The 121896-nt window shown below is 38.7% G+C and overlaps 2 protein-coding genes and 1 pseudogene across 4 annotated transcripts; 2 read left to right on the forward strand and 1 right to left on the reverse strand.

Annotated features, from left to right (window-relative positions):
- Window positions 1-18782: 18782 nt before the first annotated feature.
- Atp5mc3 (ATP synthase membrane subunit c locus 3) lies at window positions 18783-21801 on the forward strand. 2 transcript variants are annotated; one of them, XM_021151525.3, is made up of 5 exons: window positions 18783-18995; window positions 19186-19291; window positions 20302-20379; window positions 20872-21065; window positions 21541-21801. In XM_021151525.3, exons 2-5 carry the CDS (start codon window positions 19253-19255, stop codon window positions 21653-21655), a joined length of 426 nt encoding a protein of 141 aa, XP_021007184.1. In that variant the 5' UTR covers window positions 18783-18995; window positions 19186-19252; the 3' UTR covers window positions 21656-21801. The 2 variants fall into 2 exon arrangements, with proteins under 2 accessions (XP_021007184.1, XP_021007191.1); XM_021151532.3 differs by having other exon boundaries at window positions 18907-19005.
- Window positions 21802-38223: 16422 nt separating this feature from the next.
- Window positions 38224-112633, forward strand: Atf2 (activating transcription factor 2). Of its 2 annotated transcripts, XM_021152748.3 has the most exons (15): window positions 38224-38384; window positions 49350-49446; window positions 56098-56173; window positions 59470-59532; window positions 66629-66699; window positions 74905-75001; window positions 77793-77911; window positions 78060-78188; window positions 82368-82546; window positions 83180-83294; window positions 86205-86291; window positions 99322-99471; window positions 100590-100796; window positions 105912-106017; window positions 110049-112633. In XM_021152748.3, the coding sequence occupies exons 5-15, from the start codon at window positions 66652-66654 to the stop codon at window positions 110273-110275; spliced, it is 1464 nt and encodes a 487-aa protein (XP_021008407.1). In that variant the 5' UTR covers window positions 38224-38384; window positions 49350-49446; window positions 56098-56173; window positions 59470-59532; window positions 66629-66651; the 3' UTR covers window positions 110276-112633. The 2 variants fall into 2 exon arrangements, with proteins under 2 accessions (XP_021008407.1, XP_029327825.1); XM_029471965.2 differs by lacking the exons at window positions 82368-82546; window positions 83180-83294.
- A 7822-nt stretch (window positions 112634-120455) lies between these two features.
- Window positions 120456-120752, reverse strand: LOC110308249 (protein S100-A11 pseudogene; annotated as a pseudogene).
- Window positions 120753-121896: the final 1144 nt, after the last annotated feature.

Here is a 121896-nt window from a genome sequence, read left to right on the forward strand (position 1 = left end):
TTTTTTTTGTTTTTTTTTTTACTGATTGTACTGGCTGGTTTTGTGTCAACTTCACACAAGTTGGAGTTATCACAGAGAAAGGAGCTTCAGGTGAGGAAATGCCTCCATGAGATCCAGCTGTAAGGCATTTTCCCAATTAGTGATCAAATAGGGAGGGCCCATTGTGGGTGGGACCATCCCTGGGCTGGTAGTCTTGGGTTCTATAAGAGAGCAGGCTGAGCAAGCAGGGGAAGCAAGCCAGTAATGAACATCCCTCCATGACCTCTCCATCAGCTCTTGCTATCTGACCTGCTTGAGTTCCAGTCCTGACTTCCTTTTGTAATCAACAGCAATGTGGAAAAGTGAATGAACCCTTTCCTCCCCAACTTGCTTCTTGATCATGATGTTTGTGCAGGAATAGAAACCCTGACTAAGACAAATTTGTACCAGGAGTGGAGTATTCCTGTTACAACCTGACCATGTTTTGGGGAAGACTGTGGAAGGACTTTGGAACTTTGAGCTAGAAGAGACACTGGGATGTTAAGAGCTCTGTGGGATGTTCTGTAGGAGCTTGGAAGATAATGTTGAGAACAGTGCTGAAGATGGAGGCCTGGCTTGTGAAATTTCAGAGGGAAGATTAAAGACTCTTAACAGGCCATTGCTGTTTTGATTGTGAAGATTCTGTGGTTTTGGTTAGCTGGGGCTGAAGAATAAGCTGTGATTAACAAGATACCAGAACTACTAAAGCAAAACCTTTGCATTACTGGGACTATTGATGCTGGTTACCTGAAGCAAAGAAATTGAGAAGTGATTAAGAAGAGACCAGCATCATTGAGGTGATATCTTCTTAGAGGTGTTTTCTGAGAGCACAAAGAGGTTGTGTTCCAGAGATAGCCAAAGTTGTACCTTGTGCTATGGCTGGATTTGGTAATGTGTAAGAGTCACCCAGGTGGTACTGGTTTTGAAGGCATGAAGGGGTCATGCAGAGCAGCTGAGACTCGGCACTGTGAGAGGCCATGGAATGCCGTTGGGGAAGGTGCAGCCTCAGTAGCAATTGATGTCCCAGGACTGAAGGAGTCATGCAAAGGAATTGAGGCTTGGTACCATGAAGAGAGCCTATGAGAGGCTATTCGTGAAGCCTAGTTACAGGGGAGGACAAGCAGTGTTTTGGAGATGCCAGTACCGTGAATGACCACCAAGAACAGCAGCAGCAGTGGAGTACAGGCAGCTGGAGCCTGGAGGACAAGGTGTGTGCTACAAAGGGCAGAACTGGAAAAGTGACCCAAGCCCTTGGAGGAATCCAGAAGATTGTGAGTGGATCCCAGATATTGGACAGTTGGAGTTTGATTTTGATTTTGATTGTGACCATGCCCTGATATTTTTCCCTCTTAAAGGAAAAAAGTATTTTAGTGGAGCCTGCAGTTAAGAGACTTTTAAATGTAAAAAGTCTTTGACTTTTAAAAGAGATTGGATATTTTAAAGGGATTGAAATTTTAAGCATTGCAAAGACTGTGGGACTTTTAAAGTTATTTAGATCTTGGAGATGAATAATAAAGTAAGGGTTGAGGCTTAATAGTGATGTGTTTGTGTGTCAAGTTGACAAGGGATCACTGTACTGGCTGGTTTTGTGTCAACTTGACACAGCTGGAGTTATCACAGATAAAGGAGCTTCAGTTGAGGAAATGCCTCCATGAGATCCAACTGTAAGGCATTTTCTCAATTAGTGATCAAGTGGGGAGGTTCCCTTGTGGGTGGTGCCATCCCTGGGCTGGTAGTCTTGGGTTCTATAAGAGAGCAGGCTGAGCAAGCCAGGGGAAGCAAGCCAGTAAAGAACATCCCTCCATGGCCTCTGCATCAGCCCCTGCTCCCTGACCTGCTTGAGTTCCAGTCCTGACTTCCTTTGGTGATGAACAGCAGTATGGAAGTGTAAGCTGAGTAAACCCTTTCCTCCCCAACTTGCTTCTTGGTCATGATGTTTGTACAGGAATAGAAACCCTGACTAAGACTTATTCTTTCTGATTTCGCATCATGAACTCTAATCCCACTAATCTCCCCATCCCTTCATGCCCACCCCCAAAGCTGAAACTTCCCCTACAAAAGAAAATTAAAATAATAATAATAAAGCCGGGCAGTGGTGGCACATGCCTTTAAACCCAGCACTTGGGAGGCAGAGGCAGGCAGATTTCTGAGTTCGAGGCCAGCCTGGTCTACAGTGTGAGTTCCAGGACAACCAGGGCTAAACAGAGAAACCCTGTCTCAAAAAACAAAACAAAACAAAACAAAATAATTAAATAAAAAATTAAAAAATAAAAACCATCTTGTAGAGGAAGCTGTAGTGTATCACAGTGCGCTACACAGTATGCCCTTTTGGTCCATACATCTTTACTTGCAAATGCACATTGCAATGAGTCCTTGGTCTGGTTCAAGTCCTCTGGCTTCTGCTACACCATCAATACTGGATCCTCACTGGGGATCATATTGTTGCTCTGTGTCATGAAGATCTGATAGCTTTAGTTCTGTAGAATTGGCTCCTGTGTGCCCTCCAGAAGTTCATACATAGGGTAGATGTTGGGATAGACCAACTTAAAGCCCTGAATCTGGACCTGGGTGGTAGCTGAGTTGGTCAGCCTGCCAGCTCCCCTGTACCCACACCACCAGGTCCAGCTCTCTAGCACTGCCCTGGATAGCTTACTCAATGCTGCAGCTGACAAGGGGCAGGGCCAGCTCTCCTGCTTTCATGCCCTTGGGGCCAGCTCACCCACCCCCATGCCACCAAGGTCAGCTCTACAGTGCTTGCCCAGGTGAGGTGCAGGGCCCACTCTCCTGATTGCTGCAGTCAGCAAGGGGTGGGGCCAGCTCTCTAGAATGCCTCAGCCAGTGAAGGCCAGGGTCAGTGTTCACAATCCTTGGACATCAATATGCTCCTAGGTGGCAGCCCAAACCAGGGAGATCTGCATGGCCTTTAGTGGTAATGTGGGTCACACAGATTGACACAGACCCCTGATGCTGCATGGCCACAGGCCCAGACATGGTCCTCAGTGGCAGCACAGGCTTGGACTTCATCATGGCCTCAGGTGACAGGGCAGGCTACTCACAGCGGACTGTTCTTCTTCACCCTCACGTTTCTAGCTCTACCTCTTTCCATAATGCTCAAACTGTGCTGCTTATCTTTCTCTCCCACCTCCCCATCACTTGCTATGCAAGCAAGTGACCCTGCTGCAGGTGGACCACATGGAGGGCAGGCCTCTGGATATCTTCTGCCCACCTTAATTAACACAATAATTTGAAGTTTGTGATTCGTTTCAAATCCCTTAGCCACTGGGTAGGACAATCCCCTGGACTTTTGTCTCATAAAGCTTCAGTTGACTGCCATATCTTTTGTCTTAGTTAAGGTATTACTGTTATATAAAACACCATGACCAAAAGCACTGTGAGGAGGAGAGGGCTCCTTTCACCTGACAGCTTGTTAAGTCCATTACCGGGAATCCAGAGCAAAAACCCTGGGCAGGAACCTGGAGGCAGGAACTGTAGCTGAAGGCTTGGAGAAGTACTAGAAGTCAGGGGACAACTTTGTGGAGTTGGTTCTCCATATCCATCTTTTTGTGGATTCTGGGAGTTGGACTCGGGTTGCCAGGTTTACAGCAAATGTCTATCCACTGAAGCCCAACCTACTGGTCCTATCCTCACATCCTCAGAGATCTCTTGAAGGTACAGGACAACCACTGGTGAATTATAAATAGTGGATGTCATGTCAGTGGCCCTTATATGGCTCTTTTATTAAACTGCTCTGCTTATAAGAACAAAGATATTCACTGCCAGTTCTCCAAGTCATTTTTTTCTAAGACTTAGGGTAAAAACTGAGGTCTTAGGGCAGTCACTGAGCAGGGCCCAGAGCAGGAACAGAAGCAGAGACTCAAGAGTGAGAGCTGAACCTTCTGCAAGGTGTTCTACCAGAGACCCAGCACCACCCCTCCCCCTCCTGTCTTGTTAGCATTCGCCCTAGAACTAGATCCATCCCTCTCTCTTACCTGGGTCTTCTCACAGCAGGCTTAATTAGCATCTTACTTTCTTCAGAATGTGGCTTCCTCAGAAACCTGGCTTTGCTCTTCGTCTCTAGCCTATGGTACCACATTTGTAGATATCCTCCCATATCAATGACTGTTACCCACCACATACTCTACTTCCCAAATCGGATTCTCAGAAATGACCAGAGGACTGGTCCAATTTGTTCCTCTTTTAATGGAGTCTTTTGAGTCATGTCACCTCATCAGTTGCTCTCTGATCTTATATTTTGGCTCCCCCTACTCCCGTCGGGGGATGAAAGGCAGATTTATATGGCACCAAAAAACAGTTACCCTCGTGGCTGGAGAGATGATGGCTCAGCAGTTGAGAGCACTGACTGCTCTTCCAAAGGTCCTGAGTTCAAATCCCAGCAAATACATGGTGGCTCACAACCATCCGTGATGAGATCTGACGCCCTCTTCTGGTGCGTCTGAAGACAGCTACAGTGTATTTAGATATAATAATAAATCTTAAAAAAAAAACAAAAAAAAAACAAAAAAAACCCACAAAAAAACAGTTACCCTCAAATGCCTCCAGTTGGGACAAGGTACAACCACATCTAGTGAACCTCATTCTTCTCCATACCTCCCCACTCCTGCTCCAGAGTAAGGACCCCTTCCTAGCATGGTCACAGCAACTACATCTGAGCCGGGAGCATCTTTGGTATCAGTTTATCCCATCAGAACTTCAACTATTGGTAGAGGTGAACACCAGATGACTGACCAGGAGATGGCAGCTGCAGCTATAGCTCCAAAGAGCCTCCCTTGCTCTGGGGACCAACAATAATACAGTCCTAATGGAGAGCCAGTAAGGTGAGAATACAAGACAAAAACAAGTTTTAAAAATACCTAGTTTGGGGGCCGAGGCTGTAGCTCAGTCGGTATAGTGCTTGCCTAGCCCCCTCTACTGTCTTCATGAGAAAGTCCCATCCCTTATACCACATACACTGTGTGTGAACACAGCACTCACTTATTCTAGATTACATAACTAGATCGAGGCCAACCTGGACTACATGAGACCTTGCCTCAAAAAACATATGTAGATTTGGCTTGACCTTTCTTATTGCTAAATTATTGTGTTCTTAATTTTGGCAGAGCATAAGTTTTAAAAATATTACACAAATATATCTTTTTTATCAGCAAATTATTTTTAGTCTTTGGTCTTAAATCTTACCATTATATATAGCAGCACATTTGGCTTGTAGCAAATGTACTAATTATTGTTTTAAGCAGCACATCATGGTTTATGTGTGGGTAACAAGCTGAGCTACTCCCTGGACTTGAAGAGAAAGGAAGCCGTTTTTGGCGACATCAGATCTGGCTGTCTGAGTTCTCCAGAACAGACTGAGCTTGTCGGCTGGCTTCATTTCAGCTCTGCGGGGCTGGAAGCTTTTAGGCAAGAGAACAGAGAGAAAAGCTGCATTGTGGGTGCCCCCAAGTGGGTACTCTCTGAGGTGCACACTGCAGAATTTCCAGCCAATGCCATTAGCATGAATGTACAGTGCTTTAAGAAACAGGGAAAAGCTAAAAAGCATCTATGTTTTCCATCATACACCTCTCACTGTCATATAACAACGGAGCCGATATTTAATATAATGTTCCAAGTTATCACAGAGCACTTACTTTCTGGCAAATATGTTAAAGGAAGGTTTTCAAGTAATGTCTTATGTGAACTTGGGCAACCTCTTAACCTCCATAATCCATGGTCACCTCATTTTTAAAATTATGTTAGGAGTGCTGAAAAATAAATTTACCTCATAAAATTATATGTGATATGAAACAGTGGACCAAAGTTTCATATCAATGAATTCTTTCCTGAATTTGCTACAGTACTCTGGTTATATAGATAATCTTCTGGTCCTTAAAAAACATATACAGAAATGTCAGTGGGTATAATGCTTGCTTTTATATAGATTTGAAAAATAATGAAATATGAGAGAACTGGGCTGGAGCAGTGGCTCAGTAGTTAAGAGCACTGACTGCTCTTCCACAGGACCCAGGTTCAATTCCCAGCACCCACACAGCAGCTTACAACTGTTTCTAATTTCTGTTCCAGGTGATCCATCACCCTCACACAGACATACATGCAGGTAAAACAATGTACATCAAAGATTTAAATAAAGAAAATGTTTAAAATATGAATCTTCCTTTTAAAATTTATTTATTTTTTTAATTCACTTTACTTCCTGATCACAGCCCCCCTCTGTCCTCTCTTTCCAGTCCCACCCTTACAAATCCCTTACCCCCTGCTCCCTCCCCTCCCCCTCAGAGAAGGGGAAGCCCCACTTGGGTACCACCCCACCCTGGGACATCCAGTCCCAGCAGGGCTAGACACATCCTCTCCCACTGAGGCCCAACCAGGCAGTCCAGGTAGGGGGAAGGGGACCCAATGGCAGGGAACAGAGACTGCGACAGCATGTTTGCTACAAATGTGTAAGAGGTCTAGGTCCAGCTCCTGCATGCTCCCTGGTTGGTGGCCGAGGCTCTGTGAGTCCCCGTGCTCCCCAGTTAGTTGACTCTATGGGTCGTCTTGTGGATCTGTGACTGCCCCTTACACTGCACCTTGCCTGGGCTTCTTTTAAACACAGAAAATCACCCAAAACCCAACTTCAGCATTTATCACCTGCTGTTGCCTTGTGGGAATAATCACTCCTGACTCAGTTCTTGAAATTATAAATAACATTGCATGTGGTAGGGCTGGAGAGATGGCTCAGTGCTTAAGAGCGCTCACTACTCTTTCAGAGGGCCCAACGTTGGTTCCCAATTCTCCCACATCAGCTCACAATCCCTGTCACTGCAGGGTATCCGGTGTCCTCTTCTGCCTTCCCATGGTCTTCTACACACACAGTGCACATATATATTCAGGCACACACATATGCACATAAAAATACATACATATATACATACATACATTCTTTCAAGCTTAAAACCATATATGTTTCATTCAGGCAACTGGTAAGTAAGAGAGAATCAGCAATTCATCATAACTTCTTTGTTCTAACTGTAAGACAACACAACGAAAATAGTTGGCAATGGGGAAAAAAATCTTTGTAAAATGATTCCAGCTAATAAATGAAAGGGAAATGACAAAGAAGAACACTGTCGTTTTTCCGTTCTAAAGAATGAAGCATCTGGGAGGTATCATTATAGACACTAGAGTCACTAGGTGGGAAGCCAATGGCAAAAGACAGTGAATAAATTCAAGCTGACCTCACTGGTCAATTTTACCATCAGAAGAAAGACAAGCAGATATAATGTGTCTCTTAAATGGTGTCCATGGAAGGATTATTTTAAGAAAGTAAAAATCCAATCTGACCATGCCTATAGGGCAATTTACCAATTTATAGGAAGCATGGAGTTCTGGTGAGAATGTTAAGTGATGTCATGAAGATAAAATTGTCCAGATTCAGAAGGTGGGAAGCTATATGACCACCATTTCTACAGTTACTAAATTTGGAAGAGGGAGGTTGAACCTGGAGACCAGAAGAAATGGTCAATAACTGGCTGTAGAACATATGCTTGTTCCCAGCCTGTTTGCTTACTTTTGAAACAGCGGCTTCTTATATCATGACTGGCCTGGAACTTACACCCTTCCAGTCTCTCCACTGCTATGCCTGGCCAGGTCCTTAAGTTCAACAAACTTGTTTTTAAAATATACTACAAGACATAAGGGATGTGAATATCAGCTGCATATTGATTTTATGGAATTATTGCTAAATATTCTAAATGTAACAATGCCATTGAGATTATAATCTCTCAGAAGAGTCCTTATGGAGATCACACTCCAAACATTTATACTTTAAATGTTATTATTTTATGAATTTATTTCAAAATAACACAAGATAGTAGGAAAAGGAATGGAAAACAGAACACACAAAACTATGCGTTGCTGCTGTTGAAGCCAAGAGATAAATGGAAATTTAACACAATCCCTCTTAACTGTGATTATGTTTTAAATTTCCCAATACAAAACCACTAAGAGGCAACCGTGGTTAGTTCTCATAAGTGGTCAATGGGCAGAAGCAGAAGAATCCCCACAAGTTGTAGGCCAGCCTGAGCTAAAGTTGTAGGCCAGCCAGGGCTATAGCAAAAGACAAGGAAACACACACACACACCCCTCTTTGTGTGTGAGAGGTGTGTGTGTGTGTGTTTCCTATTGAGTTTAATCTGCATTGCTTGCATGGCCATAGGTAGAGGAGTTACTAAAGCATGGACAACTAGTCAGTCAGTAGCTATATCACCTTTTGCTGGATAGTCATTAACTGCCAATGGGTCCTCAGGAGACAGAGGGGTTCCATGAGTCTCTCCTGCATCCAGGTAACCCGAGTCTTGTGAAGGTCCTGTGTGGGTAACCAACACTGATGTGATTTCAAAAATGCAATGGACACGCCATGTTCAGGAGGCAACAGCCATCTATGTCCTCCTACTCTTAAGTTGTTTCCGGCCCCTTTATTTGAGAGTCTTAAACATATGATCCACTGTTTCAGTCTCTCTCTCCCCCCCCCCAGTGTGTGTGTGTGTGTGTGTGTGTGTGTGAGTGTGCATGAGTGTATTCCTAGCTGTTTTGGAGCTCTCTATGTAGACCAGGCTGGCCTCAAACTCACACTCTCTTGTCTCTACCTACCAAGTGCTGAGATTAAAGGTATGTGCCATCACACACAGCTTGCCAATGTGGTTTTTATTGGCTTTTCTATTATGCCTGATGATGATACACTTTTATGATGAGGTGTGAGGACTACCCCTATCAGTGGGAATAAGGACAGATATCTGGAATAAAGTTAATGCTGGCTTAGTAAAGTAATGGTTGTAGGGTCTCCTTCAGAATCCATGACTTCACTAGCTCTGAATAGTCGGCTAAGTTCCAGGCATGATTTCCTTCTTGTTGAGCAGATCTTAAGTCCAACCAGAGAGCTGTTATTACTGCCAAGACACGGATATCGTGACTGCAGCTTTAGGATTATTGTGCCATATTGGCCATTGCCATGGCTCATAGGTGTCAAAGCTGGGCAGGACTGTTGGCTACCTCCTTCTCTGGGTGCTTGCATGGTACCTTCTGGTACCTGTTTTCCTCAAGAAGGAGACTTCCCTTTCAGTTCCATTTAGGAGTCTCTGGACCCTGTGTCTGAAATGCATGGTGTCTTCAACAGTAAGGTTTTACTGTCCACCTTTAGGGACAACCAAAGACAATGACAAAAGCTATAATGTTTTGGGAGTCTTTTGGACAACCCTGATCAACAACTCAAAGAGTTGTCTCAAGACAAATGTCACATATTCTCTCATCTGAGGCTCCTAACTCAAACTCTTTATGTAAGTACATATCCTGGAGTAATTGCAGAAATCAGGAAAGTAAAAAGGGACCATTGCCGGGGCAGGGGGCAATCGAGGGAGAATAGCAGGCTACATGTGATCTGAATGGGAAAATGGAGACTAATTGAGGGACGCAGAGAGATAAATATAAAAGATGGGAGGAGATAAATACAGACGAAGAGAGGAGGGTAAATAATGAAAATGTCTTTAAAGGCACAAATCACACTTGTGGGGCATTGGGCTATGCACAGACAGGCTGGTCTCCAGTCGAGCTGAGATGCTGAACTCTGGGACCAGGTGGTGATAATTTACCTACATGGAACGGAAGGAGTTCTCTCAAGTCTCCTGGAAATCTGGCTCCTGTCTAAGTTACTGTGCCCCACAGCTCCCACAAGAGAAGCATGGTTAGAAGTCATGTAGAAAAAGTCCCAAGCTTCTGACCTTCAGGCTAAACTCCTCCCCAGTTGCCTAGCAACAGAAAAGATAACAGCATACTTTAAAAGGGGCTGCTTGGGCGATCTCTCACTTCTCTCCTCTCACTCTCACTCTCTCCCTCTTACTCTCTAGCCTTTCTTCTCTCTCTCTCTCTCTCCTTTCCCTCCTCTTTCCTCTTGGCCATGGCCCGTCTCTCTTTTCTACCTTCTCTCTTTCCCCCTGCCTTTCTATAATAAAGCTCTAAAACCATAGACAGTCTCTGCTCCTCAAGGCCACTGCCTAGACTCTTACCTTAGTGGGAACCTCTCTCCCATAACCCCAGGGCGACAGGGTGTTTCCCAGGGGCTCCCCAGTTCGGGGGCTGCCCCTTGTCCACCCCCACCCCCGTCGAGTGGGGTCAGAGGCTTAGATTCCCACCCTGGGCAACCCGCATCTGCCTGCCCAGAGCACAGGAGGAACTCTGGCTATCCTCCCTCCCCCCTCCTTCCCCCGGCCCCTTTTAGTTCCCACAATACTGTTAACTCTCTATATAAATACTTATAATGCAGGTAAGTCTTGTGTGAATATATGAATGGATGTATAGATGGATGGACAGACAGACAAAATTTAATGAAATTCCCCCATCTGGGCTGACAATGCTTCCACAAAGACAATCAAATACATACATACATACATACATACATACATACATACACAAAAACAAAAAAACCAACATCAGGCATTAGTTACTTATAGTTTTTAAAAGATCATTTTACTTTTTCGGAAAAAAAAAAGAAGTTGGTCAGATATCAAAGCATGTGCCAATGAGGCTGAGAGCCAGTATTTTGGCAGGCTAAAGATCCAAATTAAATAAAAACGCTGAGGCAAGAGATCTCTAAAAGGAATTAGAAAATCTCAGGGGTAATGCTGTTTGTCTAGATAGTCTGGCAACAGCAAAGGGAGACAGTAAAAGAGTTTGGTCTGATTTTAACTTCTCTCCTGCTGCCGCACCACACCCACACACCCGAGCTCTGTGGATTTGGGGTTTTACTCTCCGGCTGAGTTTTGGCGGCACATGTTTGGATCCCTATGAGTTTTACTGAAGCAAAGCAGACAGTTACAAAGTATCTCTCGAAACTTTAAGTACCCAAGCCAGGCGGTGGTGGAATACATTAGGAGGCAGAGGAAGGCAGATCTCTGTGTGTTCAAGGCCAGCCTGATTTACAGAGAGAGTTCCAGAACAGCAAGGGCTACATAAAGAAACCCTGTTTCAAAAACCTTTTAAAAAAAAAAAAATGTCCTGAGTCAGCCTGGTCTCACTGCCCTCTTGGATCATGTCCTCATTTGCCTGCTACCACTGCTCATAACTATGGCGTTGTACAAATGTAAGACCCGTAACAAACGACCTCTCTCACACGACAATGGGTAACTCAATAGCCTGAATCCCAAATCAAGACCTCGGCCCCACCCGGTTGATTTGTGCTTTCATATGAATAGACCGAACATGGATAAATGGAATCTGACAAGAGCTTGACATCTTTTTTCAGTTTCGGGATGTTACTGTGACAAATTGTCGCTTAGTGACTTACAGCAAGATTTGCTATCTCATAGCTTTGGAGTTCAGAAGTCTGACCTGGGTCTCAGTGGACTAAACCCCATGTGCAGGAAGCATTATGCTCCTTCTGTACAGGTAAATCTATTCTGAGCCCTTTCTAGGTCCTGGAAACCACCCTCCATTCACTGCTAGTGACCTCTTCCTTGCTTTCAGTGCTTGTAACAATCAGTGGAGTCTTGCTCAGACTGTGTGACTCTAACTCTGCTTCCATCACGGCATCCCCTGACTCTCCTCTGCTTCACTTATAAAGGCTCTTGTGACTACATTGTGTTCATCCAGATACAAGATAATTTCCTCATTTCAATATCCTTAATCTCATCTCTGAGGTCCCTTAGACCATGTGAGGTGGCTTATCCACAGGCTCTGAGGATTAGGGCATAAGCATCTCACAGAGGAGGTAGAACTGAAGCAACATCCTACCTACCGAAAGGATCCTCCCTCCATGCCAGAGACATGGTGGCCCATCCTGTAATCCCAGTGTAGGCCAGATGGAGGCAAGGGAATCAGGAGTTCAAAGTCAACCTTGACTACACAGTGGGTTCTAGTCCAGCCTGGACAATATGAGATCATGTCTTTAAAGGAAAAAAAAAAAGGCCCTCCAAAAATTCATCTAAAGAAGCTGCAGAGCAGAGAAAGAAAGGTAATAAATAATAAATCTCCTTGTGTACCTAGAGCTGAGATCCTCATACCCTTGATGTAGGTGATGGTGGGGGAAAGGTGAAGAAAGGCAGGGAAATCATGGTGGGCCTCTTGAAGAATAAAATGGGAAAGAATTAAGTAATTTAATTGGTCACTTTAGGCATTAGAGAGATGGCACCAGTTTAGAGCACTTGTGGAGGACCTGGCTTCTATTTCCACCACCACACAGCAGCTCACAATAAGCCGTAATTCCAGTTCCAGGGGATCAGGTGCCCTTTACTGGTCTCCTTAAGCACCAGGCAAATACAAAGTGATCTTACATACTTTGAGGAAAAACACTCACACACATAAAATGAAACCTTTTTCAAAAACATTTAAATTACATTAAAGTATGAGTCTAAAATATAAACATTGTATGATTTTTTAAAATGACTTGAAGAATATTTGTTATTGAGGTAGTTTAAGGGAATTGTTCTGGTTTAGTTTGGCTTGGCTTTTTGGAGACACAGTATCATGTTGCCTAGGCTGGCTTCAAACTTATGAACTCAGGTGATGCTCCTGTCCCTGTCTCTCAATATCTGGGACCATAGATGCACAACAGTGTACACTGTTTGGAAGTTTCACTGGTCCTTGAAGGAGAAATGCTCAGTGTTTGTGTTCCTTTGCAGATATGAGCTCTGGTCAATGAAGTTGAAAAGACTCCCTTATAAGTGGTCAAGAAAGAGAATCTGACAGAAGACTAACCAAGAACAATGATAGAATTTGCAGTTAAGTAACATGTGGTCCCCATGAATGTGCACACAGACACATGAACACTGGCCATTCTCTTTAAATGACTGACCTGCTATGTAAGCAAAAACAGGACAAGATGTTTTCCCATGCACAGCTTTACAAGTCAGAATGTTTTCATCTCACAAAAGAACCAGACCTCTCTAATCAAAGCCTTTATTCATTCATTCATTCATCCATTCATTCAGTTACACTCTTGGCTTTGCTGTATTTATTGATCATAAGTGTTCATCTGACCAGTTCATCTCCAGTGTTGGCAAAAATTGACAGTCTTGGTCTTGCCTATTTCCAATGAAGGAGGCACTTTCAGCAAAGCCCTAATTTAACATATGAGCAAATCTTAATGTTTCCACTTAGAGATTCTATTTTGTAGAATGTATTTCTTTAATGCTTTGCTTCTGAAAAATACACTTTAAAATTACATGTCCATCACGACTTTGAGCTAGGCTCTCTGACTTGGAGCTGTGCCATCGAAAACTAATCTCATTATTTAGATTAGAAATTCTTAGAAAGGTGAAACGGGTAGTGTAAAGTATATTATCTATATAATGGACACCCTTTTTAAAATTAGTAGTGGGGAAAAGGTGCCAAGAAAAGCATGGTTAGTGCAATGCAACCATGTTACCCCTTTATAAGGCTATAATGATCCAGAAGTGGATTCAAAAATGAACATTAATCAGCATAAGGCATTTGCATAATATGGAAGCCCCAGAATTTCTTAATTGATAGAGTAGCTCTATAATCACATAACGTGAGGGCTGGTAATATACCCATAATTACCTCCCAGGGACTAGATAGGGAAAAATGGCGGAAAGAACTCTCTTGGGTCTGGCTCAGTGGCTAAGAATATGTACTGCTCTTCCAGAGGATCAGAATTCAGCTCCTAATACCCCCATATCAGGCAGCTCCAGGGGGACCCCATGTTTGGAGCCTCATCAGACATCCTCCCATCATACATTCACATGCACATGCACACACACACACACTATTTGAAAATATTTTTTAATTAAAAAAGAAGAAAGGACTCTCTCAGATATTTTGTTAGTGCTATAAAAATTCTCATACCTTAAGTATATGTTAAATATCCAAGTCTTCTAAAAAAAATGGTCTTGATTTTTCAAGGAAGAATGGGGACTTACACTAACAGTTGGTTTTAGAAAAAATAAAATAAAATAAAATAAAACAATATAAGCCCGTTGAAATTTATGTAAAACCTCCCTGTGTACAAACATAAATGTTTGTAACAACGTAAATGTTTCTAACCAACATAAAGAAGCCATGCAAACAGACACATGATATTTTCAAACACAGATAGCTTACTCCTATATACATTATTAGGAGTTTGGATATAAGCTAAAGAATATTGAGTGGGGCTACTGCCTAAAGTATATCTAAGTCCCTCACTAAGACCTGAAATTTAGTATTCATTTCATCACGCTAACCTTTGTTTCTATTAATGTAAACACAATAGAGAAAATAGTATGTTATTGATCACTGTGAATTATTGAAACATTCCTAACACACTGATTTTTATATTTTTAAGCAGTCCATTTTTACCATATATCAAATAATATATCAGATGGAAATAAAAGATAAACAATTTCTGTATTCCTCAACCTTATTGCTCAATAATTTGCTGACTGCTCAAATTAATTAATGGATTAGTAAGCCAAGCATTTTTTTAAACTGTGTGCAATAAGCACAACGGGGACTGATGCTCTGTGAGAACCAAAAAAGCAAGCAATAAATAGAAGATGAAGAAAGAGGATCTGGGGATAAGAACGGGAGCTCTGGAGTGCCTCCTGCTCTTCCCAGCGCGCATGTCAGCAGCTTACCGCCACCTGTAACTCCAGCTCCAGGGCATCCAATACACTACGATGGCCTCCACGAGTACCTTCACACACAGCAGAAATTCACCCAGGCATACAGACAGACACATTAATAAAAATAAAAACAAAAAGAAAGCTCAGTGGCTAAGTTTGTGCATTTGCTGTTCTTACAGAAGACCCACGTTTCGTTCCCAGTGTCCACATGATGTCTCATTACCATCCAGTTCCAAGGGGGTTAATATTCTTTTCTGACCTCCTTTTCCACTAAGTACACACACACACACACACACACACACACGCGCGCGCGCGCGCGCGCGCGCGCGCGCGCGCGCAAAACTCTTGTACATATTAAATAAAAATAAGTATTTTTAAATTAAAATAAATACAAAATAAACATATTTTAAGATGAAAAAAGACAACCAGGCATTGGTGGTAAAAACACTCAGGAAGCAGAGGAAGGCAGATCTCTGAGTTCAAGGCCAACCTGATCTATATAGTGAGTTTCAGGACAGCCAGGGCTACAAAGAGAAACCTTGGGGCTGGAGATATGGTTCAGCTGTCAAGAGCACCAACTGCTCTTCTGAAGGTCCTGAGTTTAAATCCCAGCAACCACATGGTGGCTCACAACCATCTGTAACAAGATCTGATGCCCTCTTCTGGAGTGTCTGAAGATAGCTACAGTGTACTTACATATAATAAATAAATAAATCTTTAGAGAGAGAGAGAGAGAGAGAGAGAGAGAGAGAGAGATCCTGTCTTGAAACACTCCTCTCCCAAAATAAGAAAGAAAGAAAGAAAGAAAGAAAGAAAGAAAGAAAGAAAGAGAAAGAGAGAGAGAAAGAAAGAGAGAGAGAGAGAAAGAAAGAAAAGGAATGTACGTAAGGGATCCAGGAAGTCCTAAGACATAACAATTGACCAAAGACCTGAATAATACGGAAAGAAGAGCTAAGCAGCTATCAGAAGAAAACTTATTCCAAACAAAAGAAACGGCAACAACAAAGCAGCTCTCTGGAGTGCAGTGTTCCTAGCACATTTGAGAAACAAGGAAGCCAGTGTGCAAGAACGGACTGAACAGGAGCTGGCTTCGTAGCCCTTTATTAAAACTCCTGTAATTTATCCTGTGTAATTGGGACTACCAAGTAGGTATAACTAAATTCATTCATTCTGCATATTTTCAATTTCTAGGGATTTTCAAAACATTAACTTTTGTAAGTGATTTCTATGGTTCCAAATTCAAATCTACAGAGCAGTATTCATAAGTCTATTTTCAGGAGCTGGGCATGGTGACCAATGACTTTAATCTCAGCACTTAAGAGGCAAAGGCAGATTAACATCTGTGAGACCAGCTGTGGTCTCCATAGCGAGTTCCAAGATAGCCAGAACTATGTGAAGACCCTGTGTCAACAACAACAATAACAAAGTTTAGTTTCTGTTCTTGTTTCCTCCAACATACTGTCTCCTTTATGAATAACTAGCAGTTTACAGTAACCCTTGGCTACAGAGCAAGTTCCAGGCCAGATGGGGATACATTAGACCCTGTCAGGAAGAAAGGAAGGAAGGGAGGGAAAGAGGAGAGAGAAGGAGAAGGAGAAAGACAGAGATAGAAAAGGGAAGAGAGAAAGGGAGAGAAGAGAAAAGAAAAGAGAGTAGAGAGAAAACAGGAGTGAGCATGCATGGTGGTAAGAAGATGGAGGAACTGGAAACCTTGAGTTTACTTTAGAAATATACAATGGTATAGCCACTGTGAAAGACAGTATGTCCTTTTAAAATATAATTATTATATGATCCAGTATTTTGTGCTATGTATCCAAAAGAATTCAAGGTGGGGACTCAGATGTATTGCTACATCTATGATCATAGTAGCATTATTCACAATAGCCGAAGAGTAGTAGCAGCCCAAGTGCCCATCACCAATGAATGGTTAACCCATGTGTGATGCATGCATCCATCCATACATACATACATACGTACATACATATGGATATTATCCAGTCTTAGAAAAGAAAAATATTCTGACACATGTCTCAACCTGGATAAACAATATAAACATCTGCTGTGTGAAAGACATCAGTCTTTAACTAGGTGCCGTGACCCAGAACTCTCAAGACTGAGGCAGGAGAATACAAAGTTCCAAGCCAGCATGGACTGTATGACTAGATCCAATCTCAAAATCCAAAACTTGACCTTAAGAAAAGGGCAACTGCCTAGCTGTGGAGGCACAAAACTTTGATCCCCACACCTGGGAAGCAGAGGCAGGAGGATCTCTGTGAGTTTGAGGCCAACCTAGACTACAAAGTGAGTTCTAGGACAGCCAAGCCTACACACACAAACACACACACGAAAGAGAGAGAGAGAGAGAGAGAGAGAGAGAGAGAGAGAGAGAGAGAGAGAGAAACCCTATCTCAAAAATAACCAAGAAATGGGGCTGGAGAGATGGCTCAGTGGTTAAGAGCACCACTGTCTGCTCTTCCAGAGGCCCTGAGTTCAACTCCCAGCAACCACATGGTGTATCTGAAATCAGCTACAGTGTGTTCATATACATTAAAGAAATAGTAAAAAAGAAAAGCAGGAGTATGCTGTGAGATGGCTCAGTGGGTTAAGGTACTTGCTTGGCCCTACACCTGTCCACCTGAATTCAATCCCTGGAATCTGCATGGTGAGGACAGAGCCCTGGCTCCCTCAAGCTGTTCTCTGACCTTTGCATGCACACTGTAGCATATGCACCTATATACATCTGTCTGCACAGAGTAAGTAAATAAATGTAATGAATTAAAAGAAACAGCAGCTAGTTACAATGAGACAAATAATGCAGGACTTAGATGAAGGACCTAGAGTAGTCAAGTTCAAAACAAAAACAATGGTGATTTTCTGAGGCTGGACAAAATGCTATGGTTAAAACATACAGACTGAGCAAGTTATAATTTTATATTTAAAAACATCATATATACATACAACTAAATATGTATATAAAACTAAAGAAAAAGAGGCCTCGGATTTGAAAAGTCAAGGAGTGTCTAGAAGGAGGAGGAGGGAGGAAATGGGAAGGAGTGGTGTTTGAATAAAAAATTGGCCCCCACGGGTCCATAGGGAATGGCACCGTTAGGAGGTGTGGCCTTGTTGGAGGAAGTGTGTAACTGGAGGGGGGTGCAGGCTTTGAGGTCTCAGAAGCATAAGCCAGGCATAATGGCTAACAGTGGTCTCTTCCTGCTGCCTGCCTTCTTCCTTCGGCTATTCTCAGCTCTGTGTCCAGCACCGTGTCTGCCTGCACACTGCCATGCTTCCTGCCATGCTGAAAATGGACTAAACCTCTGAAACTGTAAGCCAGCCCCAATTAAATGTTTGTTTGTTTCTAAGAGTTGCGGTAGTTGTGGTGTCTCTTCACAGCATTAAAACCCTAAAACAGGGGAGAACCTATGAGATTATATTATCTCAAAAAAACTATTTAAAAAAAAAATCTGTAACAAGACTAGATGTTAAACTACAGCCATTTATCTGAGACATTTCTGCATCCATCTGGTTTGTTCAAAGTTATCAGAACTGGGTGCTGAATAGATTTTGAAAAATATTCAGGCACTTTTTTAGTCCGAAATTATGATACATTTTAATCTCTTAATTCTCCCAGTTATAATGGTAGAAGGCAGCAGAACACAGTGATACATGGCTTTAATGTCAGCACTTGGAAGACAGAGGCAGGAGGATTTCTGTCAGTTGAAGGCTAGCCTAGTCTACAGAGTTGCAAAGCTCTTGAACCGTCATTTGTTCTTCCCAGGACTTCTAGGTAGGTCTTCTGAGAAAAGATTAGTCGTCTTAAACAAAAGCAAGCAAGCAAACAAACAAAAAACCCTGTTTTAGAGTCTTATAAAGAAATAATCCCGCTGGACTTGGTTATGAAGAAGCTAGCTACTTGGAAGGGTGAAAGTGGACGATCAAGGTTCTCCCTAACTTACTTACTGAGCTCAAGGCCTGCCTGAGCAACTCACCCTGTCTGAAATAAAAGCCAAAACAGGGTCGGCTTGTAGCTCCCTGGGAGAACCCCTGCCTGGCACGTGCAAGGAGCGAGGCTCAGTCTGCTATAGCAACAACAACTAAAAATTATCTGCACCGTTAGTGACACTAACAAAGCCAAGAGTCGTCTTCCGTGTGCTCCTTTTCACTTCACTGGCCGCCAGCCGGACACGGAGGGGGCCTGTCATTGTCCTCCTCTGCGGGTTACCAATAAAGTTGTTACAAAGTGACCTTGAGCGTCTTCCCCCGCCTTCTCCATCCGGGTGCTGCGGCGCGGATAAGAGCCGCACCGCGCTTGCGCGCCCAGCCCCACTGCTTCGACCTCTGCCGCCGCTGCTGCCGCCGCCGCCTCGGGAGGTAAGCGGAGGTAAACGGAGGGCGCGGGGCCCGAGCCGGGGCGGAGCGGGTCTCCCGGCCCTGTCCACCGGGCTTGCGCCTCCTGGGCACGCGGCCACGCCGACCGCCTGCGCGGGGCCCCTCGGGGCCAGGGTGGCAAGGACAGGCCCCTAGGGGGACACTTGACCTTAAGCCTCTTTTTGCTCCGCAGAGAGGAAGCGGGAGAGGAACCCACGTCGCCTGTCACCTAGATCCACGCCGCGCCGCCAGGAAGAAAGATGTTCGCCTGCGCCAAGCTCGCCCGCACCCCCGCTCTGGTGCGTAACCCGGGCCTCGGCCCAGCGTTCACGCCGAGGGACCGGCTCTCCTTCACCCTTGCCCCGATGTCCTCTCCTCCCTCCCTCCCAACCCTGGGGCCCTCAGATAGTTCCCGGCCATGTGTCCCCCCCGAGGCCTAGCTGACAGGCCTTCTGGGCGTAGGTCACAGCCTCCTTGCTCGTGGAGCGCGCCCCTCCCCCACCGCCCGGTCCCTATGGAGTTGGGGTCGACGCGAAGGTCGGGGTGCTGAGAAGTCAGGAAGGGGCCGCTGAGGCCTAGTTGCCTGCCCAGCGTTTCCCATGCGCGTCTGTAGGTCAAACTCGCCGCTGCAGAGGGAGGGACTTTGCTTCCTTGTGTGGGCGGAGAAAGGTGTTGGGGATCCCCGAAGCTTGCTTTTTTGGAAGCTTTAAGTGAAGTCTGAATCTAAAAGATTTGTCCTAGAGAATCGGGTCCTGGTTCTGGAGGGATTTTCTGTGACCTTAGTGTCCGTGGACACTCAAGGGCAGAGAAGCCAGACAGCCAGATGTCCTTATAGTGAGAGTATTGCACCGGAGGTTAAGCTGACATCAAAATGCTTAACTCTATAGTAAATTTAGAATTAGTGGGTATTTAGGAATCCTTTGGAAATTGTAGGAGCTTCGTTAGCTGCTGGACTGTTGTAAGTGATCAAATCATAGCGACACTCTTAGGAGCCCACATAACTTACTTGAATTTACAGCACTACAGTTACTGAAACTTCCACAACACTCAGTCACTTGGTAACTAATTGGTCTTAGGATTTTTGTTTACAAATAGATTAGCTAGAATGGTCCATGGTTCATTAGCATAAAATTTTAGGTTGGCTTTGTGTATGCACGATGACCAAAAGCCATGCTAATTGCAGAGATAATAAATCTCTGTTCTTTCTCTTCTGCTTTCTCCTTTAGAATTTAAAGTTGCACAAGAGGTCACTGCAGACTAATATGTACTCTTTAATACTTGAAATTCTTTCTTTTCCTTCCATTAACAGATCCGAGCTGGATCCAGAATTGCATATAGACCAATTTCTGCATCAGTGTTATCTCGACCAGAGACTAGGACTGGAGAGGTAAGTATTAATAACAGAAATTAGGAAACACTGTCAATAAGTCTTACAGTGTTGTTATCATGAAGGGGTGTATTAATGGGTGATTTCTTTCCAGTTTTATTAAATAATATGTAGAAGGTGAGCCACTGAGAGGAACTTTTGGCCAGCACAACCTCCTGAATTAGCAAATAAATATTTTAGGCTGTATTTATAGTTTTGAGTTATCTGTGCTTAAGATTAAAATAGCCACGATTATCCAAAAAGGCCCGCTTTGTTGAAAAGCATATTCACTATTCTATTTTATACTTTTAACAATCCTAAGAGGTATAGGTATTGTTAACTATCTTATACGAGATAAGAATTATATCAAGCTCTTGGTTTTCTTTTTCCTTGAGCCATACAATTATTTATTCATACCAAGCTATAGTATAAAGAAGTTAGTGGTTTTGGCACTATAGTAGTTAAAATCTGTGTGATTACTGAATTGACCTTTGCCTTATTTCCTCTTCCCAGGGCTCTACAGTTTTTAATGGGGCCCAGAATGGTGTGTGTCAGCTGATCCGAAGGGAGTTTCAGACCAGTGTAATCAGCAGAGACATTGATACTGCTGCCAAATTCATTGGTGCAGGTGCTGCCACAGTAGGAGTTGCTGGTTCTGGTGCTGGTATTGGAACAGTCTTTGGCAGTCTTATCATTGGTTATGCCAGGTAATCATGTCTGTCAGAGTAAGGTGAAGACTCAGTGGGAAAGTATAAGTGGAAAGAGGGAAATGATGAAATAATAGTAGCCCCTTTGAATGAAGTGTCTGCTGTGTCTTGTATTATATTCTGAGCTGTGTGTGCACTGGTCACTTAAATAAATGAGGATAGAGCCGGGGACTAGGGAACATGCCTATAACTCCAACCAGTCAGGAGAGTCAAGAGGATCACAAGTGTCAGGACCCCTCAAAATGGGTGTAAACTAAGTATTTATATTTGCATACGAAGATAGCTCCCTAACTTTATGCCACATGTCTAGGAGTGGGTAAAATACTGAGAGACAAAAGCACAGTGGTATAGGAGATAGCACCCCCATAAGACTTGCAAAGATCCCCATACTAGACATCTGACCCTACCATTTACCCAATGTGCTGACATTAACATTGCTTCAGAGTAACAGTCATCTGTGCTGTGTCTCTTTTAGAAACCCTTCACTGAAGCAGCAGCTGTTCTCATACGCTATCCTGGGATTCGCCTTGTCTGAAGCTATGGGTCTCTTTTGTTTGATGGTTGCGTTCTTGATCTTGTTTGCCATGTAACAGAAATTACTGCCTGAAATGTTGGCATTCATAGTAATTACGGATGTAATTCTGTGTATCTTGCTGTGACTCCGAAGACTGTAGTACTGGTGTCATGGAAATATATGTTATTTCCACAGTCATTTCATTAAAGATGAAAACTTTAATTCTTGCTGTGATTTGTACTTGTATAAGTGTGGATCATCATAAAGATGATCTGTTGAGGTAGGTGGTTGTCCAAGTCAGAGGAAAGTACAGCAGTTACCCTGGTTTTGAAAAAGTGCTGTATGTGAAACATTGAAAAACACTTAGTGAAGTAGACCAAGCAAAAGACCCATAGTGTGTGATTTTGTTTGTATGAAATAGGTAAGTTTGTAGAGACTAGGCCAATTATAAGTTATTAGGAACTCTAGGAACATGGAACTGTGGGTGACTGACTGTTGGTTGTGGAGTTTCATTTTGGATGATTGGTGCTGGAACAAGGTAATAAATGCACAAAACCATCTAATTGTACACTCATTAAATGGTTACCATAAGCCAGATGGTGGTGGCGCACGCCTTTAATCCCAGCACTTGGGAAGCAGAGGCAGGCAGATTTCTGAGTTTGAGGCCAGCCTGGTCTACAGTGAGTTCCAGGACAGCCATGGCTACACAGAGAAACCCTGTCTTGAAAAACCAAGAAAAAAAAAAAAAAAACCAGTAGGTGAATTTCCTACTGTTATGAGTAAGCATAGATGTTTGGAAGGGCTGGGAGTCATTTTCCAGGGAAGAGATCACTTGAGAACACTGCTTGTCTCCACCTTACGCTAAACCTTGAGTAGCAAGAGGACCATCTAGTGATTGGCTCAACTGAAGACTTGAAAGCAGAAGAGCACTGGCACAAGAAACATTGCCAGGAAACAGTGTGAGCTACAGGTGAAAGGTAGGCTGGCACACAAATGCACAAATTAGCAGATAAATGAGTTTTATCATGTGATCACAGAAGGCCATTCAAAACTTGGAGCTGAGCCGGGCATGTTGCGTACACCTTTGATCCCAGCACTCAGGAGGCAGAGGCAGGCAGATTTCTGAGTTTGAGGCCAGCCTGGTCTACAAAGTGAGTTCTAGGACAGAGAAACCCTGTCTCAAAAAAACAAAACCCCTTGGAGCTGTGGTTTAGAATTATTTAAGGAAACCAAGATGGGGTGGTGCTTGTGTGTGTCTGGGAGGGAGAGGCCTCTGGATCTCTGAGTTGAAGGCCAGCCTAGTTTATAGTTCCAGAATAGCCAGAAGAAGAAAGACCAGTGTGGAATGGCTTGAAGTCAGCAGTACCAGTGGCTACCACAGCAGATCTTCTAGTGATAAATAGGATGTTGTGTGGCAAGAAATTTCCTGGGGAGATGGCAGGTAAGGGACCCATGGCAAAACAAGTATGGTTACTACCAAACCCTAACTTGAACCAATGAGTTTTATTGGGATTATTTACACGAATATGAGTGAGGGGTTACTATAGCAGAGATGTCTCAAAGGAAGCCGCATCACCAAAGCCTACTCCGGCACCCATGACAGCTCACAAATCTAGGAACCTAGAGCACACTGCAGCTTGTGAGCTGTTTACCTTCGTGCTTAAGAAACTTCCCTACAGGATGGAATGTTGCAGTCCCCAAGGAAACTGTTAGACACAGAGGCCTTAGTCTAGGATGGTGGCCACGATAATTATAAAGGAACTTCACAGGACCGGAGAGATGGCTTTGTGGATGAGAGCACTTACTACTGTTGCAGAGGACTGGAGCACTATTCCCAGCCTCAGTATGGGGGCTCACAACCATCTGTCGCTCCAGCTTCAGGGGATTTGAGCCCTCTTCTGACTTTTGCCCACACCAGGCCCACATGTGGTGCACATATACACACAGGCAAAAAGTACATACACATAAGATTAATTTTTTTTTAATTTTAAAAATAATTCTTAAAAAGAAAATTTCAGGGCTGGAGAGATGACTCAGCGGTTAAGAGCACTGACTGCTCTTTTGAAGGACCTGAGTTCAATTCCCAGCAACCACATGGTGGCTCCCAACCATCCATAATGGGGTCTGGTGCCCTCTTCTGGTGTGTCTGAAGAGAGCAATGGTGGTATACTCATGGATAAAATAAACGAATAAATCTTAGGAAGGGAAGAAAGGAAGGAAGAAAAAAAGAAAGAAAGGAAGAAAAAAAAGAAAGAATCTCTAAAAGTAGTATTGGGACCTGCCTAGATCTCTAGGGCCAGTCAGGAAAGGCAAGGGTGTCTATTCCCTATCTACTGAGTACTACTGAGAAGAAAGGCTTCACACATATACTGTCAATACTCAAAACAAGCCTGCAAAATTAGGAAAAATCAGCTCATTTCCCAAATTATTTGGCCATTGTTTGGTAATACCCAGATCTGAGTTCATAACTCCCTGGGTTTCAGAGCCCATGCTAGGATTTTCAATATGATTATGTTCAGGATGCCAAAGAGAAATTGATTTGGGGAAATAAAGAATTTTGATTTTTGTATAATTTTAAATATGAGAATCTTACAAGTAGACTTGGTCCTGTATAGAGGGGACCAATGCAGTGTGCCTAAAAGCTGTGAATACAAGGTCAGAGCGCAGGGTCTGAGAAGTAGCTCAGTTCAGAATGTGTGGCTCAGCCAACAACTGGCTCCACAGTCAGTTCTCTTGGGAGAACTGCTACAGTGGCTGCTATAAATAAGGACACTAAGAAAACCCACTTGCGTTTTTGATGTCTTCATTCTCATGACTAATTGAGACTTGTCTACAGGGGTAGGATTGGTAAGGTGGAGTAGAGAGTAGAATAAAGCACATTATTTGAGAAAATGATGTTGAATCTCATTTGCAATAATTGTAGGATTTAATTTCATGACATTTTCCTTGGTGTCTTAGTTAGGGTCTGTGTAACCCTGGCTGTCCTAGAACTCACTCTGTAGACCAGGCTGGCCTTGAACTCAGAAATCCACCTGCCTCTGCCTCCCAAGTGCTGGGACTAAAGGTGTACGCCACAACTACCCGGCCCTTTTTTTTTTTTTTAGGTTTATTTATTTTGTATATGTGAGTACACTGTCACTGTCTTCAGACACTCCAGAAGAGGGCATTGGATCCCATTACAGATGGTTGTGAGCCACCATGTGGTTGCTAGAATTGAACTCAGGACCTCTGGAAGAACAGTCAGTGCTCTTGACTGCTGAGACATCTCTTCAGTCCCAAGGCAATCCTTATAAGGACAACATTTAATTGGGGCTGGCTTACAGGTTCAGATGTTCAGCCCAGTATCATCAAGGCAGGAACATGGGAACATCCAGGCAGGCCTGGTGCAAGAGGAGCTGAGAGTTCTACAACTTCATCTGAAAGCTGCTAGCAGAATACTCACTCCCAGGCAGCTAGGACAAGGGTATTAAAACTCACACCTCTCAACAGTGCCACTCCCTGGGCCAAGCACATACAAACCATCACACTTGGTCTTTGTTCAGCTGAGCTTCTCTTTTGACTTCTCCTAAACAGCATTCAGTGCCTGTCAAAATTCTCTCCAAAAGTTAGCTCATTATGACTTGAATTAGAAGCCAGTAGTGATTTGTCCAAAGAGAATGTGGGAAGATATTTAATGTGTAAAATATATTTTACATACAGGAAAACTGCACATGAAAGGCTAAGCATAGTGACACACACTTCATTTCAGCACCTGGGAGACAGGCAGGTGGATCTCTAGGGATTCCAGGTCAACTTTGACTAAAAAAGGAAAAAAAAAAAAAAGCTTTTAGTCAAACAAAAATTTTTTAAAACAGAAAGGGGATGGTAGAATTGAAATTTCTAAGACTTTTATTACAGAACTCATTCAATAATAAAATAACTGGACACTAGCTAGTGAATACTCTTTCATACTTTAGATTAGTGGTTCTTAAATGTCAGTTGTGACCCCTTTCTGAGGTTTCAACAGCCCTTTCATAGAGATCACAGATCAGATATTCTGAATATCAGATATTTATATTATGACTCATAACAGTAGAAAATTACTTTTATGAAATAGCAACAAAAATAATTTTATGGTTGGGGTCACCATAACATGCTATGATTAAAGGGTCGCAGCATTAGGAAGGTTGAGAATCATGGTTTTAAATAGAGATTTGTTTTTGTTTTGTTTTTTAATTTTGTGTGTGCATACACTGCCACAGCTTTTTTAAAATAATTTTTAAGATTTATTTATTATATGTATATGAGTACACTCTAGCTATTTCCAGATACCCCAGAAGAGGGCATTGAGTCCCATTACAGATGGTTGTGAGCCACCATGTGGTTGCTGGGAATTGAACTCGGGACCTCTGGAAGAGTAGTCAGTGCTCTTAACCACTGAGCTATCTCTCCAGCCTGAGGTTTTATTTTTTTTTTAATTGATAAATATTGAAAGCATCTTGTTTTCTGGGGGTAGGGAGGTAGGGGAAGGGGGAACTTACTGCTCTTTCAGAGGAGACCTAAGTACAATTCCCAGTTTCCACTTGAGTCCGCTCACAACTGCTTCTAACTCACATCCAGAGGATCCAACACCTGCCCTCTTCTGGTCTCTAAGGGTACTGCACTCAAGTGCACAGAGACAGACAGACACCCACACCCACACCCAGAGAGAGAGAGAGAGAGAGAGAGAGAGAGAGAGAGAGAGAGAGAGAGAGAGAGAATGTATAGCTCTGGCAGGCCTGGAACTTATTAGGTCCACCAGGCTGGCCTTGAACTCACAGAGATCTGCCTGTCTCTGCCTCCCAAATGCTGGGATTAAAGGCATGTGCCATTACACCCACCATTTTTTTTAAGTAGCAGAACCTACTCCATGAAGATAACTACAGAGGTTGGTAACAAATTTGTAACAAGCTTAATTACTCTAGTTTTGTGAACTGCAACAATGTTAAGAATCATGTTAACTGTTATGAAGAGCAGAGAAGGTGATCACTGGCAAAAGAAATAACAAAAAGTCAGCAGTTAAAAGCATTGCCTGTGCTTCTGGACCTGGGTTCAATTCCCAGCACTGACATGGCAGCTCAAAACTGTAACTCCAGTTCCAGTGGATGCAACACTCTCACACAGGCATATATACAGGTAAAACACTAATGCACAGTAAAGAAAATAAATATTTTTTTTAAGTCAAGGAAGCTGTGGAAGGAAAATGAATAAATATGTTATTTAATTGAATGACCTGTAAAACTGAACAAGGTAAGGAACAATGGAAGACAATGAGGGAGAAAAACTACAACAGCTCAAATCCTTTGGCTTCCGTAACATTGAAGAACCATTTCAGTAAGAGCTACAGGCTGACCAAGCAGTTTCGAGCTTAGAACTTAAGAGATGATTTAGAGTTGACAAATTTGTGGTTTCTGGCTATGTAGATAGTTCAGTGGGTGAAATGCTTGCTGTGTACCCACAAGGACACAGCAAGCATTGCAGCTACTGGTTCTAGTCTGGCTTCTATTGCTGTGATAAAAACCATGGCCAAGGGCTGGCGAGATGGCTCAGTGGTTAAGAGCACCGACTGCTCTTCTGAAGATCCTGAGTTCAAATCCCAGCAAACACATGGTAGCTCACAACCACCTGTAATGAGATCTGATGTCCTCTTCTGGTGCATCTGAAGACAGCTACAGTGTACTTACATATAATAATAAATAAATCTTTTTTTAAAAAAAGAATTTTAAAAAATGACCAAAAGCAACTTGGAGAGGAAAGAGTTTATTCAGCTTATATTGTGGTCTATCATAAATATACTGGGTATGTTAACCACACTTCAGGATAGGCCCTGTCTTAGTCAGGGCTTCTATTCCTGCACAAACATCACGACCAAGAAGCAAGTTGGGGAGGAAAGGGTTTATTCGGCTTATACTTCCATACTGCTGTTCATCACCAAAGGAAGTCAGGACTGGAACTCAAGCAGGTCAGAAAGCAGGAGCTGATGCAGAGGCCATGGAGGGATGTTCTTTACTGGCTTGCCTCCCCTGGCTTGCTCAGCCTGCTCTCTTATAGAACCCAAGATTACCAGCCCAGAGATGGTCCCACCCACAAGGGGCCTTTCCCCCTTGATCACTAATTGAGAAAATGCCTTACAGTTGGATCTCATGGAGGCATCTCCTCAACTGAAGCTCCTTTCTCTGTGATAACTCCAGCTGTGTCAAGTTGACACAAAAATAGCCAGTACAAGCCCCATGTTCAACACAAAACTAACTCAATGGTGTGTTTTCATACACTATTGTTTGGGCATTTTAAAATCTTATTGGTTTTTAACTTGTGTATTTGGGTTTCCACTTTTGGGTGGGGATATGTTTCTTATTTTTCTTGTTTTTTAAAGAGAAACAAAAGATGTTGAGTGGGTGAGAATGTGGAGAGAAAACTGGGCAAGGACCTGGATACAGAGTGACAGAGAAAAACACCTGACACCAACCTCTGTCCTACATACACACACAGTGAAAGAAGAAAGGCATAGAATCACTTCTGCCTCGACTTGCAGGGACAATCAGCGGGGACCTAGGGCAAGGGAGGGACAAGAAACACAAAGAATGAGAACAAGACAATTTCCTGAAAAACTTTATCCTGGGATGGCAATATAAGAAAGAGGAGGCTTCAAGGGAGGGGAAGAGCTCGGGGGCTCTCTGAAGGTCAGGTGGCAATCTCCCGTTCTTGGAACCAATGGTCACAGTGCCCTCTCTACCCACAAATATTCTTCTGTTATGACCGCGAATGTTCTCTCAGGGCTGTTTATGTAAGCTAGAAAATTTCCACAAGGCCATGGCTGAGGCCATGGCTCCCAGCACAACAGATATACACAAAAAGTACTCCCAAAATTTGTGGTGCTAAATTCAGCTATGAATGCATGTCACTGACATGTGGAACTTCAAGTAGCACTATGTTGCAGTACTGTAATTCTGCATGCTATGACTCAGACTTCATAGCTTTCGACATTGTCAACTCATTCAGTGAAGATATTTTTCTCCCCTCACTGGAATGTATTCCTAGCCCACTGATGCTCCAAGAATGGTCTGATCTGATGACCTCTGGGGCTCAAAGGCTGTGTCCCTTTTCACCTACCCCATGAGACCAAGTTTTCATTATATACTTCAAAATATGTCACAACTGACACCACAGAAGCAGATGTAAGAATCCTCCTGCCGAGCCGGGCGTGATGGCGCACGCCTTTAATCCCAGCACTCGGGAGGCAGAGGCAGGCGGATTTCTGAGTTCGAGGCCAGCCTGGTCTACAAAGTGAGTTCCAGGACAGCCAGGGCTACACAGAGAAACCCTGTCTCAAAAACCAAAAAAAAAAAAAGAATCCTCCTGCCTCTAATTAATCATGACACAATAACTTACAAACACGAAAATGTGCCAGGGGCCGGGCAGTGGTGGCGCACACCTTTAGTCCCAGCACTTGGGAGGCAGAGGCAGGCAGATTTCTGAGTTTGAGGCCAGCCTGGTCTACAGAGTGAGTTCCAGGACAGCCAGGGCTACACAGAGAAACCCTGTCTTGAAAAACAAAAAAACAAAAAACCCAAAAACAAAAAAAACAACAAAAAAAAAAAAAAAAAAGAAGAGAAAATGTGCCAGGTAGAGACCCATGAGTAGAAGCAGGCAGAACTGTGAGCTTTGAATACATAGTGAAACAGGGTTTTTCAAAACTTTTATTTATGTTGTGTATTATTCGGTGTTCAAAGACATCAAACCAAAAAATGTAGAGAACCACTGATTTAATATCAGTGAGAAACATACTCTAATATTTCACTTTCAACTTTGTAGCCATTTCATTTACACTTTACTTAGAACTCTATAGAGAGGTACACAGGTTGGCTGAGTCTGCTGTTCAATTCAGTTTTGTAAATTTTGTAACCCTATCTCTCTAGGTTACATTCTTTCGACTATTAATCTGTTTATACTTCCTAATCTGCTGCCTGGCAGAAACTGATATTTTTTTCCCACCTGAATCTCATAAATAAATGTTGTCTCCTGAGATATTTAGTAACTTAGACTCTTTTTCCCCTCCAGGGAGTTTCAATACTGAAAAAAAAATTGACCTAAGATCAAGAGAGACTCATAAACCAAAGACCCTTGTTTGTTCTTCCTGTTAGCAAGAGCTAGCATTCTACTGATGTTGGCAGAGACTCCCAAGGGAACCGATAGGCCTTGGCCACAGCTAATTTTCAACAGTGGCATAAATATACACTTTCCAGCCATAGTGATTTCATTTCTTACATTTCAGTCCCAAGAACGGCATCCTTAAGTAGCTACATAAGATTGGCTGGGTCTCTTGGCTTCTGGACAACTCAATATTATTCCCTCAAGTCTTGTATTTAGCAGAGACTTGGCAAATTTTCCCATCTCTCAAGAGATACCTAAAGTATTTGCTACTCTCAAGCTTTCTGAAATTATATAAAAATAGTGAGTTTGTTACATTGCATACTGTATCTCTACACTTATTTTATTGGGAAAAAGAATCTAACTTAATGGGCCTGGTAGTGTACACGTTTAATCCCAGCACTTGGAAGAAACAGGCAGATATCTAGGTCTGAGGCTAGTCTAGTATAGATAATGAGCTCTAGAACAGCCAGAGCTATAGAGAGGGTGTGTGTCTTAGTTGGGGCACCTATTGCTGTGAAGAGACACCGTGACCATAGCAACTCTTTTTTTTTTTAATTAGGTATTTTCCTCATTTACATTTCCAATGCTATCCAAAAAGTCCCCAATACACTCCCCCCCTACTCCCCTACCCACTCACTCCCACTTTTTGGCCCTGGCGTTCCCCTGTACTGGGGCATATAAAGTTTGCGTGTCCAATGGGCCTCTCTTTCCAGTGATGGCCAACTAGGCCATCTTTTGATACATATGCAGCTAGAGTCAAGAGCTCTGGGGTACTGGTTAGTTCATAATGTTGTCCCACCTATAGGGTTGCAGTTCCCTTTAGCTCCTTGGGTACTTTCTCTAGCTCATCCATTGGGGGCCCTGTGATCCATTCAATAGCTGACTGTGAGCATCCACTTCTGTGTTTGCTAGGCCCCGGCATAGTCTCACAAGAGACAGCTATATCTGGGTCCTTTCAGCAAAATCTTGCTAGTGTATGCAATGGTGTCAGCGTTTGGAAGCTGATTATGGGATGGATCCCTGGATATGGCAGTCTTTAGATGGTCCATCCTTTCGTCACAGCTCCAAACTTTATCTCTGTAACTCTTTCCATGGGTGTTTTGTTCCCAATTCTAAGAAGGGGCAAAGTGTCCACACTTTGGTCTTCATTCTTCTTGAGTTTCATGCGTTTAACAAATTGTATCTTATATCTTGAGTATCCTAAGTTTTTGGGCTAATATCCACTTATCAGTGAGTACATATTGTGTGAGTTCCTTTGTGATTGGGTTACCTCACTCAGGATGATGCCCTCCAGGTCCATCCATTTGCCTAGGAATTTCATAAATTCATTCCTTTTAATAGCTGAGTAGTACTCCATTGTGTAAATGTACCACATTTTCTGTATCCATTCCTCTGTTGAGGGGCATCTGGGTTCTTTCCAGCTTCTGGCTATTATAAATAAGGCTGGACCATGGCAACTCTTGTAATGGACACATTTAATTGGGGTTGACTCATAGTTTAGTCTATTGTCATCATGGCAGGAAACAGGATGGCATGTAGGTAGAAATGTGCTGGAAAGGTAGTTAAGAGTCCTACATCTGGGTTAACAGGCAGCAAGAAAAGAGAATGACACTGGGTCTGGCTTGAACATCTGAAACCTGAAAGCCGATCCCCTAGAGACACTTCTTCCAACAAGACCACACCTTCTAACAATGCTACTCCCTGTGAGCCCATGGAGGCCATTTTCATTCAAACCACTAGAGACCTCGTCTTAAAAAATAAAACATAAAATCATAACCTATGCAGTATGCTTTTGTACAGGAGTCTTATCAGGTAGTTGCTAGGCTGCGTGTCTGCCTTACTTCCAGAGTGCTTGGAGCCACCAGCCCACCACGTAGAGGAGACAACACAGTCCATAATGGGGGTTCTCAGTCTGTGTTTTCCTGGATGGGAAGCAGCAGAGTCTGGCCGATTGTTGTGTACCCAGGAGCTGCTGGTTGTCTATCCAGGAATTGTAGTCTCAGCCAGCAGCAGTACCTAGAATGTTCTTCCTTGAGAAGCCTTGATGCTTTCCAAGTAAAGCATCTGGAGTTGGGAATGGGGTCCTCGGCCCATGCTTCCCTCAGAGCATCCACATGCCAGGCAGGAAGGGAAGGAAGAGCCTGGGATGGGGGCAGAACCAGGTTTGATTCTGAGTGATTGCCAAGTGTGCAGAGAGGTTGGAAGAGAGAAGGCCTTATCTGGAATCCTTGAAGAAGAGACAATCCTTGCTTGTCCAAACCTTTATTTGATGATGGATGTAATGCATACACCTTACTCAGGGTGAACCAAGGATTAAATACCTTTTGTGGGAAAGAATGGGCAAAAAGGAAAGCTCACTGGTGGAACGCTCGGGATCTACCTAGATAGCTTATTAGCATAGAGAACTCCAGGTCTGTACATTACTTAACTGATTGCCATGGTACTCAGTGGGGCATCATGTTTCAGGGCACATAGAGTTAGGCAGGGGGCTGGCCCCACTCCTACCATTCTCAATTCTGAGATTTACGGAGTTTGAGCTCACTCAACTCTACTAATTCTTCTGACCCGTGGCATGGTCCACTTGGCCCACAGGGAGTTTCTCCAGGGATGTAGTCTCAGGCAGGAGCAGTGCTTAGAATGTTCATTCTTGAGAAGCATTGATGCTCTACATGTAAAGAGCTAGAGGATTTGATTGACAGTTGATCTTACAGGTCGTGTCCAAGGTAAGAAGGCCCCTGTTATGAACAGTGTATTAGTCTAAGAATCTAAGTGGGACAGTAGGGACAGAGAGGCCTCTGGAATGGCCTAAGGAATCCATGGCTTTGGTATTATGTGGGCCTCAGGTTAACAGACAGACAGACTTGTGGGGGACCATTAAGGACAAGTAATGGAACTGTTTTCTCAAACAGCTACACAAGGTTGGCTAGGTCTCTTAATTGTTGGAAAATCCGTTATTGTTCTTCAGTATGTAAATTTCCCAGAGACAAACTACCTAAGTATCTCAGAGGAGATACATTGTGTCATTCAGAGAAGGAAAGTATACACTTTTGCCAAGAATCAGGGCCAAGTTTTCTATGCTAGAAAATAGTCCCATCTACTTTCATTGCTAACTTGAGAGGGTGGAATATGCCAATCCCTCCATCTATCAGGTCAGATGGAGACAAGAGGAGACACTAGTTGTCAAGGATAAAAACAAAGCTCTGAAGATCCATTTTCTTCTCTCACAAGCTAACTGTTATGATTTGAAGATGAAGCATAGCCTTTTAATTTCCCCCGCAATGTCTCACAACATTAGCTACCATTCTTTTAAGAAACCAAGGATTTAGTTTCACTTGGACAACTCTGTACTTACAACGTTCTGAATAGAAGCCTCTATGGTGAAGACAGATGCTAAGAGGTAATTAAAACGTTAACACTTCAGCAATATGCAGGAAACCCCTGGGCTGTCAGAGGATGGGAAAGACGACCTGATATGGAAGAGACTGGGATATCTGAGGCCATGCTGTCTTTGTGCCACCTTAGACATTGGCCTAGTGGACGTGCCCCCACTTTCTCCATACTTTTTACATCTCATCAGCCACATCCCACTTGACTCAATTGGCAAAGTCTAAACTAATCCACTCTAGGAGGATGTACGTTGGTACCATGAGAATGTGGAAGCTTTTTCCATGAGCTTCAAGTTAGTTGTATAAGACAGACACAAGAACTACTGGAATATTCTGTTTTGCTTAGCTAGACATGCAAAAGGTGTTTAATCAGTTAAATACCCCCTCCCATGTATGCGTATGTGTGTCCATACACCTTTTAGTAGACTTTTAAATGAGCAATAACAGACTAGGGGATTAAAATAGCCCCATCCCAAGGCTGAAATAGCACATTCCACGACAGCTGTTAAGTTTGAAAGCATTAACAGCTGACTCTTGTAGCATTTAGTAAAAGAGCACTTTTATGATAGATAAGAGTGCTCCCCAAACAACCTATTCTTGTACTTAAAGGCTATTACTTTGCTCAGTAGCTGTGCTCCCTTTTTGTCTTAAAAAAAAAAAATCATTGTTACCAGGTGGTGGCACACGCCTTTAATTAGGGGGAGTTGGATCTCTGTGAACTGGAGGCTGACCTGGTCTACAGATTGAGTCCAGGACAGCCACACCTACACAGTGAAACCCTATTTCTAAAATCCAAAACTAAAAGCTGTGGGGGTGAGGTAGAGAGATACTCAGCAATCAAGAGTACTATCTACTCATTCCCTGCACCCACACAGCAGCTCACAACGGTCTGGAACTCCAGCTCCAGGAGTCTGACACCCGCACACAGACATCCATGCAGTTAAAACACCAATTCAGATAAAATAAAATTTAAAAAGTCATTGTTGGTTAATAAATGTATCTCGCATATAGGGACAAATATACATTGATATTGTAACCCTCATGTTCCTAAGGCACTTACACAAAAGGACACAAAGACATTTCAGACAGTCCCTATGTATCAATGCACCAAATAAGAAAAATGTAAAATAACACATGGAATAAAATGAAATACAGGTTTCCAGACTTAGCATTTCACTTCAAATTCCTTTTAATATTTTTATTTTCGTGTGTCTGCACGCATGTGAGTGCCTCTGTGTGTGTGTGTGTGTGCAGGGACTCTTAAAGACCAAAAAAGAGTGTCAGATCCCTTGGAGCTGAAGTTACCACAGTCCTTTTTGAGCCACCTGACAAGCTGAGATCTGCTTTTCACGATACAGCAGCCATGGCTCTTACTCATAGACCCATCTCTCTCCAGCCTCTGTACCAAGTTCTTAAAGGAGACTAACCCTCCTTGGAGATGAGGTAGATAATGTATGCAACAAGAAAAACATGAAAATAAGGGCCCTACAGGAAGTTCCCTGCATTTGTAACCAAAGATGAATTTTATGGCAGATGGGAATCTGAGAGGGGAAATGGGGAAGCATACATTTTATTCGGCTGGAAACAGTGAGAGCTGCTGGTACATAAGATCAGAACTGAAGACAGTAATTATCCACACTTAGCTTGTTTCCATTTGTAGGAAAGCTAGGGTAAAAGGGTTGTTATAGCCCAGAGGTAAAGGAGCGCCTTTGTGCACCTCTGCCTGCCACCATGCCTAAGTAAGGGCACTGCACTAGATCTGTTCTCCACGTAGATCTCCTTTGTTTGTTTGTTTGTTTTCTCTCACTTTAGGCATCTTTAAAGAGTTAGCTAAAACTGAAAGTTCAAAAACAAAGAAAAAAATCACATTCCTTGCTTATATAAAAGAATTCTGAAAACATTTTCCTTAGAATCACATGTTCCTCTAGTACACACTAGGCATCAAACCTAGGACAAAGAGCTAACTGGGGTGCCTATTTAACATATTACAGTGGACCTGGCCACCAGGCTCTTTCAGTATCCCTCAGTCCCTACAGGCTTTGGCTGGATTACATAGCTTAGGAGAGCTGGGTTTGAGATCTAACAGTACCAGGTGTAGATAATAACTTGATATAGATAATATTTTGATATAGATAATAACTTGATATAGATAATAACTTGATAGCAGGAAGTCTAATGCCAAAGCTACTGTCACTTGAGATGAAAATAAATAAATCTGGAGACAAGAATTTCCATTTTTACCCAGGTGGTGGTGGTGGTGGTCTTGGTGGTGGTATACACCTATAACCCAGCAGAGGCAGAGACAGAGACAGAGACAGAGACAGAGACAGAGACAGAGACAGAGACAGACAGATCTCTGTTAGTTCAAGGCTGACCAGGTCTACAGAGCACGTTTCAGGACAGTCAGGACTACATAGTAAAAAACAGAAACAAACAAAAAGTGTTTTAATATATATGGTGAAAAAGCAATGTAAAAACTCAATTCTAATCGACAAAGTTCTTTTGAAATGCTTTAACAATGTTAGGCTTTTCCCCCTTGGGTTAGATATTGTTGGCTGGAGGAAAGCAGCATCTTAGAGAAAATCACCTGGACTTAGCCACTTATGATCTGGCAGGCCTACGTTTTTGTCTGTTAGCCTTCCAACCAGTAATGAGCAGCTGACACCTTGCTGATATAATTAGGGTTTAAGTCTACTGACATTACTGCACTGCTACTAAGATTACAAGATGGTACTTTCTTCTAACTTCAGAACCCACAGTGTTAATAATCTGGTTTCTTTCAGGCTTCTCAAGTAATTAAGCTAGTTTTAAAGGAAGATTGAGTTGGCTCACATACATGTATACAGGCCAGCAACCTATTAGAAGGTCCAGTGACATTACAATTTCACTTTCATGCTAGGCGTCATTATTAGACTGCAGGCTCATTAACTCTCAGATACTATTCCAGACAAACTTACAATTTTAGATTCGCTTGGCGTGGAGAAATTGGGTGTATTTTTTGTAAAGACACGAATTGTATTCATAAATCTAAATTAGAAATAAGCATTTAACAAATGGAAAAGCATGATACTAAAAAAAAAAATAGGCTTGCTTTTTAAAAATCAGTGCAAGATTTCACAGGCGCCTTAATCACATTTTGCAACTTGTACATTTTTATTGGACAACCAAGATCCCTAAAATAAGCACCAAAATCTTCAGTAGGAATAAGTATGTTTAGGAGTAGTGTACCTGAACCAGCTATGGAATTGTAGAGGCCTGTAAAGGTCTGTCTCTTTCGTTGTCATTACACTAATTAGTCGATCTTTCTTCTTGCCCCGTTTTAAGGACATTACTTTGTGTGTATGAGTGTTTGACTGCATAAACGAATGTGCACCACATGCCCACGGGGCTGGAAGAGGTTGTCCGATCCCCACCCCCACCCCCCTTTTATGAGCAGCCGAGCAGCTATGTGGTGATAGGAAACTAAACTCGGGTCCTCTGCAACAGCAGCAAGCGCTCCTAACCACTGAGCCATCTGTCCAGTTCCTTCCCCCGCCCGCCCCCTAGTTTTTTTGAAACCTACTTCCTACATTAACAGGCATTTCTTTGGCACTACAATTTACAGAGCAAAGGAAAATATTGTGGGAAGAATGCCTCTTCTCTGCTGGGTTCTCATTGGCGTCCTTTAGTCCTCTTTAAAACATTAATACCAAGCCGGGCGTAGTGGCGCTCCCAGCACTCGGGAGGCAGAGGCAGGCGGATTTCTGAGTTCTAGGCCAGCCTGGTCTACAAAGTGAGTTCCAGGACAGCCAGGGCTACACAGAGAAACCCTGCCTCAAAAATTAAAGAAAAAAAAATTAATACCGATCTCTTAAGCTTTAAAAGAATGAAGCGTTTCTATTGAAATTAATAATTTTAATTAATTTGCTGAGGGCTGCTTGTGGGTGCTGGGAATCGAACCCAGGTCCTCTGTACGAGCATTTTGTTGTTGTTGTTTTGTTTTGTAGACAGAGTTTCTCTGTGTAGCCCTGGCTGTCCTGGAACTCACTCTGTAGACCAGTTTGGCCTCGAACTCAGAAATCCTCCTGCCTCTGCCTTCCGTTTTGCTGGGATTAAAGGCGTGCGCCACCACGCCCGGCTCGCATCTTAACCGCTGAGGCATCTCTTCGGTCCCTGAAATTTGTATTTTAATATCTGACTAAGTAAAGGAAATTTGATAAAAGAAACCTCCATAATTACAAGAATTTTTTTTTTTTAGGAAAAAGATCGTTGCTTTGTTTTAAAATATGGTGACATGGGGGTGGAAGACGGTGTATTTCCTTTTGATCACTGCCTTTGAACATACTCGTATGAAATGTAATATACCATGTACTTGACGCAGGGTGGTGGGGAAGATCGGCTCCAGTTCTGGCTTAGGAAAATCCGAACAAAGACCTCTCTGAGAAAAGGTTTCTATTTTCTACGCAGGGCTGACTTATTTTGCTTCAGTGTGCACAAGGGGGCGGAGGTGATGACTGGCAAACCCCTACTCTCCAAAACCTTAGGCGTAGCTCTCCAGCTCTGGCTTCTGGGTACTCGGAGGGTGGTCCAGAAGCGCTTCTCCCTTCATAGTCTCATATCCCTAGCGAAGTCAGAAACAAATACGACAGAGACACCCGGCGCCAGGTCTGGGCTCCTTTAGGCTCCCCCGACCTCACCTTTCTTCTCCCACACCGCCCACGCCCTCCTGCTCGCTCCACTGCCACCTGCGCGCGCGCGCCCCAGATCCGGTGCCGCCTCTCGTGCCCGCCTCCCGACGGCTGCCAATCACAGCTTTCTGCAGTTCCCTGGTTACCGAAACAACGGTCCTTGGGCGCCTTGGCCACACCCCTTTGGACCTGCTTCCCGCCTTTCGTGCTCTTCGCCCAATCACTCGCGTCCGAGTGTTCTTTGGTTCCCGCCTCCCCCCCCCCCCGCCCTCCTGAAGACCCGCCCTTTTTCTGAGGCAGGACGGAGTCACCTGACCCGCGGGCTCTCCCTCGGTGGAAAGCAGGAAGGGGCGTGTGCGTGAAGGGGAGGGGCGCGAGAAGAAAGCGGCAGGGATGCCGGGAGTGGGGCGGGGAGAAGGCTTGTCAGTCGGATCTCGCGAGAGAGGACGGAAGCCTGTGGGAGCCCGTGGCCTTTAAAGTGCGATTCAGCCCTCTCCTCCGGGGCTAGTTTGTAAACACGGCCGGGCTCCGGGCTCCGGGCTCGCGGGTGGCTGGCAGGACCATGAATTAGTGACCTGGAAAGGTGAGTAAAGGTAGAAGGGCCACGGGCTTGGAGGTTGTAGGGATGCAGAGGAAGAAGGTGCTAACATGGCGACGTCGCTGCCTGTAGTCCCCACCCCCCCGCCTCCCACCCCTTTTGCGCCCCTGCTGTAGACCCCAACCCTCCGGACGGCGGTGGCCGCGCCGCCGCCTCTGGCCTGGCGGAGCGACCGGACCGTTAGGTAACGCGCTGCGGCTCCCGCCGGCCCCTCCCTCGCGCGCTTTCCCAAGCCTGAGCGAGAAGGAATAACGGCTCCTCTCCGACCCCTCCCTCCGACTTCTCCTCTTGTGTGGTCACTTGAGAGGTCCCCGAGGCGCTCTTCGGATCCGCCCATCTGTCGGGGAGACCCCCGCCGCTAGTCCTTGATCGCGCCGCCCAGAGGGCCCACGCTGGGCTCCCTACCGGGGACTCGGGCGATCGAGGGTTTGGGATGGTGCGGTGAAGAACGTGATGGAGTCAATGGTAATGGAGAACCTGCTGGTGGTCTCGGCCTTTTCTGTCCTTTCTGCCGCCCTCACACTCCCGCCGCCGCCACCCCCCCCTTTCCAGGTGGGGCGGGGTTGAGGTGTGGGTGCAGGTTGATTCTGCTATACCCCCCGCCCCCCATTTACTTCGACCGGTGTTCTGCAGAGCTTTTGTAGGAAAATAATCTGTGCCTTTTATTACCCCAGGGACAAGGAAGAGAGGTAGGGAGGGATGTGTGTATGTCTCCCCGGGATGCTCACTCATTGAACCAGACCTTGGAGGAGATGGGAACTATTTTTATGCACATAGGTATTATAAAATTGTCTCTTCTTTAATGGAGACTCTTAGAACTGGGAAGGTCGAGTAAAACTATCACCAGTATAATGGAGTAAAAGGGTTACTCATGATAGACTCTAGGCCCATTGACTAATACCTAGATTACCTTGTGGAAGTCACAGTTACTTGGGGATTATAAACTAGGGACACGTTCACACCACATGCAGGTAATGCTGTTTTTAACATCTGACTAAACACGGACTGTTCTGAGCTCAGTTTGTCCTGTTTGAAGAAATTCTTAACCCTTGGCCATTGTCAAGTAATAACCATTCCAGGAATACTACTCATTTAGCGCCAAATGGCCAGGGTCTCTAGCGCCCAAATGGTAAGATTTTATAAAAGCTTATTTTAAAACCGTTAACTCTAGATGAAATAAGAGTCTTGTATTTAAATTTGCTAAACCCATTTGAAGAATCCCTGCAATAAACTTTTTTCAAAAGTAAAGAAATATTTTGTAGAGTATGCTAAAAACATATCCTATATAAGCCAAGAAAACTAAGTACATGGATCTTTAAGGCCATCGTTAGTTGAGTAATAATTAAGATTCTAGGTCTTAAAAATCATTAGTAAATAATTGGAGAGATGTTTAGAGATGTTTTCATGGGTATTTAAAATTTTTTTTTTTTTTTGGTTTTTCGAGACAGGGTTTCTCTGTATAGCCCTGGCTGTTCTGGAACTCCCTTTGTAGACCAGGCTGGCCTCCAACTCAGAAATCCGCCTGCCTCTGCCTCCCGAGTGCTGGGATTAAAGGCGTGCGCCACCACGCCCGGCGTATTTAAAAATTTTATAGCTATATTGTTTTGAAATGATACTATCCATTAAATATTTCATGGCCAACATTAAGTCAAGAAATCTAGGTTTGTTTTTGTTTTTTTAATTTTTTTTAAAGATTTATTTATTTATTATATGTAAGTACAATGTAGCTGTCTTCAGACACTCCAGAAGAGGGCGCCAGATCTCATTACAGATGGTTGTGAGCCACCATGTGGTTGCTGGGATTTGAACTCTGGACCTTCGGAGGAGCAGTCGGGTGCTCTTACCCACTGAGCCATCTCACCAGCCCTGTTTTTTTAATTTTTAAGAAATCTTGAAAACTTGAGTTTTATTTATCTGTAAAACTTGAGTTTTAATTATTTATCTGTACTCTCCTAATCAATTATATTGCTAGATCTAGTAAATAGCTTTACTTTACATGCTGTTTCCACTCATTTTTTCCTTTAGTCTCTTCCAAAATGATATGTGTTTCTGTGAACTGGTATCACTTTCTTTTGTTACTCTTATTGAAATGCCCTTAGAAAAGTAAGTCTTTTATATTTAAAGCAAAATTTGTACTGGAACCCTCCTTGATTAGAAGTCAATGAAAGTAATTAGATAATTCAATGAAAGTGATTGGATGATTTAACTGACCTGTATGAAAATTAATACATATAGTACTCCCTGTATTAACTTGTAGCCTACAAAACCACCTGTCATATAGTAAATGGTTTTAACATTTTGTGACTATCTTATATTCACATCTATTTCTTTAGACTGAAATCTTGTCTGAAATGGAATATGTTCTATGTTTGTTTTTAAGATTTATTTATTTTTGTGTTTTGCTTGCATATATGTATGTGTACCATTTATGGGCAGTGCCCTTAGAGACCATCTTAAATCCTGAATCTCTAAAACTAGAGTTACATATTATTATGAGCCACCATGTGGGTGCTGGGAACTTATCCCAGCTGCTCTGCAAGAACAACAGGTACTCTTAATTGCTGAGCTATCTCTCCAGCCTTTTGTTTGCTTTTCTACCATGCTAGGAAAGCTCTTTTTAATTTGTTGTTTCCAGACACGGTTTCTCTCTGTAGTTGGCTATCCTGGAACTAGTTTGTAGACCAGGCTGGCCTCCACCTCACAGAGATCCTGCCTACCTCTACCTCCTGACCACTGGGACTAAAAGGTGTGCTCTTTTATTGAGGTATATATTTCTCAAAATCTCTATATGTAATTTGTTTTTATTTTACAGTTGTGTGTGTCTAACTGCTTGTCTGCCTTCTTGCCTGTGTGGATGATAGCATATTTATGGAGATTAAAGGACAACATTGAAGAGTAAATGTTCTCTTTCCACCACATGGGTTCTGAGGATAGAACCCTGGTCATAAGGCTCAATGGCAAGAGCTTTACCCGCTGGACCATCTCGTTAGCCCTATATGTAACTCTAATGTTGAAGAAATAGTGGTCCCTATTACTATTTTTGTCTGTGGGGGGGAATTGCAGAAAAACACTTTCTTTTTTATATTTCTTAAAGTTAAAAAGTTAAAGTAAGGTATCATTTCATAGAAAATGGAAGAATGCAGAAGTCTTTAAGGCCATTGGTAATTGTAATGCATGTTTCATATTACATAGATATGAAATATACAATTATAAACTTGTATGTGATATATATACCTTCTCATTTTTTATTGACAAACCTAAAACATATTTTTATTTTAAGATAGTCTATGATGCTTACTTTGTTCTTTTTGATAATCATAAAGGGATTTAAATGTATGTTTTATTTGGTGTAGTATATGTGTATAATGTGCTTGTATTGGCATGTACATGCTACAACTTGGGTTTAGTGGACAGAACAACTTTATGGAGGTAGCTTTTTCTTTCCACCTTACATGCGTTATGGGTATTGAACTCAGGTTGTCAGGTTTGCATGGCAAATGTTTTGCTGGCTGAGCTATATCACTGCCTCTAAAATAATTATTTCTGTTTCTTCTCTTCCTCCTCCTGCTCCTTTGGGGCCAGGGGACAACATGGGGTATGACTGTATCTTGAGAGTGTAGGTATATTTACTTGGGTCCATATTTTAACTGGTAATTGTCAGCCTTTCCCCACATTAATATCCAAGAAATTACAAACAAAAACAAAAAACACTTGAAATATAGTAGTGAGTGACTTGTGATCCTTTAGAAGGTTCTTAGAAAAACAGAGTAATTATGCTTGGCAAATAGTAAATGGACTTGAGTTAATTTTCATAGTATATGTTTACATTCATCTGTACCATTTGCTTTTCTTTCTTACCTTTTGTTTTGTTTGTTACTTTGTTGTTTTTGTTCATTTGAGACAGGTTTCTCTGTGTAGCCCTGGTTGTTTGGGAACTCACTCTGTAGACCAGATGGTCTCAGACTCAGAGATCTACCTGCTTCTGCCTCCTTAGTTCTGGGATTTAAGGCATGCGCCAGTTTTGATTTTTCAGTATGTTCTTTAACATGTTTTCATTTTGTCTAATGGAACTTTGCATTCCAGTTTTCTATCTTTACTCATTTAGTTTTACCTTTTCTAGCATTATAGCTTTCTATTATATTCGTTTTGTGATGTTTGATTGATTATGTAGTTAACCAAGTCACTTAAGCCACTTAATAACTTTCTCAGTATTAAATGCCTGAATGGAAGAAAATTGATTTAAATTTTTGTTATTTATTTGAGATAGAATGTCACTCTGTAATCCAGGCTGCTGGAACTCGTGGCCTCAGACTTATGGCAATCTTGCAGCAGTCTCCAAGTCCTGAGATTATAGTAGCCATTAGCCACCCTGTCTAGCTAATTTTTAATAATTTTTAATTTTGAAGACAGAATCTCTTCGTGTAGCTTGCTCTGCTTTTTTTTCCCTTTCTGATTTTAACGTTGAATTAATGAACATGTTTTTGGTTTTTTTGAGACAATGTTTCACTGTGTTTGTATTCCTGTATTTTTCTTTTGTATAAGCTTTGTAGTATTTGCTACCATTTTCTTCCTTTGAGTTAATTCTATAATATAATAAGCTCAGTGGAAATACTTATCAGAGAATATAAGTATTTGTGGAGTTGCCAGGACTTTTGCTTTCTCCCAGAAGGAGGCTTACACTGGTGTTTTAGTGTGAATGTGCTACCTTTGCCATCATTTTGTTAACTTGTGGTTATGATTCTCAATATGATGTGATTACTTGACTGCGAGTTATATATAGAGAGAGATTATAAAAGTTGATGCCATTATTTTTAATAATCTCATTAACATTCTAGTGAGACTTTTCATATCTTTTGATGAAATTAAAATAAGACAGTTCTAATATTTGCTTTTTTTGAAGTCTTTTTCAAGAATTTAATTAACATGATTATACCATCAATTCTCAGTCACAATGTTAAAAGTTGCTTGTGCTTGTTTATCATTTGTCAGGTATGGATTATAAAAGATTTATTTATTTATATTATGTATATGAGTGCTCTGTCTACATGTATGTATACTTGTATGCCAGAAAAGGGCATCAGATCCCAGGAGAGATGGTTGTGAGCCACCATGTGGTTGCTGGGAATTGAACTCAGGACCCCTGGAAGAGCAGACAGTGTTCTTAACTGCTGAGCCATCTTTCCAGCTTCCTATCAGGTATGTTTTAATGGTGAAATATGGATATTGGTTGGATTGGACTTTCACTTTCTTGAACTTGAATATACTCTGAAGAGAGAAAGATGTGTGTGTGGTATACCTACATATCTTTGAGGGTATGTGCATGTGTGTATGGTTGTATATTCACATGTGTGGAAGCCTTGCAAAATTTTGAGTGTTTGCCTAGATTAGTTTCTACCTTAATTTTTTAAGTTTTTATTTATTATTATTATTATTATTGTAAGTATATTTTTTGTGCATGTGCAAGATGTGTGTCCGTGGGCATGCTTACCTTAACACGTGTGTGGATATCAGAAAAGAATTCTGTGGAATCAGTTTTCTCTGTCTACCTTTGCATGGGTTACAAGGTTCAAACTCAGGTTGTCAAGCTTGTACAACAAGCACCTTTACCCACTTAGTCTATCCTTCATATTAGTTTTTGAAATGAAGTCTCTTACCAAACCTGGAGCTTATTCATTCATTGAGGCTAGCTGGCAAATGAGTTCTAGAGATCCACCTTATTCCTCTCCCAGAGGTACTGTGGTTACAAACTTACATTTCTGTTCTTGGCCTGGCTTTTATGTGGGTACCTGGGATCAAACTCAGGTCATCATTTCTATATATCAGGTAACCATGCTGACAGCCATTTCTCTAGCTCCTGAATAATTCTAATTTTCTTTTCTTTTCTTTTCTTTTCTTTTCTTTTCTTTTAAGTGTTTGTATGTGTGTTGTGTGTGTATGCATAAACCAGACATTGTAGTATAGGTATGTAATCTCAGTAGTGGGAAAGTAGAAATAGGAAGAGCTGAAGTTTGTTATTCTCGGTGACATAGCAAGTTATAGGCCACCGTAGGTCATCAAGATTTTACCTCCCCAAACAAAAGGCAACCTTGGCTGGCTTAGAACTGGCTTAGATTCTCTTTTCTTTTACCTCCCAAGTGTGGAGGTTAAAGGGGTATGCCACCATACTGACCCAGAAAAAGTTTATATTAAAAAATCTAAAATAGGGGCTGGAGAGATGGCTCAGCGGGTAAGAGCACTGACTGCTCTTCCAAAGGTCATGAGTTCAAATCCCAGCAACCACATGGTGGCTCACAACCATCCTTAATAAGATCTGACACCCTCTTCTGGTATGTCTGAAGACAGCTACAGTGTACTTAGATATAATAATAAATAAATCTTAAAAAAAAAAGAAAAAAAATCTAAAATATTACTTAGGGGAGGAGAATAAGTATATTTTACTCACATGTTTATATTATAAACACGGTATTATATAATTATTCCATTACCAAATCTAAAACCAAGTTATTAGTAAACCTTAATCTACTGCTTTTCATATTTTTCACTGTTAGTCTGTGAGTTTTGTGAAACCTGAACTTGCCTACTTAGCCCAGGATCAGTGGTCTGGTAATATTTTAAAATAAAGTTTAACTTTAAACTTTAACCTAATTTGTTGTTGTTTTGAGATAGGGTCTCTCTATGTAGATCTGGTTAGCCTAGAACTTACTATGTAAGTCAGGCTGACTTTCCCCTCCTAGAGATCTGCCTTTCTGTACCTTCTGACTGCTGGAATTAAAGACATTGTATCCAGCATTACTTAAAAAAAAAGTATTGTGATACTCGGCTGATTTCACTATTTACATACTAATTTCTTGAGTTGCTTTTCATCAATGCTTCAGTATAGGTTGATGACAATATGCCTGGAAACCATCTGTTATATGTTGTAAGTTGAGAAAAACTTAAAACTACTGCTTCCCTCATTGAGGTTGGGAATACATTTCTCACTTTTGAGGAGTTTAATTTCTTTCTATTGATGAACTAAGCATTCCATATCCATTATACACAAGGATAATATCAAATCCATAAACTAAAGATCAGTTTAACTCTTACAGTAGATTTTGGCATTATATGTGTACTGCTCAAGGTTTTAGCCATAAAAATAAAGTATGATTTTGTATTAAGCATTAGGAAAATGTATATTTAAAGTCAAAGTAAAATGCAGTGTAACTTACAAACTTACATAAATTTAATACTGTTTGAGTTCATGCTCTAGTCTGTATTTTACAGATTATTATTATTACTATTATTAATATTTTTGGGAGGGTGGGTTTTTTGTTTTTAAGGCAGGTTTTTTCTGTGAAGCTCGGGCTATCCTGGAACTTGTTCTGTAGAGCGGGATGACCTCAAATTCAGAAATCCGCCTGCCTCTGCCTTCTGAGTGCTGGGATTAAAGGCATGCATCACCATCACTCAGCCACATTATTTTAATTCTTCTTGATATTCATTGTTCATTGACATATCATTGTAAAATAAATTGTTTTTAGGTTATAACTGTAGGTTTTTAGGCTCATAGATTTAGATTTTTTAGGAACATTTTGTTGTTTCCAGGGTAGTTCTAAGATCATCTTGTACTTTGTGGTACCTGTGAAGTCACAAAGAAATTGTGACACAGAAAACTCTCTGCCTGTTTGTATGGTTCTGCTTCCCTTGAATGACATTGTAAGAGAGCATAAGTCCATCTTTCTGGTAACTTAACATTTTTGTTCACTATAAAGATTTTCTATAACCAATTTATATGGTATATGGTAGATATACTTATATGGTAAATATACTTATAAATATATGGTAAGTATATGGTAAATATACTTGACATCTTAAGATAGTACAAAGTTATTTTTGTAGGTCAGGAAGTTTAGATTGCCTCATCTGGATCCTCTGAGAACCCTCCACTTTAACTAAATCATAAAAATAAAAATATATTTAATAATAAAGTTCTGTATGATATTTCATTGTGTATATAGATTATGTAGTATTTTAAAGTAATCCCTAGTTCAATCATGTTGTCACAGATGACCAGATTTTATTGTATGTTTGGAATCCTAAAGCCAAAATCAATGTGTTGACAATGTTACATGCAATTTGAAGACTCTGGGGAAGAATCCATTTGCAAGATCCCTCACCTTGTTGGCTTTGCCCTCCCTCTTCTGTTGCTTCCCACCTGCCCAGGGCTGCTCTTCATATGGGGAAGCTGAAGTGCTTTCCTCATGGCCATCTCTGGCAATGACAGATCCAGGTCGTCTCTTTCTAATCCTGCTGACTTCTCTTTCTGGACGAATGTCTTACGCTGACTGTCTCAGTGTACTCTAGATTGGCTCACGTGGATGGATGCCTGAGGACATTCTGTTTGGGGATCTGTAATCTCTATATACATGCACAGTTCCCTTTTCTTTTAATAGAACCTATTCACAGGTTCTAGGAATTGGAACATGGACATTTTTAGGGACCATTTCATCTATTACAAATTGACTCCTTAAACTTTATTGAAGACTTTAATTTCTGGTTTTTTATTAGTTTGTTTGTTTACAATACATCTTGATCTGAAGGCAGCAAAAATGAACTGAGCTACTAGACCTACATTGAACTTCTAAGACCTCAAAGCCCACCACCTAGTAACACTTCCTGCAACAAGGCCACACCTTCCAATAGTGCCACTCCCTATGAATTAAACATTCAAACACAGGAGTCTGTGGGAACCAGTTCTATATAAACCACCATACCTAATTTATCAATTCTCAAATTTCTTCATTCTCATGGAACTCTCTCTCAGGACCATGAGTTTTCAGATAGTATTCCTAAAGTGGAAGAAGTAGTCATTAACTAAAAACTATTGTTTCTATTATCAACTACAGAGCTACCTGAATTCCAAACATTATTGAACACAACAAGACAATATGTGTGTGTATGTGTGTGTATACATACACACACATATATATAAAAGGCAATACAAAGCCTTTTAAGGTTGTGACTTTGTAAAGTTGCCCCAAACCTGCTTACATAGTATCTTCATACCTAAGTACCACTCAGGACTTCTCTTGGATATATAAGACTTGAGTTTGTGACTAAGAAAAGATTGCTCCTCTTTAACAATGATACCAATCCCTTGGGCTATGTGTTCTGGTAATGTTTGACTCTACATAGAGTGATTACTGTTGGCAGTCCTGGTAGCTTTGTGTGGAGATACTGCCTCTTCCCATAGGTTACTTAAGTTCAAGTGTATAAATATACAAAAAGTGGGTAATATTGGTAAAGGAGAGATTCCCTACATCTGTGCTTTCCAAGCTTTAATAAAAGGTGTTATTTTTAATGTTTATCAATGTCAAGATGATTATGAATAAGTCAAGCTGTGAAGGACAAGTATGGCTATTTAACTTAATTACCCTTGTTGCTTTAAGTGATACTTGCCTTGCTATGTTTCAAGATGCTAGTTGTAGATTTTTTTGACCAACTGCTGAAATAAGTATATAAATATCTGTGTGCAGATAGGCAGATCTAAAACCATGCTTGTAAAAATGAACATTTCTTTGAAAAACAAAATAGTTTGCAAGGATCTGTCTCTGCCTGAAATACATGAGCATGTTTTCAATACCATCACATAGAGCCAGTTTATAAGACCAATCTGCAGGTGATAGAGGAAGAAGGGACAATTATGAGTACCAGAATGGCAATGTAAGAGCAAAGAAAAATGAATTGTACTTTTGAAGAGTAGGCTCATATAGACCATCTACAAAACTGTCCATTGGATTATTATTCCTTTTATAGCCATAGTTTGCATTTGTGTCACTAAATATACCCTTTGAGTCCTTGTCTCCATGAAGAATAGTTTTTCATTTAAAACCTTTTTCTTCCAACTTTGGATTAAGATACTTTCTAGTTTCTGGTCTTTTACTCTTTAGTTATTAAACATTAAGGAACCTTCACTGATCCTAAAGGAAAGTGTTATTCTTCTTCCCAGTAGTCTGTAATAATGGGGGCCAACTCACAAGGTACAGGAACATTTATTTCCTTTTGAACATCATTCTTTGGAAATCACTAACTTTTCCTAACATACTTGGTATGTATCTGAACCTTCTGTCAAGTTCTTCCCTGTCCACCTTATCTAGTTCTTATTTAACAGATTGGTGTGATCATTTATAAGTTTGTGGATTGCTTGTAAGAGTTTACTTTCATCTGGGCAGCCTCCCTGTCATTTTTGGCCAGTAGTGACTAAGTTCTGTTCCATAGAATGTGAGTAGAATTTTCCTTTGGAGTTCTGAAAAGTCCCTAAAGAGAAGCCATTATTCATTTATCTTTCCCTTGCTGCCTGATTCACAGCTGTGCCGGCTAGAACTTTAGCATTTGTTACACACCTTTAAAAGGAAGGGAACTAAGATAACAGCAGAGCAGCAGAGGACCCTGAGTCCCTTATGATCGTGGTTCTGGGATACTTGTATTCATATGAAATGACTAAATCTCTGAACAATACAAGATTGAGTTTTCTTAGTGAATCCTATTCTAAGATGCATGTGAGAAATAACAAGCTATTTCCATGTAAGAGACACATTTAAACTAGGGCCCATAGATTTTATTGTGTAGCAACAACATAAAAATTATTAATTTTCACTCCAACTTTTGATGCTTTGATTCAACTCTGACATTTCACCTATTACCTGTCCTTCAGGTATATGCTGCTAAAAATCTTGTTTTCTTCCTTTCACCATAGTTCTGTTGCCTTTCTTCCATCCTTAAAATTGTTTTATACCTACAGGTGGTAATATGTTGGCAATTTGGGGGGCTGTGTGGTGAACATCTTTTTGAAACATTTGATATTTTGGAAGAAATTTTAATTTTCTATAATAGGAATAGGCAAGATTTAATTATAAAATGTATATTAAGCAGGATAAGTTTATTCTCTTCTGCTTTTCTCCTTTTCTCTAGAGATACTAGATGGCAACTTGGGAAGTATTGCTTGCTTAGCAAGAGCTTAGGGATAATTCCTGTTAACAGTAAAACTCATGGCCCACCAGCTACAAAGGTAAGAGAATTTGAGCTTCTCCCCCCTCCTACCTCTGTGTGTGTGTGTGTATGCATATTCATATGGGTACACATACATGTTGAGGCCTCAGGTCAATGTCAAGTGTTTTCTCTCTTCTTTCTTTCTTTCTTTCTTTCTTTCTTTCTTTCTTTCTTTCTTTATGTGTGTCGGGGGCAGGTGTTCTCTATGTATCCTGTGTAGCTCTGTCTGTTCTGGAACTCAATATCCAACTCAGAGCACTGGGATTAAAGGCATGCACCACCACTGTCTTTTTGAGACAAGATCTTTCGCTATACCTGGTACTCACTGAGACTGACTGACTAGCAAGTCCCAAGCTTTCTCCTGCCCGTCTCTACTTCTTCAGTATTAGTCTTTTTTTTTTTTTTTTCTTTTTCATAAGTTCTGAGGATCTCTTCAGGTTTGTGCAGAAAGCACTTCACCAACTGTTCCATCTCTCAAAGTAAAGCTTTGAATGTAAAATTGTTCTTTTCATATCATAATAATTGGTCTCTAATGAAAATAATAGCAATTTCTATGCAGCAGTTTCACAAACTCCAGCAATCTATATTGATAGTGTTCAGTGGGGATGGGGTCAGATCTGGAGGGTTAGTAAATTTAGAAATGGCCTTTTGGAGATAGGATGCGAAAACACACTGAGGGCTTAAATTCTTTAATTTTTCTTAATCCAAAAGTTCTTAAACTTACTTAGCTTTCAGCAAAGAGTCCAAAAATAAAAGTCCTAATCCACCTAAAAAAATTTAAATTGTAGTAACAAGTTAATCTTGGAAGTGTTTTGTGGGTTGCAGAATCACTTTGACAAAAAGTTGATTTTTCTATGGCCGTGTAAACCTATTTGCTTTGAATTATTAAAGCTTATATTTATGATTGTTGCCAGCCAATCCAGAAACATCAAGCTGAAGTTGCATAGTTTGTCACTCACACCTTTTTGAACATGAATATGCGAACTACGAAGGTATTAGAGAAATGAAGTATGGCAATTTTGTGTGCAATCAATGTACTGTTTATGTAGTTCCTAAAAATGGAAGAAAAATAACAATGTAATGAAGGCAATCTGCTTTGCAGAATCTCTCTAGACACGGTGAATTAATGATAGACACTGTCTGATATATGAAGATTCATAAGTTGATCCTTTTTTTTTTTTCTTTTTCATAAGTTCTGAGGATCTCTTCAGGTTTGTGCAGAAAGCACTTCACCAACTATTCCATCTCTCAAAGTAAAGCTTTGAATGTAAAATTATTCTTTTCATATCATAATAATTGGTCTCTAATGAAAATAATAGCAATTTCTATGCAGCAGTTTCACAAACTCCAGCAATCTATATTGATAGTGTTTTCTTCTTGAATCTTGAGGTTCAAATCAAAGAGATTTGCCTGCTTCTCCCTCCCAAGTGCTGGGATTAAAGCTGTGTGCCACCACTTCCTGGCCCAGGCAGTTGTAATCTGCTATGTGGGTGCTAGGATTGCACCCAGGTCCGTTTATTTATTCGTTTCTTTGTTTATTTAATGTATGTGAGGATACTGTAGCTATACAGATGGTTGTGAGCCTTTCATGTGGTTGTGAGCCTTCATGTGGTTGTGAGCCTTCATGTGGTTGTTCGGAATTGAATTTTTAGGACCTTGCTACGGTCAACTCCCAACTCCACTTGCTCAGTCCCTGCTTGCTCAGGCCCAAAGATTTATTATTATACATACTGTAGCTGACTTAAGACGTACCAGAAGAGGGAATCAGATCTCATTATGGGTGGTTGTGAGTCACCATGTGGTTGCTGGGATTTGAACTCATGACCTTCGGAAGAGCAGTCAGTGCTTTTAACTGCTGAGCCATCTCTTCATCACCTTTTTTTGTGATTTTAAAGGCCCTCAGCATTTGATTATTCTGGCTTATGTTATTTCACTTAATCTGAAATCCCATATATCAGCCATCAGAAGATCTTAGATCTCAGTGTATTATTGTTGTTATCATTGCTGTGTGTGCTATATGATGTATACATGGGCACACATGTTCATAAGATGAATATGCTATGCCACCACCTCATGTGAATATCAGAGGACAATTTCAGTTGTTGGTCCTTGCCTTTTATTTTGTTTGAAATAAAGGTTCACGCTCCCCTCCAACCCCCCCCCCCACACACACACACACACACACAAACTGGGAATACAAGGCTAGTTGGCCCATGAGCTTCTAAAGGTTCATTCTTTCTGCCTCCTGTCTCACTCTAGGATCATTAGGGTTACAGATGGGTACTACTATCTTGCCTGGCTTTACATGTATTCTGTGGATTCAAACTCAAATCTTCATGTTTACACAGCCAGCGCTTTGCCCACTCAGACATCTGTTTTATTTTGGCTCAGTATGTTACCTCTTCGGTGTGAAATACCATAGCCAACTAGCTTGTATTTTCCTTTGAGAAGGCTCAGCCATGCATCACTTCCTTTGGTAGTCTTCCTAGACCATCTCCAGAACTGGCTAGGTACTTTGGGGGATAGAAACAACGTCAGATAAACTGTTTAAAAATAATTTTAAAGAGACAACTAAATTTGGATCACATGGTCCAAAATCCATATAATAAGTAAAGTCCATGGCTATGAGTGTAACTCAGTTGTAGAGCACTTGCTTAGCATGTACACATCCCTGGGTTTGGTCCTGGTTAACTCACAGGCACGTGCACATACACACCATAATCATCTATATTCAAGAGAATTTTGGGCTCACATCTTAAATAAATATATCATACCTATATTATTCGATAAAATATGCTGTTGAGAATGATATCTAAGATAGGCATTGTAGCTCCTGCCTATAATTCTAGGATGTGGAAGGCATAGTGAGAGAATTGTTCAAAGTTTCAAGGCCGTGGTCTACAGAGCAAGTTTCAGGCTAGCCAGAATAGTGAGATACTATCTCAAAAATAAAGAAAAGAAAGTGCCATTTAATGTTTAGTACCATTACTATTGAATACTATGGTAAAATTTACATAATTACATTTTAAGGCTATAAAACTATATGATTTTAAAAGTTATATATTTTCGTATATTGACAAGATTGAAATATATGCTGCTGTGGACTCATGATAGCAGTTGTCTCTGAATGTTGAAATTTTGATATTCTAAGTGATTCTTGCATGCCCCCTCCACACATATTTGCTCTAGTAGGAATAAATTTAAATTCTCTTAAGTTCAACAGGGGCAATTTAGTATGTATTTTCAGAAGGAACATGTGATTTTCAGAAAAAACAATTAAGATGTTAACTTTAAGTGTTTGTTTTGCTCTTTTTGAATGATGTATATAAGATAATTTCAAGAAGTGTTTTATTCTCAAATTAGTTTGTTATTTAGGTTTTCATGGTGTGGTGAGGTGCTTTAATTTTAGCTTACATTTGTGGGTATTTAGCTTTAATCATCATCTTATTCTATGTTCATGAATGAATATATTTCAGCAGTTTAGTGATAGGATTGGTTAATATACCTTAGCTCTCAATCTATTATATACTGAACCATTGAACAAGTAAGAGTAAGATTATGAGACTTGCTGGGTGGTGGTGGCACACGCCTTTAATCCCAGCACTTGGGAGGCAGAGGCAGGTGGATTTCTGCGTTCAAGGACAGCCAGGGCTACACAGAAACCCTGACTCGAAAAAGCAAAAAAAAAAAAAAAAAAAAAAGATTGTGAGACCTCACTCAACCTATATCACAGTTTTTGGCTGGTTTTCTTTGGATGTTGTTTTGAAACAAGTCTTACACTGTTGTCCAAGTTTACCTAGAACTCACTGTGTAGCCCAAGCTGACTTTAAACTCAGGATGTTCTTCCTCCATAAACTACAGTAGCTAACTTTATACCAATTTCTCCATCAGTCAGATGGGAATAAAGTGATGCTTCATGTTTTTACATATAGAATAACTCAGAAATATATCAGTGGACAAATATTAGTGAGTTCTTAATATGGAGTTATTATCCATGTTTATAAAAATCTTTTCTTTTGAACTTATATTGCTTTATATATTCTAGTACCTATAAATTTGTATATTCTTTAAGTTATTGCTGGTCTGGAGAACTAGAGTGTAACAAAAATGAGGAATTGGAAGCCTGAAGTAATACCACGTTATCATTGAAACCATCTCTACTATACATCTTGCTTTTGTTTTAAAGAAAAAAAATCAGTGACTTCCATTTGAGTGCTTATGGTAAACAAATCATTGAACTTATTTTTTACTTTACTCTTGAAAGTATATTGTAGCTATCCCCTTTTATCAAACCAAGTTAAAGCTTAGACTCTGAAAATAGTCTGTTCATCCTTAGATGTATGATCTGTAGGACTACTGTCTTTCTCACATAACAACACTTAGTTAATATTCAAAAACTTTAAACGTAGTTCTTTGCTACTTGGTATGGTTAATCACTGGCCTACACCACAAGGACCAGGTATTTGTGTCTTCACCAGTCCCGAAACATCAGAATGCAGCTATTTACAATTTCCTTGGGAATGAGAATACTATATTTTGGATTTTTCATATTTTGAACTTCAAGCCACGTACTTCACAAGCCACTTATAAGCTCCCTTGGCAGCTTCTGGTTATATAAAGATATTTTTAACCTTGCTATGACAACATGATGAACCCAGATTTAGAGGTTTGAGATTCACTTAGATTACCAACTTAGAATCTCTTAGCAGAAATGTTAGCATTTCTGTCTATAGATGCTTGAACTGTAGTATTTATAGCAATCTCTACTAGGTTTTACATAATTGTAATAAAAGAAAATGGGTATTCATGTCAGTTGGCTAAGAAAGTAGCTGTGTAGGTAAGGAACTGATTTGGAAGAAAACCGTGGTGCCGGAGGTACCAAGGGTCAGTTCCTTAAGAAGCACCTTTAGAACTATCAGTTTGTCTGTATATAGTTAATATTTACATGTTTTTTTGTATTTTATTGAGTGAGGCATTGCCTTAGGTAGCTAACCCACAGATAACTGCCTTGCCCTGGCCTGAGCTTACATTCTTTTGGTAATGACAGAAATGTGATGAGATGTTCTTTGGATTATTCTAGTGTTCTTCCTCTCTTTCTCTCTTCCCTTATCAGTTTTACTTCGGGTAAAGGAAGACAGTTTCTTCTTCCCATCTCCTAAACTAGGATAGCCTTTGCTCCAGGACTCAACATTAGGTAGCCAACTGTACGTTTCTGCATGGAATTCTCTCTTTTGAGCAAGATATTAAACACATAAATTATGAAAAATACAGGTTTTCCTTTACATAATTTATTTGATGTGAGAATACTGTTTACTGCCTTTAACAGAAGACAGGAGAGGAAGACAAAGAGGAAGGGTTGAGATGGGGAGATGGCTCAGTCAGTAAAGTACCTCTAGTAAAAGCACTGGGGATTGGGGTGAGCAGAAAAGGGTTGATCCCTAAAGTTCATGGTCACCAGCCTAGCCCAGTGAATGAGTTCTGAACTCAGTTCCAAGTTCAGTGACAGAACTATTTAAAAAAAATGACATGCAAAGTATACATACATCTACATTCATGTATATCTGCATGCACATGTTTCATACATGTAAAGAGTTGGTAGATTTTTAAACTTTTTAAAAATTCTCTTATATTTTGTACCTTTTTTTGTTTGTTTTGTTTTGTTTTTTGAGACAGGGTTTCTCTGTATAGCCCTGGCTGTCCTGGAACTCACTCTGTAGACCAGGCTGGCCTCTGCCTCCCAAGTACTGGGATTAAAGGCATGCACCACCACCACCCGGCCTTCTTTTTTTTTTTTTTTAAGATTTATTTATTTATTATATATAAGTATACTGTAGTTGTCTTCAGACACCCCAGAAGAGGACATCAGATCTCATTACGGAGATCTCATTTAGACCAGCTGTTCTAGAACTCAGATATCTACCTACCTCTGCCTCCCCAAGTGCTGGTATTAGAGGTGTGTGCCACCTTCTCTGGCTCAAGAGTTGGTAGATTTTATTAAATGGCCCATTAACATTACTAGTTTCAATATGATTTGCTTATATTTAAGCTAACATTAAATAAGTGGTAACATTAGAGAACAGAAAGATTTATAGATAATTTATATTTATTTCAAGAATAAATAAATTTTGATGAATTCTGCTGAGAACCTGATTACAGGTCAGTTTTCTTTATTTTTTTTTTTTTTTTAATTAAAAGATTTCTAAGTAGAACTTTTGAGGTACAGAGAGAGAAAGAATGAGAATTTCTTTTTTTGTTTTGTTTTGTAACAAGGTATTTCTGTGTAATCCAGGGATGATTACAATCCTCCTGCCTCAGCCTCCCTAAGTGGTGATTTTAGACACATACCACTAAGCCTGGTTTTTCTTTTCAGACTTCAAAGGTAGGAAAAAAATTGCTGTTTTAATGACTGCTGACTAACTGTGCCCTAGGGGCTAAATTAAATACTTCTTCCTTCTTAACTCTCTGATGGAATGGATGGATTACTACATCTAATTCATCTATGTGAGTTTTTATATTTCAAAAGTACCTTATCGTTATAAAGATTCTTGGTTTGTTTTATTAAGTCATGTTGATTTCATTTGATTGGGTGCTTTCATTTGCAAAAACCAATGCATTTCAAGAAGTGTTTCAAGGCTGTTTCTAACAATATAAAACCATTTTTGTTTTTCAGTGTCTTTGCCATGAAACAGAGGACATGATAAACTGTTTACCTTAATGAAATTCAAGTTGCATGTGAATTCTTCCAGGTAAGTACATGATATAATAATATTTTGCACCATATTTCATATTATAGGTTATGAAACTTATTTTTCATAAATTGTGTTTACTAGATTACTATTTGGATTCTTCTTCCTTAAATCTGAAGCCTCTTACTAGTTTTCGGTTGATACTTGTTTCTAAATTATCAAGTTAAGAGCATTCAAATAACTGGTGTAATAGCACAGGTCTGTAATCCCATTACATAGATAAGACCACCATGAGATCAAGGTCTGTGCTAGATACCAATACCCTGTCTCAAAAGAAAAAAAAGAGCCAGTCATCCAAATACATGTTTTATGTTTTTAATGTCTTCTAAAATGAGTTCTTGATAAAAGAAGTGAGGAAGTGTTCAAATAGCAACTCTTAAAAAATGCCATATACTTGGTCTGGAGAGAGGGCTCAGCAGTTAAGAGCACTGACTGTTCTTTTAGAGGTCCTGAGTTTAATTCCCAGAAACCAAATGGTGGCTCACAACCATCTGTAATGGGGGTACAATGCCCTCTTCTGATGTGTCTGAAGACAGCTACAGTCTGAAGAAGAGCTACAATGTACTCATAAACATAAAACAAATCTTTGTTAAAAGAATGCTATATACTCAAGTCCTCTTGACTCAGCTTCCCAGGTACTAGGATCAGGAGGTCATACCAGTGCTCTGCTTTAAAAAATGTTACAAGTTGTTAAAAGGATTCACTTGGATCTTTAAGTGGAAATTCTGAAGCAGGAAAGTAATCTCCATCCAGATATGTTACTTCATAGTTGTATTTGAATTTGGATCAAAATTGTTTGTTAGTAAGTCATTTAAGCTTAAAAAGTCCCTCTCTCGCCGGGCGTGGTGGCACACGCCTTTAATCCCAGCACTCGGGAGGCAGAGGCAGGCGGATTTCTGAGTTCGAGGCCAGCCTGGTCTACAAAGTGAGTTCCAGGACAGCCAGGACTATACAGAAAAACCCTGTCTCGAAAAAACCAAAAAAAAAAAAACAAAACAAAAAAAGTCCCTCTCTCAATATACACAGGCAGACCATTCTGCCTTAGAAGTGCTAATTCCTGAAATTGGAGGAAAAAAAACTTTTTCCAATTACAAAGTTATAAATATCAGTTTGTCTATCCAAACCATTGGCTCAAGTATTGCAGAAGGGCCTGTGGGAGGTGGGAGAGGAGGATGAGTGCTCTTCAGGTGGAAACTCTTGGAGCATGTGTGCGTGAATGTCTGTGTGTATGTAGGGGGTTTGTTTCCCCCACCTTTACTGCTTGTGGCAGGTTCAGTTATCAACAGCACAATTTTCACTGGGTCAATTCAAGGGTTGAATGACTTCACAAGCTCTGGTCTCAGGAAATTAACTTTCATATTGAGGACACAATTTTTAGGTTAACTGATGTCCAAAATACTGTCTTGAATCATAAGATCCATCACTTTTTAATATTGGTCAGACCTGCATCTAGAATTATATCGTAAAATCTTTTTAAGCATATATTAAATGTATGTGAAGAATTTTGTTTAAATGTAAACTTCATACCATACTATCAATTTTTCTTTAAATAAGAATACAATTAAAAAAAAGTCCCTCCCTCTGCTATTCCTCTTTACCTATGAATTTACTTGTTGAAAAGCGTGGGTAGTGTCTTAATAGATGTTTCCATGTATTGACTTGGGCTGACTGCTTGCTGTTGATGTGTTAGATATGTTTCATATGTTTTGTGTATTCTTGTACTTGGGATAAAGACATTTTACAAGATTCAGCTCTGATATCCCTCTTCATCCTCTGCAAGAATGTTTTATTTCAACTTTGTTGTTCATCCACTGTGTTTTTGTCAGTTTGATCTAAACACTGTAAATATCCCATCATCTTTCTCCCAATCTTGTACTGTTTTGAGACAGGGTCTCATTATCTAGTTCTAGCTCGTGTTCTTTGAATTCTTTCCATCTACTTAGTGATTTTTAAATAAATGGTTTTTTGATGGTATGTAACCTTCTCAGATTTAAAAGTTTTTTTAAAGAAACTTGTGGTGCTAGAGAGATGCCTCAGCAGTTGAGTATTTGCTGTTCTTATAGAGGATTCAGGTTTTGTTTCCAGCATCTAGATGGCCACTCATAACTGTAACTCCAGCGGGGTTGGTGCTCTCTTCTGGTCTCTGAAGGCATCTTACACAAACAGTACACATACATGCAGGCAAAAGACTTACAATTATAAAGAAAAATAAAGTCTTTTTAATAAAAGAAAAATTTGTCTACATCAAAATCATGAGGCTTGCTACCATTATTGTTCTCATATCTCTGTGACTTGATTTGTGGAATGGTGAAAGGTAGGATTTGGGGGTTTTGTTTTTTTCTTGATTCAACATAGCTTTAAAAATTCTCAAAGAACATAGAAAACTGAAGCCAATATACAACATGTCCTATATTTATTTGTCTATAATCTATTTTTTGTAACTACTAATATTCCTGTAAAGTATTTGGATGAATTTGTGTAGATTAGCCAACTACTAGTGAAGTCAGATACTTTTGATATAAAATTGTAAAACCAAATTTGGAAAAGATCATTTCTTCTCCTTCTGAAATGTACTTAAGGGTGAAGCCATGTGATGTGTTGATCTATTTCTAGACTCAATTCTTTACTATTGCTTTATATGTTTACTATTTGACTAATAACTACCCTATCTTAATTATTGCTTTTTATAGTGGGTCTTGATATAATAATATCCAATTTTTTTTATAAACTCTAAAGCTTTATTATTGTCATTCAGGATTAGCTTGCTTGTTCTTGGGTCTTTGCCCTTTATAAATTTTAAAATTAAATCTCCTCCTCCTCCTCCTCCTCCCCTTCAAAACCTGCTGAGATTTGGGTTGTGACTGGCCCTGATCTGAGAAATACTACTTGGAACAGAGTTGCATTTACCTAGACCTTCTTTTGTTACTTGTGGAAATATATTTTTGGTCTTGGGTTTGAGGTTTTTGTTTTCAGATGTATAGTTTATGATTTTCATTAGATTTATTTTTAAGTATTTGACTTAGTATAACAATGGCATTGGGTAGTTAGACAATAGGGATACAATGGAGTAAATGGGAAAGCCAAAATTTTAAAGTAAGGATGTGAAAACTGATTAAAGACAAAGAAAAAAGTAAGACTATTACTAATTTAAAGAGGAGATCTCTGTGGATCTAATGGACATGGAAAAAAGTGAGAAAATGTTATTAATAGTTAGGCCAATATATTTGAAAGCATAAATGGAAAAGTTCCTGGAAAATAAAACTAATATAAATGTTTTAATTTGCATCTATTTAAAGATACTGGATTTATGACTTAAAACCTTCCCACAGAGACAACCCCAGGCTCATATAGCTTCACCGGTGAGTTCTTTCAAATATTTAAGGAAGAATTAATACATTTCTTTTCATGTAAAGATTTATTTATTTATGTATTGCCTGTATAACTGTGTGTGTGTGTGTGTGTGTGTGTGTGTGTGTGTGTGTGTGTGTATGGCTGATGTGTCTGCAGAAGCCAGAAGAGGGCACCAGATTCCCTTGGACTGGAATTATAGATGTGTTTATGGGTGCTAGGAATTGAACCTGGGTCCTCTGAGAGAATAGCAAATACTCTTAACCACTGAGCCAACTCTCTAGCCTTAATACCAGCCTTTATACAGATTCTTTTAGAAAATAAAAAAGAATTAACATGTCCCAACTTTAATTATAAAACTGCCACAAAATAACACATGGTATTTCTGATGAACATGAATGTAAAACAAATTCCAAACAAAATATTAACAAGTAAAATCAGGCTATTTATATCTCCAAGATGAGATTGTTCCAAACATTCTACTTTGTTATCAGTGAGAATAATTCAGTGTGATTGACCACATTAAAAAAGTAAATTTGAAGTGGGGGTGAAAACAGAAGGAGTTAGAGGAGAGTTAAGGGAAGGGTGAAATACAGTATTTGTGTTCCAGTTCTCAAAAGAATCAAATTAAAAATAAGCATAAGGATCAGACGTGGTGGCAGGCAGATTACATGAGTTCCAGACCAGCATGGTCTACATTGGTTTCAAAAAAGAAAGAAAAAAATATATATACACTTAAGAAAATAAGTAAATGGCCAGGTGTGGTGGTGCATGCCTTTAATCCCAGCACTCGGGAGGCAAAGGCAGGTGGATTTCTGAGTTCGAGGCCAGCCTGGTCTACAAAGTAAGTTCCAGGACAGCCAGGGCTATACACAGAGAAACCCTGTCTAGAAAAACCAAAAAAAAAAAAAAAAAAAAAAAAAAAGAAGAAGAAAAGAAAAGAAAGAAAATAAGATAAATAAAAGAAGCTGTCAGCATCAGGCACTCAAAGCTGGCTGACCTGGTCTACATGAGACCTTGATTCAAAAAAACAATACAAGAAAACAATACTTAGTAGAACAGTAGATTTTGAGGTACAGACATTATTTTTCTTTCCATAATATTTTTATTAATTATTTAAGACTTATATTCATCATGAACCCAGATCACACTTAATTCCTAGTCCTCCAAGGTCCACTCCCCATCTTTCTGGACTCCTTCCCCCCAAAAAACAAGGAAAAGAGAGAAAAACCCTCCAATTTGTGTTACGCTTATACTCATGGGAGCATGGTCAGACTCCTGATAATTAGCTCCTTAAAAGTGAGTCCTTCCTCAGCTGTGGAGAGCTACTCTTCAGCATCCTTATCACATTTGTTAAGAATTCTCTTCCTTGGTTTTCTGTGTAGGCTGTTACTTTGTGGGGCAGAGTGATAGTGTAAGGTATAGACCTTCTATGTCTTTCTGAACTATGAGTCTACAGTCATCAGTATCACAGCAAAATTAGCTTCCTTGCCCTTTACAGTCAGCAGGAACATGTATCATGGACTTCCACATCAGGGAAACTAACTTTTTAAAAAAACTTTATTGATTCTTTGTTTCACATCATGTAACCCAATCCCACTCATTTCTGTCCTTTCATATCTGTCCTCTGCCCTTACAACATCCCCCAAAAGAAAAACAAACAAAACGTAAAAAAAATCTTGTTCTAGAAGCTGCAGCAAATGTTCATTGCAATGAGTCATTGATCTGATTCGAGGCCTCTGGCTTCTGCTATACTGTCAATACTGGATCTTCACAGGAACTCCTCTCAGATATTCTGTTGTTGCCCTCTGTTGTGGAGATCCTCTAGGTTTGGATCTGCAGCTCTGGCCCTTTCACATTCTCTAGCAGTTCATAAATGGGGTTGATGCCTGGAGTAAGCTAACCCTGAATCTGGGCCTGAGTGGTAGCTGAGTTGGTCAGCCTACCACCTCTCCTGTTACCCCTCCCCCAACCAATGCACCAATACCACCAGGGGGAGCTCTTCAGCACTGTCCCAGCTAGCTCATTTAGTGCAACCAGCCAAGTGGCAGGACTAGCTCTTATACCCTCCTGGCCAGCTCACTCACCCCACAAACATTGACATAGATCCCTGATGCTGCCTGGCCACAGACCCAAACATGGCCCTCAGCAGCAGCATGGGCTGGGACTTCACCATGGCCTCAGGTGGTAGGACAGGCTACTCACATCAGACTGTTCCTCTTCACCCTCTAGTTCTACCTCTCTTCATAATTCTCAAACTGTTCCACTTGTCTTTCCCATCTGTCTATCGTGTACTTGTACATGTAGTATGGCTTGGGTGTGGCTTGCGACCGACAAGTGGGCCTTGGGTTTCCTATGCTCAAGGCAAGGGAAACTGTCTTACTTAACAGTGTGTGTCTAAAAAAATCTGGCATATTGCTTTTTTGAGAGTGTAGTATTTAAAAAATAAAACTGTACTATCAATTTCTATAAAGTTGTTCAAGAATTTATATGGGTCCCAAACGTCCTTTCTGAAGTCTGCAGTAAAAGCCACTGTCATAATAAGTACTAATTTGTTATTTGCCCTATTTTGCTTTCATTCTTTAAGAACATATAAGTGGGGGCTGAAGAAATGGCTCAGTGGTTAAGAGCACTGACTGCTCTTCCGGAAGTCCTGAGTTCAAATCCCAGCAACCACATGATGGCTCACAACCATCTGTAATGAGATCTGATGCCCTCTTCTGGTGTGTCTGAACACAACTACAGTGTACTTACATATAATAAATAACTCTTAAAAAAAAAAAGAACATACAAGTAAGAGTTTCTCCATAAGCTGTCTGAATATGAGTCACAGCAGGTTGAGTATAAGAAGCAAATATGAAAATTCAACCATCTTATTCTGTTGAGCCAGATATTAGATTTGCAAACAAATTACTCTTTTCACCTCACTGTATCTCTATCCCTGGTTTGTAAAAATTTTAAGCTTGAAAGGATATATTATTACTTAGATAAGTCATACCTATACAGAGATGTTCCAAACCTAGTTGTGACAAAGCAATACAGATTATATAGGTCAAGAAGTTGACATAGTATATATAGCAAGGCAATTTGTCTGTTTCTTGGTGAATAAACCTCCACGTGGGAGTTTTGAATGACCTCTTTGATCATGATGATAAGACTCTAACCTAGAATGACCTGAGTAGTAGTGTTTGAAGACCAAACAAGTTCTGCATGACCAAGCAGAGGGTATAAAACTTGGGACCTAACCTTGTGCCATTTCCACAGCACTGTTAATTGAAATAATTATGAACCCACCTCGAGTCAAGGGAAGGAACATAAACTCATTGTCAAAAGCACTGCAAAGAATTTGCAGCTGTATTTTAACAACTTTCAAAAGAAGTTTGATGAACTAAAATATTGTTTACATTGAGTTATTTACTGTGTAAAGCAATAATTATTAAAACAATACTTGTTCATTCTGTCAACATTTTGTGCCATAACCTGGTTATTACTAAAGTGAGTCTTTTCAGTCCATGGCCGTTGCTTTATGACCCTCATTTCATGCTCCCTGCCTGGCTAAGAAATAATCCTTAGATCATCAATATTTACCTCTTTTTTTTTTTCAGTTCTTGATCTTCCTCCAAGATATTTTTCTTTTTCTTTCTCCGTCTCCCCCAACAACCCCCCCCCCCAACAGAGTTTCTCTGTATAGCCTTAGCTGTCCTTTAACTTGGAGATCCACCTGCCTCTGCCACCCAAGTGCTGGGATAAACGTGTGCACTGACATACCTGACAAGATGTAGTTTCTTAATTTTCTTTTAGTTTAAATATGGTATGCTGAGGTCTTAATTTTTGTCACTCATTTTGCTGCTGCTGCTGCTGCTGCTGCTGCTGCTGCTGCTGCTGCTTTGAGCTCCCAGACTCTCTGGTGTTGTATCTTGCTAATTTAAAAAATAAAATAAAACTCAGCTTTTATTAAAGAAGACATTCTTCAGTTATTTTCTTATTTTTTTATTTGTTTAATGGAAGCAGGTTTTCACTCACAGTGTTAGCTATCTGGGATCTTTTGTGTTCCCATATAATTGAAGATCTTTTGTTCAGTTATTTTGAAGAATTATGTTGGCATTTCTATAGTGATTGCATTGAAATTATAGATTGCCTTTTTGTTGTTGTTGTTGTTTTCAAGATTGGGTTTCTCTGTATAGCTAGCCCTGGCTGTCCTGGAACTCATTCTGTAGACCAGGCTGGCCTCGAACTCTGAAACCCGCCTGCCTCTGTCTCCCAAGTGCTGGGATTAAAGGCATGTGCCACCACTGCCCAGCTTTATAGGTTGCTTTTGATAGGATAGCCATTACCACAGTTATTACAATATTCTACCAATCCATGCATGACATGGGAGATCTTTCCATTATCTAATATCTTCAGTTTCTTTTAAGTTTTTATTATATAGGTCTTTGGCTTGCTTGGTTAGAGTTATCCCAAGATATTTTATTTTAGTTTTTGAGGCTGGTTTTTTTTGTATGTGTGTGTGTGTTGGTTTTTTTGTTTGTTTGTTTGTTTTTTGTTTTTTTTTTGAGACAGGGTTTCTCTGTATAGCCCTGGCTGTCCTGGAACTCACTTTGTAGACCAGGCTGGCCTCGAACTCAGAAATCCGCCTGCCTCCCAAGTGCTGGGATTAAAGGCGAGCGCCACCATGCCCAGCCGAGGCTGTTTTTCAAGGTACTGTTTCCATGATTTTTTTTCTCAGTCTGTCATTTGTATATAAGAAGGCTACTGATTTTTGCGTTTTAATTTTATGTCCTGCAACTTTTGCTGAATTTTTTTGGTCAGCTGTAAATTTTCCTGGCGGGAGTTTTTAGGGTGTTCTGCAAATATATATGTTCTGCATATTTATTTGTTTATAATGTTCTGCATGTATGTATGTGTGTGTATATATATGTATACATACACATATACATATGTATATTCATATTCTGCAAATAAAGATAATTTGACTTTTTTCCCCTATTTGTATCTCCCTTGACCTCATTCAGTTATTTGCTGTAGCTAAAACTCACTGGATGTATTAAATGGGTACATCCTTGTCTTGTTCCTGGTTTTAGTAGATATGCTTTATGTTTTAATCCATTTAGATTGATATGGCTGTGGGCCTGTTTGAAATGGTCTTTTTATTATATTGAGGTATATCCTTTGTATTCCTAGTCTCTTCAGGACTTTTATTGTGAGAGGATATTGTAATTTTCATAGGCCTTTTCTGCATCTAATGAGATGATGTGTAATCTTTGTCTTTCAGTCTGTTTATGTGGTAGATTATGTTTATCAGTTTACATATGTTGAACTATCCCTGCATTTCTGGGGTTGAGCTAACTTGATCATGTGGATACTCTTTTGATGTGTTCTTGTATTTGGTTTGCAAGTATTTTGTTGAGAATTTTTGCATCTATATTCATAAGGGATAAGGGTGTTTAGTAGCCTCATAGAAAATGTTCTCTAGTTTCTATATTGTGGAATAATTTGAGGAGTGTTGGTGTTAAATCTTTGATGATCTGGTAGAATTCTGTGCTGAATCCATCTAGCCTTGGATGATGACTTCTTGCTGTTCTTGTTCTTGTTAGACTTTAATTACTGTTTCTATTTCACTAGGGTAATGGGTCTGTTTAAATGATTATTTAATCTTTAACTTGGACAGGTCATATACATCAAGAAATCCATCCATTTCTTTTAGGTTTTTTGTTTGTTTGTTTTTTCAGATTGCTAGGCTGAGATTTTTTTTAAGCATGTCCTTATAATTCTCTGAGGTTCCTTGCTGCCTGTTGTGATGTCCCCCTTTCGTCTCTAATTTTATTAATTTATGTCTTCTCTCTCTGTCTTCTAGTTAATTGGCTAAAGGTGGGCTCAGACTTTATGCAGATGTTAAACTATTTTATATGAAGTACTTGAACATCTGCAGGTTATCTGTCTGCAAGAGACACTGGAAAAGACCCTCACACCTTAGCTTCTCTGCTGGGAGAAGAGGTACCTAGAGGCCAGGATATAGTTTTATATCATATTTTCCTTTTGAGAGTTTTCTATAGTACTTTGCTCACATGAAAACGTAATGAGTTTGTTTATAATTAATTGGTGTTTTAGAAGGATATTCAGACAAGACATATTTAGTAGCCAAAAGACTAAAGAAATCGTTGACAAGAATTTCAGAATAGGGCTGGAAAGAAGGCTCAGCAGTTAAGAGCACTGACTGCTCTTCTGAAGGTCTTAAGTTCAAATCCCAGCAACTACATGGTGGCTCACAACTGTCTGTAATGAAATCTGTTGCCCTCTTCCGGTGTGTCTGAAGACAGCTACAGTGTACTTAGATATAATAATAAATAAATCTTTTAAAAAAAAGTATTTCAGAATAGGTCTTGCTTTATGACTTCCACAACTCTGTAATCTGACCCTTGGAAGGCTATCTACTGTGTGGAAGTTGTTCTTTTTGAATGACTTTTACACTGTTGCACAAAAAAGATCCAGATAGAATGTCCTAACCCTTTCTAGAGTGGAGTTTTTGCATATTACAAGTATCTACTCTCAAAGTGGAAGATTGTTGACCCACCCTGTAGCCCATGAAGCTAAGTCTCTGCAGATCAAAGGATCTTCCAAAAACCTGTATGGGGAGCCAGGAGGACCCCAGGCATTTGAGCTCAAGAGTGGTGCAAACAAAGCATCTCTAGTTTTTATTATTAAATCAAGAAAAGCATGGGGTAATTTTTAGCTTAATCAAAAGCAACTACAGCGAGGGAATACACCTGGTGTTAGATCTTTGGTCATATGAAGGAGCCAAGAATATTCTTCCCGGGGCTTTGTCTTTTCCAGAGATAATATGGGTGTTGCCTCTAGGGCATTCCCGCCATGTTCATGCTTTCATGTACATTGAATCATCATAGTTTCTGCAATTCTTTCTTGTGGGAAGAATATTCTGCACTCTACCCCATCCATAGTTCACAGTAAGTTCACAGCTTTCTTACATGGGCTCCCACAGAAAACAGAAGTGTTTGGTGGAAATTGGATCTTAGGATTTATATTTGAAATTGTTCTACATTCAGAAACATACCACAAAACACCTCATTCTTGAATTGTGCTTTGTTACAGATAAAAACACGGACCTGTGGAATATGAGTGATGACAAACCCTTTCTATGCACTGCCCCTGGGTGTGGCCAGGTAACATATCCATTACTTAGAATAATCTTGTACGTTTCTTTTCATTAAATCATTGCTAGAATATATTGTCATTAAGGTTTTACTACAGTGGTTTTCTTTAAGATTAGAGTTAAGATAAAAACAAAACAAAAACATTTAGAAAATCTTTAATAATCTCTTCTAGTTCTAGAAAAGACAGTATGGTATTATGGAAGTAGTTTATAATAAAGGTCAAAACTATAGACAGAAACCGAAGATTGAAAGTTCTATTATTTGATTTATATTCATTGAAAATTAATGTTAAACTACCTACTTGGAAATCAAAAATGTACTACTGTGTTTAGAAATTATTTTAGTTATTTGAACTCTTATAAACTAATAACTACATCAGACATCACTAATCTATTAATGTTCTGAAGTCTAGTACCTTTAAAGCATGTGTGGAAGCATTTTCAGGAGATATTTTAATTTTTAATTGTTATGAAATTATTAATACAATACTATCACCACTACCCTAATCTTTTAACTATAAGCACTAACAAAGAATATTTTTAGAAAAAAAAATTTTTTTTGTATATAAATATGCTGTCAGTGACATGCCCGAAGAGGGCATCAGATCCCAGACCTCTGGAATCACTGCTAGTGAGTCCTCGTAACCACCTAGCCATCTCTCCAGCCTGAAAATTTGATTTTTAGTGGATAGTAAATTTACAGATACTTAATACAGAGTGTAAGTCAGAGCCATTAAAGTACTTTGTTGGTTTGTATTTATTTTTAGTTGGTATTTTAAATTAAAATATAATCAGCATATAGTAAACTGCACAATAAGTCACAGTTTGGTACATTTGGATTTTTATTGTTGTTTTACAGTTATTGATTTTGTTCACCTGTGTGTGAGTTATATGTGTGCTTGTGTATGTTTGTTTGTGCCACTTGAGCTGTGTAGAGGTCAGAGGACAACTTAGGGGAGTTGGTTCCCTCTTTTCATACCTGATAGGTTTTGTGGGGATCAAGCTCAGGTCATTAGAAGTGATATACCTGCTGGGGTATATCACCTTACCCAGTGTTATAATTTATCATATACATATACTTATAAAACTGTTACAACAGTCATGAGGGTGAATATTATTCATCACTCCAAAAGTTTCATTGTACCCATTTGTAAGTTCTCTGGCCTTTGTGAACTGCTGATCTGCCTTCCATTGCTGTAAAAATAACTCAGATGATAACTCAGTGGCTACTAACTACTTGTTTACTCTTCAGACTGTATATAAGTGGATTCATAGGGTATACAAATTTTTCTAGATTCTTTGATAACACAATATAAGATTTCTCAATTGTTTTTATCTACTTTCTAAGAGTATTAACTAATATTACAGATTAGGTACTGGGAAATTTATAAAGAAAATGCTGATTATATAACAGGGATGCTGTGATTTGATTGGACCCCCCCCCGAAATTTATGTATTGAAAACTTAACCTCTAAAGTAATATGTTAATATACTTGGAGCTGGAGCCATTGTGAAGTGTTTAGGATCTCACAACTTTAGACCTCACAACCTCCAGAGTAGTGAGGCAAGAAGGGGGTGTCAAATCCCCCAGGAACAAGAGTGACAGATGGTTAGTCACCATGAGGGTGCTGAGAGCAGAACCTGGATTCTCTGGAAGAGCATTATTATTAATCACTGAGAGATTTTTTTTTTTAGCCCCTTGTTTTACTTCTTATTTATCGTTATTGTAGGAGGTACATGTGTCATGTACATGTGTGGAAGAAGTTAGGACATAAGGACTTGGTATCTTTTTCTAACTACCTGCATGTGCTTTCTGAGAATGGAATTCATTTCATAGCAAGTTCCTTTATGTCCCCTGCCCAGATGCCATTTAAAGTAGCTTGGCGAGGAAATGTTTCTGGTAATGGGACAGTTGGATCTAATTGGACAATTGGACAAATTAAAAAAAAAAAAGAAAGAAACTACATGTTTCTATTGTGGCAGAAGTGTAAAATGATTAATGAGGAGCTCAGAGAGATAGGAAATCTTAACTGTAGAGTTTTGTGGACATGATTAAGTAGGTTAGTTTATTCACAGAGCAATATGAAGCAAGGAAACTAGAAGATAATAATGGTCAAAATGAAAGATGGACGCACAAGAAATAGACTTTTTTATCTGATTTGGAACTGTAGTTTACATACATTTTTAAAAAGTTAAGAGTAAAAAGTAAAACCTTAAATTCTTTGAAACTAAAATTTAGAGTATGATTTTTGTTCCCACTGACTAGATTTACTCTCTGGTAAACCAAATTTACTTTTTAGGATTTGGTACAAAGTTAAAGAAGAGATATGGGTAGTTATTGACTTCGTGTGCTTATCTGTGGGTGGGCACCTGCATGTCATGGTGCACACGTGGAGGTAAGAGGACAGTTTATAGGAGTCAGGCTCTTCTAGCATATGCTGTCAGACTTGGCAGCAAAGACTTTTCCCTGGTGACTCATAATGTTAGAAGTTTTTAACTCCATGCTCAGTTAACCCTGTTTCTTAGAGCCTATATATCAAGGGAAGTATAAAACAAGACAGTATTGCAAGGGAAGGAAGAAGCTAGAGCAAAACTTAACTACTCACATCACAATCCAAGGAATGAAGAGACACCCAGTCCCCTTCAAGGTCATACCCCAAATGGCCTTCAGAGGGACCTCTCCAGGCCCACATATGACTCAGGCTCCACCATTTCCAATGCTAACACCCTGAGAAGAATCCTTTGGAATTGTTAGGGATATTGGAACTCTAAACCATAACTACAGATAGTACATTGCTTCTAGAAGCAGTCTTTGGAAAGTAACCAGCTTTGCCAAATTGTTCAATAAGTCATTCTTGGAAACTTGGCCTCAAAAAAGCCCTAACTTTTTTCTGCTTAAAATAGAATGGCTGCTGTTATTTTGTGTGTGATCCCTTCATAATATACACTTTTTAAAAATTAGAAGTATTACTTTTAATTACATGTGTATGTGTTGGGGGTGGGGAGATTGGGTTGGGTTGTTAGTACAGTGCTCATGGAAGCAAAAAAACCTGCATTGGGTTCCCTGGAGCTGGAGTTAGAGACAGTTTAACCCATCCAACATGCTAGGAACCAAACTCAGTCTTCCCCAAGAGCATTAAGCACTTTTAATTTTTTTTTTAATTTATGTGTATTAGTGGATTGTCTGCATGTATGTCTGTGAACCACTTGTATGCCTTCTTCAAGGAGGTCAGAAGAAGCAACTGTGGTTATAGTAAGCTGCCACATGAGTGATGAGACTCAAACTTGGGTTTTTGCAAGTATATCAAGTGTTTTTACAACTGAGCCATCTCTTCAGCCCCAGCATTAAGTACTTTTAAACTATAAGCTATCTCTACCCCCACACTCAATTTTAGACATGATCTTAATTCCATACATGTTATAACCAACCTTGCCTGGGCTCACTCTATAGACTTCTAGACTGGCTTCAAAGTCAGAAGAGATCTACTTACCTCTGCCTCCCAAGTGCTGGGATTAAAAGTACTGCCATCATACCTGCAGTACTAACACATGGGATTTTTAAAAAGTCTTTTTAAGGCTGGCGAGATGGCTCAGTGGTTAAGAGCGCCGACTGCTCTTCCAAAGGTCCCAAGTTCAAATCCCAGCAACCACATGGTGGCTCACAGCCATCCGTAACGAAATCTGATGCCCTCTTCTGGAGTGTCTGAGGACAGCTACAGTGTACTTACATATAATAAATAAATCTTAAAAAAAATAAATAAATAAATAAATAAATAAATAAATAAAGTCTAAAAAAAAGTCTTTTTAAAAAAGAATTAATTTATATATTTTTATGTGTATTATGTATGTACTTGCTTGAGATTATGTGCAACATGTACATGCTGTAGTCTTAGAAACCAAAAGATATCCTAGAACTGAGTTTATTGGTGATCTTTAGCCACCATGTGGATGTTGAGAACCTAGTCTAACTCCTGAAAGAACAGTAAGTGCTCTTTATGGCTGATCCATTACCCCAGCTCTACACAAGCCATTTTTTGTTTGTTTGTTTTGTTTTTTGTCTTCTTTTGTTTTAAATAAAAAGCATTGCATTTAAGTTTGTTTAAGTAGAAGAAAAAGAGTCAGTAGTTGAAAATTAGAATGTATGTTTGTATGTGTACCATAAGAAATTATTTAAGAGAATTTCCTAAGATTAAACTTATAGTATTTGTTAGTAAGTTATACATTTGAGCCTCTATGCATGGCTAAGCATGGTTTTAAGTTGTGTGTGTTCTACTAGAGCTTGTCCTATCATTTGCTCCTTTTTCTATTATGATCTCTGAAATTAATTTTAGTATCATAATAAACAGCATCGTGATGAGTATCATTTTACACAATTATTTGTGTGCATGTCTAATTAGTTTCTTAGATTACATTTCTCAAACTACTATTACCAGCTCAATATATATCTTTAAGTGGTTGTAGTGGCTAAGCATGTAGATGACAAACTCAAGACTACCATAAAAAGTTGTCTTTAAGAAACAAGGGCTGAAATGAAGCAAGAGTCACTGGATTGAATTCTCATTCCAAATTAATTAATTAATAGACAAATAAATAAAATGTATGTATAGTTATTCTCATTCCAGATGAGTGGGTGAATGAATGAATGAATGAATGAATTGGCAAATAAAATATATGTATAGTTATATATTGGCCCACAAAGATGGCATTCTAGATAAAAAGGAACTTGCTGTAAGATTAAGGACCTGAGTTCAGTCCCTAGAACCCACATAGTAGAAGGAAAGAACTGATCTCTACAGGTTGTTTTTTAACTTCCACAAATATACACGCTTAAAAGAAAAAAAAAAATAGAAGCTCACTCTGTTTTTGCTTTAATTAATAGTTTAGTCCTCATTAATAATAAACTATTTTTGTTATAAACACTTCAGTCTTGGGTATTACATTTTTTAGCCAATGATTTTGTAAGGTACTTAATATTTATATTGTATACTATCACTGCCCAACACAGCCCAGTGAATGTCAACTTCATGAGTTATATCTTGCTGAAAGTAGCAGTGACATATTCTCCCTTTATATTAAATAGTATTTCTTAGGGTGTTGAAGGTACTTAGTAGTAGTAGTAGTTGTTGTTTGAGATAGGTCTCACTATGTAGCTCTGGTTGTCCTGGAACTCACTATGTAGATCTGCCTGGCCTCAGACTCAAGAGATCTGCCTTTGCCCTCTTGAGTGCTGGGATTAAAGATATGCATCACAATACTCTGCAATAATTGATCATTGATTTTGGAAACACCAATTTGGTGATGATAATGCAAATTATATTTTTCTATGGAATGCTCTAAATTTTGCTCTACTTAATCTAAATTTTCCAGTAGATTATCACACTTGCAAATGTCCTTTGTTGATAGTGTCACGTAAGAATGGCCTATAAAAATTAGCAGAGAGTTTACTTGAAGGTTCTTACTATGGTGCTCATGTAAATGCCTAGATAACTTTTAGACATTGTAGAGATTCCTATTAACTTCATTGTTTTTAGAGGAATACAGTGGTATTGAATTGAATAAAAGATACAAAATTAGATACATAGTAAAAGATTCATTTACATACTCTTTCTTGTTGACTATATCTTTGTGTGTCACTTTAACTGACGCTACTTTGTGGTAAATTATCATATATCATAAGCTGATTCAGAGGGGAGAGTGAATACAATATCTACTTAGCCCAAGTCTTCGTGGAGTGGATGTGAGTTAATAGTTTCTGCTATTGAATAGAGTTCTTCTTTAGCTAAGCAAAAAGTAGCAAAAGGAGCTGTTTACATGAAAACAGTTTTGATTACATGAAAACTAATTTCTACCCATTCAAATTAAATAGTAGTAATAATATATGTTGAAAATAACTGTAAAATCATAGATGGCTGATTCGTAGGAAGCTCTGTAAGAAATGGCTTAGCATTTAAAAGCAATCATGTCAGTCCAGCCTGGTAACCTGAGTTCAGTCCCCAAAGGCCCTTTGTACAGTCAGGACAGAACCAACACCATAGAGTAGTCCTCTGACTCCCACATAGGTACTCTGTGTGCGTTAACACTCCATCCCACCCCACTATTAACAAAATCTGAAAAATATGGCCAAACCTTGCAAACAGATTTCTTACCTACTATAATTTATATTAATTTACTGTGGACTCTGCATGTTTACTTTCTTCCTATCTGCCCATTACACTTTTCTACCTTATAAGATCCTGTCCAAAAAACTCTTCACTTTCTTCCAACATTGTTGATTGAGATAAATGCTCAGGCTCTTGTTTTTGTTGACAGAAATGCTTGAATTTTGTGCATACCTGTTGCATTGTGCATTCAAATTTTACTTTGTCTAGAAGAAATTGTATTAATTAAATATGTTAATACTGCCAGTGATATGATTATAATTAGTCTACATAGTTTATTTTTGAAACAAATCCTTTTTAGTTTATCTAGGAAACAATTTTATATATATATATATATATGTGTGTGTGTGTGTGTGTGTGTGTGTATACATATATACGTACATCATAACATTTTTCTCATTTTAACTATAGTCAGTAGAAACTTATAGGATCAGAGTAGAAAAGGCAAAGTTTCTTGTTAATTTAAATTTTCTCAGATTATTTCTCAAGGTCAGATTGACCTGTGTCCTTCACATTAAAAAAAAAAAAATGTTGCTATCTTTGTAACTAGTGGTCTTTTAACTTGAAGCTGGAGGGCCAGAGAGAGAGGGCTCAAGTAGTTCAGAGGGATTGTGCTCTACCAGAAGACTGGAGTTTGGTTCCCAGCACACACATTGAGTGACTCACAACTTTGTGGACTCCAGTATTCTTAATTTTATAAGCATCCATAGATACACACATGAGCATAAATAAAAATAAAATCTTTTTTAAAAATATGAAGTTGGGCCGGGCAGTGATGGCACATGCCTTTAATCCCAGCACTTGGGAGGCAGAGGCAGGCGAATTTCTGAGTTCGAGGCCAGCTTGGTCTACAGAGTGAGTTCCAGGACAGCCAGGGCTATACAGAGAAACCCTGTCTGGAAAAACCAAAATAAATAAATAACAATAATAAATAAAAAATAAAATAAAATATGAAGTTGGGATTCTTGTGCTGGGCATGGGATGCTAGTAGGTACTAGGTATCAGACTTTAACAGTTACACTAAAATGTTAACACCCCGATTGTAAAGTAGTGGAAATGAGTAAGGGTTAATTTAACTTCTAAGCCAGGAAACAGGCAAAATAAATGAGTGGTTTCCTATTTGGAGAACAGTGTGGTTCTTGATAAGGAGCTCTTCCTAAGGTTGATTTCCAGTAAGAATTTAAACATGAATGTGTTTATCACAATCATAAGTATCACCGGTCACATGTGGTACTTACCAGTATAAGGTGAGCAAAGGCTTGATAAATAGCTTTAAACATATATTCATTTTAATATGAGTTATGATTTTAAAAATCACTTTTTTAGGTTAAAACAGTTTAAAATAAATTATATTGTGATTACTGATTCTTTGCTGGATTATAACACAGATATTCTTCACTATTGTAATATAAAGCCAGACTTCCTTCCTCCTCCCCTCCTCTCCCCTCCTCTCCCCTCCCCTCCCCTCCCCTCCCCTCCTTTTCCCTCCCCTCCCATCCCCTCCCCTCTCAACAGGATCTTACTTTATAGCCCTGGTTGACCTGGAATCTATGTAGATCAGGCTAGCCTCAAATTTACAGGTATCTGCCTCCTTAGTACTGGGATTAAAAGTGTGCACCAACAGGCCAAGCCTCAGATTAATTTCTTAATTTGTACAGGAGTCATTTTTAGAATATTCTCAGTTAAAAAGTGGTAAGTAACCTTACATCTAAGTAAATACAGTATTTTCTTAAAGTCTTTGAACTGTAGAGTACATATTTCTCTGACATAATAAAAGAATAGTAGTCCATTTTATTATTTTACTTGCCTCAGGTTTTATTTTCAGGTCTCTCAGATGAGTTATATACTATCATTTCTTATCCTTTAATAGTGGGTTTCTCTGATTATTTGAAAACTACTGTGTCTTTGTGTGCTAACAGTAGATTGATTGTCTTATAGTATAAGCTGGTGTTTCACTGCTAATGGTGGTTTTACATGTTGTGGAAATTGATATCCTTTATCAGTTTTCTTTGATCAAATTGAAAATCTTAACTATATTTTAAAACTTTTTGCCACAGCGTTTTACCAACGAGGATCATTTGGCTGTCCATAAACATAAACATGAGATGACACTGAAATTTGGTCCAGCACGTAATGACAGTGTCATTGTGGCTGGTTAGTATATGCTTTTATTAATGGCTTATATAATATTTCACCCAGAATGTGCACAATTTTGTGTATTCTCTGTAAATACTATAGTCTGGTGATAGTCCAATTGCTTCATTTACAGTAAATGTTAGCAACATGTATTTACACATTACATTTCTATATGTTCTTTTGATCATTCATTTCACTTTTTTGTGTGCTTTTCAAATACCCATTTGAAGTAGGTTTCATGGAAATTAATTAGACCCCTTGGAGCATTCATGCCTTCTACAGAGTATGTTTAACTGATAACTGAACTGATTGGTATTTAGTGTTTCTTTTAGTTATCATACACCTAGTTTTCAAAACTTTGTGAAGATAGTAAATGATCAAGCACTCCCTAAACTTGGTCATTATAATTTTGTTTAAAAATGTCTCAAATGAAATGTTTTAATAACAAAATACTCTAAAGCTGGGATGTAGATCAATAGATGCTTGCCTGGCATTCACAAGACTCAGGTTTTAATCCCCAGCACTGCAAAATAAAACAAAATGTTCCTTATAAAGAAAACCTAAGTTCAGTTAGTATATGTGTATTTGTGTGTGCATGTGTGTGTGTGTGTGTATACCCTATAACCATATGGAATCACCTGAGCAGATTATTATTTTTCATATGTAAACAGAGGAACCCAATTCATGTGTTAGCTTACTCTCATTCTATCTCATATTAGCTTTCTTTTATGTTTTTTATAACACATAAGCTATGTACTTGAATAATATATACGATGTATAATTTAAGTATATTTGTTTCTTTTCTAAATAAACATTGTGATAAGTTCTGTGTCAAAATTTTAGCTCTCTGTCAGAACTACAAATATGCATGTCATAAATATAGAATCTAGAGTCCTTGATTAAGTGAAGCTTATGTTATCCTATCTATAATTCTAGAATTTAGCTAGAGTACCACACAGTATTAGTACTTTTAAATTATAACTTAGTTTAAACACCATGTGCGGTGCTTTGGAGAGGTGTTAAGGCAGTATCAGATGGTTCCTTCTGTGCTTTTAGTACTGTCATTTTTGTAATGAATAAATGAGAGGGAGCAAAAAGTTGGTGATTTATTGAAAACAACTTATGGAGGGAAACTTTCAACAGTCTTCAGTACTGTAAGAAAAAGGGACATGGGACAGAGTGAAGTATGCACTTCTTGGAATGTGTACATATCAAGGAGGACCACAATAAAAAAGTAAAGAGCAGTAATTAAGGGAGACTATAAACTACCTAGAAAGTGTTTTCCTGGGTGTGAAGATATTTGTCTCCTTGATACTTACTGTCTAAGACGGTCTCTTGAAACTTTGATCTCAAGAATGTTTTTAATTTGGTTCCTGTACTTTTAGTACAGTATAAAAATAGAACACATTCAACCTCAGCATTTTTACTAACATTGAAATAGTTTAATATAACTGTAAATAGAATGCATGATGATCAGCAGCCTTAAGCAATCTGCATGTTAACCAGTTGTGCCTGTGATGACTTTTCTCAAATCTGATGGTACCAGTAGTGATCATCAATAAAACTGATGTGGGCGTGTACATTTCCGGATGTTTTCCTCTCTAATGTCAGTTGTGTTCATCCATGATCAGCTTAGACAAATCCTTTGGGTGTGAACAGTATTCACATTTATATTTGACTAATTTGAATTAAAATAGACTTAAGCTGATATGTATGCTTAAAACCCATATTAAAATATTATTTTGGAAGTCTTTGGGTCTAAAAATGAGGGTATAAGTTAAAGATTAAATAATGGGTAAGATTATGACATAAGTGGACCCTGCAGTAATTCTGATACTGTTTTCACTGTCTAAGACAAGCCTACCTTCTATCTAGCGTGAATAAGTGAATTATTTTTGCTAAAAATACTTGTAAGTAGTACATGTGAGGGCAAAGAAAATTAAAATACCCACTGTAGAAACTCATTAATTAACAGATATCTGACTCTCAGCTAAACAGATTTTATCTTAAACCAGTGCTGTACTAAGTAGACTAGATTCTGTGTATAACTTCTAAAATTGCTGCCCTAAAATGCATAAAATGTGAATAAATATTTAATGTACTACCAACTCTAATATAAATATCCCTCAAAATAATAAAACTAAATTGGAAAGGCTTGTAAGATTTGTGTCATTCATTCATTTGTTCTGCATACAATACATGAATATTCAGTATAATGCTGATATACATGCCACTGAGTATATATATTGAGATATCGTTGAAATAGTTTAGGTTGTAAGAAAGTTGAGTTCACATCATTATTAAATTAGGCTAAACCACTTCTTTTAGGAGGTGGGAAAATTTTGCTTTCACTTTTTCCCCCTTTCATTATTTTGATGTAAAAATGTATATTAAGCTTGACTTCATAATACTTTATGAACAGATAGCGAATGTGCAAAGTTAAAATATGTATTTGCTCTCATTAGTTTTCCCTAAATTGTATGCATCTAACAATCAGAATTTTTAATGATGTAACTTTGAAAAATTCTTAACACTTTGTTATATAATAGTAATTATTTCTCCAAAATATGCGTATTTTACTCAGAGTAGTACACTAAGTATAAAAGAACTTTGGTGAAGTTGACAAAATATCTTGATATAAAATAGAGCTTAATCAAATTTTGTTTGTTTTAAAGAAAAGCATCTCTTTAAAGAGAGCCGTAACATTTGAGTGAGCCAGTGTCGCTGACTTGTTGATTTCCTAGCAGCATTTTAGAATCTCCACATGACCATTTACATTTGTATGCTTACTTCTTGGCATTCATTTCAGATCAGACTCCAACGCCAACAAGATTCCTAAAAAACTGTGAAGAAGTGGGTTTGTTCAATGAGTTGGCAAGTCCATTTGAAAATGAATTCAAGAAGGCTTCCGAAGATGACATTAAAAAAGTATGTCGTTAACCATGAAATTATAAAAAGAATACTTCTATTAGGAACACACTGATGCTTTTCACTTCCTGGCTTCTCAATTTAAACATTTTGCTTGGCCGTTTTTTAAAAACTTTTTACAAAGTTTTTTTTTTATCGTTTGTATTAGATGCCTCTAGATTTGTCCCCTCTTGCAACACCCATCATAAGAAGCAAAATTGAGGAGCCTTCTGTTGTAGAAACAACTCACCAGGACAGCCCTTTACCTCACCCCGAGTCGACTACCAGTGATGAAAAGGTTAGAACTATGAAAAAGATACTTCAGGAAATTAAATTTTTTAATTTAATGCCTTATTGTTTAATTTGTGGGTGTGCATGGCATGTGATGGTCAGAGGACAACTTGTAGGTACCAGTTTTCTTCTCACGCTATGTAGGCCTGAGGTATTGAGCTCAGGTTTTCAGGCTTGGTATAAGCACCTTATCTACTGTGCTGTTTCACTGTCCCAAACTTGGTTAGTTTTAATCTGTATGAAACATTAAGGTAGGACATTTTACATAATCCAATAGAAGATTATAGGTTTTATATACAAAAACCCATGTAAATACTTTAGGAAAATTCCATCTTCATAGTTAATTATTTTTATTAAACTGGATATTAAAAGAGAGAACAACAACTTATTTAGAAAAAGTGTTATTTGAAGATATGGAAATGTATACAGCTGAAACAGGATATCTAAGAGTGAGTAATTATTACTCCAGTATATATTTGATATCAACAGTGAATGATATTTCCTTAAGTACATTAACTTATGTTTTCTGGGCTATCGTTAAGTGTTAAGTTACATCATGGTGTGTACTTCATCACATATTCACTTGAAAAACACATAAAATGAGCAAATTTATATAGGAGCACTATGTCTATACATAAAGAGACAGTGATAGTGTTCCTTTTTAATGTTATTATAAAATCATAAGATGAATAGATTTCTACAATGAGAATATAGTCATTTATTGTTGATAGGAATATATCTTTTTTTAAAAAAAAAAGTCTCAGTAAGCAATCTCATCATTCTTTCCAAAGCAGAGTGTATCTACACAAATGTAGACAATGTAGCCTACTATATACTTAGTATGTTACAAGCTGTTATTCCCAGATTAAACCTGTACTACTTGATATAGCATACAGGTATTTAAACAGAGAAAAGGCACAATTAAAAATGCAGGCTGGGAGGATGGTTCAGTGAGTAAAACTTGCTTCATAAGCCTGACAACTTGAGTTTTGATTCCCCAGAACCCACATAAGAACCAGATGCCTTAGCACTAGTGCCTGTAATCCCTTCATGCTCTTAAAGGGAGAAAGGAGGAGAAGGTAGGAAAATCTCCAGAAATCCTAGGCCTGGTACCTAGCTTACACAGTGACAAGGAAACTTTGTGTCAAACAAGATAGAAAGGTAAAGACTCACACTCAAAGATTGTCCTCTGGCTTCTATATGTGCATGCCTGCATCCCCACACACAAACATGTACACATACAGGGGTACTCGAATCACAGAGAAAGAGAGACAGACAGACCGCCTGACTGACCACCAGTATAAACATTTATACAGGGTATACTTTAAAGGGCACCAACCATGAGTAAAGCTTACAGAGTGGAGTTTTACACTGCAGGACTAAGTGAATGAGTGTCAAGTGAGTGTGAAGGCCTGGGACATGACTTTATACTGCTCTTGGCTATACACTATATGTAGACAATACTAAATGTTTCTTTTCAGTTCTTCCAATAACAAATTAATCTGGCTTATTGTAACTTTTATAAAGTTCATTTTTTTAACTTCATCTCTAATAACATTTATTTTAAATCACAAATAGATGGTGTAAGAATATAATAATACTTTATTTTATCCTTATTCTATACTACTCTTTCTCCCAATATTGAGAATTGAAATTCTGGGCAGGTAGAATTCTTGGAAGCTAAGCACATACTCCCTTTCATTAGATTTCCCAAAATCACAAATTTTAATGGTTATACTTGATTATTGTCTTAGATATATTTAATTATCCCCTTATTTCTTAACATACGGTCATTTCCACATTTATTATAGTTATTAAGGATCCTGAGAACAGTCTTATTTCCCTGCAGAGCATTCCTTTCCCTTTATATTTTCCAGTTTTCATTCTTGCGGCTAGTTGATCATCTTCTGGGGTGCTCCTTCTGCACTCCTTAGTCATTCATCTCTTTTAGGTAGTGCATAGTTCCACTAAGTTGTGGAAACTCAGTTCTGGGCCACCTCTGTTCTAATTTTCTTTTTAGGGATTTCCATCAAGAATTGTAATAGAAACTATAAATTGGTAATTCCCAAATTTACATCAGCCAAGGTATCTCTCCTGATTGCTGAACACAGTTTCTCTGTTGTCATCTCCTTTACTTTGTCTAGGGAACATCTCAGTATGTCTGAAACTAAGCCCTTAATTCTGTTCTCATTTTTCTCCTCTGAGAAATTTTCTCTGCCCACGCATGGTGGTAGTATGTCTTGTAATTCCTGCACTAGGAAGGTAGTGTCAGGAGTATTGAACATTCAAGGTTAGCCTGTACTACTAAAACTTTCTGGGCTATGTAGCAAGACCTGCCTCATTCCCAATACCCTTCCTGCACCTTCCAACAAAAAAAAGAAAGGGAAATGTGCATCTATCTACTTATTTAAGCAAAGCATTTAGATGTCACCTTTAATTTTATATTTTCTACCTTGACTTTGAAACCAATAGCAAATCTTCATTTACCAAGCATGTTTTGAATAAGGTTCATACCACTTTTGTGTTCAGTGTAATTGTCTTAGCTGTCATCTATCAGTTTTACCACTACTACCCCGCTTCTCTCTCTCCCTACTCCAGTGCTGAGAATGGAATGAGAGCCCCAAGCATGCACTTAAGACTACTGAGGGTTCCCCTTCCCTTTATTTTTCTTGCAAAACACAAAGTTTCTTTGTTTCCCAAGCTAGTTTCATATTAATAATCCTCTGTGTGAGTTTCCCCAGGTTTCTGGGACTGTATGCATGCCGTCCATACCAGGCTAAATTTTCTTTCAAACCTGCTTCTATTTTTTATCTGCTTCTCTTAGTTCTGAGTGTGGGAACTTAAAAATTTATTGAGTTGTTCTTCTCTGCTGAAAATCTTCTAGCAATTTGCTCTTGAAGACAATTTATATTTATTCCTTAGGAAAAGCCTCATTGATTTGACTGTCTACTCATCCATCCTCATTTCCTGCTCTCTTTATTCATCAAATATTCTAAGGTTTTTTCCTGCCTAGCATTACTTCCTTCTCTATAGCCTGTCCTCCTCTTGATTCTTTCAATATCAGATCAGATTTCTTTTTTGCAAGGTTTTCTTCCTTCACTATTACAGTGCCCAGCTCTACCTTACTCTCTGCTAAATCATTATTTATTGTAGAATGTTTAATGTCCTTTTTGGTAGGAAGTTTCTGTGATGGTTTTACTCATTGTCATTCTGCTCACTAGTTCTTGAGTTGGAAGTTTTTAGATGTGCTGAAAACTGTAGTTACAATGCTACCAATTTCTCCTTCCTAGTATCTTACTAACACTCCAACTGTAAGTAGCTATATAAAGGCCAGTTCAAAAGGATACAATAGTTAGGGAGTTCTGGGTAAGGCTCTCATCTCTTTTGTAATCTGAAAAAATGGGAAATATTTTAACAATCTGGCTGATTCATAAATTCTATTTCTCTTTAGTTTGGAAAGCTCTCAGCTCTACCTACTAATTTTGTATGACTCACTTGGTCTTTTGATACTAGAAAATGAATGTCACCAAATGAAAAACTACCAGAGATTAGCAGACTTTTTTTTTTCTTAATTTAAAATGTCTTAAAACATTTCCCTTTGTTTGTTTGTTTTGTTTTGTTTTTTGAGACAGAATTTCTCTGTAGCTTTGGCTGTCCTGGAACTTGCTCTATAGACCAGGCTGGCCTCAAACTCAGAGATCCATCTGCCTCTGTCTCCTTGGGATCAAAGACATGCATCACCACCACATCTGAACACCAAATTGTTTAAGTCATAGCACTATCTTGCTGGATCAGTTTCTTGATTTTGTAATCAATAAGCAAATAGGATAGGACAATCCCTTGCAGGTTTTGATTTTTGATTACTGACAGTAAATTGTATTTGTATTTCTTACTGAAATTCTCACAGAAACATTGCTAAGTAGCCCAGCCTAGTTTATTTTAGAGTAATAAACACATTGAACCAAAAACACAGATTTGGGTGTTTTTTTTTTAATTTTAAGAATTACATTTGAACTTTACAACTGCTTAGATATTTTCAATTAACTTTAGATACTAATTTACTTGTAGAGGCATTAAGTATTATCTAGTGGTTGCTTTCATAAATGTGTTACATTCTGTTCACTGGGGTACATGAATTAACTTGCGTTTTTAAACACTACCCTTTATTTATCTTAAAATTAAATAGGAAGTACCATTGGCACAAACTGCACAGCCCACATCAGCTATCGTTCGTCCAGCATCATTACAGGTTCCCAATGTGCTGCTCACAAGTTCTGACTCAAGTGTAATTATTCAACAAGCAGTACCTTCACCAACCTCAAGTACTGTAATCACCCAGGCACCCTCCTCTAACAGGCCAATTGTGTAAGTGATTCCAGTCAGTCACTGACTGTACGTGAGTTGTTAGGTTTTTTGGGGGCTTTTTGTTTTTTTATGGTTTTCCCTAGGATATTTAATTACTTGAATTAAAACGTGTGTGTGTGTGTGTGTGTGTGTGTGTGTTTGTGTTTGTGTGCCACACGAGAGAAAAAAGGAGAGAGAGATCTGTCTGTCTTGGGTTTTGGAAACTTTTAATATTTTAAAAATAATATTATCTAACACATTGGACAATAAATATCTAAATCTTAGCTAAAATAATGAACATAGACTATAAGTTTAAGATGGTCTTACTTTTATGGTTTTTGACACAAAACAAAGCTATTCCATTTCAAGATGACATTTGTCTCAGTTCTTAAAAGTAACTCCCAAGACCTTTCTGATGAGAAATTTTCTCATTTCACAAATTGGAAATCCATGATTTTTTCCCCAGGCTTTTTTAAAAAAAACACTCTTACATAGATTATGCATTTAAGATGCAATTAAAAATATCTAAGTTTTGTAATTTGCCTTTTGAAGGTTAGAAAACTTATTTTTAAGTAATAGGAGGAAAAAGACTGTTATTTTGCAGAGGTGGTTGGTATAGATCTTTACATTTTTCCCTTGTTTTGTTTTTCTTAGTCCTGTACCAGGCCCATTTCCTCTTCTCTTACATCTTCCTAATGGACAAACCATGCCCGTTGCTATTCCTGCATCAATTACAAGTTCTAATGTGCATGTTCCAGCTGCAGTCCCAGTAAGTTGGAAAGTTAGACCATTTAAGTCTTTGTATCAAAACTGGTCTGGGTAAAATTACCAGAAAATATACTTGAACTGCTTGATTGGCTTACAAAATGGAATTTATCAAAGTGTTTATTAATTGGGAGTAGTATTTATTCATCAATACCTGTAATCAACTATAATATTCTAGGCAAACATAATTGGATTGAAAACCTTTCTTTACCCCCCAGCCCACACTTGTTTTCTGTATTCTTATTGTATTATTTCTTGATTCACCTCACTTCAGTTTGACTAGGTTTATGAAATTCAAATATTCCTTAAGATATTTGTTTTGGAATGCTGGCAAATAGCTATGGTGTTTATAGTTATAAAAATTCTTAAAAAACACACTTGTCCTTTATGGTTACATGAAGTTTATTGAGTTTCTTTGGTGGCCCAGGCATGTTAAAGTCTAAACATTTATATCTTGGCCTGATGACACATGCCAGGAATCCCAGCAGTCAACAGACAAAGATAGGGTCAGAAGAGGTCATAGCTAGCCTCAGCTAAATAATACATTTTAGCCCAGCCTGGGTTACTGTTGTGAGAACACCCAAAAGAAGTTTTATGAGAGATGCACTAAATACACAAATTCTGAGAAATAAAGAAAAGGTAACTAACTATATTGAGTTGTCTAGTGAACATTTAAAAACATAATGTTGGGCCAGGCAGTGGTGGCGCACGCCTTTAATCCCAGCGCTTGGGAGGCAGAGGCAGGTGGACTTCTGAGTTCAAGGCCAGCCTGGCCTACAGAGTGAGTTCCAGGAAGGCCAGGGCTACACAGAGAGACCCTGTCTCGGGAAAAAAAAAATGCTGGAGATGTGTGGTTAAGAGCTTGTACTGTTCTTGCAGAGGACATGAGTTCAGTTCCCAGCACCCATTGCAGATGGCTCACAACTGACTATTGATCCTGCTATAGAAGATGTGAGAACTTGGTGCACATGCCCACCCATAGAAAAACACATGTACACATAATTGGAAAAATTAAATTGTTATGTAAAAGCACTGTATTTGAAATGATGAAAATTTTCTTTTTCATATCATATTTCACAAAAATAGTTTTATTCATACTTTCAAATTAGTCTTCAACATTTCACATTTTCATCCTGAAAAGAACTTTTAGATATCTAGCAAAGTTGTCTAAAGCATACTATTTTCATTTTCCCTAAATTATTTATAATACATATATAATTTGAAACTTTCTTAAAGAATACTTTAAGCCTTAGTCATTCATGTAATGAATATAGTTGGAGGGTTTTGTTGTTGGTTTTTTTCCCCCAGGACTAGTGAGATGTGTCAGTGGATAAAGACACTTGTCACCAAGTTTGACAACCTTTGTTCCAACCTCCATGTCCCACATGGCAAAAGAAGAGAACCAATGCCAGCAATTGTCCTCTGACCTCCATATGTGTGCCATGACATGTATGTGGGAACATATATGCAAAGTAAAGAAATGTAAAAATTTTATTATTACATGGATAAATAGTGTTGATTCATGTGGTATAATCCTTTAGTATATAGTTTTTTGAGATTATTTTTTTAAAGCCTACTTATAGTAACATTCTAAAATTTGTGGTTTGGATATGCTCCTCAACAATATTAGTAACATATTAAGTATTAAGTTTATTTAAAAGCCTTCCAGCCTACCCTCCTACCTTCCTACCTTCTTTCCTTCCTTCCTTTCTTCCTTCTAGTTTTGAAGCAGGATCCCACTATGTAGCACTGGCTGGTCTGGAACTATGTAGACCAGGCTGGCCATGAGTGCTGGAATTTTTAAGTAATCTAAATGTCCAAATTATCATTGATTGAGGTATTTCCAAAATATTTTGTCGTCTTTAAAGAGAACCTTGTTACTCAAATTGCATTACTTAAAAGTCTTAGTGAAGACTCGGGTAAAGGTTTACTTTCTCTTTTTTGAAGATTTTTTTTTAAGATTTATTTATTTATTATATGTAAGTACACTGTATAGCTGTCTTCAGACACACCAGAAGAGGGGGTCAGATCTCATTTTGGGTGGTTGTGAGCCACCATGTGGTTGCTGGGATTTGAACTCTGGACCTTCGGAAGAGCAGTCAGGTGCTCTTACCCACTGAGCCATCTCACCAGCCCTGAAGATATTTTTAAAGCAGGAAACATTCTTGCTTTGTATTTGAGATAAAATGATTATCCTTTTAAATGTGCCTGTATTGAAAGCAACTTGTAATGAAAAAGGAGATTAACCTTATTCTTCTAAAGTGAAACTTGGAAGAGGCAAACCCTGTTAAAGTATCACCTGAGACATTGTCAGGGGACACCAGCTTCTATGTTAGTACACACTACATTAATACATCAGTGCACATACATTTTAGAAAATTCATGCACTTATTTTAATTACAGTTTGTGTTGAAATTATTTTAATTTTTATTGTCACAGATTTGGTAGTCCTTTTAATTGCAAAATTGGAATGTAAAAGATAATCTACACATTTTTGTATCAGTCACTTTGAATATTATGGGTTTATAAAAAGGAAGTTAAAGCCAGGTCAACTGACACAGGCCTTTTACCCCAGTTACTTAACAGGCTAAGACGACAAGCTAACCTGGACTACAGAGTGGGTGCAAAGCCATCCAAAATAACTTTATGAAATCCTATCTCAAAAAAAACAAAAGTGGGTAGTGATAGAGCTTTATAATAGAGCACTTGACTCATATGCCCAAGACCTTGGGTTTGATCCTTGCAGGTAGATTGGGAAGGAGAATACAATCCTATTATTTCAGAGAAATTGACAACTTTTGAAAGATAAATTTTATAAATCCAAAGGTACAAATTAAGAGTCATATGTAATAAAAAAGGTACATCTTGTTTTATAAATACTGAATCAAAGTTATTTTAAATATGTTTTTCACAGCTTGTTCGGCCAGTCACCATGGTGCCTAGTGTTCCAGGAATCCCAGGCCCTTCCTCTCCTCAACCAGTCCAGTCAGAAGCAAAAATGGTAAGCAGATTTTTTTTTATTGAACATTTATTGAGTCTCTCTCTTTTTTCTTTCTTTCTTTCTTTTTCTTTTTTTTTTTTTTTAATTAAGGCCACCATTTTATAAAGTTGTGGGTTGTATTTCACTATAGAAGAACCAGAAATTTGGAAAAGAAAAGCTTCCATAAGTGTAGTGACTGGCTGATGATACTTTAAATATAAAGGGTGAACTGGAAATAAAATTGTAGTGTCTGTTGCTTGTGATCTGTCTGCTTTGGACTATGCCTTAAACTCTGGTGGAGGTTCTGAATACATACTACAGCTGAAGGTAAGCAGGTGCTCTGATGGCAGTGCTGAGCACCTACACAAAGTTCTCCAACTAGTATGCCAGTTAGAAAACATACATGCAATTAAAAGGAAAACCTTATTTTTCTTTTGTGCTTTCAACATTATGGTATTTGTATTCTTTATAAAGATAGGCTAAGCCAGGCGGTGGTAGCACTCGCCTTTAATCCCAGCACTTGGGAGGCAGAGGCAGGCAGATTGCTGAGTTCTAGGCCAGCCTGTTCTACAGAGTAAGTTCCAGATCAGCCAGGGCTACACAGAGAAACCCTGTCTCAAAAAACAAAAACAAAAAACAAACAAACAAAAAAAGGAGTTGGAAAGATGGTTAACTGGTTAAGAGCACTGGCTTTAACCACAGTCTTTACATATTCTTAAATTTTCAATCTCTTTAAAATATCCATCTCTGGGGCTGGAGAGATGGCTCAGCGGTTAAGAGTGCCAACTGCTCTTCTGGAGGTCCTGAGTTCAAATCCCAGCAACCACATGGTGGCTCACAACCATCCATAATGAGATCTGACACTCTTCTGGTGTGTCTGAAGACAGCTACACTGTACTTACATATAATAATAAATAAATGTTTAAAAAATATATCCATCTCTTTTAAAATCCAAAGTCCTTTTACAATTAAAAGTCTCTTAACTATGGGCTCCACTAAAATAGTTTCTTCCTTCAAGAGTGAAAATATCAGGGCACAGTCACAATCAAAAGCAAAAATCAATCTCCAACCATCCAATGTCTGGGATCCAGCTCACAATCTTCTGGGCTCCTCCAAGGGCTTGGGTCACTTCTCCAGCCATGCCCTTTGTAGCACACGCGTCCTCCTCTAGGCTCCAGATGCCTGTACTCCACTGCTGCTTCTCTTGGTGGTCATCTCGTGGTACTGGCATCTCCAAAACACTGCATGACCCCTTCAGTCCTGGGCCCTCAATTGCAACTGAGGCTGCACCTTCACTAATGGCCTTCCATGGCCTCTCACAGTGCCGAGCCTCAGCTGCTCTTCGTGACCCTTTCATGCCTTCAAAACCAGTACCACTGGGTGACCCTTACACATTACCAAGTCCCGCTGCAGCAGGAGTACAACCTTGGTTATCTCTGGAACACAGCCTCTTGTGCTTTCAGAAAACACTTCCCAGAAAATGTCACCTCAACGATGATAGTCTCTTCTTAATCACCGCTAATTTCTTAGCTCCAGCTAATCAGCATCAATAGTCCCAGTAATGCAAAGTTTTCACTTTAGTAGTTCTGGTATCTTGTTAATCACAGCTGATTTTTTTAGCCCTAGCTAACCAGAACCACAGAATCTTCACAATCCAAAATAGCAATGGCCCTGAAAAGAGTCTTTAATTTTCCCTCTGAAATTTCACAAGCCAGACCTCCATCTTCTGCACTGTTCTCAACATTATCTTCCAAGCTCCTACACATCTCACAGAGCTCTTAACAGCCAATGGTTCTTCTGGGCCAAAGTTCCAAAGTCCTTCCATAGTCCTCCCCAAAATATGGTCAGGTTTGTCACAGGAATACCCCACTATGCTGGTACCAATTTGTCTTAGTCAGGGTTTCTATTCCTGCACAAACATCAAGAAACAAGTTGGGGAGGAAAGGGTTTATTCGGCTTATACTTCCATACTGCTGTTCATCACCAAGGAAGTCAGGACTGGAACTCAAGCAGGGCAAGGGACAGGAGCTGATGCAGAGGCCATGGAGGGAGAACCCAAGTTGAGTTCCCAGTACCCACATGGTACCTCACAACTGTCTATAATACCAGCTCCAGAAGATCTAACACCTTAACACAGACATGCATTTAGACAAAACATCAGAATGCATAAAATAAAAATAATTAAATCATAAAATATTTTTTTAAAGAGCTATAGATTAGAAATCAGATAGGTTTTTAATCCTAATTGTGTATTTTCCATCCTTGGTTCTTTTCCCTCATATAGGCTAGGCAAGTACTCTGCTACTTAGCTACATCTTAACCCCTGATTTTTTGTATTGTTTTGAGACAGGGTCTCACTAAGTTTCCCTGGCTGGCTTTGACCTCACTCTGTTGCCTATACAGGCTTTAAACTTGGTTTTTGTTTTTGTTTTCGAGATAGGGTTTCTCTGTATCAGGCTTTGAACTTGGGATCCTCTTGCCTCAACTTAGGTCTGTATTACTAGGCCCAGCATGGCTTGGAGTTTTCTGAAATTCAGTTTTCTTATCAGTAAAGTAAAAAGATTAATAAGCTTTCATTCCTAGAATTTTTTCCTAATTCAGATCCCATAAACTGTCTTTAACATTCTTGAGGGGGGGCATAAAAAATTTCTCATGTTTATCTAAATCAGTGTGATAGACGCTCTGTAGTCTATTAATGATTCAATGATAATTTTTCTTAATATCAATTAATACATCTTAGTAAATAATAGATAACCATTGCTAGATTTTTTTTTTTTTTTTATGGTTTTGGTTTTTAGAGACAGGGTTTCTCTGTGTAGCCCTGGCAGTCTTGGAACTTACTTTGTAGACCAGGCTGGCCTCAAACTCAGAAATCCGTCTGCCTCTGCCTCCCAAGTGCTGGGATTAAAGGCATGGGCCACTACTGCCCAGCCCATTGCTAGATTCTTATTTACTTCAGTTCTTTGTTAAGTACTATGGTAATAACAATTTGCACACATAAGAATATTTCTTGTTATACAGCTTAGTTTTTTTTTATATGCTATCTGTTCATTCATATCATCTGAAATTTGCACATGATAACTTTTCTGTAAAACTTATATATTACCTGGATAAAGAATGATTTAGGTTCATAAATGATCTAGATACTGATTGTGCTGAGAGAAGAAATCAAAAGCTGAAGAGACAAAAGTTTTCACATTTTTAGAACATTTAGGTCAATCCTGTTAAATTACTGAGTATTTTGTATTTAATGACAGAAGACCTTCACTGGGGATGTATTCTGTTTGTGTTCTGTTATGTGTTTTCTACTTAAATATGGTGTGTTAATGATGAGAAAGTGGGTTTAATTTGCCATGCATGCAGAAAATAAAAGTTGTGTAGAATAGGAATAAAGGATCTGTTGAGGTGCATGTATCGGGAGGGACATGCTCTCATGCACACAATCAGTGTGGCTTTTATCTACAAACTGATCCAAGACGAACAGACACTAAAGGAAATTCTTTTGGCTATTAGACTATAATTCTATCATCTGTTAAGGTTAACAGTAAATCATTAGTTAAAAATTGGAGGAGGCTGAATGACCCACTGAAATTTAACAATCCAATTAAATTTCTTATTAGAATTTTCGTTGGAAAAGTAAATATGCTTTCCTTAATTTTGATTAAATTTTTAAAAGATTAGTTTTTAAGTTTTATGCATGCTCACATATAAGTAGATGTGTGCACCCATGCACACATGCATGTGTGGAGGCCAGAGAGCATGTCCTGTGTCTCTCCACCACACATGTCTTTAGACAAGAGCTCTCATTAGATGTGGAGTTGGGTGTTTGAGCTAGACTAAGTAGCCAACAAGGCCTGGAATCCACCTATTCCCCCAGCCCCAGCCTGGATTGATAGGCCCTGGACAGTACTTTATCCATCGAGCCATCTCCTTAGTGCATTCCACCACTACTACTGCTTTAGTTTTTGGTTTTTTTTTTTTAGTATTTATTTGGTTTTTAATCGTGTGTATGTGTCTGTCTGTGTATGTATTGGTGCAGATGCCTTGAAGGTCAGAGGCACCAGATCCCCTAGAGCTAGAGTTACAGATGCTAGTGAGCCACCTGATTTGGGTGCTGAAAATTATCTTATGGGAAAACATACATTGCATGCTCTTAATTGCTGAGCCATCTCTCTAGCCTGGTTTTTACATTTTTATTGATGGAAATTTTTGTATATGCAAGATATATAAAAGTGAGCAAGAAATATAATAGACTAGCATGTACCTTTCACCCAGCTTCATTTGTTATATACTGTCATTTAGGTTTTACCCGTACCTAACCTCCACTTAATTGTTTCATAATTTTAATGCAGATTTTTATATATTCAAATGAGTGACTTGTAACTACAAAGTTGTGATAAATATGTCCATTTGTATAATATATGCTGTTATTATCATATAGACCATGAATGTATACCCAGAGAGTTTTCTAATTATCTGTTTTGTAGTTTGGCACCAAAAATTCTACTTTAGTATAAATAGACTCAATTATATACTGTTTCGTTTGTAGCTCAGCATATATATCTGAGATTTATCCATGTTGATAAATATATTATAACTTCATCTTATTGCAGAGTAATATTTCATTGTGTGATCGTATTACAATTTTTTGTCCATTTTTTCAGTGATATACATTTAGTTTCCAGTGTTAAGCTATTATGAGTAAAGCCACCGTGCATTTTGTTGTTGTCTTGTCTTGAAATATAATCTGTAGTGATAGAAACTGATTCCACTGACTCACAAATGCTCAGTGAACAAAATACCTGAAGAACACAATTGCTGAGTCAGATACACATTTACTCTTTCCTGGTTTATGTGATAAGGATGACCTTGAATTTCTAATCCTCATATCTCTACCACCTAAGTGTTCAGTGTAACCATAAGGGCTTTTCTATGCCTGCCCATGCTCTGAATAATGACACAAAGACTGGTTTTTATTTCTGAATGCCTAGGCCTTAAGCTAGTCTGGCTCCCAACTAGCTCATGACTTAGTTATCCATTTATATTAATCTAGGTTCTGCCACATGAAGAGTTACCTCTCCTCAGTCTCACAGGTCCGTCTTCCTCCTCATCTCGATGGTGACTCCTGCCACACCTGACTCTTTCCCAGAGTTCCTCTCTTTGTCCAGAAGTCCCACTTTACTATTTTGCCTGTTGTTATAGGCTATAGGCCATAGACTTTTTATTTTGACCAATCAGAAGATGCCTTAGGCAGGCAAGGAAAACATATCTTCACACAGTGCATATAAACATTATTCCAGCACTAGAAAAGCAATCGTGTGCTTTATATGGTGCCAAGAATCATTCCTAGAACGTCATGCATGTAAGGCAAACACTCTACAAACTGAACTCCATCCCATCCATTTAAAAAATGTTTTTCTATTAATTGAAAAATTAATTGAATTTTTTGAGATAAGTTCTCACCAGGCTGGCCCAAAATGCAAGTTGACCTCAAACTTAAAGCAGTCTCTACCTTTGACACCAAACACTAGTGTGAGCTGCTCACTTTTACTTTTCATAAAGCTATTTTATATTCTTTTAAGTTTTTCTTCTTTTCACTTCTTACAGTAGAAGCCTATGTCATTTATTGAAAATGTTTTACTTTTTAATTCCTGTTATTTTTTTTAAGATTTATTTATTTATTATATGTAAGTACACTGTAGCTGTCTTCAGACACACCAGAAGAGGGAGTCAGATCTCATTACAGATAGTTGTGAGCCACCATGTGGTTGCTGGGATTTGAACTCTGGACCTTCAGAAGAGCAGTCGGGTGCTCTTACCCACTGAGCCATCTCACCAGCCCCAATGTTTTACTTTTTACTATATGCACTTATAGCTATACATTTTCTTGTATTCACCAATTTTGATTTACTACATTTTCATCATGATGAATCTTCTAATTTTCGCTTTGATTTCTTTGACAAGTGGATTATTTAGAAATAGATTATATAATTTTCAAATATTTGGGGACCTCCAACTTAATTCTTACTGATTCCTATTCTGATCATGTTGTGAGAACTTCCCATTTTGTTGTGAGAACTTTAGACATTTGATTTACAGCAATTTCTGTCCTTTACTATTTATGTAATTAACATTTTATAGGTACTAAGACATTCATCTAGGAAGATCATAAATTACGAATTTTTTTTCTTGGATATATTTCTGGTAATAATGAGACAGTCAAGAGGTCTGTCTTCTAGAATGGAATTTTGATTTGTTTTCAAAACCCAGAGCATTAGAATTATATCCTATGAATCAGATATTTGGATTTTGTTGTTTTGTATATTCAAATATGCATTTGTTTGTTTGGTTGGTTGGTTGGTTGGTTCATACTGGGTTTTTCTGTGTACCTTTGGCTGTCCTGGAACTTGCTCTGTAGATCAGGCTGTCCTTGAACTCACAGACATCTGCCTTTTGCCTCCTGAACACTGGGACTAAAAGTGTGTGTTGCCACTACTTAGTAATGACTTTCATGCACAAAAATTATTGAGGGACTACTTTTAAAAACAGTTTATACTAAGATACAGTAAAACAGTTTGCATTATTTTGGAAACAGTTCTAAAAGTTCTCAAAGTAACTTCCAAGCACAATTATGTAATGACTGCATTTTAAAATGTAATTAATTTAAAACTTGGTGTACTTTTTCTATAAACTCAGTATGTTTTACTTTAGTTATCTGAGAAACTTTCCTAAATTCTCTAATTTCTGCTCAACATAGCAAGGCTTGATTTTTCTTAAAGATCCTAGTATCATTTTAAAGCTTAATTAAAATTGTCTTAATGCTGACAATAAAATAATACAACTAAATCAGTCTTAGGTCTAAACATTTTAACCGGAAATCCCACAGTAGCCAAATGTGAAGCAAAGAAAGGAAAGAAATTCAAGGATAGCCTGTTTCTCAGTGATACCAAAAAAGTATAATTTGCCTATTTGAAATTTCTGTGTGTGTGTGTGTGTGTGTTTTAAGATATGGGTTCTCTGTGTAGCCTTGGCTGTCCTGGAATTCAGCCTTGGCTTGTCTAAGCTGGCTTCGAACTCAGAGATCCTCCTGCCTCTGCCTCAAGAGTGCTGGGATTAAAGGTGTGCGCCACCAAGCCCTTCTGAAATTAACTTTTCAAGGACCAGAGAGGCCAGTCAGTTGACTCAAGTGTTTGCCATCAAAACTGATAACCTGAGTTTGATCCCCGAGACTTACCTAATAGAAGGACAGAGCCAGCTCTGACCTCCACACATCCATATGTACACACAAAGACAATAAGTAAATAAATGTAATAATTTTTCTTAAAGCATACATTTCAGTCTCCAGTTTAGTAAGCTTTTTGTCTTCTAGAAAACTAAAAATGTGATACAGAAATAAGTAGAGACTCACAAATATCTATGTTTACCTAGTACTTTTTAACACTGTAGAAGAATCCTCAGAATCTATGGATTTCTACAAAATTAAACTAGGTCTCATGAAATTTAGGCTTAAGGGATTTGTCACTAACTCCATAAACCATAAATAATTATTTTTTATATTACTCTTTTAATAAATGTAACTTTCCTGAATGTTTATAATTTAAAAAGAAAACAAACAAAAACACTCCTTAGAGTAAGATGTTAATCACCTTCGAGTTCTGTTCAGGTTTTATAAAGTGAGTTCTTCCACTGTGACTTCTTTAAGACTTGTGTGACAAACCAAGAAATATCTTTGCACACAGTGGTTTTTCTGCAGGGGGTTTCTACTAAAAGCTGACAGAGGGCATCTTGGCAAATGTTCAGAAATCTACATAAACTTAGCTGGGCCCTGCATGGAACCTCATGTTCAGCAGAATTCTTCTGACCTGTCTCTGCATGCAGAGCTAATCAGCAAACACCTAATGAGCCCACACTGAAGAAACAGACCCTCTCCCTACCGACTTCATTTTCATGTGTTCTCTAGGGGTAGGAAGACAAGACTTCATGAGGACTGATGATACTGCAAAGACTACAATAATGATAATTAACTTGCTGAATTTAGAAGATTATGCTGTTAATTAGTTGCAAAATAAAGATAAGTAATACAGCAGCAGATGGTAGGATAACACCCTAGAGAAGGAGGGTTATCACTCTGATGAGCTTCTGTGGCACTTGTGAAATATGGATCTGACTTGTTCATAAATTGTTCCTAGAGCACATTCTCTTTTTTCTTTGAACTATGATGGAGTTTGTTCCTACTGAGTTGTGACAGATGTGGTAACATTTATTTTCAGGTGCTACATAAACAGAATATAAATAACTTTTTTTTTTTTTTTTGAGCAGACATCTTTGAATGAGTGTGTAAAATAGGTGGGTCAGTGCAGCAAGCTATTTGTCCTTTAATTGGTCTAATCTGTCTCTTAAGGAAAAAAAACTTTTAAGTATAGCAATTGAAATTTATATCATGAAAAATTAACTGTAAACACACATTTGTTTGCTTCTTAAAAATGTTTTATTCTTTAAAACAGTGAATACCTTTACCTTAAAATTAAAACTATACCCTGGTTTTATTGCACATATTGGAGATTATAAGAATTTTAAATCTTAGCCAGACGTGGTGGCGCACGCCTTTAATCCCAGCACTCGGGAGGCAGAGGCAGGCGGATTTCTGAGTTCGAGGCCAGCCTGGTCTACAAAGTGAGTTCCAGGACAGCCAGGGCTACACAGGGAAACCCTGTCTCGAAAAACCAAAAAAAAAAAAAAAAGAATTTTAAATCTTATTTAAGTGATCAACCTTTATTTCTTTACTCACTTTTTATTTACTTATATTAAGCTTCTCTTTTGAGAAAAATATTGATCTTAGTATGTACTTAGCAGTATGTGAAACTTAATTGATTGCAGATATACTTAGAATATTTAATACTAGGCTAAGATTCTTTATTTTTGCAAAGCTCTTGTTTAAAATAACTGAATTGCCAGTCAACGGAATTTCTCCTTTTATCTCTATCCTAACTCAGTCAGTGATTTTTGAGAAGAAACTTCAGCCTTCAGGAAGTTTTTTCACTTTTAATATGGTGATTAATTTCTGTACCTCTGCCCATCCCAAAGGTCTGTTTGTAAATCAAATGTCCATTATATTTAGATTTGCATTAATTTTCTTTTACTTTTTTTAGCAAAGGTATTTGGCCTTTAAAATATCAAAACAATTGAATATGAGTGAATTTTAGATATCTCTGTCAGTTGTTGTGAAAGTTTACTGACTACTTTCATCACCTTGCTTAATCTATTTTTTTAAAGCTTACATGCACTTTGGTGTAATCTTAAAAATCGACAGTTGAGAGCAATGTTAATTAACCCTTAAATCTCTTTTTTGTATTCTATACCCAGTGGCACACTTTATAAGTCAGACCCATTGTAATCAATGTAACAGCATGGAGCAAACATTAGTGCTTCCTCACTGGATGAGTACTGTATACCCTAGGGCAGTCAAGAGAGGATAATGAATGAATACTGATGCTGCTGTAAGTGCTCTAGATGGTAGTAACTTGCCCTACTAAAGATTATTCAAGAGAGTGATGTTTATGTACTTCAGACTCCCCTATGTGTAGTTACTGTATTTCATTAATTCTGAGTTAAGCTCTTCACTATAAAACTTTAAATGCTCTTAAATTCTATGATGTTTTCTACCTAAGGACTTTAAAAATGTTTTGCCATTACAAAATCTAGTAGTAAACTCAACCTCTGAATACATTATACATTTTATATCCAGAAATGAAGCTCCAGCATAGATTAGGTATTATTATTTATGTTTTAATGTCTAATATTCACTCTGTTGCAAGGCATAAATCTGAAGATTGACCATCTCCCCAGAGTCTTCTCTGTTCTGTTTATGTGATGTAACCTACACTGCTGTTTTCCACCTTTTATCTTTCTGCCTTGTGTTCTTGAACATTTTCCTAAGTGTTCCCAATTTTGTCCGTTACTAATTTGGTTAGTCATCTGCTTTGTTTTAACCCATCCACTTAGCATTATCCTGCCTGTTATTAGTTTTATTTTTGTGTATTTGTTATTAATGTTATTTCAGTTTGCTTAAAAGGGGGAGGGGGACCAGTGATCACACCTAGATTCATGGCTTGGACATCATTTATGTACAGACTGCTAGGCCATATCAGTGCATCCAATGATCTCCAAGTATATTTGGAAAACAAACATTTGTATAAACTAAAGTCTCCCAATTCTTTGCCCCTATCCTGAGAACCTGCAGACTTCTGTAACTTACTTGCTTTATTTATTTATTTATTTTTAAGAAATAAGGAAACCTGCTAATGAGGTAGCTCAGTGGATAAAGGCACCTAATACTGAGCCTGATCACTTGAGTTTGATGCCAAGGATCCACTTACTAGAAAGAACCAACTCCCACAAGTGGTCTTCTGACCTTCATCTGTGCTCCGATGGTATGCATGTGCATACACACAAAATAAATAAACATAATTTTAATAATAGAAAAGAAATAAGGAAATAATCATTTAAGAAACCCAGTTAATTAGGTCAGCTAATTTTGCATATTATAATGTTTTCTTCAATTCCTACAAGTGAATTATCACTAATTTCCTAATTGAAGATATTTAAGACTTAAAAGATTGATGATTTGCATAAGGTTGTAATTTGAGGGAGTTAAATATAAATTTGTGGTTTTGATGTATAATACATTATTATGTGTGCTGACCAATGAAGATGCTGGAACCTTGCAACATTGTGCTTTTGTCATTCATAAAATCAGCCAGGAAAGAGAAAGAAACACACTTGATCTGGGTGATGTGGTTCAGCAGTTGGCAGTGTTAATGCTTGTCATTCTCAGTCCCCAATGTTTTTATTTGAATAATTAAACTATGTAGTCTCAGGTGATCTTTTCTGTTCTCTGTGTTTTCTAGTGATACTAAGGACAGTATAACATGGTATACTAGGTCTGTTGAGACCTAGTAATTGAACTTAGTGGCTATATGACCTTGAGTCAAATGATGGTTAGTTATCTAATCTGTAAAAGTGGGACTGGTATCCAATTAAAAAGGAAATGCCTACTAAAATACATATATAATGATCTCAGGTGAATTCTGGTGACATTTTATATATCTGTTATTATGGATTATGGCCCATATATAACAAAGAAATTGCTAAGTTTTGGATCTTTGTAGAATTTTATAAGTTGTGTTAGTTGGGAAAAAATGAAAACAATTCTTGAATTATTTAGGAACCTCTTTGAAAAGCTCTTCTTGAGCAACTAGGCCTGGATCCTCAGAGAGAGCACTGAGTAATAGTTGCCAATGATCTGTTTAACATTTAACATCCTATACAGTTATATTTACATCTAGCAAGTTTGTAAAGCACTAGATCAACCTCATGACTCTTACACACAGATCCACATGTATATAAAGAACTCTTTTTCTTCAGATACATGCATTAAGTTTCTTAAGAAAATGTAGAAGCTGAGGTGGGGCTCAGTGGTAGAATGGACATGTAGCATTCATAAAGCCCTGGATTCATTTTTTGGGGAGAGGAAGGGAGTGAGGTATAGTAAAAAAATATCTCTGATTCAGTTATTTGAGGCTTATCTAGATTTCAGTTACTGAGAACAATGTCAGCAAAAATGGCTCCAAGTCTCTGAGGTCACCATATATATATAATCATGTTTCTATTAATCATTGAACTAGTTGTTTGTTTTTTGTTTTAAAGGCTACAGATAACCCTTGCTTTAAAGAGCTTAATATCTGATTAGTAGATAAAATGATGGCATGCAACTATAGAATAAACTTCATTCAAGTTTCTTTCACTCATTCATTCATTCATTCATTGGTGGTGTGTATGCGCACGTGCCTCTGTGTGTGTGTGTGTGTGTGTGTGTGTAGCAGGGGAGAGAGGGAGGGAGGGAGATGAGAGAACAGGTCTCACTATGTAGCTCTAGCTGATCTGGAATTCTCTTTAAAAAAAGAAATAGAATAGGCTGGCCTTGAACTCACAAATTTAACTGTCTCTGACTCTCCCTAGTGACCAAAGGCATGTACAACCAAGCCCAGTTCACGTTGTATCTTTATAAAGAATGTATCAATAATATTGATTTGTCATGCTATCAATGTTCATGAGGTCTAATTCAGTTACTGGCAAAATAAAGTAGAACAGAAAGATCTTCCAGAGTTAGGGAGATGGCTTAGTGGTTAAGAACACTTGCTTCTCTTTTAGAGGCCCTAGATTGGTTTTCATCAACCACATGGCAGCTCACATTACTGTAATGTGAGCTGCCATGGCAGCTCACATAGCCTGTAACTCCATTACAGGGGATCCAATGCCCTCTTCTGTCCTTCATGAGTACTAGGCACACAACATCTTGTACATACCTACATACAGGCATGTGTGCACGCACACACATAAGTAAATCCTAAAGGATAGAGGGAGTGGTCTTCCTAGTAGAAAAGAGGAAGACCATAGATTTAAAAATTTAAGTTCTTCAGTATGACAGATTCTAATGATAGCCTAAAAATGCAGCATCATATTGCTATGATAGCTCATCTGGTAAAAGTGCTTTCAACTTTGGAATCTATGGTGAAAGGAGGGAACCTGCTCCTTCTGAGTTGCATGACAAGTACACACACACAAAATAAATAAGTTTTAAAGTGGAACATGAAGTTATCATCCAAGTAGACATTAAAAACATGAAAGCAGAGGTCAGATAAAGCCAAGTCGAATTTGGGCAAAGCCTGATAAGAGGTATGGGCTTAGGATAGGAGAGGGTAGGTCAAAACATACATAGTTAACATTATGTCTTTTAGTTTAACAAGGCTAGCTATGTTCAGATACTGTATTTTCATTTTTTAGGTCTTCTTAGAAATAAGTACACAAAGTATAAAGTCCTACAGTTGTACCAGATAGCGCCTCGGAGAAGCTTTCCAAACCTCAGGTTGTCATGTTGATGTTTATTGTAATCCAGTGAAGTAAAGCAAATGAAAGCAATGTAAAGGCCAAAGAGAATTAGAATTGTATATAACATAGGGACCTTTTTTTTTTAATGGCGTTTGCATTTCAGAGATTAAAAGCTGCTTTGACCCAGCAACACCCTCCAGTTACCAATGGTGATAGTGTAAAAGGCCATGGCAGTGGATTGGTTAGGACTCAGTCAGAAGAGTCTCGTCCACAGTCCTTGCAGCAGCCAGCCACCTCCACTACAGAAACTCCGGTATGTGTGTTGCTTTCATTATTCATCACTCTGCTCATCCTTAAGAAGAAAATACAGTGTAGCTTATGTGACTTCTTTATATAATTATAACCTATAGGCTTATAGAGTATAAATAAAACCATCCTAATTTGATATTTGTTTTGTGTTGATAAGGAATAATTTTTCAAGTTTATCCTTTGGACCACATGCTAGTAGTCAGAAGTTGTTGTTCCTCAGCATCATTTCCAAGAGCTTTGTTTGGCTTTGTTTTGTTTTGTCTCCCACACTGCCGTATTTTATGGCATGGTTTGGGATTTGTAAGACTAAGAGGGTAACGAACATTGGGCAGTCTGATTAATGAATAAGATTTGTCCTGGGCTTAATAAAGATAACCAAACTGATCCATTAATGAAAACCAAGGCCCCTACGGGGCTCTCCTTACCTGAAAAATAAATATTATAGAAGTAACTTTTAGTGCAACTGGCATATTTAATAAATTTTACTTCAAAATAGAATTGAAAAAAGTTTTAAACTTTTTTTTTTTTTTGGTTTTTTGAGACAGGGTTTCTCTGTGTAGCCCTGGCTGTCCTGGAACTCACTTTGTACACCAGGTTGCCTTGAACTCAGAAATCCGCCTGCCTCTGCCTCCCAAGTGCTGGGATCAAAGGCATACGCCACCACTGCCCAGCTAAAAAGTTATAAACTTACAGTGATTAGTTTTCAAAGAATTAATGATATAAAATCAGTTAAAAATAACATTTGTAAAAATAGTTTATCAAAATATACAAACTCTTTTTTTCCTTTTATTGTTTAGCTGTGGGTTTCTCTATTTTTTTCCCATCTGCTGCAGAAGGAAGCTTGTCTGATAATGACTGAAAAAGGCATGGATCTATGAATATAGTAGAATTTCTTTAACAAGACACTAAAAATACACATATTTTAAGGAAGACATTCACTGTATATTGCATTGGTCATTTCACTATCACACAGTTATTTAAAAGGGATTCAGCCATAGGGTGAATTTTGTTCCAGAGTGCTGATAGCATGAAGTTAGCAACCCTCCCTTTTATACTGTGTCTTGCACCTGTCAATTTACTCATTCCACACTCACAGGACAAGCTCTCTCCGTATTGTCATAGGCTTCTCCAGCTCACACAACTCCACAGACCCAAAATACAAGTGGCCGTCGAAGAAGAGCAGCTAATGAAGATCCTGATGAGAAAAGGAGGAAGTTTCTAGAACGAAATAGAGCAGCAGCTTCAAGATGCCGACAAAAAAGGAAAGTATGGGTCCAGTCCTTAGAGAAGAAAGCAGAAGACTTGAGTTCACTAAATGGCCAGCTGCAGGTATGGGGCACAAGTGCAGTTTACTTCTATTTATTAGTTAGCAACGGAGGTGTTTGTTTGCTTGCTTAGTTGTTGTTGTTTGGTTTGGTTTGGTTTTGTGTGTGTAGCTTTTCAAGTCAGGGTTTCTTTGTGTAGCCCTGGCTGTCCTGTAACTCACTCTGTCGACCAGGCTGGCCTCAAACTCAGAGATCCTCCTGCCTCTGCCTCCCGAGTGCTGGGATTAAAGGTGTGCACCACTGCTGTCTGGCTAGGAACATAGTTTTTTCTAGATGATCCTGCAAGTATTTTAGGACATGATGTATACGACACATTATGTAGACTCTGTAATAAGCCATGGTTTCCTAAACCTTGTGAATTCTGACCTGAAGTAATACCAAACTTTCAACCCTGACACAATGAAGAAATTTTATGTGTAACTGTTTAGTTGTATGGTACACAAATACTGTAATAACTGTGCTTGAACTTTATAAAGTTCAAAACTTTTTTTAAAATCGCTATTTTTTTGTTTATTTGTTCTGTTTATTTGTCATTTTAGGTTTATGTTAACCATAAAGTTGTTCCAATGGCAGTTTTTACTTTCTTTCTTTGAATTCTATTGTTCTTTCTTAAGTAGCTAGCCAGATTGACAGCTTTGGAAACTGAAGGATTCTAATTATCCACAAAACAGGTAATATTCGGCCAGTGGCATAACAAATTATTTCATACTGCCCTGCCGATGTGCCTCAAGTACATTTCTTAGGATCTCATGTGTTATAAAGATTTTAAGGCTCCATTCATGTCTTGGGTAAGATTTTTAATAAAAGCATAAGGTAGCATCACATGTGTTTCTTTCCTTCCTCCTCTCCTTCTCTCTTTCCTCCTCCTTTATCTTTTTCATTCTGTTTTCATCATTTTGCTTTTGACATTGTGAGTATTCTCCAGTAGTAGCTTGTGAAATAACAAGTAACTAGAAATTAATGTTAATAAATTGTAGTAGCTTTATTAATATAGGTGAAGTTTTTCCTTTAGTAATTAGGAGTTTTATCATAGGGAGCTAAATTGCCCAAACTTGCTTCAAACTCAAGATCTTCCGGTCTCAGCTTTCCAAGTAGCTGGTATTGTGAACATATGAGTAGATCAATCTTTTGAATTATCCATTTCCAGTGAAAACACAACTCAGTTATTATGAATATATGATGTGCGCCTAGATTAGGCAGATCTACCACTACCCTCCATCTTCCACATCTATGAGACTCCTTAGAACTTGCGGTTTCTCCAGGCCATGTGCTTCTGCTCTACTTTTCTTCCTCCTCCTCCTCCTCTGCGTCCTCTTCCTCTTCCATTTTCTTCTTTTTCTCCTCACCTTCCCTTTTATCTGCCCAATCATCAGCTCTCCTTTATTTTACAAATTAAGGTGGGAAGCAGGTTTACAGGAAATCACCTGAGTGCTGACTCATTCCTTGTTCTTAGCCCCTCTACAGGAGAATGGGATTAACATCAAATATAATTACCCGCAGGGCTATCCACAACAGGGCACTTGTTTCTTAAATCTATTTTTAAAGTGTCACAAATAAAATTGTTTAAATACTTAGAAAGCTCTTTTTAACATCCTGTATCACACTTACCCAAACTAAATTTTATAGCAAATTTTCATATGTGAGACAGACATCCTTAGAAGCCTTTGTTGCATTTTGCATATTGATTTGGTTATTTTAGGACGAACTAATTGCCTCTTACAAAACTTATTTTTAACCATCTAACTTGTAATATGAAAAAAAGATTATTTATGACTTACTAAACAACATAAACTTCAAATATATACTAGAATTTAGTTACAAATTTTATCGTTATCCTAACAAATGAATTTACTAAAAAACTTAGAATAAAATTCATTTCTCTTTTAAGTGAAATGAAACATTATACATGATTTATGTGTAGACCATGAAAACTATTCTTTGCAAACCTGATAGAATATCAATTACTATTACTTACATATCAACAAAGTAATTTAAATGTATCTTTATTGTTCTTAACTAATAAAACTTTTTAAAATTTTTTTGAAATTATAATGTATTTATACTTTTCTCTCCCTTTTCCTCCCTCCAAATCCAGAATAATGCCCTTTCCAACTCTCCTTCAAATTCATGACCTCTTTTTTTGTTTGTTTGTTTGTTTCAACAAATTACTACTTCCTGAATATATGTATATACATAGATGTCCCCAAGTATAACCTATTGAGTCTGTATAACACTCACTGTATGTATGTTTCGAGGCTGACTCTGACACTAGACAACAGTTGGCATATCTTCCCTGAGGAACACCATCTCTCCCATTCCCAGCTTACCTCACAGTTGCCTGTAGTTCTTGGTGTAGGGTTGTGGCCTTGGGGTCAAACCGTCTAGTTTGGCATGTTCATTGGTGTCATTCCTGTTCGGCTCACATTTGGACAAAATCATGTTGGTGAGACTTTATGGATAAGAGAAGGAATTAGTAGGGTACAGGTGATCTATCTGATCAGGGAAATGAAAAAGAGAAGGGGGCTCCTTAAGGAGAGGCAGAGAGGTTGATACAGAAGAACGGGTGGAGAGGAGGAGGAGAAAGGAAAATAGCAGTGTACAAGTTGTCTGATGGGGAAATGGGAAGGGGATGCTCTTTAGTAAAGGGGAGGCAGGTCTATACAAAAGAAGAAAGGTGGGTAAAATAACAAGGATGTCTGAAAAAGCCACAACGAGTCATACTATTATCTATTTCCAAAATTTAACCTAAAAAACTAATATTCCATGTATACATACACTTTTAATGAACCTTTCTCATCTGGGCAGACGAAGCTTCCTCCAAGAGCCAAAGACCACCTAACAAAACCTCCAATGCCAGACATGAGATACTCCCTTTTTAGTTGTTGTCCAAGAAACTCACAAAACATACAATCTATTGCTGTTGCCCTTGATAAACCCCCAGAGGTAGAAGGTAAGTTTGTATTGTGCACTTTAGAAGTAGGGCTGGAGAGATGGCTGAGTGGTTAAGAGCACGGACTGCTGCTGTTCCAGAAGTCCTCAGTTCACGTCCCAGCAACCACATGGTGGCTCACAACCATCTGTAATGAGATCTAATGCCATCTTCTGGTGTGTCTGAAGACAGCTACAGTGTGTTTGTGTGTGTGTGTGTGTGTATTTAAAAGTCAAGCAATCTAAAAAATCAAGTATGTGCAAATAATTTTCTACAGCCCAACAATACTAGCAACACTGTATTAAAGCACAGAACACAATTTATGCTAGCATATCCCTAAACAGTAAAAGGTCACAGAATCCTTAGACTACTGTGCTTCAGACACACACACACACACACACACAATTCTTAAAAACAAAAAGAAGTCAGGCCCAGAGATCCCTCAGCTAGGACTGACCTATGCCCCTTCCCTGAAGACTAGCTTTCATATTAGAAGTCGCCATGCATGCTTCCAAAGGAGGGAGACAACCAACAATACCTGTGTACCACAGCATGACACAATAACCCTGATCATGCAGTAGTGACATGCATACTTTGGTAGTATCCAACCTCTCTCTAATTTGACTTAAGACTTAAGAGGGAGACCAAGAGGTACTGGCAACCTAGCTCGGTGCTAGTGAATTCATAGTTATTGGAGAGAATTCTACAACCACCTATACTTTTTTTTTTATGTGCATTGGTGTTTTGCCTGCATATATTGTCTATGAGAGAGTGTTAGATCACCCTGGACTTGGAGTTACATGCAGTTGTGAGCTGCTATGTGGGTGCTGAGAATTAAACCCTTGTCCTCTGAAAGAGCAACCAGTGCTCTTAACTACAAAGCCATCTCTCCAGCTCTTACCATCAGTTTTGAAGCACAGTAGTCTAAGGATTCTGTGACCTTTTACTGTTTAGGGATATGCTAGCATAAATTGTGTTCTGTGCTTTAATACAGTGTTGCTAGTATTGTTGGGCTGTAGAAAATTATTTGCACATACTTGATTTTTTAGATTGCTTGACTTTTTTTTCTCATGGTTTTGTCTTTAGGAAGGCCTAAACGCTAATTTGCTAAAAGTATTTCACATTCAGCTTTCTAGTTTAAGAGGTAGGGTAGAGGTTGTGTTTGGTGATGCACACTGAATTATAATCCCAGCTCTTGGGTCTAGGGCAGGAGGATTGCTACAGTTTAGAGGCAAACCTGGGATGCACTGATACCCTGTCTCAAAAAGTGAGATGTCAGTAGACTGTGTGCCTACAATTTTATGTATGCCAGCTTATTAAATATTTGCATTTATTAATACTTTGGGGTTCATGGGTGAAACCTAGATGGTAATAGTTAATGTAAATCTAAATGAGAAGTATTCATAGTGACTTTTTTAATGTTACTAATTTATTAAGTCCATAGCATTTCTTAACTCATGAATGTTGGTAATCACTAGTTTCTACTTTTATATATGAGACTAAGCCAAAGTAGTTAGGTAGATTTATTCAATTTGAAACTTTGGTGTGGAACTTAGTAAATTAATGCATCCTAAACAAAGGCTAAAATAGTCATTCTATTGTAAGGAATAAAACAGAGCAGCACTGATATTAAAATTTAGATGCCTATATCACAGGCAACAAACCCATTTAACAGTACATGCACTGTCATTGGTTCTGGTACCTAGCACAGTGCTCAGCAATAAGTATAAAGACCCGTGATTCTTGAATAAGTGTAATTTCTTTTTTTAAAGTATAAACTTGGATGATTACATTTCCAGGATACATTTTTAATTTTTAAAAGGTGAATGGAATCAATGAAAATTCATTGATTATTGATATTTTTAAGTTTTCAAATAATCAAAAGAGCATATAACATATGCACAAAAAAGCTCTTCAGTGAGTAACCTATAATGCATATGATTCCCATGGCAAGTAGTGAGGGAGGCTACCCAGTTACAGCATTCATATGATTTTAGTTTTTAAACTAAAAGACTTACATAGATGCTAAAACAAACCAGTGTATACTGATTAAATTTATTTAAACAGCATATGTCCCTTATTGTTCTGCCAAAGAGATCCAGTTGTCATCCCGTAAGCCTTGCTTTCTTTAAATAGTAAAATATGTGTCTATCTAATGCTGCTAAAGCATGTGAGTTGTTTCTTCTCCAGAGCGAAGTCACCCTGCTGAGAAATGAAGTGGCCCAGCTGAAACAGCTTCTTCTGGCTCATAAAGATTGCCCTGTAACTGCCATGCAGAAGAAGTCTGGCTATCATAGTGAGTAATGTTCCATTACCTACAGCTGTAGGCTACATCAGTGACAGACTGCCAGAGTGAGCTGAGCTACCAGTAAAAAGAAAAATGTGCAAGCTGCAGTTCTAGTACATAAGATTAAATATCAGAATTTATGCAACATTATTATAGTCTGGGATTGAAAGAAAAGTTTTCCTATTTCTAGCTTTTTTTTTCTAGGCATTAGTATGGCTCAGAGGTTGGTTAGCTAAACGTATTCTAAGTGCATTGTTTACTGTCAGTGATCATTCATCACACAGGGTAACATGTCTTGGATTACCAGAGCCAGCTCTTCCTTTCCTGCCCCCATTTAGTACTGAGGAGAATTTTTAATCAATATCTTTATCCAACCATATACTTTCCACTTATAGTATCATATCCTTTTTTTAGATAATGTCAGCATTGGACTGTATTTGTGTGGTTTTGAGCTTTTATGTGGTATTGTCACAGCCATAAAAATGCTAAAGCAGAGCTGTATTGAAGTGATTTGCTTATAAATTTCTTTGTAAATGTGTTCCTCTCCTAAAATGAGGTTCTTCTGTGAGCTTGGTAGAGGTTAGTTGTGCTTTTTCATTCTCTGATGTCCTTCTCGACAAGATGCACAGTTTGGGAACCAGCTGTTACTCCTGAGGAAATGGCCAAGTTTGTCCGTCACACACAAATTCATAACAAATAAAAGAGCTGGGGATGCATTAGGCAACGTTCATAATACATAACCCACGGGCTTTTTTTCTTTTTTATGATTTAGTGATATTTCAGGATATTTGTAAATGTGAAGATTGTTTCAACCATATGTAACCACTTCATTTTAATTTGCCAATGTCAGTAATTCAAAAGAAGGAAACATTTTGTGTTGGATGCAAACAGTTCCTCAGGTACTTACAATAAAACTTAATGGCCACCATCTTTACTTGTAGTCTATTGTAAGCAGTTTCATCAAAATGAGCAATATTTTTTAATTTAAAAAATTCTGTAGACGTAGCTATTCTCAATTGCCATATCTATTTAGAATAATGATTTTTGTCTGTTTTGAGTATGTAAGTCTCTGTTATTTGATATCTAGTCATTTTGACAGGACAGTGAAACACACTGTGGAATAAATTGGAACCATACAGAAATATGCTTGGGATTTGTATAACAGTGATTGCTGTAGGGATTAGGGAACTATGGTTCCCATCTGACTTAGCTTAATTTCCTGTAGATACTACTGAGTTCAACATTATGCAAGAAAGCTGCACTGGATTGTGATGGCTTAAAAGGAAATATATGATGATTTTGTTAAAAATTAGAAAAAAATTAACTCTTACATTGTATCTAATTGACAATAATCTACAATTTTAAAATCTTATTACTAATTGGATAATCCTAACTTTTAATTATTATGTAGATATTATATGCAAACCAGTGATTAATGATTGTTTTATATAATTTTAAGCATACAGAAGTGTTAATGTATCTGTTGTTGAATAAGTTGAAAACCTCCATTCATAACTTCTTAGTAAACTTCTCTTGTGAAAATGCAAGAAAGAGATTTTTGTTTGGAAGGTAGTCAGTTCCGTTTGGTTTTCTCCTTCCACCTTCTGAAAACAGGGTATCTTTTCTTGTTATGTGTACTCACACATCAGAGCGGGAGAGGGGTTGAATTCTCAAACATTGGAGGTGCTTTAAGCTAAACGTGCTTCTTTTGAGTGCAGCATGTTTTTTTCTAGTGTTTTAATTATTCTGGTCATTTTCTCCCCTCAGCTACAAGAACTAGACATATGTTCAAATATAACTCATTGCAAAGTTATTTTATGTACATGAATTATAATTACCTAATTTATAACTGATAATTTGTACTGCCTTCTGTGAGTCTAAGCACTCCTTCTGTGTTTCATTGTGAATCATGCTCTCCTATGTATTTGTATCTTGTCTTATACCACCAGTCAGCCTTCCTGTCTGGTGTTTTTCTTGAACCTAACATTCAGACAAAGGTTAGCTGCTTGTTTTGCTGAGGAATAGTAGCAAAGTAACAGCTTTTTAGTATCCTCTCCATTTGAATTGTCATTGGCAGAAGAATAGTATTATAAGGATGTTAAAATATTCATTGTTGCTTAAAATATTTTTTCTGATTCTTATATTCTTTTTAGATTTCTGATTGAGATTTTATTTAAGTTGTAGTTTGAGGTCAGATTTGATTCAGGGAAGCATTTTTTGCACTTAGAGCACATTATGGAAAAAATAGAATTTCATCTCACTAATGTATTTTAAAATCTGGTTCTCAAAAATGCATGGATTTGAGGCTAATGTATAGATTCTGTAAGAACTACTGTATTTCAGAAAATTCTCAAAATAAGGAAATTTATTTATACTCATTATAGTTGCCAAGTATTTTCCCCTCCACAAGATACCCACTGCCCACCCTCTACATAACAGATTATGGTGTCTGCCCATCAGTAAATAGACTGGTCAGTATCCTCACATTTCTAGAAAGCCTACATACTTTCTAAACATTATTAATTTTAATTACTTTTTATTTTTAAATAAAACTTATTTTTAATGCCAAGTGAAACAAGTCACATGGAAAAGAAAACATTCAAGTTGGACATGTCATTACATACCTGTAATCCCAGCACCCAGGAGGCTGAGGCAGATGATTGGCCATGAGTGTAAGGTCCTGTGCTACACAGTAAGACCCTGTTTCAAAACCTAAAAGAAGGAAGAAAAATAAGAATGTCTAGTATAATGGTATTTTATGTTGTGTAAGAGCAGACAAAACTAAGCTGTATCATTTAGAGATTACATACCATTTTAATCTAAATCTAAAAACATAAGGATCAGATTAAAGAAATATCCAGAGTAACTGCATGTGAAAAAGGAAAAAATACAGTATCATTGACAGTGTTCTCAACAGTTATGAACGGTGGGACCACATTGTGTATGTTGTCATGGTGCCTAGAACTTGCAGATTTAGCAAATATTTATCTCTGTTGAGTATTAAATTTTTTTACCAAATAAAATTCTATTCTACTGAAATAAAGATATAAGAGATTTTGTTGTTCAGGTCTAAATATTATAAATTTGTTCCCATAAATATTTAGAATCCCCTTTCCTGAAAGTCTCTTCAGTTTCAATATCTTAAGTTTTGTATGGATATATATTTGAATAGCTCTAACAGCTGGTGACATTTAGTCTTTGAATATTACTTCTTCTCACGTGTATGCATCATTAGACTCTAGTGTCATAATCATCCGTGACTGCAGTAGATGGAAATTCAGGCAGAAAAAAATACAGTTCTGGTAAATGCAGAGGGAATAATTGAAAATATAATTTGTATATATGATTCATTTTGTTTATGCATGTGGTTATAAATTATTTTTTATATTTTAATAAGGGTGACAGGTAGGCAAATAGAGTAGCTTTGGTAAATGTGTTGCTCAGTATATTCTTGAGCAACTATCTGTGAACAGCTATGTTCCGAAGGCCTACCTCACTTTCTTGTTGTATTTCGACCTGGTCTTGCTCTGTAGCTCACAGTAGCCTAAAACTCTAAATAGCCCAGATTGTCCTCAAATTTGCAGTCTGTCTGTCTCTGCCTCTGGAGAGTCCTGAGAGTGTGGATGTGTAGCTGCCACCTATCCTGCCTCTTTTTTGTTGCTTTGTGTGTGCTTTTCTTTTTTTGGCAGGGTCTCATTATATAGCCCAGATTGGCCTTGAACTTAGAGATCTACCTGCTTCTACCCATTGAGTTCTGGGATTCAAGGCTTACACCAACACATCTGGCTCTGCCTCATTTTCTTTGACCCTATTTAGCAAGTATGCACACCCTGATGACCCCATGGTAATCACCTGTGACTTCATTTAGCCTATCTCAGACACAGCTGGCTACTTCCTGACTGGAGCCACTCTTCAGTTTATTTCATTTGTACAGCTTGTCCTGAGTAATCAGTGCTTTAAAACACCTTTCAGCTTTGTGTATGGATTCACCTCAATAAGGCTTTTTTGTCAATACTTGTGTTTTTCTTTTTACCACTCAGCTGCTGATAAAGATGACAGTTCAGAAGACCTTTCTGTGCCAAGCAGTCCACATACAGAAGCGATCCAGCACAGCTCTGTCAGCACATCCAATGGAGTCAGTTCAACATCAAAAGCAGAAGCTGTAGCCACTTCAGTCCTCACCCAGATGGCGGACCAGAGCACGGAGCCTGCACTTTCACAGATTGTCATGGCTCCTCCCTCCCAGGCACAGCCCTCAGGAAGTTGATTAAAGACCTGCAGTGCAACAGTTTTAGATACTGATTAGTGACTTCAAAGGGAAATCAAGGAAAGACCAGTTTGCATTTATGCGAAATCTGTGGTTGTAAATTTTTTTTTTTTACTTGAAGTTAAATTTGTCTCTCGAGTTGGTATAGCAGCAGTTGATGATCAGACTGAATATGTTTTAGTCTCTGGAAGACTGATTTTCCTTTTTTATACATATTGTTAAGATTTATTAATTTTCCTGTGCTCAATGTGTAAATTGTATCATAATTCATGGTGGTTGATTTCACTTTGATTTAGTGGTATCTTAATAAATGGGGGTGTTACTGAATCACTCTTCCCACTTCCATTTCTTTGCCCACCCCTTCACCCTGAGATGTGATGGTAGTCTTGTTATCATTTATACCAAAGTTCTGCAGAATCCCTATTGTCTTTATAAGATGAACAAAGTTGTAAGACACTAGGGAAGAGAAAGACAGAAAGTTCCTTTTAATCTTTTTGCCTTTTATTTTGCACATTATGCAAAAGGAAGAATATTAGAAACACTTTTTTTTAAGTGAGTGAAAGTATGGTAAGACGGTTAGTGCTTTGTGCACTTCTTAGAGTAATCAAGGTCATCCACGCCCTGCAATGTTTTTAAGATTAAGTAAACAAAAATTTTGGAATCTTGAGCATTTCAAAAATGACTTGATTTTATAAGTCTTAAATTCAGTATTTTAAACCTGTGTTCTTGAGGCTGAAAACTATGAAATTATATAATGTATGATACAGGGTTATCAGATAGTAATTTTTAAAATTTGCTCTTGTCATTTGGGATTTGTTTGGGATTTTGTTGTGTGTGATTTGTTTTGTTTTGTTTTGCAGATTTCAGGTAACAAAGTGAGAAGCTTATGCATAATGAAGTGTGATGTGGTTGCCAGAAAAGCCTAAAATTATGACTTAGAAACGTTAAGACTGTTTCCCCCATTGTCGTACTTGTACTTGCGAGCTAACTTGTACTTATTCTTGTGAAAGCACTGTCATCTTTTAGTAGCCAATTTTGATAATGTTTCTCGTGGAAAAAAATCAGTATCTATCTTTAGAACAATGTAATTATAACGTGGGAATGTGAGTGAGAGTATGTGTATGTATGTGTGTGTGTGTGCGCGCGTGTGTGTGCATCTTCCACTAGTTTATGCCAGCGATATTGCTTGAATGTTTAACGATGCCTTCAGTGTGATGCTGGCAATAGATGACTGCAGTTTCAGATGCCATTACTGTGCAGGCTTGGATAACTAACATTCCATGATGTAGCTTGTTCTGATGAAATGATTGTAGTTACACTTTGCTCATTCTCCAGTCATCTGTGGAATACTGAGTTTTCTAATGTGCCATTATCTATTTTTATTCTGCAGTTATGTTAAAAATACAGTACAATATTTTAAATAGACTAAATTGTTAAACATAAAAATAAAAAAAGTAGTAGATGTGTGTAAAAAAAACTTTGTAAAATAGTTATGAGTCCTACCCAGTAGCAACTTCTGGCGTTCAAGCAGGATTCCATTCTGTAAATACCTGTAACGTGTTTATAATAAGTTGTGTAGTCTGTTCTGCATCCATACTACATTATTGCTATGGTCTCAGTGTCATCTCTTAAAGAGATTGATGTTTCCAAAGCCTGTATGGAATGCCCTTGAGAGTTCAGGGGAACACCCATCCCACCTGCCTAAGTTCCAATCTGGGAAACATGCAAATTATATAAATGACATTTCACAACTTTTGAGTATGAAGATAATAGGAATTTTATTACATGGCTTATTAAAAATGAGAGCATTTTGGTTGCTGATTCTACTTTGTATCTATTACTTTCACCTGATCTCATATTTAATCAGTTTAAATCGCAATTTTGTCATAGTTATGCTAAGGAGTTGATCTCAAAGGCACAAAACATGAATTCCCCATGCAAGCTTTTTGTTGTAGATGGATAAGGTTGGTCAAAGCCTCCATGTCTCACCCTCTCTGCACCCTCTCAACATTTTTCTTTCATCTTCTGATTTGTGCAAGCTTCAGTTCTTTGGTAACAGATCCTTGCAACTGTAAAGTAGAAGTGCATAGATGTGAGAAGTCATGTGACAGGGAATGACCTTCCACGGTGGACAGCGCTCGTCGTAAATCAGTCTGTACTCAGCAAATAAAAATCAATATTAGTTGTATAAACACAAAAAATTACATTTTGAATTCCAGGATGTCACACTACTTCTGTACCTAGCATTTTGAGTCCTTATATTTGCAATGTTACACAAACTGTACTATTTTCTTTTATGTACAGTTTGCATGACTAAACCATCAGAGAATAAATTCTATCTTTAAATTATGTTTATAATTTGCTTGTTTTTAATCTGTCTTTTACAAAATAATACCTGATAATTTTCTTCCTCACTTCAGAGCATTTAATTTCCTGAGAAGAGCATGAGATTCTTTCCATTTCTGTACACTCCACTCCTTAGAAAGCCCTTAACCACCAGCAGGCATTGCTTCTGTTTTCTGTTTACTTTAGGTTCCATTGACATACAGTGAGTGACCTTTTCATTTTATGTGTCCTATCTGGGACACCACCCAGACTTTAACCATGAGATCCACCATTACCCTAGAAAATATCTTATAACTCATGTCCACCACTGAATTAACCCTCCCTTGCCTGCCCGTCTTCCACAGTCTTATATCAGTTGGTGACAGCTGCTTAAGCCAAACAACTATGCCACCATTGATTCTTCGTTCTTTCAGCCTGTGTATACCCAGCCTATCAAGAAATGTGATTTGCTCTCCCTAAATAATCCAAAGTGCAGCCACTTCAAGATATTTACAATTTGAGCCCTGACGCATGCTCTCACATCTCTTGCCTTCTATCCCTGCTTACCATAGCATCTCTAGTAGAGCAGCCAGAGTGGTCCTCTCTGGATTTGTCACAGACATCATATATCCTAGATTGGATTCCCTTAAGCCCTCAAAAACTGCTAGACTGTTCCCCAGTTATGTCCTGTGACCTCAGCTGACCTCTTTTTTTTTTCCTCCCAAGGTTCTCAATGAGTAAAACCTAGTGCTCCTAGGTGTCGGTGTTGTAAGCATTCTTAAAATTGTCCAATATCCCAATCCAGATATCTGCCTCTCTGGAATTTGCATTTTAAAGAGAGTGCAGGAAATTATTGGGGAACAGTAAATTATGAGATAAGTACAGAGTGAAAGCTTGGGCCAATTTTCTAGACTGCATTTTGAGTGGCATTTTAATAATAGTACAACTGAATTCAATGCAGGAAATGCAGTGAATTGTTGAGCTAGTTCAAGTGTACCCACTCTCTCAGTATGATTACGACATGCCTTGCAGTGACATGCAGATGTACATCCATACCTGATTTTATTGCAATTTAAAGGTACTGCATTTTCCAGTTGAAGGTTGTAACTCGTTTAGGCAAATACAGTCACCAGTTTCCTTTTAAAATTTTTATTGAAAATATTTTTTCATAAAACATATTCTAATTGCTTCCCTTAGCCCCTCCAAGACCCTCCTCCCTACCTTCTCACCCACTCAAATCCACACTCTATCATTAGAAAATATTAATGATAAAAACAAAGCAGGATATGACAAACAGAAAAAAGGAGCCAAAAGAAAAAGCACAAGAATCATAAACTCAACCCATACATTAACACAGAGAAATCCCATATAAGCAAATGGAGATCATAATAATATAAGCAAAAGACTAGTAAGGTTTTTTTGTTTAAAAAAAAAATTAAAAAGTGGGCTGGAGAGATGGCTCAGTGTTTAAGAGCACTGACTGCTCTTCCAGAGGTCCTGAGCTCAATTCTCTGCAGCCACATTGTGGCTCATAGCCATCTGTAATGTGATCTGAAGACAGTGACAGTGGCATAAGGTATTCATATAAATTAAATCTTTTAGAAAAAAAAAGAAAAAGCCCAGACAGGGCATTCTGAGACAAAATCTTCCCAAAACACCATTGAGTTGATTTTTTTGTTAACCATCCACTGCTGAGCATGGGCTGTGCCATTAAACCATACTGGTTTTTTTAATTAGTATTTTTGCTAATATGCTAGAGGTTGTTAGAATTTTAAAGAATGAAACACTTTAATGTGTGCATGTTTTATTAGACACAATGCCTCTGCATGTTAACAGGCTTTTGTCTAGCAGACCCAACTTTTCCATGTGAAGGACAGACCCAGAACGTGATGTTGCTGTACTGCAATGATCTGGAATCTCCCAAGATGTGTTTGGTTTTCTCTAATGAGATTTTCTCTTAATTTTCAGCAAATAAGGGATGTTTTGAAATTTCAAATTCATATTTTCTTGACTTACTCCCAAAGAAAGATAATTACTAGTCCTATATCTGTAAAGCTTAATTTGATGCCTGATGCTTTGTGAAAATAGAGGAAAATCCCTTGTACTCCTAGGGTTTCTCAACTTTGGAAAATGTGCATGCAAACAACACAGTACCTAGAGAACATAGTTACCTAAAACAGTACTTCAAAGCTACTTTGAAGAAATCATTTTTAAGTCTGACATTTCTAACTGACACAGAGATAAACCGTTTTTTGGCTGATGGTTGTGAAAAGGCATGTCTTTAAATACAAATGAACTTTCCCTGTAACCACTCCATATGCTTGTGTGTGTGCTTTTAATGTGCAGCAGGACTTCCCAGTAGCCAGTGCCGTAAGCTGAGATGTGGGTGTCCAGACAGAATTAGTGTCCTTCTGTGTAGGGAAGGAGATGGAGAATAGACTCCTTTCTAAAGAAATGTTTCAACTTGGGGTAAATGTAGTATGCAAATTATATCTACTGCCCCAAAATGTGCGTCCAGTGGAAATGTCACCAGTGGTTGGGGCCTGGTTCATGTGTTTTCAGGTTCTTGGCCTTTTATCCAAATAAAAAATAAGGGTTCATACTGATTTGCAAAAGAAGCAAGGTGATTTTAAAGTAGTAAGTAGTTCATATTAAAAGGATACACTGTCAAGATTGATAGCAGGCCACAGGGGTTCAGATATTCTCTTTGAGATCTTAGGGAAGGAGAGGCTGTTGTATGGTTTGAATGATTTTCTATTTTGATTGGTGGGTGAGGTTATATATTACTGCACTTGGCTCTTCCCATAATGCATCTAATTTTATTTATATGTACAACTGATCATTCATAGGCATAATATGCTGAAATGTTACTAGAGAACATAGTTTTACCTTACTGTGCACATCCCCTTAGCCAGCTCAAGTCAAAAGGGCTCTCCTTCATATTTAGATACATTGGTAATACACTTGAGTCAATTTGTTACCAAAAGTAAGGAAGTTTACACCATTATTTGAGATGGTAAGACATGTAGCCCAATGCAGGTCTACAGTAGAGGGTGTAATGGTTTGCATAGGGTGTCCCCATATTCTGTGACATTTAAACCTTTCTCTTCAGTAAGTGGCCCTGTTTGTGGAGGCTTATGAGGTGTAGCCTTACTGAAGGAAGTATGTCAGTAGGAGCAAATTTTTTTGTTTTTTTGAAACAGGATCTCACTATGTGCACTATGCTGGCCTCAAATTCACAGAGAGCTGCCTGCCTCTACTTCCTAAGTGCTGGGGTTGAAGGCATGTTTTAAAAAAAGACTTTTGCTATTTCAAGGTCACTCTGCTTTCTATTTGTGGTCTGAAGTGTGAGTTCTCAGCTGTTTCTGCTGCTGTTTCCTGGCTGTGATGATGCTGGACTTACCCTACGGAACCATAAGCCCCCAAAAGCCCTTCCTTCTATAAATTAGAAGTGTTTTAGCCGGGCATGGTTGGCGCACGCCTTTAATCCCAGCACTCGGGAGGCAGAGGCAGGCGGATTTCTGAGTTCGAGGCCAGCCTGGTCTACAAAGTTCCAGGACAGCCAGGGATATACAGAGAAACCCTGTCTCAAAAAAAAAAAAAAAAAAAAAAAAAAAACAGCAACAACAAAAGAAGTGTTTTATCACAGCAATAGAAAGGTCCTAATACAGAAGGATTCCTAAATTGTCAGGTGAATTGTTTGGAGAAATTGTGTGCATAAAACAGAAAGGACGGAGGCTGGAAAGTGCATTTACCAGAGGTGGAGTGCCTAACCCCAAAACAATTCGAGGTCCCAAACCAAACTGCCTGCCTGCTTCAGAAATGTTTCCAAAACTAGCTACTTGAATATAACAAACACCATGTGGCACTGGACCCTACAATTAATGAAAAAATACACATTGCCCTATCCCATAATAGCAGTCTAGAGCACCATCTCAAAGGTCAATTTATTTTTAATGAAGCATACCAACAAACAAGCTGCAAAGACTTTGTCGTGTAATAGGCCAAACACTTGCATCGTTTTGCCTATAGCTGACAGAAGTGGCTTTCTGAGTGTTTTGCTCTCATCTCCATCACACCATCCTTGCTAGGCCCTCAAGACCACGCCTTACTTCTATTTTGCATTAGATTTTACATTTAAGGCACCAATCCTGAGATAGAACTTTGAAGGTTTGTCTCTGTGGTTTTAATATGCATTTAAGGATCATTCCTCAATGATTTTTTTTCTGGAAGTACTTCTGACTCTAAATGTCATAATGATGTCAAGAATTGGCTTATTTTCTTCACTTAACAATTGTTTTTTGTGAATTTTGCTTCCTGTGAAATTACTCAAATGAGAATGTTTCCCCAAATGAGCTCCTGTTAAAGCTCCTTTTGCTTCTTTTTTTTTAAGGCATGTTAATTACAAAGGTGCTCTTTTCCAAAGTCTGAAACAAAAATTAAGCAATTCCTCTGTCTTTGGCCTTCTATTGCTATGATGAAACACTAACCAAAATCAACTTGGGGAAGAAGGATTTATTTCATCTAACAGCTTGTAATCCATCATACAGGGCTGCTGGGGCAAGAACTGATGCAGAAACCATAAAGGAGTGATGCTCACTGCTTTGTCACCCATGACTTGCTCAGCTTTCTTTCTTTCTTTCTTTCTTTCTTTCTTTCTTTCTTTCTTTCTTTCTTTCTTTCTTTCTTTCTTTCTTTCTTTCTTTCTTTTTCTTTTCCTTTTCTTTTTCTTTTTTTTTTTTTTTGGTTTTTCGAGACAGGGTTTCTCTGTATAGTCCTGGCTGACTTGGAACTCACTTTGTAGACCAGGCTGGCCTTGAACTCAGAAATCTGCCTGCCTCTGCCTCCCGAGTGCTGGGATTAAAGGTGTGTGCCACCACGCCTGGCTCAGCCTTCTTTCTTATGGCTTGATGACCAGCAACCACAGTGATCCCTCCCCCATCATTGTCAATCAGGACAATACAACACAGTCTTGCCCACAGGCCAATCTGGTGAGGGTATTTTCTCAGTTGATGTTCCCTCTTCCTAAATGACTCTAGCTTGTTTCAATTTGATGTAAAACTAGCCAGTGTGTCCTTATTCGGTATGGATGACTTAGCAGAGTTTAAGAGGGTAGCACTGTCCATTAGGAGTTTTCATAATGAATAACAAATGCATTCTGTGATGTTTATGAAGAAATAAACATTGTTACTGTCTTCAGAAATAAATTCTGATTATTACCCATCAATATAGTGTGATCTTTGGTTTGGCTTCCATTCTTTCTAATTTTTTTAATCTGTAATTTAAATATGTAAGTAGGTAGTTCATTTTGGGAAGCTGCATTTGTTAAAATTTATTACCATAGGGTCTAATTACCATCAATTGCAATAAAGAGTTATGTATCACAGCATAGTTAAGATTATTCGACATATACTTACTATCCTATCCCAGTGTCTACATTTTGTTACACATCAATTTATTTAGCCAGTGCTTTTGAAGCCGACTTCTAGCATCATGGGGCAGTCTGCTAAGCAGACAACCATGTAAAATAGACCAACATAAGCAAAGAGCCTCAGACCATTTCATGGCACTGAAGTTCAACTCAAATAAAACTGGCTGCAGTTCTTTACGGGGTAAAATGTATTTGTGACAACATTTTGAAAATCACATGTGTTCCATTGTTTTTATTGCTCACTGTGTTCTTTACCTGTTGAGGCTTTCTATGTGCCTTAAGAGCACTGAGCAGTCTTTGAAAATGGTATTGATCATAATTCAATTTGAATAAAGTACATTTGTATGTCTGCTTTGGCTATCTAGAAGTACATTGGCATGTAAAATTCAAATCATAATTTAAACTTTTCAGCATCTTGCTTGAAATTCTCCTCCCTTACACACACACACACACACACACACACACACACACTGGATTTCTTAACACATTAAAAAAAGACTGATGTGTTCTACAGATAAAAGTACTTCTGAGTTCACTACAGGAATGGAAAAGATGACTTTGGTTAGTAAGGACCTATGAAGTGTGTGCTTTGTACTTAAGTGTCGAATGTTGACAGGACTGCCAAATAAATAAAGACTTATAAGCAGGTAGGATCCATTTGAAAGACAACATGCTTGTTTTATATATATATCAAGAAAATATTCCAAAGGAAGAACAGGGGGGGAAAAGTGGAACAGAGACTGAAGGAAAAGCCAACCGAGAATGACCCCACCTGGAGATACATAATGTCTGAAGATACCAAACCCAACTATGTTGCGTAGTCAAGAGGCGCTTGTGGACACGATCCATGTGTGGCAGTTCCTGTAGAGGTCTGGCCAGCAAATGACCAATGAAGATGTGGATGCTTGGAGCCAACCATCAGACTGAACTCAGGGAACCTGGTGGGGGAGCTGGCTGAGAACTGGAGGAGTGGAGGGGGATTACAACCCCATTAGGAGAGCAACATAGGCTGGCCTGACTACCCAGTTCACTCCAATTCTAACCACCAAGCAAGGAGTGTACCTGGAGGAATGCATGGCTCCAGATACATATGTAGCAGAGGATGGTCTTGCCCGACTGCAATGGGAGGGAAAGCCCTTGGTTCTGGGTAGGTTTGATACCTCAGAGAAGGGGGATTCTGGCACGGTGGGGTGGGAGTGTGTGGGTGGTGGTGGATCTCTCTCATACAGACAAAAGGAAGGGGGAGGGCAGATGTGGGATGTTGGTGGAGGGAAGATGTGGGATGTTGGTGGAGGGGTAGCCAGGAAGTGGGATATCATTTGAGATGTAAACAAATTGAATGATAGATGAAAAATAAATTAATAAATAAAATAAAAGAAAAGAAAAAGAAAATATTTACATCCTAACAACTAACAGAAACAATTTGGTTTTTGAGATGATCTCTTATGACCCAAACTGGTCTTGAACTCACTACATAGCTGAGGATGACCTGGAATGCCTGATCCTTCTGCCTCCCCTTGAAAGTGCTAGTGTAGATGGGTATGCACCACCAGACTGCTGTGTCTGCAGCGTTGGGAATCAAATGCAGCCCTGTGCGTGCTAAGGGAGCACGCTGCCAACATGAGCTACAGCCCCAGACAGAAAATGGGTTTTTCTGAGATTCAAAAAGTAAGGGATAAGCCACATTCAATGTGAACCTCACTTGAAATTATGGATGGGATCGGGACAAAGGAAATAAAGATGGGTAAAAGTTTCAACAAACAAATGTGCCACGTTCATGCTACAGTGGGGAGATTGGAAGAAGCCCATTGGAAGTGAGAAATTGTAACAAGGTAACTCCTTCAGAGAATACAGGGATTCTTAAAGCCAATAGAAAATCTTTTTTCACAGGCCCAGAGGGCTACACAAGAAACTTGCCCAAACTGTAGCCGCAAGTCTTACGGATTGTCTTAGGGTTTTACTATCGTGAATAGACACCATGATCACGGGCAACTCTTATAAAGGACAATATTTAACTGAGGCTGGCTTACAGATTCAGAGGTTCAGTTCATTATCATCAGGTTGGGAGCATGACAGCATCCAGCAGGCATGGTGCAGGCAGAGCTGAGAGTTCTACTCCATCTGAAGGCTGCTAGTGGAAGACTGACCTCCAGGCAGCTAGGATGAGTGTCTTATAACCCACACCCACAGTGACACACCCCTTCTAGTAGTTCCACTCTCTTAGCTGAGCATATATAAACCATCACACTAATCTTGGCTTTTTTTCTTTCTGTTTTTTTTTTTTTATACAGTTAAAAAAATGGCATTGTTTTATTTTCGCCAGCAGGAGTGGGTTCATATTGTGGTAGGTGTGCTGGGCTCAGGGCAAATATGGATGGGGTCAGCAGAGGTAATGACTTGGTGGCTGGAAGGCAATGAAGAGGATTAGATAGGCTTCTGGGAAGTTCAGAGGAAGGAATCACGGCACACTATAGCTAAGCCGCCAATGAGGTTGAGAAAGTCTTGGAAATCTAGCTGCCCATCTCATTTGAGGTCCAGCTTCTTCATCATGTGGTCAAGGACACTGGGGTCCTTCTGGTTCTTTGTGAAGGTGGCCAGCTCTGTGTTCATGAAGGAAAGGAATTCAGCTTTGGAGAGTTGAGAGCTGTTTCCATCCTTACCGCTGTACTTTTGGAAAAAAGCAATCAGGGATTCGATGCATCTCTCAGTCTCTGTAGGCATCTTTGCCAAGGTGAGGAGGGAGGTCTGGCTGCAACTGTGGCTGACGGTGGCTGGGAGAGGAGGAGTCTAATTTGGCTTTTTATACACCAAAAAAACATATCCCAGTTGACACACTTCAATTAGCAAGAACAGTTAACAATAAGAAGAGCAACAGAAGCCAAACAGCAAGGTTAGTACATTTAGGGACTCTTCCAGAACTAAGGACTGTGGTTAGGTCTTTGTTCTCATTTTGGTAAGTGTTGGGGCCCATGTGGTGGGTTCTTCAGTCAGAATGGTGTCTTGATGCCTCTAAAGTGACACCAACTATGCTAAGGTCTGGAGCCTGTTACAAAAAAGAAGTTCCATAGATAAATTAGTATATAAAATTTATAGTCTATCCGGGCAGTGGTGGCGCACACCTTTAATCCCAGCACTTGGCAGGCAGAGGCAGGCGGATTTCTGAGTTCAAGGCCAGCCTGGTCTACAGAGTGAGTTCCAGGACAGCCAGGGCTACACAGAGAAACCCTGTCTCAAAAAACCAGAAACAAACGAACAAACAAACAAAATGTACGCATAAAGGATACTGGCTGATTTTGTGATACGGTTGATTCTGGTTTTGTTCCCCCTGCCCCCAAGCATCACAAAATGAAATAGTTTAATCTCATGGAATTCCAGAAGGGGTGCAGGTTGGACTGTCACAGGGGCTCCGCTCAGAGATAGTGGGCACTGGGGAGCTAGGGAATTGAACAACGTAGGAGGGCAGAATGGGAACCTCGTTTGGTAGAGAAGTAAACCAGGAGTCAATAAAGATGGCTGTAGTCTGGGTGTTATGATGCAGGGACCCAGCTCTGTGCCACCCATGTTCCAGTTATGCCTCAACCTCACAAACTGCTGAGTGTGCTCAGAAGTCATGGGGCAAAGGAGAAGGTACGGAGATTCCCTTGATCCAGACTCAGGAGCAGCAGATGGCAGCAGAGTCAAGTGGTGGAAGGAGTGAGAAGATTTAAAAAAAAAACCAAAAAAACGTTTTGGGGAGCCGAAGTGATGACTCAGCAGCTAAGAGCCCTTGCTCGCACAGAGGACCCAGGTTCAATTTCCAGCACCCACATGACAGCTTACTGTTACACTGTGTCTGTTGGCATGAGGAAGGGGTGAGTAAACACCA

This window comes from Mus caroli, unplaced genomic scaffold, assembly GCF_978045245.1.
Source record: "Mus caroli unplaced genomic scaffold, Mus_caroli_1 scaffold_2, whole genome shotgun sequence".
NCBI lineage: Eukaryota > Metazoa > Chordata > Mammalia > Rodentia > Muridae > Mus > Mus caroli.

Coding starts and splice junctions, on each gene's coding strand:
- Atf2 (XM_021152748.3), top strand. CDS start 66,652: ATGAGTGATGACAAACCCTTTCTATGCACTGCCCCTGGGTGTGGCCAG. Junction 86,292..99,321: donor TCCAGTCAGAAGCAAAAATG/GTAAGCAGATTT, acceptor TTTGCATTTCAG/AGATTAAAAGCTGCTTTGAC. Junction 106,018..110,048: donor GAAGAAGTCTGGCTATCATA/GTGAGTAATGTT, acceptor TTTACCACTCAG/CTGCTGATAAAGATGACAGT.
- Atp5mc3 (XM_021151525.3), top strand. CDS start 19,253: ATGTTCGCCTGCGCCAAGCTCGCCCGCACCCCCGCTCTG. Junction 19,292..20,301: donor TCGCCCGCACCCCCGCTCTG/GTGCGTAACCCG, acceptor TTCCATTAACAG/ATCCGAGCTGGATCCAGAAT. Junction 20,380..20,871: donor CAGAGACTAGGACTGGAGAG/GTAAGTATTAAT, acceptor TCCTCTTCCCAG/GGCTCTACAGTTTTTAATGG.